General features: G+C 36.0%; 17 protein-coding genes across 20 annotated transcripts in view; 11 read left to right on the forward strand and 6 right to left on the reverse strand.

Moving 5' to 3' along the window:
- Positions 1-5,398: 5,398 nt before the first annotated feature.
- Positions 5,399-17,947, reverse strand: LOC122316031 (FGGY carbohydrate kinase domain-containing protein). Of its 3 annotated transcripts, XM_043132464.1 has the most exons (15): positions 17,541-17,934; positions 17,248-17,327; positions 16,858-16,975; positions 16,597-16,775; positions 10,196-10,278; positions 9,894-10,078; positions 8,946-9,007; positions 8,634-8,742; positions 8,414-8,533; positions 7,972-8,091; positions 7,747-7,867; positions 7,498-7,654; positions 7,270-7,342; positions 6,287-6,414; positions 5,399-5,667 (listed from the first exon to the last, which is right to left on the reverse strand). In XM_043132464.1, the coding sequence occupies exons 1-15, from the start codon at positions 17,695-17,697 to the stop codon at positions 5,545-5,547; spliced, it is 1,815 nt and encodes a 604-aa protein (XP_042988398.1). In that variant the 5' UTR covers positions 17,698-17,934; the 3' UTR covers positions 5,399-5,544. The 3 variants fall into 3 exon arrangements, with proteins under 3 accessions (XP_042988398.1, XP_042988399.1, XP_042988400.1); XM_043132466.1 differs by lacking the exons at positions 5,399-5,667; positions 6,287-6,414; positions 7,270-7,342; ... (6 more) ...; positions 9,894-10,078; positions 10,196-10,278 and adding exons at positions 12,110-12,317; positions 12,419-13,400 and having other exon boundaries at positions 17,541-17,947; XM_043132465.1 differs by lacking the exons at positions 5,399-5,667; positions 6,287-6,414; positions 7,270-7,342; ... (6 more) ...; positions 9,894-10,078; positions 10,196-10,278 and adding an exon at positions 12,086-13,400 and having other exon boundaries at positions 17,541-17,947.
- A 2,067-nt stretch (positions 17,948-20,014) lies between these two features.
- On the forward strand, positions 20,015-29,848 carry LOC122317059 (bifunctional dethiobiotin synthetase/7,8-diamino-pelargonic acid aminotransferase, mitochondrial). The gene is made up of 14 exons (XM_043133960.1): positions 20,015-20,853; positions 22,022-22,192; positions 22,373-22,634; positions 22,827-22,907; positions 23,138-23,258; positions 23,593-23,741; positions 23,927-24,021; positions 24,352-24,467; positions 24,542-24,688; positions 26,612-26,745; positions 26,848-26,979; positions 27,330-27,464; positions 28,664-28,776; positions 29,495-29,848. The coding sequence occupies exons 1-14, from the start codon at positions 20,129-20,131 to the stop codon at positions 29,676-29,678; spliced, it is 2,565 nt and encodes an 854-aa protein (XP_042989894.1). The 5' UTR covers positions 20,015-20,128; the 3' UTR covers positions 29,679-29,848.
- Positions 29,849-31,940: 2,092 nt separating this feature from the next.
- Positions 31,941-45,720, forward strand: LOC122315857 (calmodulin-binding protein 60 B). The gene is made up of 9 exons (XM_043132109.1): positions 31,941-32,121; positions 32,473-32,608; positions 33,867-33,942; positions 34,216-34,274; positions 35,303-35,796; positions 35,881-36,041; positions 36,121-36,324; positions 43,743-43,974; positions 44,713-45,720. Exons 2-9 carry the CDS (start codon positions 32,496-32,498, stop codon positions 45,300-45,302), a joined length of 1,929 nt encoding a protein of 642 aa, XP_042988043.1. The 5' UTR covers positions 31,941-32,121; positions 32,473-32,495; the 3' UTR covers positions 45,303-45,720.
- A 577-nt stretch (positions 45,721-46,297) lies between these two features.
- Positions 46,298-47,680, reverse strand: LOC122317243 (probable xyloglucan endotransglucosylase/hydrolase protein 23). Its single transcript, XM_043134222.1, has 3 exons — positions 47,280-47,680; positions 46,994-47,187; positions 46,298-46,885 (listed from the first exon to the last, which is right to left on the reverse strand). Exons 1-3 carry the CDS (start codon positions 47,571-47,573, stop codon positions 46,489-46,491), a joined length of 885 nt encoding a protein of 294 aa, XP_042990156.1. The 5' UTR covers positions 47,574-47,680; the 3' UTR covers positions 46,298-46,488.
- A 2,023-nt stretch (positions 47,681-49,703) lies between these two features.
- Positions 49,704-51,031, forward strand: LOC122317244 (probable xyloglucan endotransglucosylase/hydrolase protein 23). The gene is made up of 3 exons (XM_043134223.1): positions 49,704-50,087; positions 50,175-50,368; positions 50,477-51,031. Exons 1-3 carry the CDS (start codon positions 49,794-49,796, stop codon positions 50,874-50,876), a joined length of 888 nt encoding a protein of 295 aa, XP_042990157.1. The 5' UTR covers positions 49,704-49,793; the 3' UTR covers positions 50,877-51,031.
- A 1,092-nt stretch (positions 51,032-52,123) lies between these two features.
- LOC122317242 (xyloglucan endotransglucosylase/hydrolase protein 22-like) lies at positions 52,124-53,432 on the forward strand. The gene is made up of 3 exons (XM_043134221.1): positions 52,124-52,468; positions 52,573-52,766; positions 52,840-53,432. The coding sequence occupies exons 1-3, from the start codon at positions 52,175-52,177 to the stop codon at positions 53,240-53,242; spliced, it is 891 nt and encodes a 296-aa protein (XP_042990155.1). The 5' UTR covers positions 52,124-52,174; the 3' UTR covers positions 53,243-53,432.
- Positions 53,433-61,936: 8,504 nt separating this feature from the next.
- Positions 61,937-63,288, forward strand: LOC122315071 (probable xyloglucan endotransglucosylase/hydrolase protein 23). Its single transcript, XM_043130787.1, has 3 exons — positions 61,937-62,346; positions 62,448-62,641; positions 62,749-63,288. The coding sequence occupies exons 1-3, from the start codon at positions 62,056-62,058 to the stop codon at positions 63,146-63,148; spliced, it is 885 nt and encodes a 294-aa protein (XP_042986721.1). The 5' UTR covers positions 61,937-62,055; the 3' UTR covers positions 63,149-63,288.
- A 2,602-nt stretch (positions 63,289-65,890) lies between these two features.
- Positions 65,891-67,281, forward strand: LOC122314864 (xyloglucan endotransglucosylase/hydrolase protein 22-like). Its single transcript, XM_043130493.1, has 3 exons — positions 65,891-66,289; positions 66,386-66,579; positions 66,698-67,281. Exons 1-3 carry the CDS (start codon positions 66,011-66,013, stop codon positions 67,104-67,106), a joined length of 882 nt encoding a protein of 293 aa, XP_042986427.1. The 5' UTR covers positions 65,891-66,010; the 3' UTR covers positions 67,107-67,281.
- A 1,546-nt stretch (positions 67,282-68,827) lies between these two features.
- LOC122316893 (probable xyloglucan endotransglucosylase/hydrolase protein 23) lies at positions 68,828-70,003 on the forward strand. The gene is made up of 3 exons (XM_043133725.1): positions 68,828-69,124; positions 69,221-69,414; positions 69,522-70,003. The coding sequence occupies exons 1-3, from the start codon at positions 68,828-68,830 to the stop codon at positions 69,922-69,924; spliced, it is 894 nt and encodes a 297-aa protein (XP_042989659.1). The 3' UTR covers positions 69,925-70,003.
- A 2,931-nt stretch (positions 70,004-72,934) lies between these two features.
- Positions 72,935-75,411, forward strand: LOC122316400. Its single transcript, XM_043132919.1, has 4 exons — positions 72,935-73,057; positions 73,213-73,966; positions 74,515-74,678; positions 74,950-75,411. The coding sequence occupies exons 1-4, from the start codon at positions 72,935-72,937 to the stop codon at positions 74,995-74,997; spliced, it is 1,089 nt and encodes a 362-aa protein (XP_042988853.1). The 3' UTR covers positions 74,998-75,411.
- A 577-nt stretch (positions 75,412-75,988) lies between these two features.
- Positions 75,989-77,230, reverse strand: LOC122317470 (nicotianamine synthase-like). Its single transcript, XM_043134579.1, has one exon. It carries the CDS (start codon positions 77,179-77,181, stop codon positions 76,321-76,323), a length of 861 nt encoding a protein of 286 aa, XP_042990513.1. The 5' UTR covers positions 77,182-77,230; the 3' UTR covers positions 75,989-76,320.
- Positions 77,231-83,271: 6,041 nt separating this feature from the next.
- On the reverse strand, positions 83,272-84,314 carry LOC122317096 (zinc finger protein 7). Its single transcript, XM_043134015.1, has one exon. The coding sequence runs from the start codon at positions 83,991-83,993 to the stop codon at positions 83,475-83,477; it is 519 nt and encodes a 172-aa protein (XP_042989949.1). The 5' UTR covers positions 83,994-84,314; the 3' UTR covers positions 83,272-83,474.
- A 16,985-nt stretch (positions 84,315-101,299) lies between these two features.
- Positions 101,300-108,142, reverse strand: LOC122317179 (4-coumarate--CoA ligase 2-like). Its single transcript, XM_043134135.1, has 5 exons — positions 106,991-108,142; positions 105,546-105,741; positions 104,035-104,248; positions 102,995-103,100; positions 101,300-101,714 (listed from the first exon to the last, which is right to left on the reverse strand). The coding sequence occupies exons 1-5, from the start codon at positions 107,981-107,983 to the stop codon at positions 101,595-101,597; spliced, it is 1,629 nt and encodes a 542-aa protein (XP_042990069.1). The 5' UTR covers positions 107,984-108,142; the 3' UTR covers positions 101,300-101,594.
- Positions 108,143-113,655: 5,513 nt separating this feature from the next.
- Positions 113,656-117,901, reverse strand: LOC122316692 (4-coumarate:CoA ligase 1-like). The gene is made up of 5 exons (XM_043133415.1): positions 116,727-117,901; positions 115,976-116,174; positions 115,011-115,224; positions 114,768-114,870; positions 113,656-114,001 (listed from the first exon to the last, which is right to left on the reverse strand). Exons 1-5 carry the CDS (start codon positions 117,717-117,719, stop codon positions 113,891-113,893), a joined length of 1,620 nt encoding a protein of 539 aa, XP_042989349.1. The 5' UTR covers positions 117,720-117,901; the 3' UTR covers positions 113,656-113,890.
- Positions 117,902-129,124: 11,223 nt separating this feature from the next.
- On the forward strand, positions 129,125-130,165 carry LOC122317054. The gene has a single exon (XM_043133956.1). The coding sequence runs from the start codon at positions 129,354-129,356 to the stop codon at positions 129,735-129,737; it is 384 nt and encodes a 127-aa protein (XP_042989890.1). The 5' UTR covers positions 129,125-129,353; the 3' UTR covers positions 129,738-130,165.
- Positions 130,166-133,484: 3,319 nt separating this feature from the next.
- On the forward strand, positions 133,485-134,951 carry LOC122316945 (hydroxyproline O-galactosyltransferase GALT4-like). The gene has a single exon (XM_043133813.1). The coding sequence runs from the start codon at positions 133,650-133,652 to the stop codon at positions 134,712-134,714; it is 1,065 nt and encodes a 354-aa protein (XP_042989747.1). The 5' UTR covers positions 133,485-133,649; the 3' UTR covers positions 134,715-134,951.
- Positions 134,952-136,713: 1,762 nt separating this feature from the next.
- Positions 136,714-140,710, forward strand: part of LOC122316726 (mitochondrial outer membrane protein porin 4-like) — a 5,713-nt gene continuing 1,716 nt past the window's right edge. Inside the window, exons 1-4 of one of the 2 annotated variants that reach the window (XM_043133468.1) lie at positions 136,714-136,948; positions 138,321-138,401; positions 139,493-139,560; positions 140,446-140,556. In XM_043133468.1, the coding sequence (XP_042989402.1) occupies positions 138,353-138,401; positions 139,493-139,560; positions 140,446-140,556 (228 nt within the window). In that variant the 5' untranslated portion in view covers positions 136,714-136,948; positions 138,321-138,352. The remainder of the gene's footprint in view (positions 136,949-138,320; positions 138,402-139,492; positions 139,561-140,445; positions 140,557-140,710) is intronic. The other variant, XM_043133469.1, reaches the window with a different exon arrangement.

Consider the following 140,710-nt stretch of genomic DNA (forward strand, 5'->3'; position numbering starts at 1 on the left):
CAGATCATTTTGGGCTAGATCTATGCCAGTTTGAGTTCAATTGCGATGGTCAAATAGTGTTGACAAACTATTTGGATCATTCTGGACTCATCCGTACGGTGGGAATGTTGAAAGTCGCTATCGGTACTTTCGATCTAAACCGTCCATAGTTGCAGATCATTTTGGGCTTGATCTACGCCAGTTGGAGTCCAATCGTGATGATCAAATCGTGCTGACAAACTATTTGAATCATTCTAGACTCATCTGTACGGTGGAAATGTTGAGATTCACCATCGATCCTTTTGATTTGAACCGTCTATAGTTCCAGATCATTTTGGGCATGATTGCAGCCAGTTGGAGTCGTGACAGACTCATTTGATTTTGGTTTGATCACAGCCAGTTGGAGTCGTGATGGACTCATTTGTTTAGGGCATGATCGAAACCAGTTGGAGTTGTGATGGACTCATTTGTTGTGGGCTTGATTTTAGCCAGTTGGAGTCATGACAGACTCATTTGATTTTGGCATGATCGCAGCCAGTTGGAGTTGTGATGGACGCATTTGTTTTGGGCTTGATCACAGCCAGTTGAAGTCGTGACGGACTCATTTGTTTTTGACTTGATCGTAGCTAGTTGGAGTAGTGACGGACTTATTTGTTTTGGGTTTGATCTCAGCCAGTTGGAGTCGTACCAGACTCATTGGTTTTGGGCTTGATGTCAGCCAGTTGGATGCCGGACTCAGTTCGTTTGGGCTTGATTTAAGCCAGTTGAGCTTGATTTAAGCTTTATTTAAACTTCAGATCGATGCTGATTAACTTGTTATATTAACAGATTTTGACAGTCAAACAACTCATGGAGCATAATGTTATTAAGAGGAGAACTGCAACGGATCTCATTGTGGATTTCTTTGAAAAGCCAGTTACAAATAACAAAGTGCAGATGAAGAAACAGTTCAATTTCAAAAAGTGCAGAAATTACTATTGTTGCCCAATAGTATTTGGCGTTGTGGTAAAAAAGGTGAGAGGTCATGAGAATGACTATGAGTAATTCTACAAAGAAGACGAAATTAAAGTTTCTTAATGTAAGAGATCTTATCCTAGATGAAGAGGTGCGCAGAAGAGATTTTGGTAAGATCTCGAGTTTGTTGGCCCTAAATGTTGATAGTAAGGGTAGAGGCAAGTCAAGATCTGGACAACAAATGACTCGCTAGGAATTGTGGCAAAACAGGCCACAAGAGAATGCTAAAATTAGGAGAAAACTGAAAATGATGTTGTGAATATGGTGACTGAAGAAATACATGACGTCATATTTCTTGCAGTGCACAATGCTGTTAAAGACAGCTTGCAAACAACAGTCATTCAGGTGTATTTTCTCAAAAAGGTGTGGAAGGTCACGAATGATTCATTGGTCTTGGCTCGTGATAATGGTCGTGTGAATTAGATGAGGAAGTTAAAGGAACTCAGTTTTACTTTTCCTCATCTAAACCTGAAGAAATCTCCCTAAACCACGACATGAAGCAAATGTGTGAGAGATGGGAACAAAACATCAGATGTTTCAGGGATATCTACACCTAAAGTTGATGATTGCATGACTGCCAAGACGATAAGACCTCCATGGTGGTTACTACCTTAAACTATATCATACTGAATGAAGGTAGTGAACTACAGTATGAAGAAAAATCTTACAAAAGTGGAGATTATGCAAGTCGAAGTTAGCAAAGACTGCACACAAGATGGGCACATCGACTGAAGACAGCAACATGATGATGAGTTAGTCAAATCAGAGATGGAGACCTCAGCAACAGGTTTTCTGATATGTGTCAAGGTCCGTGAGAGATCATTGATTCCCAGTGCAGTGGGAGACGTGTTGCCCTATATAGATGTGTTGATTAAGGGCATTGTACGTGATGAACTAAAGTTATGCATCACTTTAATTAGTCTTCTAACTTGAAGACATGAGTTGTAAAATTGTAGAGATGATAAAGGATCATGCTGGAGATAGAGCATGTTGAGAACCAGTCTCCAAGTTGGAGATTGGTGTGACTGTAGGATTATGGAGCCTGGTTTTGAAAGCTGTAAAGGCACCAGACAGATTGTTTACTCGGCTGTGGCTCGAGCGAAACTCACTTTGCTCAACGTGTACATGAGTGTGGACTCGTGGACTCGAGCAAAAGAAGAATCCTAGAGAGTTGAGATTGTATAGTAAAGCACTTGTCAATCTCCTTTGAAGAAAATCCCTTGCAAGATTCGTGGATGTAGACGATGCTGATGCATTTGGACATCCATTTGAAGACGTACTTGCATATGCATTTGATAGCGGAAATTTCTCATGGCTAACAAGCATTTCAATGAAGGAGTGCAATCATTTGAAAGATGCAACCGTTTGTAGCATCCTTGTATGGTACACTTGGGTGGAGGGAGTGATTGTTGGAAACTCCCCAAGTGTGAATTGTCATTTGATCTTGCAACCACCCACCTATCCACCGAAAGTCTTTGGCACCAAATATTGACCAAAATTTGCTGCACCGAAAGAAGCCTCATCTTGGTCAAGAAATGTGAGTGTTTTGTCCCCATGACTTCTACTATAAAATGAGGTTATGTGTTGAAGATTAAATTCATCCTCACTGCGGTGAGAAATCAAAGCAGAGGGCTGGTCGAAATTTAGGTTTTAGAGAAATCCAGAACATAGGTCATTTGAGAGATAGAGAGCTTGTTTATGAGTGTTTGTAATTTTGTACAAACATATTGAAAATACTGAGTTTCCGCTTCAGTAGATGCAGGCAAGTTGCCGAACCACTTAAATATTATCTCTCTATCGTCTTATGTGTTTTTTTGGACAGACCAGAGGCGCAACATGATCTTGTTTAAATATTTTTTAAGGCAATAAAGAAAAGAAAGCCGTTAGGGTGGGCATTAATTCAATCAATCTTTTTCAAAAACCATTTATGTTTGCGGCATTAAAAACTTTGAATCAATCAAGAGTCATTACTAAAATTCCAACGTTTAGATTTTAAAAATGGTTGTACAAGAAATGCATTGATATGCACAGGTAGAAATAACCGTCAAGTGGTTTTGCAGTAGGATGTTGGCTACTTTAATTGTTCTGATGACCTATTTCCGTTCACTTCGATTATTTATTTTGGTATGTCTTTTTCGTATGAGACGATGAGAAGATAACAAAAAGTGTGTAGATAATTTTGAGAGTATTTTTCAGAGAAAAGAAATGTGTTCTTTAAGTTGAACTTTGGGCTCAACCACTTGTACAAAGTAAGTTTGAGCTATACGACGATTAGTTGGGCTGTTATATCGTAGAAGAGACAAATCAATATGAGTTTTGTTGTACCGGTTCATTTTAAAAAGTTTTATATACCTCAAAGGGTTTGAATTTCCTTAAAAATAATGAGATTTTTGTGCCTTAGTTCTAATTGATTTCGTCTTAATTTTAATTTCATTATAATTTTTATTTTATTATATGTATTTTCACCAACACCACCACTTAGGATTCTCAGATGACTGATCTCATGTGGTAGAGAACCAAAGAGGCTATTGCTAGTGTTATGATGGATGGAGATTAATGGAAGCATATAACAAAAATTTGACAATCATACAAAGAACACTAAGATTTAAGTGATTTGACTTAAATAATAGTCTGTCTACTGGCAGACTCAAGCCAAGGTCGAGTTATAGTCAAGCTAACTAAAATGACGTTTTTCAACAAGAAATCAAGTTACCATTCTAATAGTTAGAAAAATTAAATAAGTCAAGGAAGTAGTGATTGCCAATATGAGAAGAAATGGTTCCTTGGAGAGCCATGCATGAAAGGTTCAGAGCTGTGACTCTTTGCCCAAGTTGGCTACAGGTAGCCCCGATCTAATTGCAAAAGTTTGTTGCAGTAGACCAATTACTTGCCAAGCTAGTTTTGTTAGGATCAGAGCTGATTTGAGATTGGAAGGCAATGAGAGTTGTTTGATCGGTGAAATGATTTGAAGATTCGGCCAACCCGAGCATGCATGAATGCAGTGACAACAACCCCCAAGAGCAAGATAATGGACGACCTTTCTGTCATCACGTGTGCGCAAAGGAGATGGAATAGTACGGGTTGAATAAGTTTAAGGTTAGTTTAGATTTAGAAATGAGATGAAATGATTTTAAATAAATAATAAAATTTGAATAAAATATTATTAGAATATTATTTTTTAATAATAATATTATTTTATAATTTGAAAAAGTTAAATTATTTATTATATTTTTTATAAAAATTTTAAAAAATTATAATAATAAAATAAAATGAACGTTTTTCAAATCTTAAAGGGATATTAGTGTCCGGATAGGGAATATGACCAAAAGGGTGGTCCGGGGATAGAGATGGAGGTAGGAAAATGGCTCATCCCCCTCGAACGATAGGGGCAATCTCACATGGAAGTTGCTGCCTTCTAGTTTGACATATCCCAAGTCACTGATGCTAGGTTGCGGCAGCAGAGGAAAGAGAATTTTTTCCCTTTCGTTTTCACTTTCTCGTGCAAAGGACCAGAAGGTATTTAAGAAGCGGACACATTGCCCAATAGCTTGAGTGACCACCAAAAAACAAATAGCTAAAGATCAGCTTCTGGTGGTCCAGCTAACCACGAATCAAACCATACTTCCAATTCATAATGGACCCAAAATACATTGACAAAATACCCCCAGAAAAAGCGTAACCCTACTCTAGCAAGGCTTTTATTCATATTTTGCCAACTACCGACCTTTTGTTAGTGGAAAGATCAAACTAATGAACAGGGATTTAAAGCTTAGAGCTGATTTGGATGGGTAGTTTGAAGCTCTAAATACATTTTACAAGTAAAATTTACAAGATTAAAAATAATACATTAAATACATATTATGGTAAAAAGATATTTACAATTTGACAGATGACATCAAACTACATTAGTTTGTGAGTTTTAGGTTTGTAAGATTTATTTGTCAACTAAACATTTATCTTCATGTTATGTTGTTCCAAGATAGGTTCACGTTGGTAGATTGACGCAATCAACTTTTGCCTGTGGGAGCAGCAATAGATCAGACCAATACAAAAATGCTAGGCTTACCGAGAAATGGGTCCCAAAGAACACTTTCCGATTACTAGAACTATTACTTTCATGAAATAAATAAATTATACTAACTAGAGGAGTAGATTCGTTCCGACATTGCATTGCAAGTCACTTCGGGTAAAATTCTCTTGCTAACAAATGGTTTGTAATGAAAACCGTGCTGCCAAAATGCACTTTCGGACGTTAAGTTATAGGCGAAAGACAGAGTCTTGAGGCACACGAACCTCCACATATTATTTCTTAACCATAATCTTTTTCTTTTCCTTTATCATTGCTTCCACTACCTCCCTTCCCAATATTTTTATTTTTTACCAAATTGACGCTGAAAATCCTGGCTTTACACTTAATCCCGTGGATTTTTTTCCCTATTCGTATATGCAAAGTTCGCATGGCTAAAAGTAAATAACAATAGTCCTGTGTCACAACGCAATCAAGTAACCAGAGAATCCAGATATGTACTCACAGACCAAGTGGCACATTAACTAAGCCAAGGCTTGAGCCATGATAGAACGATGAGATATCTGCCGCTCATAAAGCTCCCGGAATATATGGTATTTGGCATCATGGTACTTCTTCACCTTTGGGTCTTTAGATGGATGAATGACCTGCCGTAATTCAGACATGTAAAAATACAAATGAAACCAGAATAACGGATTCTAAAATCTTTTAAGTTTGAGAGAGCAAGATGCTAGGTGATATTGTTTCGGCAGCGGTGGCAATTCATCATTGATAATTCTTTTTTTATGGCTGCGTTTATCTCAGTAGTTGGGCTATTTTCTCTTACTCATAGCAGAGCTAGCAATCTAGAAATATGTAAGCATACAGACAGTCTCCATATATGGTAAATTCACTCATGCACTTGGAACGGTACTTGTGAGTCCACGCTAAATAAGATTGATATATTCAAACCGACAGACCCAGGTCTAACATGGACAAATATAACCCTAGGATTCATATACAGCCTGACAAAACAAAGACATGAATACGTACATGCATATAGTTGGTGTGCATGCATCACCGTAGGATTCATATATATAACATGGCATGTTAGACATTATATGTGCACGCACACACATATATACATATAACATCTAACATGCTATCATGTTGCTTTTGCAAGCTTGACGTGTAAAACTCCTCTAAATAAAGGCCAAAAACAATGAAGATTCCAGAAATGATCGAATAAAGAAATTAAAACTAGAGGAAAAGAACCATTATGCATACCTGACCAGCTGCATTCAGGGCCCTCATGGCCTCATTCAGACCAGAATATTTCCTTGCAGCAACCGCACCGAGAATGGCAGCACCCAGAAGCACAGACTCGCTCTCTCGTGGAAGAATTATAGGGCAGCCTACAACGATCATGAACATGTAGGATAAGGCTTAATATATATATATATATATATATATTTATAAGAAAGAAGAATTTATTAATCCACATGATTAGGCAAAGCCAAGTACACACTAAGTGTACAAGAGAAAAACCTAATTACAAGCTAAGTGCTGTGAAAAACAGCATAAAAGTCATTAAGGCTAGTCCTATTCATAAAATAGCCGAAGTCATCAATGTGTATAGTTTATGCTTAAAAGAAGCTAAATAGAACATTCAAGACCTTCTTCATGACTTGTCTTCACTTTTATATTCAACAGAAAATTCTTTATCAGAAGGTCAGCCATAAAGCAGTGCAGTTGCTATATTCATCATACTATTCATATTTGTAAAGTTCGTAAGTTTTAATTTTATCTTTTGTTTTTTACATTTTGTTTCCAGCTTGTGGTATGCTTTCCTTTTCTCTTCATTCCCTTTAGTTCTCAGCATGCTATCTGTCTTGCTCCATACTACTATTCTCTGCTATAGGAACTCTGTTAACCATTCTACAGAATTATACAATGAAATCAACTCCCACAACCATCAAGTTCATTTCCCATCAAGTTGGGACAGCCTTTCCTATGCAAGGCAAACCCTAACTAAGAGATTCTCTAGGCTAAAATTGCTGCCTGCTAAGCTTATGATTCAGTTTGAAGGACAATCAACAAACTGTAAGCTACAAAAATTACGTCCTAAAGAGAAGGATTAGCTAACCCAAATAATAAAGTGAAGAGAAAACGAATGAAAAAAAACCACAACATATTGATCACCCCCCCCCCCAAAAAAAAAAAAAAAAAAAAGCTCGCACACACACAAGCACAAAGGAAGAGAGAGATACCAAGGATATCCGCATGTTCTTGAATGAATAGGGGGTTCTTTGCAAGGCCACCACATGCAAGTATTGTGTCAATCTGTGAAACAAAAAGGCAGAAGAAAGGTTAAACAAGTTTAGGAAGAACAACAGTTTCAAAAAGCATCGACCCATTCAACAGAAATATCTGGAAAGGTCTATAAGATGCATATCTAATTCCAAATCTCTACGGAGCAGAAGGGTCCATGTTCTTACATTGTGACCATGGGCATTGCAATGCTCTACAATATGACGTGTGCCATATGCAATACCCTGTAGGGTAGCCAGGTATAGAAGAGCTAATTGCTTCTCACTAGAGTCAAGCGTTAAGCCACAGACCACTCCTTTTGATTTGGGGTCTGCAAGAGGAGACCTGAGACGTAACGCATTTAGCAGCTTAAATTTTGGAACAAAAGTTTTGGCACTATGGGCTGAGAGATCAAGCTTGGCTCTATAAACATTTACCTGTTCCCATGGAAGTCAGGGAGGACATGCATATCTTCAGTCAAAGAAGCAAGAAATGGACGCTTCAGATCAAGCATCGTTGTTTCCAATATCTTGTTCAGAAGTTCAAACACAGAAATATCTGGAAGATTATAAGAAGGAAACATGGATAAAGCTATGTTAGGCTTCTTATGCAAAGACATTCATAAAAAGGTCCAGAAACCTAAATTGAGTGAATAATCTCACTTCTGGAAGCAGCACGATTAGCAAGGGATGGAGATGCAACATGGTTTTCAATTACATGATCCAATAATGCACCAGTAGCACTCTGACCACCTTCTGTGAGCCAATACTCAGGTACCATAGCTAAACATGTAGAAAAAACAGAAACAGATGATTACGCTACTACTTGTAGATACCAAATTATCAGCTGCAAAACTACTTATCCCTTGCAATTTACTAATCAAGTATCTTTGTACGATGAGGAAAATGTTAAGTGTTCCATGCCCCAAAAAATCACATTGTTCACCTAATGTTGTCTTACATTAGGAGGGGATGAGGATAGGACATGCTAGGACGGGATTATAATAGGATGTGTTAGAATTTCCAAGGTTCTTCAGCACGTCAACTTTCAAACATGATCCAATCCCTTCAGCCAAATACTGAACATGAAGTTCCAGAAACATACCTGACCAGAATGGTCCCCAAACTCCTGGAATGAACAACTTGCTCCGTGATACAGCCATATGGCAAGTTGAAGTTCCACAGACTAATACCATCCGGTGGCATATAGCTTCCATATCACCCTCTGAAAACATAAGAAAATATCAATTTTTAATATGTATATACATTATGCTAAATTAAGCTACTATAACATGATATAAGATAATCTTTCGATAAGCCATAACCTTTAGCATCAGACGCTAACTGTGGTACACTTTCCATTACCCCCACACCACCTGCATGAGCATCAATCAACGAAGTCCCAACAGGAATTCCTGCTACAAGACCCAGTTCCTGGAAATTCAAATGACTTAGGTAAGCAACAAATTAACCAGTAGATATGTGCCAATAGTATCAAGTTAAAGCACCCTCCAAAAGCCACAGAAATTGGGATGTGTCACATTTTAGTGTACTGAATAAATATGTTTGTTTTGCTAGTGGACCTCAAGGGACGCCAGTTGAAATCAATGTGAAATCTTCAGTACAAAATTTCTTGCCTTCGCGGCAGCTGGAGTAAGACCAGAACCCAAAGGATGGCCAGGGAAAGCTACACTTCGTCCTGTTGACATTGTTCATTGCCGTGTTACAGAAGCAGCAGGAATAGCACAGAGTACAATAAAGAAATAAAATTGGGACTATTTTTTTTATTAAAAAAAGTAGATTATAGACTTGACCAAATAACCAAGCAACAAATGATTATTAATTACTCAAAGTTTACCCGTATAAAAAATAAAGAACGAAGAGAGGAGATCTATTTCAGGAATACTACTACAAATAGGAACACAATTATTAGAGTACAGATATCCAGATCAACCACCAAAGGCTTTCTTTACTTTTTCATTACTTTTTTTTTTTGAGTAAGAAAATAACTCTAGCAAACTGAATACATAATGCTCATGTCTTGGCAATTCTTTTATTGGCACCGAGTGTCCGGAACAAAGTCCCAACAATAAAAAACAGATTCAATTGTTGAAAGAAAGGTCGAAGGATTCTAACAATAGGATCAGCCAAGGAGTACCCAAATATTTATATCCATCTGTAAAACCATCAGCATACTTGTGCAAGAAAAGTAATTAGTTTTTCCCTTTGTCACACACACACTACGCCATTGTTCCACTCACAATGTCACTGTATGGGGAGAGTTTTGCGAAGATTAAACTAAAACTAACTAAATATACAGTTCCCATAAAGTTATTACTATATAAGCATCTGTCGGCCATTCCCCAGTTATCATTTGACTTGAAGAAGGGGGGGGGGGGAGGTCTACCTCTCTAAAGATTACAAAAAAATGCTAACCTGTTCAGATATTATTCATTTTCAATCATCAACACTTGACAGATTATCAACTGTGTAAAAATCATAGGATTTGAAATATGTTAGGCATAGCGGTCATGAAGTCCCATCACCAAATAATAAACAATAAAGAAATTGTCCAACAAGCATACCTATCTTCGCATGATGCCCTTCTACAAGATCACCTAATCCGATCTCCTCCCAGAAGTCATCATCCCATCCACAAGCTTCCATATCGCGGGAATCTTTTTCACTGGCTTGGTGCATGTGTGCATGCCCAAGATAAGTCCATTTGCACACTGTGGTGCATAAACTCCGAGTATCATCTCCTGTTGCCCTAGAAGAATACAAAAAATCAGGGTAATCATCAAGCTGCAATCCAATTTGACTTGCAAATAAGAAAAATGCCAGGACTTTCAAGAAGATATACTCATGACTGGCATACTTCAAGTACCTGTATGACAACCAATCGCTCAAGTCCATCCACCTGAACACCATAGACCAAGATTCTTGCAAGTTTTCTTTCACCCATAGAAGCTGAAAATATTAGACCATATCAGAAAATTGTCAGAAGAGAAACAGTATTTGCTACCCAAAATTAAAAAAATAATAATAATAGAAGTAGTTGATCGAAGGAAGTGGCCATGCTAGTTAGAATCTTAACTGCCTCACCAACGTACATTTTATATGTAGTCGATATTGAGAGAAATTATACTTAGATATTTTATTGATCTTTAAGCTTATATATACAGTACACAAATGACACTAACACCCTTATATACATTAGTTACAACCATACCCTCTAACACTCCCCCTCAAACTGGTGCATATATATCATATAAACCTAACTTGGAACAAATAAGCTTTAACCGTTTACAACACAATGGTTTGGTAAATATATCTGCAAGTTGATCAGCAGATTTCACAAATGGTGTAGAAATGTCACCACTTAGTATTTTATCCCGAATGAAATGACAATCAATCTCAATGTGTTTAGTCCTCTAATGGAAAACAGGATTAGATGCAATATGCACTGCAGCTTGGTTATCACAAAGTAATTGAAGAGGGACAGGAGCTGGAAACCCAATCTCTTGAAGAAAGTGTTGCGACCATGTCAGCTCACTAGTTGTGTGAGCCATTGCTCTGTATTCAGCTTCTGCACTAGACTGAGCTACTACTGTTTGCTTCTTACTCTTCCACGTAACCAAGTTACCACCCACAAAGGTACAATATCCAGTAGTTGATCTTCTATCTGAAGGAGATTCAGCCCAATCAACATCTGAAAAAGCTTCAATTCTAAAATGTCCATTTGATCTATACAACAATCCAATACCAGGAGCCCATTTAAGGTAACGAAGAATATGAATTATAGCATCCCAATGTGAGACCCTGGGCATTTGTAGAAATTGACTCACTACACTCACTACATAAGAGATATCAGGTTTAGTAATAGTAAGATAATTCAATTTACCAACTAGTCTTTGATACCGACTTGGATCTCCAAACAACTCCCCTTCATCTTTCAAGAGTTTACGATTTGGATCCATAGGTGTGTCAATGGGCCGTGCACCCAACATGCAAGTTTCTTCCAGAAGGTCAAGTACATATTTTCTTTGAGATAGGTTAATACCTTTCTTCGATCTACCAACTTCAATTCCAAGATAGTATCTAAGTTTGCCCAAGTCTTTTGTCTAAAACTGATCATGTAGGAATTGTTTTAGCTTAACAATTCCAACCAAGTCACTTCCAGTAATGACAATGTCATCCACATATACAACTAACAAGATATGACCTGCATCACTATGTAGGTGAAATACCGAATGATCTGTTTGGCATCTATGAAGACCAAATGCCAATACAGTTTCCGAGAACCTTCCAAACCATGCTCGAGGATATTGTTTTAAATCATATAATGTCCTCTTTAACTTGCACACAGTACCTCGATACTCCCCCTGAGCAACAAACCCAGGTGGTTGCTCCATATACACTTCCTCATTTAAGTCACCATGTAAGAATGCGTTTTTAACATCCAACTGAAATAAAGGCCAATCCAGATTAGCAGCAAGAGAGATCAATATTCAAACAGAAGAAATTTTGGCAACTGGGGAGAAAGTCTCATCATAATCAATGCCATAAGTTTGAGTGTAACCCTTAGCAACCAAGCGAGCTTTCAAGCATTCCACAGAACCATCAGGGTGAAATTTGATGGTATACACCCATCTACAACCAACCAAGTGTTTACCAAGTGGTAAAGGGACAAGATCCCATGTCCCATTATGATGAAGAGCATCAATTTCATTTTCCATAGTAGTCCTCCATTCCAAATCAGATAAAGCATCCTGAACAGTCTTAGGAATAGAAAGTTTTGAGAGTTGAGAAGAAAAACATGAGAAGGATGGAGATAAGGCATGAAAAGAGACATATTGGCTAATCGGATGTTGAGTAACACAAGAGCGAGTACCTTTTCGGAGAGCAATAGGTCAAGAGTTTGAAGCAATAGATAACTCAGGATCTGAAGATAGAGACAAGGTTGGTGGAGGCATGAGAGCTGGGGGCCGCAAGCGTCGCGAGTACACCTGTAAAGGAACAACGGAAGGCATTGAGGAGGGTTGGGAAGAATTGGGTGAGTGAGCAGGAGAAAGAGTAAGGGTAGGTAATGGTAGAGGATCACACTCACCAACCGAAGATGTTTCCGAGAAATAGGGTGTGGACTCAAAGAAGATGACATCAGCAATCGTGAAGTAACGTCTAAGAGCAGGACTATAGCAACGATATCCTTTTTGAGTCTGAGAATAACCAACAAACAAACACTTAGTAGCACGTGGATCAAGCTTATCAAAGCCTGGGCCAAGATTATGAACATAGCAAACACACCCAAAAATTTTTGGAGGGATAGAAAAAGGTGAAGAAGAAGGGTACAAGATGGAGAAGGGAGAGGAACCATTGAGGACTGATGAGGACATACGGTTAATAAGGTGACATGTAGTAAGAATACCATCACTCCAAAAGTGTTTAGGAACATGCATGTGCAGTAAAAGAACTCGGGTTACATCTAACAAATGGCGATTTTTGCGTTCAGCCACCCCATTTTGTTGGGGTGTATAAGAACATGAAGTTTGATGGACAATTCCTTTATTACTTAAGTAAGTAGTAAAGGAATTAGATTGATACTCTTTAGCATTGTCAGAACGCAATATTTGAACTTTTTGTCTAAATTGAGTTTTAATTTCTTTCCGAAAGACTTTGAATATGGAAAAAAGTTCAGATCGTGCCTTCATAAAAAACAACCATATCATTCGAGAGTAGTCATCAACAAATGTAACAAAATACTGAAACTTGTTTGATACAATGTTAATTGGTCCCCATATATCAGAGTGAACCAATTCAAAAGGAATAGAAGCTCGATTATCAAGTCGAGGTACAAAAGACACACGATGGTGTTTGCTAAGCTGACATGCTTCACAAGAAAAGGGAGACACATTTCCAAGATTCCTAACTTGGCGTTTCAAAAGAGAAAGGGATGGGTGTCCAAGGCAACAATGCCATTCAAAAGCAGATGATGAGGCTGTGAGAGCTCGAGTAGGTGACTCTTCGACATCAAGGTAATATAGACCACCAGTTTCATGCCCCGTACCAATCTTCTTCCCCGTCTTGAGATCCTGAAAGATACATATAGATGGATAAAAGGTCACGGAACATTGAAGAGTTTGAGTAATTTTACTAATGGATAGTAAACTAAAGGGAAAACTAGGAGCGTATAAAACAGATGACAAGAATATAGAATCGGTGAGATTAGTGGATCCAATGCCTGTAACTTTAGCAAGAGAACCATTAGCAAGAGTGACACTCTTTGGAGATTTCATATTATCTAACTTAGACAAGGAATAAGACAAACTGGTCAAGTGTTCATTGGCTCCTGAATCGATGATCCGTGGATGTTGAGGAGATGAGACAAGACATGCGAACGTTGTACCTGAATGGGCACGAGTAGCTATGGAAGATGAAGCCGTCTGTGTGCGACCCAAAAGCTGATCATACTCATCCTTGGATATGCTAATCATCTCTGGAGTTAGGTTGGAACTCGTTGATGGTAGATCATCTTGGAAAGTGGCATGATTAGTGGACCCAAATGGTCTACCATGAAGATCCCAACAATAATTCACTGAGTGATTAGTGCGACCACAATGGGTGCACTTACGAGATTCACGACGTCGAGTACGATTATCACGTCCCCCACGTGCACCTCCACGTGCACTTCTACCACTTCGACCTCCACGCCCAACAGGAGCAACATAGGAGGCAACTAAAGCAGATCTCTCATTACTCTGATCAGAAGACAATGTAGCTCGCTGAAGTCGGGAAAATACATCAGGAAATGAGGGAAGCTGTGGACTTGCCAAGATTTGAGAACGCACTGACTCATACTCAGGTTTTAAACCAACAAGGAAGCGAACAACATTATAATCTTCTCGTTGTTTCAGCATACTTGGAACATCAGAAGTGATAGGTTAATACATTTTTAGCTCTTCACATATGCTCATCACTTGAGAGTAATATTCTTTCAGGCTCAAAACACTTTGTTCCAATGCGAAAAATTGTTTACACAACTCATAAATACGAGTTATGTTTCCAACACCCGAATACATCTGTTTGAGATGCCTCCACACCTCTTGAGCAGTATCAAAATGTATTAAGCTTGTACAAATATTAGGCTCAATACTGGTCAACATCAAAGACAATATTTGAGCATCTTCTTGCTCCCATTGGGCAAAGGTAGAACTAGTCGAATCAGGAACTGGATCAACCAAATGAGTACGACGAAGACCTTTGCCTTTCAAAAACATTTCAACAGATCTTGACCACAACATATAATTTTTTCCATTTAATTTCACCGAAGTCATAGGCATACTAACATTTGGTGTAAGAGACATTGACTCAAATTTAGTATCCATGGAAAACAAAAAAATCACAATTCACTTTAGAAGAAAAGATTTCGCATAAAAACATGAAATATGGATGAGAAATTGGAAAAAGCAAGCTGGAAAAGTACAAATCCAGATTAACAACCCAAATTTCGGGCCTGTATCATGTGAAACTAATCTGAACTGGTCGAAATAAGCAAATATCGGGTCTGAACCGGTATGTTTCGGGCCTGAACCGGCCTGTTTCGGGTCTAAACTGGAATGTTTCGGGTTTGAACCGGACTGTTTCGGGATATTTTGGGTTTCGGCTTCTACCGGGTTCACTGCTGACCAAAAAAGGATTATGCTATCCCTAACCGAGAATAAGCTTACCTTATATCCATTACCAAACAGGGCTTATTCCGAATAGGAATAAGTTCCTATTGCAGGTTTGAGGCATACCCAGTCCAGAACTGGGTTTTGTTGAGACCCGCAGCCAAACACCCCAAGCCGAGCTCCTCGCTGGCGATATACGGTTGCTCCGGCAGCCGATGACGACGGAAAATACACCAGAATGCACAGAAAACGCCGGTGAAGTGTATTCCGATGACTTTAACACTTGAAATCACTGGAAACACGTTGAAAATGGGCTTATTCCACTCCCTGCCACCAATGCCGAAGACAACACCACCGGAAAACACCACAAACCACCACAAACGGCTACAGTGATTCCACACAGCGCCACTAACCACCACCAGCCACCACTAACAACCACTAATCACGAAACGCGTTGAAAAAAGTAAAAATTTGTCACACAACACTACCAACGCGTTGAAACGCAGAGTACTCTAATACCATGTAGTCGATATTGAGAGAAATTACACTTAGATATTTTATTGATCTTTAAGCTTATACATACAGTACACAAATGACACTAGCACCCTTATATACATTAGTTACAACCATACCCTCTAACATTATACAATTTTATTTTGAAAAAGAAATGACATATGGGATATTTATGATGGTCATCTGCCTTTTTCAACAGTATCATTCATGACCCAGCATGCCCAAAATCACTGTTTTTAACTTATCAGTAGACTCAAATTTCTAGATTTGCCATTTTGCTTTTGAACAGCCTAACAAGCTTCTTGATGCTCCACCAACTCTTTGGGTAGTGACTGCTATATACTTCCCCTACAGTCTTAGTTTAAGTTTTCACAGCAAAAACCCGAACTACTTCTGTGTTCAAGTACATCAAAATCACTCACATACCTTGTTCTATGTTGCACATTGAGCAAGGACAATGATGCTGGCAGTTCAATTCATATTCAAGTTCCTTAAATTAATGAAAAACTTACTGACATCAATCGTGCAAGGTGTTTCATGCTACAAAACTATATTTTGTTATTTAGTTTCAAGTAGACTGATCAAGTCAAGAATAAAGGTTCTTTGAAAGATCTTCAGTGTTAAGACCCAACAAAGAGGAAATCACAAGAAAAATGTACAAACCATAGTTCTTATGTTTCCATGAAATCTTCCGTACTTGGTCAACCACCACTTTATTTTTTTAAAAATTCCATGCAATCTATGTTGTCTAACTTTGGGAAATATGATAAGTGGCTGCAAATCAACTTTAAAAGGCCTATTTAAATATAAAAGTTCACCCTATAAACACAAAGCAGACCAATTGCTCCTAGAATCCAACACGATGATAACAACAACTACCATGCATCTGGAATCTTGCTAATTTTTTTTTGATAGGTAAACGGTAGTATTAATAATAATAGGCATAGCCCAAGTACACAAGATGGTATACAAGAGGTAAGACCTATCTAGATAGCTACAGTAGTCACTAGAAACTCGTGTACATTTAGGCCATTAAAGTCTATACATAATACACATTGTATAGTGCAAAAGCCATGATATTAGATTATACAGGTCATAGAAGTACCTTTGGAGGCTGCATCTCTGGGGAAAGGGATCCACCACAGTACTGTAACACCGGTGAATTGCGGGAATTGATCCTTTCAGCCTGTTCCACAGCTCTATGGTCCATCCATACTATGACATTTCTTCTTGAATCACCACTCCAAGAAACTGTGACAGGAGAGCCATCGGCATCCACCGCAACTGAAAGATGTAATAAGAAACTTATGACAGAGTTTTCTTTTTCAAAATAATATGCCAAAGCAAGCTACCTGCAATTACATACCAAGAGAACAAGTGGCTGCAAATCCCAAACCCTTCACTTCCCCTGCCACAACATCAGCAAGGGAACATGCCGATTTCACCGCCGCACAAATGGCATGCCATATATCGGTAGAAGATTGCTGGTTTGGAAAATAAATTTTGTCAAAGATCTATATCCCACGTTTAATACACATCTATTGCTTTGCTCGACAATTATATCGACCTTCGAATGACCTCCCACGTTACAGGTGACTAGGTGCATATAGCTATATCATACATACGGCAGCTTTAATTCAGAACCGTGCCCAAAAACGGAACAGGATCTCTCCATTTCACTTGAAATGGATAATAGGATCTTTATCCAATTAACTAATACCGGTGTTAATGAATTTCAATGGCTCGCTACCATTACCTCAACGCAGTTTCCGTCTTTCCAAATCTGTATCGGGCTACTAGAAGAACCCAGAAGCTTCCCATCCTCATTAAACAGACCTGCATGAAGAAGCCGAAGGCAGCAAAGAATTCGTACCGATTAAGGAGTTTAGTGACTACAATTAACATTCTTCACAAAGATGCATCAAACTCGGATATACGCGGAGTACCAGTCCTATTAACATAGGGATCATCTCACCAAAACATAAAAATCAATCAATACAGAGAAAGTCATTACATATTTATTATATATGTAAACAGGAGAGAGAAAACCTGCGCGGGCGCTGCCGGTGCCGACATCGACGCCAAGAAAGATGCTGCGGGAAGGGGCGGAATCGGGTGTGGCGGTGGAGGTGACCATTTCGAGGAAGGAGGACCGAGAGCGTAGAAGTGGGGTTATTTCGGACCACCCCCTGCTTTTACCAGACATTTGTTTGCTGCCCTTGTTCTCCCTTTTATCTCCTTTGTCTCTCTTTATCTTTCGTTGATTTGTGTGGATGATTCGAGGTTTATACGTCTAATCATCACCTCTTTTTGATCTTCGTCGATGCATAAAGATTTGCAAAATTCCTTCTGGAGAACGGAGATTGTCCGTATTTTTTTCAACGGACTGAAGATTTGGATCTTGATGTCTCGTGGTAAGGAAAGGTCCTCCCGGATCTTCTACCGTAAATATTTGATTCTTTAGTTTTATTAATATGTGCTAAAATATTTGACGACTCTCTGACAGTCAAAATATTTTATTTTAATTTATTTTATCAATATAATTTTTAAATTTTTTTTTTAAATATAATAAATTATTTAAAATTTTTAAATTTTAAAATAAATATTAAAAAAATATTTTATTTAACTTTCATCTAAAATTATTTTATCTTATCTTTTATCTAATGTACAACTTAAAACTATTCCATCAGCCGCCTAATAAAATCCCAACAGTGAGAACATAAGTTACACTTTGTTAGGAACAAGCGATACGTAAAAGAAGCAAATTCAAAACAAAAAGGTAGGAGAAAATGTATGGATGCAATCAAACAGTAAAAACTACAAAATTTTAAAACCGTTCCTACTATATGTTAGGGTCAAAATTTATTATTTCAGTGTAATATCTAGTACACTATATATTTTTATTTAATTTTATTTTAAATTTCGGCCCATTCCAACCAAAATTGACATTTAGGTCCTCATTCTATTTTAGGTTATTTTTGTAATTTTTTTACTTTGATGATAATTTTATAAATTTAAATCAATATAATATTTAATTAATTATAGAATATCAAATGTATTTATATAGTTTTAATTTTTTTTGTAACTTTAAATATGTCCCCCCCTTTTTTTTTTATCTCAACTCAAGTTTATGGCATATATATATGTATATGTTATTAGTTATTAGTTTATATATACATATAAATATTTATATATAATATATAATTAATTTCAAAATAATAATATCTATATAAAAATATTTTATTCCCTCAATTGAAATGGTCAGAAGAACAGTATTTAAAACTTTGGTACAAACGTAGAAAACTAAAACAGAACAGGGGCAAAAATGTACAAAAGCAACAAATATAAGGATAAAGAAGGAAAACGAAAATCAACCAAGTAAGGGCAACAAATGTACACATGCAATCAAACACGGTCAAAAACGTAAAAATGCAAGACACAACAGTACAGAAATGAGAAGACGAATCAATAAACAATGGCAAAAAAGTTAAAAAAAGAAACATTGAGAGACAGAAATGGAAAGCAAAGATCCCAAAAATCTACCATTCATAAGCGGATAACACTTATATAATAGTAGTAGATATTAAGATTTACTTATCGTGTCAATGAATATAAAGCGAGGTAAAAATACATTTTCAAAAAAAAAAAAAAAGAGGTAAAAATAAAAAGGCATTGTTACATTTACAGAGATTCTCCTTACGGATCAGTCAATTTTTTTTTTTAAACTACTCAGACATTTTTTAAAAATAAAAAAAATCATATATTTATTTAAAAATACTTACTTAATCACTAAATTAAAAAAAAATTCAGTGAAAGATTTTCAATCTCAGTTGAAAAAGTAGTGTTTTCCAAAATAAAAAGATAAAATGATTCAGTTAAATCATTAAAATCATAAAGAGGGAAAATTGGGAAAATGGAAGAAAAATCATTTTTTTTATCTTTTTTATGTGTTAATTGGAACTTTGTTTGTTTGGTCTTTGAATTCAAGTAATTAAGACTATGCTTAATAAATAAGATGAGATAAACATTTTATAAAGAGTTATTCTAATCAGTAGCCATATGCTATACATATGTTGAAGAAAAAATATAAAAAAATAAAAGTAGTTGTGTGGTATAGCCTTATAGGGTTATTAAGTAAATTTTGTTTTATGTGAATAATAACGAAATATTTGTAAATAATAATGAAATAATTTGAATTATAATATTTTATTAATTTTTGAGAAAGAAATGGAAAATTAAATAAAAATATTATAAATTTAAAATATTATCATAATATAAATTTTGTATTAAAATTTTGAATTATTTTTTATTTATTTAAAAAATTTGAGAAAGTTTTGATAATTAAATAACGAATAAATAAAAAATTGAATATTTAAAATAAAATAATATTTATATTATAGAAATATTTAGTACTAAAATTATAAAAAAAATTTAAATAATAAAAAAAGACAAAAATAAATGATCTCCATTCCTAGCCGATACCTAATCGTGTAGTTGGCAGTGTCATGCATCAACCGCTCTTTTCATCTGGTCCCAACCGCACACAGTACATAGCCAACCTAAACTCCTATTATTTAATTTTCCCACTACCACTCGTTAAACCCCAAAAACCCAAAGCCCGCCACTCTCCTACCACCATGCCCCACCTCTCCCACCTTTTCCACTGCCGCCGCTACCACCTCAAGAACTTCTCCACCACCACCAACACGCCCGTTACTCGCTCACCTCCCTACCTCCCTCTTTCTCACCCCACATTCCTTATCTGGGCCGCCAACACTTCCCTCGGTAAAACACTTGTCTCTGCCGGCCTTGCCGCCTCCTTTCTCCTCTCTGAATCCTCTTCCGATCCTCGAAAATTCCTCTACCTCAAGCCTATACAGACCGGCTTCCCTTCCGGCTCCGACTCTTCCTTCGTTTTCCGTAAACTCTCCCACCTCTCTCTTCGCCGCCAGCCCCATTCCCCCCTCGTCTCCTCCAACCACGTCCTCAGAGCCTCCCTCCCCGCCGCTAATTCGGTTTTGGGCTACGGGTGCGGTACGAGTTGCGAGCGTGGGATGGGCAATCTAGGGTGGTACGAGGAGAGGAGGGTCGAGGGGGAGGGGGGAAGCGGTGCGGTTTCTGAGTTGGTTTGCAAGACTTTGTACGCTTGGAGAGAGGCCGTATCGCCGCACTTGGCAGCTGAGAGGGAGAGCGGGGTGGTGGAGGATGCGGTGGTAATGGATACGCTGCACAAGTGCTTGAGACTTGAGTTGGAAGGTGATGGAGATGCGAGGAAGAAAATGGATGTTTTCTGCGTGGTTGAGAGTGCTGGCGGGGTTGCGAGTCCGGGGCCTTCCGGGTCGCTTCAATGTGACTTGTATAGGTGCGCGATCATTTTTTCTTTTTCGTTTTCTATTTTTTTTTACACCCAAAATTAAAGACGAGTGTTCAAATGGCTGAGTTTTGGTTGTTTTCTTTGTTGAATGGCGATCACCTAGTTTCCCTTTTCTTTTCCAAATTAGTTGAATATAATAAAGTCACTATCTCGTTATTACTTCCAAAAAAAATAAAGTCACTATCTCGTGCAAAGTTTTATATGCGATTGTTTTGAGTTCTGCGCTGCTCAAGTTATTTTTGGATTAAGATTTTGAATCTGATATCGGATGTCTTTCTGATGAAATTGACTGACTGGTCAAGTCTACTGGTTGTGTATCGAAACAGTGATCATATCAAGGAACGAAGGCAGGGAAATGCTAAACGAATTTTCATAAAGAGAAAAAACCTTAATGAAAAAGTGGTACTTTATAACAGGTGTCGCTTTGGTTGACGATATTAATAATTCATCCTTTTTCGTGGCGTACAGTAGACCGACTCGTGTTTTCTCTACAGAAAATAAAGGTGGTTTGCACTTGCCGAATCCGAATTTCTTCTGTTCAATGCTTCGTCGATTCACGCTTGCTAAAATGGTCAGCCGGTATAAACCCGAATGGGTTGGCCCAAGTGGCGAATGATTTGATCTTAGGTATCACTCCCCTTAAGATCTAAAGATCAACATCTTATTGGTGCAAACAATCCTTTAAAATCACATCCTCGATGAAAAGCTAACGATTTGATCAGTTTTATATAGAAAAACTTCCAAGAATATGATACACATGACCGGAGTTTACTCTACAGAGTGGTCCAAAGGGAACCTATCTTATAGAGATGGGGAAAAAAAAAATGGTCAGCAGTATAGGCATATGAGATTTTCTTGGTCCGATATAGGTAGAGCAGGCATCCTACTGTCATTTATAATACAATCTGGACCGAAGCTGGCTTGCATTTCTGGAATGCAGTGACCAAGCTCACAAAAATAAGTGAAGGAGATCGAAAAATGGGTGACATGCACGTTAAATGGGTTACTGAATAATGACCAATAACCAATGTGTCTAACATGGGCTACCATAGGCACAAAATTATTTCTCTGGTTTTAAAGCTTAAACATCTAGTTGTTCACCTATAAAAAAAATCTCTGTGTGACCCTTAAGCTCAGATCTTAATCTTATTGACAGGCCTTTGCGTTTACCTGCTATTCTTGTTGGAGATGGGCGGCTAGGTGGTATTTCTGGAACCATTTCAGCCTATGAGAGTTTGAAACTTCGAGGTTACGATATTGCTGCTGTTGTTTTCGAAGATCATGGCCTTGTAAATGAGGTGCCATTGTTGTCTTATCTACGAAATAGGTAAAATTGCTCTTACTAACTTTTTTCCCTTTTTGTTCACTATATGGATTTTTACAGACTTATATGCGAACTGTAACATGTTCATCACTATCTTGTTAACATTCTTTCATCATCCAATATTTCAAATTTTTCATGTGTACTACGAGTGATTTACACCTATTATCCTTTGTTTTTATTAAGGGTGCCTGTACTTGTCCTGCCACCTGTTCCTGAAGATCTGTCAAATGACCTGATGGAATGGTTTGAAGAGTCTCGTGGTGTATTTGATTCTCTGAAGGAAAAAATGTTATCAGCTTATTCAGAGAGGATTAAGAGATTGCATGGCATGCCCAAGAAGGCGGGGGAGGTTTTCTGGTGGCCATTCACTCAGCACAAACTTGTACCTGAAGGAGCTGTTACTGTGATTGATTCACGTTATGGTGAGAACTTTGCGGTCTTCAAGGTTTGTGTCATAGCAATGGTCAATCGGTTGATATTCTCCTTTTTCCTTTCATATTCTTCTTCTTATTTTTTGTCATTTACTTTCCTATTTTTTGAAAGTGTTTTGTCTCTAACCCTCTGTCTATCTTAATCATCTTATGCTGTGACTGACGACTGCTGTAAAACGAAAAACTTTGTTATGTTTCCATTGTAGGCTCATAATAATGAATTCATAACACAACAATTTGACGCATGTGCTAGTTGGTGGACTCAAGGACCTGATGCTAATTTACAGGTCGTTCTCGTGAATAGCTTCTAAGCTCTTTTTTTTTTTCATTGAATTGTGTACCCAAAGCATTGGAAGTTTTCTTCTGTCCAAACCATCCAGTTGCTGTGCTGACATGATTTCCCCATCATTTTATTAATTAGATGTTTGCCCAAAGCACAGAGCTATTCCAATTCATATTCTTCAGTGGCTGTATCTCCGAAGTTTTTAATGTAGTTCTTTTGTCTAGGTGGTTTCAGACTGAGCTTGCTAGAGATATGGGTTATGCTGCTGCAAGATTTGGCCATGTGATGTTTCCTGAGAACGTTTATGAGCCAGCCTTAGAATGTGCGGAGCTTTTGCTTGAAGGAGTCGGGAAAGGTTTGTCCCCTCTTGTTTCTTTTCCCATTCATTTTTAGGAAAAAAAAATATCTTCTTTTTTAAAAATAATTTGAAATTATTAGCGCACATATATTTTTGAAATATTTTGATACTTGAGGCTGTCTCAAGTTATCAGTTGAATCTTTATTTTTGTAGATGACTGTCATCAAGTACGTTTGAATAAATGTTTGTCTTTGAGTATACTGTCGAGGATCCAAGGATCTATTAAGAGCAGCTTGTTTTTCTCATTTATTTTCTTGTAATTTCTTGTGTTATTCTTTGTTTCCTATGCAGTTGATGTATAGTAATGATGCTACGGTTGCTTTGCATTCAGGTTGGGCTTCCCGAGCATATTTTTCAGATAATGGATCTACGGCAATTGAAATTGCTCTCAAGATGGCATTTCGTAAATTTTCCTTCGATCATGGACTTCTTTCAGATTTTCAGAAGGATAACATGGCTGGAAGAGGTGTTGAGCTTATGGTGGGCCTTGCTAATCTTTTTCCCCTTGATTACTGCTAGTTTTCATGATCTGTGATGAAGCAGTTTTTAGATAGTTATATTCTGTGATAAAAGGAGTACTCAGTTTTTAGTTATTTTGTATGCACTCAGAATTTTCCCTTTTAGAAAAGATACGTTTTTAACTAAGTTGGGTTAATTTTTCACAGGTTTTAGCTCTTAGAGGATCTTATCATGGTGATACTTTGGGGGCTATGGAAGCACAAGCACCATCATCTTATACAGGCTTCCTCCAACAACCATGGTATAAATACTTTGTGACAAAAGCATGTATTGAAAAATACCAAATCTATTTGTTCTATGTTTTGCATTTTGGAGATGTTGTAGTAAATGGTATTAGGCCTCTACTTTTCTATGATCCTGTAAATGTATTTCCAGGCTTTAGATGATATCAATCAACACTTGAATAACTCATGCATTTGTTGTACAAAAGCAGAATTAAGACATTGAAACAATTCGGTCATCATATAGTTTTTGCAAATATTTTGAGAGGGCAGTTTCCTCATTCTTGTCCAGAAAAATCAGTTATCAATGGAAAACACTTAATCATCAATCTTGTTCATGAATTTTATAGGTACACTGGAAGAGGCCTTTTTCTGGATCCTCCCACAGTCTATATGCGCAACAGTATATGGAATCTTGCCTTACCTGAAGGATTTCGTTTCAAGACTTCGAAACTTGAAAATATAGGTAAACACATATGCTGTTATTATTTATTGTCATTTTAGTGCCATCTCTCATGTCCATGTGACATTTTTTTACAGCCTTCAATTCGCGTGATGATATTTTTCATAAGAGAAGGGATGGGTCAGATCTTGCTGAAATTTATTCATCTTATATATCAAAACAATTATCACAATATTCAGGATCAGGAAGGTTTAACCATATAGGAGCACTGATTTTGGAACCAGGTAAGATAATTCATATTGTTAGTTTGTTTCAGCTTCTTCTGTTGTCTGTTGTCTCTGGTAAATTGTCATTTTAGTTGAACCTTCTGAAACTGAAATAAACTTTTTCATCAGCTTCATTCTATTTTTGATGCTTTGTAACTTGAAAAGGTTATAATGAGTGCCATTCTGATCCTGACTTTGATGTCATCTGCTGCATTAAAATTTAAAACTAATTGTGTCAGATATGCTGCACCAGCTTGAATCTTGCACATATAATCATACACATATTACAAAATAAACTAGTTCTCGTTTTGTTCTGACAACTTTATCGTTATTCATTGAGAAAATTGTTTCTCACACAATTTTATGTGCATTTTCTGAGACCACTGCCCAAAATTTTCAATTCACTGGCTCATATGATTTTTCATATTGTATTGTAAATGGGGTTGTTTTATATATGAATTACCTTGTTCTGTGACTCAGCATTAATAATTCTATAGAAGCAGATCTTTTGCTAATATTGGTATCAGTGGATGTGCACCTGCACACTGGACTGTGCATGGATGCAATTTTTTTGGTATTTGTATTAACCCCTAGGGGTCGGCTCAAGTGGTAAAGGTATTGGTCTTAGTGGTATATTCCCTCTAGGTCTAAGGTTCGAATCCTCTTGAGTGCAGACAATTTTTAAGGGGCCATCAGATTGGAGAAACTTCTCTTTGAATTATCTGAGGTGCACTTACGGAAAACTCCTTGTCGAGAGATTGTGCAACCCCAGGATTAGGGGTGTGCATCTGACCCGAACATCCGCCCAACCCAATTACTATGAACCGACCCGACCCGATTTTATAGAATATTTATTTGAGCGGGTCTCCAGCCCAACTAACAACTGGTTTGAATAATTTGTGTCAACCAGTCTGAGAGTATAAAAGCATACTCAATCTCAAACCCTAGCCAATAGCCGCCCACTCAGATTTCTTCGCTCACTCAGCCTCACGCACTCCAGCAACCAGCTCCACATCCTTCTGGCTGACATGAATGCCAACGACAACAGCACCGTCGAGTTTGAAGAACTCGATCAGACCATCTTGCCCGATATGAGCACCAAATTCACATGCGACGTCGGCAAGCTTGAATAGAAAGATGAAATTCACAAAAAGGAAAACGCAACAAAATAGAAAATAGTGAAGAAAAAGTTTTGGGTTTCTTTTTCAAAGTGAGTAATTCACCATGAAGGACTAAATTGAAGCGTAGACTAGACTTCTTATGATAATAGAGTGAAAAAAACATACGAAGAGAGAGAGAAATGGAGTTTGCTAGATCTGAGCCTCTGAGCCAAAAGAGAAGCAAAAAAGGATGAGCTTTTTCCAGTCGAGAGGCAGAGGCTTACAAATTTGTTCCAACGCTACCGTTTGGGCTTGCGGGGCATCAGCAGGTGTCAACCGTGACGACGTAAGCTGTGAAGAGTCATGACGCCTTGCCATAGGAGAAACTTGCAAGGGGTGGGGCTGGCCTTGGCCGCGGGGCAACGATCCGGTTCCTCATGTTGTGTCGGCAAAGAAAAGTAAGTGGACATTTGTTTAAAGGGCAACGATCTAGTTCCTCGAGGAAGAATCTGGAAGACTCCTCTTTAAAGGGTGGGTCATATGGGTTCGACCCGTTTCTATTTTGTTCGGATTGGATTGGGTCGGTTTGATTCCTTACTTGTGTTCGTTTGGGTCGGGTCGGGCGCAAACCTGGCTTATCCAGATCGGGTTGCAAGCCTACTCCGGATTGGTCGAGACTTTGTTCTTGGACACCCGGTGCCAATAAAAAAAAAATTTGGTATTTGTGACATGGAAGAGATCATGTAATGTTATATGCTTTATTTTCTATTGGCATACCTGCTCTTGCCAGGAAACTACACATTTTTTTTTTTTTCCATTCGATGTTCTGAATGTCATGCAGTTATACAAGGTGCTGGAGGAATGCATATGGTTGATCCACTTTTCCAGCGGGTACTTGCTAATGAGTGCCGACGTAAAAGAATTCCAGTTATCTTTGATGAGGTCTTTACGGGTTTCTGGCGTTTGGGAAAGGAGGTTGGTTACCCTTTAGAAACATTGCATTACCTTTTTCCTTTTTCCTTGTTCTATTTCTGTCTAGATTACTTAATAATTGACTGGATTTCTTTTTCCTTGCAGACTGCAGCAGAACTACTTTGTTGTGCCCCAGATATTGCCTGCTTTGGGAAGCTGATGACTGGTGGGGTTATACCCTTGGCTACCACACTGGCAACAAATGCTGTATTTACCTCATTCCTTGCAGACTCAAAGGTAACTTATTGCACTGGGCTGTCCTGATTTCTTTTGTTTTTTTTTTTTTTCAAATTTTTTTTTAAAAAATGTATAGATAATAATGCTATCATAGAAGGATAAAGAGTTTTAAGCAGTGAATGACCATTTTATTTGTTTGACTGCTTTTACCCATTTGTGCCCTTTAAAGCTTTCTGTTTTTATGTATGAGGAAACAAAGACTTTTGTGGTCTTTGTATTCTTAAAATCTGAAATACCACCCATATCCGAGAATCTGTGCTCTCCCTATTGTGTACACTTTTGTTCTTTGGAGCTCCTGATTCTATTTAAGGCATTATAAAGTTCTTTAATCCTCTTTGTTCTGGTTATAGCTAATGGCCCTTTTACATGGTCACTCGTATTCTGGACATGCTATGGGGTGTACAGCAGCTGCTAAATCCATAAAATGGTTCAAAGATCCCCAGACAAACCTCAATGTCAATTCTGAGGGAAGGTCACTTAGAGAGGTATGCTGATTTTTATTTGCTTGTTTTCTGAATTTGTATATTACAAATCTTTCGTGAGCTTATATATGTATATATGTATATGGTTATGCATCGTGTCACTCCAACCTTACCCAAAAAAAGTTTACAATAAATATAAGAGATTTTTGCCATTGGTCTTTGTACAAAATAGTATTTCCTTCATGCCATAACCAAGAGGTGCAAGGAAAGGTTATGGTTAGTCCAGTATGGTTGTTTGATAATACATCATAAATACATATTTATATATTAATAAAATAGGAATCCAATTAAAATATTAACTGTCTAATCATAGTCACTTGTTCTGTGTTCTTCCCATAAGTAAAATTTAAATTTGTAAATCAACGAATCTTCATAAAGATTTTTTTTTTGATAAGTAAGAACGAATCTTCATAAAGATAGTGTAATCTTTTCCCATGCTAACTCTCATTAGATCACTATAGATTGCACTGCCTCATGTTTTAAACTTATATGAATCTACCTTAATTTAAAAGTTTCAACTACCAAAGTTGAAATATATCCAGCTTCAATTACCACCTGTAGAGAAGCCTATAATTTTCTTCTGAGCTAGAGAAGCCCTCCATTAGTTCTCAAGTACTTCCTTGGGAGCCCCTAAATTCTGAAGGGTCTGCTGTTTCTTTCAAGCTTCATTTTGTCAATGGTATTTGTAATTTCAATTTTGAAGTCTTATGGATGTACTCATCAATGTTATTTGCTCCCTCACCCTGTCCGCTCCCTCCAAGGAAACAAAGCACCGCACTTTCTTTCTTTTTTTTTTTAATTTTTATTATTTTTTTTAATATTTTAAATGTTGGGGAACTTCTTCAAGGTAGGGCCCTTTGGACCCACCCCTGCAAAGTAATCCCAGGTCCCGTGCAGCGCACCTTCAGAAGTTTCTCTACACGAAAATCGTTAAATCGCTAGTTTTTCATTAGGAAGTGTGGCTCCAAAGGATTGTTTGCACCCATGAGGTGTTGAATCTTGGACCTTGAAGGGAGTGATACCCCAAGACCAAGGCCTTCACCACTTGGGCCTACCCTTTGAGGTTACAAAGCGCCACACATCTTATCAGAGTATACCCTAGGTCTGACTGATAGCTATCAAATTCATTGATGTTCTCCTTATTGACTGTGCTATGATTTTTTTATTTATGGGATCCATAAACTTATCATTTGTCTTTTTAGTTATGGGACGAAGAATTGGTGGGACAGATTTCTTCACATCCTGCAGTTCAAAGAGTTGTTGCCTTGGGAACTCTCTTCGCCCTGGAACTCCGAGCAGAAGGCAGTAATGTTGGGTATGGTCTGATTGGCTTCTCCTTTGGATTATTTTTTGGCATTATCTTCTAGTAACTATCATGGTAGCAGAGCGTGCACACCACAAAAATTTCCCCATCAAATTAGCTAGAAGGTTTGTTATGCACATATTGTCCACAAACTTACTTGAAGCATCTTGTACTTGTGCAACTTCTCTATCTTGGAACTGTATAATAAGCAGTGCATGGTGGCCCCATGTAGTTCACCATAGCTCTGAAATCATCAGTAGGATGTTCCAGATTAGGCAAGTAACCAAACGAGAGGATCCAATAGAATGCAATTTTTCGTTGTGATTTCCATTGAAAAGCAGGAAAGCTAAACTAACTAATGAAGGGTCTGGGATTCGCCTCGCCCTAGTACACCAATCTAGCAATTATGGTTATTTAAAACCTATAGTTATTGATCTGATGATTTGAGGATTTACAAGCAAGAGTAGGCAGTATCTTATGTATTGCATGATCAGACTCTCTCAGTTACAACTCATCTGAAACACGTGGTAAAAGAAAGAAAGAAAGAATGAATGAATGAAATAACTGATGAGGAGACATGCTATAGTCGATCTCACTGAGTGCCAATTGGCCAAGAAAGAGATTGCCAAAGGGCTTCATAAGTGCTTGTGTACCAATTCAGTCCCCAAATCTGTAAATTGATCTGTAGTCCCTCGTTCAAGAACTGCTCTAATCAGGTGTTGTTTTACAGGTACGCATCGCTATTTGCGAGCTCTCTTGTTCAGAAACTCCGCGAAGATGGTGTTTACACGAGGCCCTTGGGCAATGTCATATATCTCATGTGTGGGCCCTGCACATCTCCTGAGATCTGCAGCCATTTACTCGTCAAACTTTACAAAGGACTTGAGCAGTTTTACCAAATCAAGGCGTGTTAAAAATTCCGAGACTTTATAGTAGTTGAGTCATTCTTAGCTATTCTAAGTTCTTCTATTGCCGTGGAGTTTGGGTGTTTGTTATGTGTAAGGCTTCACAATCAATAAATAGTAAAATACCTATTTGTAAGGAATTATAATCATTGATAATTTGACATTGTCGAAATTCTTCATCCGTGCTTTTGTGGTATTTGAAACGTTGCTTCTTGATAAATATGGCAACAAAGGAATGGAAGTGTCAAAAGATTAATTTGAAACAATAGAAAGCCTTGCTCTCTGAGCAACTGGCTTCATTAGTTCTTGAGTCTTATTTGCAACTTGATATGAAGGGCATTATGTGTTGACATGGTAGAATTTGATATGTGATAAAAGTTTAAAATTAATTAATTAATTAATTTTTTAATATAAATATTGCCATACGTAAGTAATGCTCTTAATTTTGGTGGTTTTGAATGAATGACTCTCCCACCAATTGTAAATAAACAAAGATGCTTGACCCTAGTCACAGAATGTGAGGGTCAAAGTAATCAAGCCTTCCTGGTCAAATCACAATTGATGGCTGGCCCAATTTAATTTAATTTTCTTTTCTTGCAGCCAGGTTTTCAAATTTTGCATGAATCTGGCGACAGAGTAAAGACTAATGTTGCTCCTTGTTTGTGGAAAAATCTGAAAGAAAAATACTAATCTTCTGATTCAAACTTACCGTTAATTATTACACTTCAAAAAAAAAAATTTTTTTAATTTTTAATTTTTAATTTTTTTTTTAAACGTGGAAGCAGCCTCTGAGACTCCAGCTCCCAACAAAAAAAAAAAAAAAAAAAAAAAGGCCAAATGCACGTGAGACAGTCAACAAGAATCGATGCCAACAACTCCTGACAGTAGTGTAAAGCTTTAATGATTAAGATTGAATTATTTTATTACTATTTACTTAATTTTCATCCTTGTCTTATTCTCCGGTGTCATCTCCTTGCTGTCATTTCTGATAGCCGAGCTCCTATTTCAGTGAAAAGATCGCTGCTGCAGTGTGAAAAGCTTTTTCACGTGCTTTTGTTGCTTTTTGTCTCGTAATCTGTTTAACATGCAAACTGGGGATGCTTTCATTGATTGATGATTTTATCCACAACAGTTTGCCTTTTTATCTTATCTTCTTCATGGATACTCAACTGAAGATTGCTGATTAATTATGATCTCTTCATTATGATTTAGATCTATAAAATTTATAAGTTTATTTGAACAAAATTTGAGTAACATTAACCTACCAAAAAGGGACCATGCAATTACTCTCTCTCAGCATTCATTTTTAGTGCATTTTTATAAAATGTTACTCATAACTAGACATTATTTTCTAGAATAAACTTTATTTATTTAAACCGTAGAAGTTAAGATTAATACTAGCTCTTAGACAAAGCTTTTCACAAGTTCTCTTAGGTCTGTTTTAATGTTAAATTAAATTTTTTTATAAATAGTAGTGAATTAAGACGTTGAAGTGAGTTTTATGACGCCTACCTAAAATGAATTTAAATATATTTAAATGTTAAGATGAGTTTATATTTATTTATGAGAAATTAAAAAAAGTTGTGAGTCTCGTGTTTAAAGAAATATTGAGTTAAAAAAGTTACGAGTCACACGTGTAATTAAAGAAATTTTAAGTTGAGATGAATTTAATAATTTGAGAGTTTGATATTTAGATATTAGACTCGTCTTAAAATTAGACTGAATTTTCAATTTAAATTCTAAACATAACTTTAATTACCTACCATGTTCAAATATTTGAATTTATAGTTTATATAACAATAAGGAATGTACTTCATTTTTCCTTCTTATCTTTGTGTTTTTTTTTTTTCATTTATATTAATGGTATTCTTATTAAGTTAAATACGCAAAACGTTTCGATCCCAAAAAAACTATATACTTCGAACGTAGCAAAAATCGAAATTTGGCCGTTAGACGAGAAGCAAATAAGCGGCGTAAGCTAAAGCGCTTGAGGTGACGTCAGTGAAATATGATTAATGTTATCTAACTGACGTGGCAAGTACGGCCGAGGCTAACGTACGGTCAAGATTTCACACTAGCTTGTCCTTCGGACGGTCCGAAGGCAACGGCCAATACGGGAAACAGATCTAGCAATCATCTACGAGAAATAATCTAGTGCTCCACAGAACACGATGGTTCCCTCTTCTTCTTTTCTTCGACGGAAATGTAAATCAGAACGGAAAAGTCAAATGAAAAGTAGCTCTAATTGTGAAACTCCGTGACTCAGATTGTGGACTACCGTGGTCTTGGGGCGCAGTTGATTATATCAAAGTCCCAACAGCCAACAGCCAACAGCCAGCAAAGGCTACACCGGGACAAAAAACAGGTCTTTAAAGACCAAACCGAGACTTCAGATAATGTTACATTCCTTTCGATCTTCTCGCTCACCAAACAGTCCAAAATTTCCTAACAGGTTTTCCCTCAGTTTCTTGCTTTGTAGGGAAATTACAAAACCCAAAAGAAGGAATTTATTTATTTATTTTGTTTTTGTTTTGGGGTTCATCAATCTCTCTTCAAGTGACTTTTATGTATATTTTCCTGAAATAGTTGGAAACTTGGGGAGTGTGGGGAGTTGGAAGTTCGAAGCTTTAGGGATTTTTCGAAATATGAGTTTAATTCTAAGGGTTTCGTCGATCTGAACTGAAAAGGCCATATTTTGTGTGTGGAGTAATGTTAGGTTTGCCGAGTATGGTTTTCATCTCGGGTTTTTTTTTTTTTTTTTTTTTTTTTAAAGTGAATTTAGTGTGGTTTTGGGGTGTTGCAGATCTGGGAAGCGTGTGGTTATAAATGCAGACTCGGTATATGGAGAGGACCCAATCTATGAGCAGAGGGAAGAGGAGTTTGGAGGGGGGAGGAGGAGAGGATGATCAGCCGGAGCGCAAGCGGCCCGCTCTCGCAAGGTAAAATCCTTGTTCTTGATATGATTTTTGTGATTGAATTGCTTCTCTGTGTTTGGGGGATTTCGTTTGTTGATACTTATTCTTTCAGTATGTTGTGTGAACTATGAAGTGTAAAAAATCTAAAATGTTGCTTTAGTAGAAGAGTTCCATTATTAAGACAAAGTGTAGCTCAAGATTTGTTAGTTGTTACTTAGGTGCACCAGAACTTGGTGCGGACATATTTTCAAAAAACAAAAACTTGGTGTGGGCTTGGATTTTTAAAAGAAAGTGTGATCTCAAAACTTATCTACCTTTCCGAAATCCTACCAATCAAGGACGCGTGGCCTTGCGGAAGAGTGATAATTTGCGCTCAAAACATACCTATAAAAAAAAATATATATATTGCCCTCAAAACATATCAAGGCAACCTTTTCGAAAATCCTACCAATCAAGGACGCGTTGCCTCATTACATGGGAGGCTAATATCTGCCCTTAAGAAGTGCCCTGTGCCATCACCACGAGCCCCCACCACAGGACGGTAATTCTTTGTAGGTGTTGTCTAATTCTTTATAAGTTGCTTTCAGATATTCTTCACGTCTACTTTATAAGTTGAGAATATTTGAGCATTATAAATATTCCCTGCTACAATATGAAGAATCTAGACATTTAATTTGAGGTTTCAACCCAGCAAAACTTAGTGGTAACTAAAGTCTGGCGGGTCCTTAAATCTTTTTTTTTTTTTTCAATTTTTTGGATGAGTAATATGAACTAGGTGATAAAAGCTAAGACCTCAGTATCCAGGCAGCATATGAAGGAGTACCCTCAAAAGTTACAATCGAATTCAGTAAAATCTACAAAATAAGGACAAGAGGAGTTTCCAAACACTTAGACCACACGTGCAAACTGTAAAGAATTAAGAATTTTAGCTTAGATATAGACAACTCAACTTCATTAAATGTGTGGTTAGTCCTAGTAGGATCTAGGATTTTTGGTGTTGCTAAACCAATGCCTTGTTCCCCATCTTGTAGACAAAAGACCTGCATATAAAACCTACTTACAAAAAAAGGAGGTTGCAGAGAAAATCCAAGCTGTGTTACATTTCAATGACATATATCTATGATTTGCTTTCCCCCACATGCGCTGGCATGCGCGCACACACTTGCAATTATGTATTTATTTTGCTGACGTTTTGCATTTAATGTTCTGAAGCTAAATGTTGTGGTTCAGTTTTATTTAGTATGCATATTCCTTTTTATTTAAAACCATACATGTCATGCAGTGTAATTGTTGAAGCTCTAAAAGTGGATAGTCTGCAAAAGCTATGCTCATCTTTGGAACCTATTCTTCGTAGAGTTGTAAGTTCTATGGATTTTACATGTTGTTTATTTACAATATATTTTTTCTTCTTATGGGTTTGGGTTGGCTATTATTTTATGCTTAAATCATCTTTCTGACATTTCCTTTATAGAATTATCCTTTGTTATCGTTGTACTGATTTGTGTATTTTTTTCATTTTCATTTTCTAGACATGTTTTAAAATTTGCATGCTTCAATCCATTACTTCGATCCATTTTGTGTATTACATATCTCGTTTTTCTCAAGTGTTCAGTGCAATTGATGTTCAACAGGTCAGTGAAGAAGTGGAACGTGCATTGGCAAAGTTGGGCCCTGCTAGAATTGGCGGAAGGTCTAATATATTCTTGATCCTATTTTAGTTTATTATTTTTCTTGAACCCCCCCCCCCCCCCCCCCCCTTCTCTTTCAAAAAAAAAAAAAAGACAACAAAAAGAAAAGAAAAATCTCTGAATTATACTGATATATATTGTGGGTTTTTTGTTTAGCTGCAAGGAAAAAAAAGATAAGGAAAGGAAAGATGATTTTTCAAATTATATTATAGTTTTCTAAGAGGCGTACCCACTTTTAGTTGTTAACTGATGTGTTGAGGTTTTGTTTACTGATAAAAAAAGTTGTTGACTTATGTGTTAAGGGCAGATTTATACAAAGAAAAAGCATAAAACCGGTTCCAATATGCATGAACTCTCTCAGGATATAATAGAATCTGATACTTATGACAAAATATATAGAATGGTATTTCAGTCAGCAATTAAGAGTGTAGTATTAATCACATGAACCATGTGCGATTTGCCCTTGACCCATTGAATGGTCCTTTTATATTCAAATCAAGGTGATGTGGGTATTCATGCTCATTCAAGTTGAGCAACTTTGTGCTAATCTCTGCTTGTTGAAGAACTTTTTCTTTTTTAGGAAGAGGATAGTACCCCAGTTATTGACCAACCCTCAAGTAAAAAGCTTAACTTGAGGATCAGGGATAATTTTTTCTATAAGGAGTTAAGTTGAACTAAAATTCCAGGAGAGTTGTAGGATGGTTTTCTATCGGTTAATTTTTTGTTGTTGATAGGTTAATATAAATGGTTGCATTCTTGAAATGGTGCTTTATTTATCTGCTTCATTGCTGTGAAAGATCTATCATATTTCATGGTTTATTTTTATTACTAGCTTCTATCCAGCTCAAGAAATTCAGAGAATGGGACCTACTTGGTATCTTCTTCTAAATATTAGATATTTGGGATTTTGGCGCAAATAACCTTTTGTTCAGGCTTTATTATTTATAACTCACTTCAGTGCCTAGTTTTATTCAGCTTGAATGAACCTTTTTACATCTGTGGTATATTATTTTAACACTTGAGGCTTCAGGTCTTCCCCGAAACGGATTGAAGGTCCAGATGGACGAAACTTGCAGCTGCAGTTTAAGTCCAGATTGTCTCTTCCTCTCTTCACTGGAGGGAAAGTAGAAGGCGAGCAGGGTGCTGCAATCCATGTTGTATTGATTGATGCAAACACTGGCCATGTTATGACATCTGGACTTGAAGCCTCAGTCAAACTAGACATTGTTGTACTTGAAGGTGATTTTAACAATGAAGATGATGAAGGCTGGTCCCAAGAAGAATTTGAAAGCCATGTGGTGAAAGAGCGTGAAGGTAAGAGACCATTGTTGACTGGGGACCTGCAAGTGACACTCAAGGAAGGTGTGGGGACGCTAGGGGAACTCACATTTACAGATAACTCAAGCTGGATAAGGAGCAGGAAGTTCAGGCTTGGCTTGAAGGTTGCCTCTGGATTTTGTGAGGGCAGACGCATACGTGAAGCAAAGACGGAAGCTTTTACTGTTAAAGATCACAGAGGGGAATGTATGCCCTTACTCTATCATTTCAATTCTTCCTTTTCTTCTTTGTTTTGGAATGTTGTGTCAATTCATATTCCTCTTGTGTCAGTGTACAAGAAGCACTATCCACCTGCATTAGATGATGAAGTATGGAGACTGGAGAAAATTGGCAAGGAAGGGTCATTCCACAAGAGGCTAAACCATGAAGGAATATTCACAGTTCAAGATTTTCTTCGTCTTGTGGTTCGAGACCCACAAAGACTTCGTGCTGTATGTGTGGGATTTGTTCTTCAATCAAATTTTCATGCTTTCTAGCTTTTTTCTGATATGTTTATATCTATTTCTGTAGATCCTTGGAAGTGGCATGTCAAATAAGATGTGGGACGCTCTCTTAGAGCATGCAAAGACTTGTGCCCTGAGTGGGAAGTTTTATGTTTACTATTCAGAGGATGGAAGAAATGTTGGTGCTGTTTTTAACAACATCTATGAACTGAGTGGCCTTATAAACGGGGAGCAATACTTTTCTGTCAATTCTCTTTCTGACAGCCAGAAGGTGAGTTTGATACATGGGATGTGCTTTCTTTGACCATTACATCTTGTCATTATGTGCCATAAGTTTAATAGGATTTGCCTTTATACCTGTGGTGCTATAGCAGTTTTACTTGCCCCATCTCTCTCTCTCTCTTTTATTTGATGGGTTATTTATGTACACTGCTAGTGGGTGCTGAACCTACTACCTCATCTTTCACTCTGTCCTTAGGAAATGTCACGTGAACCAGAGTTTAATGGTAGCAGTTTTGCCAGCCTTCTAAAAATTGGGTCCAAAAATATTGCTCTGTTGGCATCCTGAAACCTATGTGTATATTATCTACTCCTAAGAAATTAAAAATTTCTCTCTCTGTAACTTTTGCTATATGCCAGATTCAATATTTTGTAATGAGCTTAATCAATATTAGCAGATTATCATTTTTTTTTTTAAACTTTTGCGGCTTATCATGATTACCTGCCTTATTTTCTGCAGACTTGATGCATGCTTCCTCAAACCTTTGTTTTTTTAAGGAGGATGGCACCTCTAAGCTTTATTGATAAACCTCACTTGTGGTAGAGGAAAAACTAACACTAATCCCATCAAACTTAATAAAAAAACTAGGACATATGAACAAATATTGAGCAAATACTCCCGTGTAAAAAACTACTTACATAAAGAAAAACCATTGCAACCCCATAAACCAGAAATAAACTACTCGAACCATAACATACTACTGCCTCCTCATATAGTGTAACCCAATTTTATCCATCCTTAGAACTCCTCGCGTTAGCATTGGAAGATCTGTAGCAGAGGAAGTAAAAACCGTTTCTCCTTTTGCACCCAGCTTTGCCATGCTATCTGCTGCAGTGATACATTCTCTGTAACAATGCATGAAAGTGCAACTGACCTCATTATTTCCTCCCAGAAATCCTCCATATACCACAATCCGCATCTTCTTTTTTTAATCCAGTCAGTAACCAAAGCTGAATTCATTTCTATTCCTTTTTTATTCCTTGGATTCGGGATGGCAGTCAATGATTAAGTTTTTGCTACATTGATTAAACTGCCCTTTGGCAAAAAATGTTTTTGATCAGACCTTTTGGCAAATAATTCTCTCATTTTCTTTTCATAATCTCTCCTTCTATCTGTTCCTCCCAACCCCATGTCCCCTCAATTAGGTCTTCTTTGTATCCTTTTCCTGTTCAGGAAAGTTTATAGCATGTTTCCTCTGATAGCTCTTTCACTTGATTCCTGCTTGTATTAGGAAATGAAGAAAATAATTTGTCAATAGCAAACTTGAGTTTGGCAGCTATGTAACCTGATTCTTTGTAATTCTCTCCAATTGTTCTTTTGTCGCATTGTAAACCTCGCAATAGAAATCTGGGAGAGGGCATGTGAATAACATTACCTATTGTCAGATATGAAGCACATTTTAGATCAAATTTAGAGGAGAGCATTGTGAAGACGTTCCTGTAGAGGGAGTTTCAGGTAGAGTAGTAGTTTTACGGGAAACAAGGGGTTGGGGTTGGGGTTGGGGAGGTGTGTTCCATTCCAATTTGGGCTTAATGTATTTTGGGTAGTTTTTCATGTGCTTTTTGGGTCATTAGGGGCTCTCTAGTATGGGCTAGGTGTTTTCTTATATACGTCCAGTATACTTAGTTACTCCTATTGATATATATATAATATTTTTACTTATCAAAAAAAAAAAAAAATTGAGGAGAGCATTGTTCTGTTTTTTGTTGGCTTTCTCTGCTGATGCATTGGTTCTAAGTCACATGCCTTCATTAGATATGGTGTACTGCTCTTATTCCAGTTTAAGACTTGCTACACAGAAATCACTAGGAAGTAAACATTTACATAATGTTATGATTGGAGACAACAATGAGTGGAGACAACAATTAGTGGGTTAGTGGGTTATGCAACCCACCCACGATTATCCTCTAGTTTATTATCAACCCACTTCCGTAATTGATGCAGCACCAATTACGGATTGCTCTCCTATAAATAGGAGAGCTTAATTGTGCAGAACATTGTGAGTGTGCGGAAGAAAAATAGAGGAAGAAAAAGGTTGAGCAGAGAGAGAAACAGAGAGTTTTTTCTTTGTAAAGATTATTTTATAGTGAAATCACAGCAGCTGTGGACGTATGCAATTGCTGAACTACGTTAAATTTCGTCTCTCATTTTGTTTAGGTTCATCTCTGCCTCCAACAAGTCCCCAACAACTGGTATCAGAGCTCTGGTTCGAGCTGTCCGAAAATTCAAGTTGGTCCAAATCAATTTTGGACAACTCCAGAGTGTTCCTCGCGTTGAAACGAATCAGTTGCCGCAAACGGAATTGAAAACGGAGGTCAGGAAGCCCACACGCGCACCCGAGGTTGAAGACGACTGGAGCCGAGCCGTTTGCCTGCGCCGAGCCGTGACTGGAGCCGAGCCGTGACTGGAGCTGAGCCGAGCCGAGCCGTGACTGGAGCCGAGCCGAGCCGAGCCGTGACTGGAGTCGAGCCGTGACTGGAGCTGAGCCGAGCCGAGCCGTGACTGGAGCCGAGCCGAGCCGAGCCGAGCCGTGACTGGAGCCGAGCCGTGACTGGAGCCGAGCCGTGACTGGAGTCGAGCCGTGACTGGAGCCGAGTCGAGCCGTGACTGGAGCCGAGCCGAGCCGTTTGACTGAGCCGAGCCGAAACTGAGCCAAGCCAACGTCATCCTGCCACTTGTCGCACTCTGGTTGGCCGAAACTGTTTTGGCCTGTTTAAACTCAATTTTGATCCAATTTTGACGATTCCGGACTCGTTTTCAACTAATTCGAGTGTTTCGGACGCAACGGTGATCTTTGTTTGTTCAAATTTGAACTCATTTGTAAGTTATGGCTGGAGAAGAAGTTAAAGGTGCTGGTATCGAGAAATTTGACGGCACAGACTATGCCTACTGGAGAATGCAGATAGAGGATTATCTCTATGGGAAGAAATTACATCTTCCACTTCTAGGAAGAAAGCCAGATGACATGAGCAATGAAGATTGGAGTTTTCTTGATAGACAAGTGTTGGGAGTCATTCGACTAACACTGTCAAGATCAGTTGCACACAATGTGGGGAAGGAAAAGACCACAGCAGATTTGATGAAGGCTCTATCAGACATGTACGAGCAGCCATCAGCCAATAACAAAGTGCATATGATGTACAAGCTATTCTACTCGAGAATGGCAGAAGGAACTCCAGTTATTCAGCATCTGAATGAGTTCAACACCATCATCAATCAATTAGCTTCAGTAGGGATTGAATTTGATGATGAAGTACGTGCACTGATTGCTTTGGCTCAATTGCCAAAAAGCTGGGAGGCCATGAGAACAGCTGTTAGCAATTCTTATGGCAAAACAAAGATGAAGTATCAAGATATCCGGGACCATATTCTTAGCGAGGAAGTTCGCAGAAGAGATACAGGAGAAGCATCAACTTCGAGTTCTGCCTTAAACCTTGAGACGAGAGGTAGATGAGCTAGTAGAAGTTCAAATCGGGGCAGGTCAAAGTCCCGAAAAGGCAGAAGTAAATCTAGGTCCGGAAAACAAGTACAGTGCTGGAATTGTGGCAAGATTGGCCACTTCAAAAATAATTGCAAGGAAGCAAAGAAGAAGAATGAGCATGACTCTGCTAATGCCACAACAGAAGATCTCCAAGATGCCTTACTCCTTTCAGTCGACACCCAAATTGAATCTTGGGTGTTAGATTCAGGAGCCTCATTTCACACTACAGCACACCAAGAAATCATACAGAATTATATCACTGGTGATTTCGGGAAGGTGTACTTAGCAGATGGTGAAACATTGGAAATTGAAGGCATGGGAGATGTACGAATCGATCTGCCCAATGGAAGTGCATGGTTGCTACAGAAAGTGCGACATGTTCCCAAGCTCATGAGGAACCTGATTTCTGTAGGACAACTTGATGCTGATGGGCATTCGGTACTATTTACCGGTGGCACGTGGAAGATAACAAAAGGAGCTATGGTAGTAGCTCGAGGCACAAAAACAAGTACTCTATACATGACTTCAAGCATTAGAGATACTGTTGCAATTGTTGACGCAAATGCCAACCTATGGCATCAAAGGCTTGGTCACATGAGTGTGAAAGGAATGAAAGTACTATTATCCAAGGGGAAGTTACCAAAGTTGGAATCAACTGATTTCGACATGTGTGAAGGTTGCATTTTTGGGAAACAGAAAAAAGTTAGTTTCTTGAAAAATGGTAGAACTCCAAAATCTACAAAGTTGGAGTTGGTGCACACAGATTTGTGGGGGCCATCCCCAGTCGCTTCTCTTGGAGGATCGCGGTACTATATTTCATTTATTGATGACTCAAGTAGGAAAGTATGGGTTTATTTTTTAAAAAATAAATCTGACACATTTGATACTTTCAAGAAGTGGAGAGCCATGGTTGAAAATGAAACAGGCCTGAAGTTAAAATGTCTGAGGTCAGACAATGGAGGAGAGTACATCGACGGAGGGTTCAAAGAATTCTGTGCTGCAAATGAGATTAGATTTCAGAAGACTATTCCCGGGACATCGCAGCAGAATGGCGTAGCTGAACGCATGAACAGAACTCTCAACGAACGTGCCAGAAGCATGAGGCTGAATTCAAGATTGCCTGAATGTTTTTGGGCTGATGCAGTTAACACTGCAGCCTATTTAATTAACCGAGGACCTTCAGTTCCCTTAAAGTTCGATCTACCAGAGGAAGTCTGGAGTGGAAAGAAGGTAAATCTTTCCCATTTGAAAGTTTTTGGTTGTGTATCATATGTTCACATAGATTCTACTGATCGTAACAAGTTAGAAGCCAAATCTAGAAAATGTTTTTTCATAGGTTATGGTGATGAAGAATTTGGCTATCGATTTTGGGATGATAAAAATCGCAAAATTATCAGAAGTAGAAATGTGATTTTCAATGAGGAGATTCTGTACAAAGCTAGGTCACAAGCTGAACCTGAGGAGCAGCCAAAGAAACCTGAGGTTGTTGACTTTGATGTTACTCGAGTCAACACTGATCAAAACGAGGATCAAGAGAATGTTGATACACAGATCGAATAAAGTACACCACTCACTGTTATTCGAAGATCTTCAAGGACGATCAGGCCACCACAGCGGTTCTCACCATCTCTACACTACATCCTGCTAACAGATAATGGTGAACCGGAAAGTTATGATGAAGCTCTACGAATTGAAGATTCGATCAAGTGGGAGAAAGCCATGCAAGATGAGATGGAGTCACTGATGTCAAATCAGACATGGGAGTTAACTAAGCTTCCAAAAGGTAAGAAGGCTTTGCACAACAAATGGGTGTACAGAATTAAGGAAAAGCACAATGGTAGTAAGCGCTACAAAGCTAGAATGGTCGTGAAGGGGTTTCAACAAAAAGAAGGTGTCGACTACACAGACATTTTCTCCCCAGTTGTAAAGTTGACCACGATCAGGCTAGTGTTGGCAATTGTGGCTGCAGAGAATCTACATCTTGAGCAGTTAGATGTGAAGACTGCATTCCTTCATGGTGATTTGGAGGAAGACATTTATATGCACCAGCCACAAGGATTCTCAGTAAAGGGAAAAGAGAATCTAGTTTGCAAACTGAAGAAGAGCTTGTATGGCCTAAAACAAGCTCCACGACAATGGTACCGAAAGTTTGACAACTTCATGTGCAATAATGGATTTACAAGATTACAGGCTGACCATTGTTGCTATATGAAGAACTTTGACAACTCTTATATTATCCTACTGTTGTATGTGGATGATATGCTCGTTGCAGGGTCAAGCATCGAGGAGATCAATAAACTGAAGAAGCAGTTGTCAAAGCAGTTTGAGATGAAGGATTTGGGTGCTGCAAAACAAATCCTTGGTATGAGAATTAATAGAGACAGGGCTAATGATTCTCTTAGGCTCTCGCAGGAGGAGTATGTGAAGAAGGTGCTCAGAAGGTTTAACATGGACAAGGCGAAACCAGTGAACACACCCATAGCTAGTCACTTTCGACTAACCAAGGATCAGTCGCCAAAGACGGAAGAAGAGCAAGAATGCATGAACAGAATTCCCTATGCATCTGCTATTGGTAGTCTTATGTACGCCATGGTCTGTTCAAGGTCAGATATTGCACAAGCAGTGGGAGCTGTGAGCAGATACATGAGTAATCCAGAAAAGCAGCATTGGGAAGCAGTCAAGTGGATTTTGAGATATCTACAAGGCTCTTCAGATACGTCACTATGCTTTACGAAAGCAGGTTTAAAGCTACAGGGACATGTAGATGCTGATTTAGCAGGTGACATTGACAGCAGAAAAAGTACTACTGGATTTGTGTATACGCTGGGTGGTACAGCTGTATCGTGGGCTTCTAAGTTACAGAAGATCGTTGCTCTCTCAACTACAAAAGCGGAATACGTTGCTATAACTGAAGCAGGGAAGGAAATGGTTTGGTTGCAGTCATTTTTGGAAGAATTGGGAAAGAAGAATGAAAAAGGTATTCTGCACAGTGATAGTCAGAGTGCTATTTTTCTTGCAAAGAATCCAGCCTTTCATTCCAGAACGAAACACATACAGTTGCGATACCATTTTATCCGATCTCTTCTCGATAGTGGACAACTGATACTTGAGAAGATTCGAGGATCGAAGAACCCAGCAGACATGCTCACAAAAGTAGTTACTGCTGACAAACTGAAGCTGTGTGTAGCTTCAGTTGGCCTCCGTACTTAAAGGCATGACTTGAAGTTGCTGTGATGGTTGCTATGAAGATATGTAGACTAATTTGTCTCCAAGTGGGAGATTGTTATGATTGGAGACAACAATGAGTGGAGACAACAATTAGTGGGTTAGTGGGTTATGCAACCCACCCACGATTATCCTCTAGTTTATTATCAACCCACTTCCGTAATTGATGCAGCACCAATTACGGATTGCTCTCCTATAAATAGGAGAGCTTAATTGTGCAGAACATTGTGAGTGTGCGGAAGAAAAATAGAGGAAGAAAAAGGTTGAGCAGAGAGAGAAACAGAGAGAGTTTTTTCTTTGTAAAGATTATTTTATAGTGAAATCACAGCAGCTGTGGACGTAGGCAATTGCCGAACCACGGTAAATTTCGTCTCTCATTTTGTTTAGGTTCATCTCTGCCTCCGACAAGTCCCCAACACATAAGACAAAAGGAAAGTAGAATGACATCAAGTGTTGAGAAGCTAAGTTACCATGAGTGCCATGAGATGCTGTCATTTTAATCATGATACGTCCTGTAAATAAACTGATGTAGAAGATGTTATTGTTTTTAAGTACAGGTGATTTAGTCTTAAGTAAATAAATGCTAGTGTCACTTGCTGTGTTTATAAACTTGCTGGTACACTGTAAACTTTTACAATCTGCAGTCTGTTTAAGTTTTCTCTGGTAGAACTAATTATCAGAGGTCCCGGTTTTGCAATTCCAGGTCTATTTAGATATGCTGGTGAAGAAAGCATATGACCATTGGGACCAAGTTATAGAGTATGATGGCAAGGCACTCATGAGCTTCAAACAGAATAAGAGGCCCATTGCATCCCGGAATGAACTTGATATCGGCTCATTTGATTACTCTGGTGCTTTGGATCATCAACTGCATCTACAAAGCCTGCCAGTTCCTTCAGAGCAGCCTCCCATGGATTCTGGCTTACCTGGTGGAGGTAAGCATTGCTGGCTACATTAAAGCATGCTTTTTTGTGCGGAAATAAATGTGTGGACTATTCCTTTATTTATTTATTTATTTTTTTTTTTTATGTGAGTGACCATTGGGAGGATGGAAGGAGGGGTTGGGATAACTTGATTGATTATAATGAATAGATGTTACTGAAAATACAGTCAGCCTGGTAAAGATTTTATGAGGATTGCCTCAGAGGTTTTGTTTTGGAAAAGGAGGGTCTATCATAATGATGTAGATATGCTGGATTGGTAAAATCCCTCTCCCGTCACCGATTAAAAAAAAAAAAAGAGTATCCTTCTCTCTTGTCAGTTAATCTGTTTGATATGCTGGGGAAGCTATCCATGAAGAAACTTTGCACTTCTCTTTTCAATTTCGTGGATATTATTTCCCACTCTACCAGAGATGTCATTATGTGAGATGTCTGTGGATGATTGGTGCCCACGTAACAAATAACAGCTGATTGTACCAATTTGTAAGTTAGGTAGCAAAGGGTGTGTAGATGATGGTAAACTTTGTCTTTGTTGATCTCTCTCTCTCTCTCTCTCTCTCTCTCTCATGCATGTGCGCACACAAACACACTCAGGCCCCACTTTGTACACCCTTTAATGTATGCATTATTTAACATCCACTCAATTGAGATGGTGTAGGACCACTGATGTTTTATTTTGACATTGAATTGCTAACTTTTGATTTTCCATGTTTTTCTGATGCTTTTCTTCAGCTTTAGGGTACAATGATACTCTGGCAACGAGGTATTCAACCCAGTCACAGATTATAAATTCAAATTCTCGTAGCCAGCTTGACAGCACTTCTTTTGCACTACATGACCATTTGATAAGCAACTCTCACCAAGCCCAAAGTGCAAGACATAATAACAATGCTGTTGCACTGGCCCTTGGTCCTCCACAATCATCTACATCGGGATTTCAGGCTAGTAACTCTACAACTCAACCATCCACTCTTAATCCTTTTGAAGACTGGTCACAAAACCGGGGCAAGGGAGTCGATGAGTTCTTTTCAGAGGAAGAGATTCGCATTATAAGTCATGAGATGCTTGAGAATGAAGATATGCAGCATTTGCTTCGAATCTCTAGTATGGGAGGCCATGCCTCCATTAACCTGCCGGAGGATGGGTACACATTCTCATCATACATGCCGTCACCGATGCCAACCTTCGATGAGGATCGTGGGCGACCTGGAAAAGCTGTTGTTGGGTGGTTGAAGATTAAGGCAGCAATGAGGTGGGGTTTCTTTATCAGGAAGAAAGCAGCTGAGAAGCGAGCACAAATTGTTGAGTTAGACGATGAATAGAAGTTGCTATGAAGATGCAGTTAGGTTTTCTCCTCTAACCTTGGCGCTGCCTTGCTCTTATGCAAATCATCAATACTCCTAATGATTGCCAACAAACTTTTTGTTTTCAAAAGTATTGGGGACCTCTGTTGTAAATACAGCAGGAGTTCTCTTGTACAGTTTGCATGTATAGTTTTTTCAATCACCCTTCATTCTATTGATATGCTTTCTCATCACCATACCTTTGGTTTTGTGAATGGTATGTCGACGCTTTTGGGTTCCTAGGGGTAAATGTGCTTTTTCAATTGATGGCCCCTTTCTTCTTGTTGACTGATTAGGGGAACATTTATGGTATGACTTCAATTTGTTGTTTGTATCATTGTACAAGAGTGGTGGGTTCTAATATTATGCTTGGTTCTATCTGCTGGATTTTTCAAAATTTCCACTTCAGATGAAAGACCGAAAAATATTGTTATTGAAGCTGCAGTACTATCATTGAGTTAAATTGCATTATTTTGATGGTTTATAATAATATTCGACTGAACTTTAATTGGAGCAAGTTAAACAACCGACCTGGCCTCAAAGTCAAAAATGGCCCCAGCAGTTGATAATTGATGTTGAAGGTAAAATTGTCTTAAAATGAGACTCCTGGCTACGGTATTAAACCAGAAAATGCAAAGACCACCACCCCCCGCCACACACCACCACCACCCCCCCCCCCCCCCCCCCCCCCCCTTTCTCCTGGCATTCATCTTGCGCCACTCGAGTCCTCCCTACCTCGGGCCTTGACCTCCTTTAACCTTCACAGCCTATATTCAATTCTCTTCAGTGGGAGGAATAGCTGAGAACGTTGACCGAAAAAGTTTTAACGGTAACTCAACATTGCCGCCTGATTTAATTCGATGCTAAATTCAAATACGTTAATGATAAACAAAATTAGAAGGCCAGAGAAATATTCTATGGTGTAATTAGCCCAGGTCTCCGACTTCAAGGAATGTCCTTGAGGGATTATCTGCTTCAGTAGTAACTAGTTATCATTATTATTATTAGAATAAAACCGATCAACCACAGTCGATAGAGGGGTTTTTTTTTTTTTTTCTTTTAACTTTTTTTTTCTTTAATAATGTCACGTAGATAATATCAAATTAATCGAATGGCTCCGACAAAAAAAATAAAAGAATTGGCACGGCTACTAAACAAATTTAGTCTAGGATGTGGAGCATTCTGGAGGGAGGCCCTGGGGAAACCTCTGTGTGTCACTGCAATAGTTGTAAATCATGTAGTTCTTCTGCGCCCATTGCAACCTCTCCTGACTAGCTGAATCCAACTCTTGTGACAGCCATGAATTACTGCTAGAGGTAGAAGAGGTAGAAGCGCAGGAAGATGAACCGGAGGACCAAACACAAGCATCTGCATTGAAGTTCATATAGGAAGCAGTGAAAGGAGCTTGTGTCCAATCTGTCTTGACAAGTCCGCCCCTTGTGGCCCAGTCATCAGCATTCCAGAGGCTGGAGTATATTCTCATTGGTTGGTTCTTTGGGAATGGTACACCGCTCGACTCCATGTTCTTGAACTCTCTGATGGGGGTGCCATCCACGGAGAAGCTAAAATAAGAAAGAATAAAGTCAATACATAGTGTCTACGGGGAGGAAATGGAATGGAAGGGGTGCACGATCGAGACTGCATTGTTGGGAAATTGCAGCAATACTCACATGATGCGCTGGGGATTCCAAAGGATGGAATAGGTGTGAAAATCCGCAGTTGGGTCAAACCAGAGATAGAACTGCTGCTCTCTGTTGCCCTTGCCTTGGCTGAACACATTGGTGTGAAGGATGTAAGGATCGCCACTCAGATTCCCCAAGAACTCAAAGTCTATCTCATCCCAAGCTGATCCTTTTGAAGATAACTGTAGGTAACGTAATCAGTTATATGCGTTAGCTATTGAACATTTAGTTTTGGATAAAATGTAAGAAAATAGCAGTAGCGGGTAAAGCTTACGTAATAGGCAGTGACAGTCCCGGCAGAGTTTCCGGGGACAAGCTTGAGCTGCATATCGATCTTTCCAAATAGATATTCATTCTTGGACTGGAATCCTGAACCAGAAGCTTCGTTAAGCGAGAGAGTAAGAAGCTCGCCTTCGTTGAGTATCTTAGCACGGCCATCTCCCCAGGTAATTTCAAAGTCCTGGTGAAAGGGATTAGCCGAGGTCGTGATGATCATTGATGGAAGAAGAAGAATAAGAAGGGGCAGCAGAAGGATTGACAAAACACTTGAAGAAGACGTAGAACCCATGAGTGCTAACCGTGCTATATTAATGTGTGTGACAAAAAATACGAGTTATTGTAATGTGAAGTAGTTAGTTTTGAGGAGAGAAGAGAAGGGTGTGCTTAGCGTTAGTCTGGACGCTAGCTTTTATACTACGGGAATGAGGACCTAAGACAACAGCATGGGAAGGGCCATACGAAGGAGGTCGAGTCCCCTACACATGCCGTAGCCAGTTGTTGCCTGTTGGCATCAAAGTTATTATAGAACTAGCTGTCTAAATCGCACTAACACGGAACGCCCAAAAAAAAAAAAAAAAATACTTTAATTCTTTCACACATTAGGACATGTCTAAAGAAAGAGAGATCGATAGACAAGGACGCGGTTTTGCACTGATTTTAAAATCCACGAAAGTGCGGAGTACTTACTGCTGTCCAGTTCAGATCAACATGCATGCCTACCTCTTATATTTTCCTACCTAAAAATGCATGAAAAATAGGGAATAAAAAATATATATTATTACTCATCACTAGGAAAGACAGCACGAACCAGAAAGAATAATCCCAAGGCCCAATGGAGATCGGTTATCACCTCTCTCTTTCTCTCACCGTCGTGGGACCGACCAATGTAGAGAAATCGCGACTTTCTGAGAAGTAATGGGCCTGGGGCCCGTAAAGAGAGAAGTAACTTATGATCCATATTGATCCATGGCCGCGTCGGATTTTCACATAAAAAAATCCTTTTGTCATTTTCATACTTTACACATTATATTTATTTTAATTTATTTTATTTTTTCTATAATAAATATGTAGTGTGTGAATAATAAATAAAATAATTTAATTAATTTAATAAAAATAAAATAAAATAAAAAATAAAAAAAATAAAAAATAATATTTTAATATATAAAATGTGTGATGTGGGATGATGTGTAGCATTTCTTTTTCCACGTATGCCCATCATCAACAATTTGAGGGAAGTATGAAAGCTAAACAATTTGGGATATCGTACTTGTGTATGATCATCGGTTGTTTTAATCTTGATCCTGATGATGAAGTTAACATATGTGAAGTGACAACTAAACCTAACACGTGCAGGGCTAAATAGAAATAGATCCAAGGCATGTTCTGTTCGGCTCCGTTGGATCACTTGGGGTAAGTTTCTGTCAATCCCAAAATTGGTTTAGGCTTGTGACCATCAAAATCTAATCAATACCAATCCAAACAAACACCATTGAAGTCAAACCATTTTAATTTATTATTTATTATTACTATTTATATTTTATAAATCGGTATTTATTATTTAACGATTTATCATTCTAGAAATAATTTAAATATTGCAATGTCCAAGCATTCCAATCTTCATAATTAACTATGATGGTATCACGCTCCAAGCACATACTTGTGGTTGAATATTTATATATATATATATATATATATATATATTCTTTATTATATATACGAAGATGAAAGTCCACTGATCTGATCGATCTCTTAAAGTCTTTATATGATTTTAATTTTATTTTATTTATAAATAAATATTGGAGAAAACACTGGCAGTCCCCTTCGAGTTCTAAAAAATTGGCATATGAACAAGTCAAGCTCCAGTCCTGGGGATGATGAGATTAATATTTTAAGCCTGAATCATCAGAGAGTGGAGATCTAGAAAGTGGGCGATAGCAAGTGGCAGAGAAATTAAGACCTTAATTTATACAACCATCAAAAGAAATTTGAAGCACTCATGTACACGAGGCTCTGTAAATCCAAGCCCTCTTTGTTCTTTTTCATCTCCCAACTTGTGAGTGCTGCCCTGCCCACAAGAAATCTAGACAACTGAATCGTATTTGCATACGTGGCAGCATATGGTTGGTTGTAGAAGAAACCTGCGCACAGCATGTTAGAAGTCATTATTTGGGGTAGGTGGACAAAACCTAGGAAGCAACCATTTAGTTTGTTCTTGAAGACCAATGCCGCCGTCCTAGAGCAGCATGTTAATGGAGCAACTATATATCTATATAGTATTATATGATTATGAAAATGAAGCCCATTAATCCACTAATGTGTCTGTGCTTTTGCGTTCCAGCTGTTCGAATCCCACTTGAACCCACCCACCTAGTTTAATAAGCTCAAAGGACACAGAAGATTCCCGTTTGTGAAATATGTTAGAACGGTATAAACAGACGAGAAAGTACAGTTTGAGAAATCGAACGTGGCTCACATCTAAAAACCACTTCTCTCTCAAACATCGATCAACATGGCTGCCTCTGTTTTTTCTTGTTACACAAATGTCTTGCTACTACTTGTTCTGACATCTCTCACGTTTGGCTCTCTGATGGTTGCCTTTGCTGCTAACTTTAATCAAGATATTGATATCACATGGGGAGATGGCCGTGCTAAGATACTCAGCGAGGCCAAGCTTCTTTCCCTCTCCCTTGACAAAACCTCCGGCTCCGGCTTCCAGTCCAAGAACGAATACCTGTTTGGAAAGATTGACATGCAAATAAAGCTTGTCCCCGGAAATTCTGCCGGCACTGTCACTGCCTACTATGTAAGTTTCTTGTTCAATATGCTGCTTAACTTATTCTGGTTAACAAGAAGCTTACACGAATGAGTGATATCTTTAATTATGCTGCAGTTACGCTCGGAAGGTTCATCTTGGGATGAGATAGACTTTGAGTTCCTGGGAAACCTGAGTGGTGAACCTTACATTGTCCACACCAATGTGTACGCTCAAGGCAAGGGCGACAGAGAGCAGCAATTCTACCTCTGGTTCGACCCCACAGCTGGATTTCACACCTATTCCGTGCTATGGAATCCCGGACGCATTGTGTAAATGATTAACTAAATCACAAACATGCATTATTCCAAGACATGTTCATCATGAATTGGTTTCTATTTTGGTGGATCTTTGCTTACCTTCGTTCTCTGTTTTTACAGATTTTACGTAGACGGCAGGCCAATTAGAGAGTTCAAGAACTTGGAGGGTTTCGGCATTCCTTACCCGAAGAACCAGCCAATGAGGGTGTACTCTAGCCTATGGAACGCTGATGATTGGGCGACGAGAGGCGGGCTGGTGAAGACAAACTGGACTCAAGCACCTTTCACTGCTTCCTTCAGGAAATTCAATGCCAACGCTTGTGTCTGGTCTAATGGTGCGTCTTCTTGCAGCAATTCTAATGCCACCAATAAAACATGGCTCTCTCAAGAGCTAAATTCCACGGGCCAAAAGAGGCTGAAATGGGTGCAGACGAATTACATGGTTTACAATTACTGCATGGACACAAAGCGATTCCCTCAGGGCCTCCCGCGAGAATGCAATGTCACCAACAAGGCATGAAGCATGGATACAAACCATAGTCGGCCATGGATTATTTACACGCTCAAGTCATTTTCACTTCATCGACGTAACATTCTCTGTGCCATTTTGATTGTTGAAATGGACAATTTTCACAGTGTGATAAAATAAAGCAAGATGAATGAAAAAGATTTTAAGTAATTGTGCCATAGGAGCCAGACTTAAATTATGCATGCTCATTTCGAATCTAGAAACCAAAAAGTTGTCGAATATGTCACGAAGGGCGGAAACGAGGGTTGTTGGCAAGTACTGTACTCTGTCATTAACGGAGGAGGCAACGCACGTCCCTTGAGTCTTGACACCTTGGAGAGGACATTCTCCAAAAGTCCAACCCTTCAGAGCCATGCAGATGCAAGCTTACTGATTGAGATGGCGTGTATATTTCCAACTTACCAATAAGTACTGTCAAAGCATTAAATTCTAACAAAACAAAACACAGAACATGGTCACAATTAAGAATCTAAGATGGTAATTTGCGTCTATTTCCAACTCACCGATAACGGTTGAAGCATTAAATCCGAACAACCTTTAACATAATCACAATTAAGACGGTAATTTTGTCAAAAAGGGTACCAAATTCAAAACTAAACTTTTTTTTCGAGAAAGAAACATAAAGAATCAATCTTTATGTCCTACCGCATGTCTTAAGCGTTTAATGGTTATCTAAAAAAATTCAAATAGACAATAATCGCACTACTTCATCTATATTTGGAGGCCCATCAAGTACCGTTTAAGTAAGAACTTGAAGGAATTTTATTTCCCTAAATTTTTCTGTTGATTACGAATTCAGTAGGATATCTAATGAAATTTGATTCTCAAATTTAATGATTAGATTGAGAGGAATTTGGATATTTTCTCCTCAGAATAAATTGTCATTCAAGAAAGTCTAGTTTCGGACAGATGTAAATACAATGAGGTAATTTGCACTGGTTGTTGTAAATTTCACTTTTGAAATTAACTATATAAGACATGCTAGGCTGCTGGAAGTTACCAAAATCTGCCAATAGCACTGCTGCGCCGAAAAATCCCTGCAGTCCTGGAAAATCAGAATTCGGCAAGCTTTGGCATGGAATGGACTTGAAGAGGCAATGGCCTCTATATAATGCCATCCAGCTGTCTACATCTCACCTTTTACATCTCAGCCTAGCCTTGACATGGAATGGACTCGACGAGTGTAACGTTCCAACACCGCCTAGCCTCCTATTCAATATAAATCAAACACTGCCTGCCTGCCTACGCACAAAAATCGCTCGCTAGATCTCTCTCTTATAACGTAAGGAATGGCTTCTGCTGCTTGTTTATTGTGTTACAAAATTCCTGCAGTGTTGATGCTGGTTCATCTCATAGTTGCCTTTATGACGGCTGCTTCTGCTGGTAACTTCTACGAAAGCATTGACAATACCTGGGGTGATGGCCGCGCTAAAATATTCAGAAACGGGGAGCTCCTTACTCTCTCCCTTGACAAGGCCTCCGGCTCAGGCTTCCAGTCCAAGAATGAATATCTATTTGGAATGATCAATATGCAGATTAAGCTTGTCCCTGGCAACTCCGCTGGCACTGTCACTGCCTACTATGTAGGTTCCTTATCAGACAAATGTACCGTCCGTTCATTTTTCCTATACTTAATGCCTTAGCCCTTTATGTTAATACGTGAAAATCAATTAATTTTATGATGCAGTTACGCTCAGAAGGGTCGTCATGGGATGAGATAGACTACGAATTCTTAGGCAACCAGAGTGGTGATCCTTATATTGTTCACACGAATGTTTACAGTCAAGGCAAAGGTGACAGAGAGCAGCAATTCTACCTCTGGTTTGACCCCACAGCAGATTTCCACACTTACTCCATCCTTTGGAATCCAGGACTCATTGTGTAAGTACTCATCTAGCTGTTGTATCTCCTAAAAGTATCGAATTTCTTGGTTGTCATCTGGTTTCTGTTTTAGCTTCTATGTGGATGGAGTACCCATAAGAGAGTTCAAGAACTTGGAGTCCATCGGGGTACCATACCCAAAGAACAAGCCGATGAGGATACACTCCAGTCTATGGAATGCTGATGACTGGGCAACAAGAGGTGGTTTGATCAAAACAGACTGGACACAAGCTCCATTCACCGCTTCATATAGGAATTTCAATGCCAATGCCTGCGTGTGGTCTTTTACAACATCTTCTTGCATTTCAAATTCCAAATCAAGCAACAGAGCTCCGCACTCTCGGGAATTGGATTCCGCTAGCCAAGAAAAGCTCAAGTGGGTGCAGAGGAATTACATGATTTACGACTATTGCACAGACACAAAGCGATTTCCACAAGGCCTCCCTCCAGAGTGCACACTCGCCAACAAATCCTAGAATGAACATCTGTTCTGGCACGAGTAGCTTTTGTACATCGGTTCTTTTTCCATGTTAATAGGAAATAAGGGATTGTATAATATGTAATATATGCCTCGTACTACGTGATGTAATATATAATATTAGACGCTATATTTATCCTGTAAAAATAGTTTGTACAATCTACCAATGGTCTTGCAAAGTTTCCATACTCCCAACTTGAGTACAATCTGTTAAAAATGCCGGACAATAAAATAATTGTTCTGTAATAAAGCAGGGGCGCCCTTAGTGGGCATGCCCCTGCCTCTTACCATTCAGGGATGCTGGCATCACTCCAGGCGTTATGCCTAGAGTCAAGGGCCGTAACTTTGACTGGCCATCAACGGTTACCATATGAAGGGGCACGGACGACTGATAAATAAGTCATCCATTCCTTGGTAGAAAAACACTCTCTTGAAAAAATCTCTCTCTGTCTGTGAGTAAAAATACTTAGGTTGTGGGCATTTTGAATGTGACTCTAGATTCATCTACGTAGCACATTCACGCACTGAGTGGAAAAATCTATTTGAACACTGGATTCACTCATGGAACAACTACACAGACTATTCTTGAGGTATTTCTTCCGCTGTGTACGTTTATATAATTGCTAACATTGGTATCAGAGCATTAGGTTAGCTGTTCCCAGTGAAATATGTCTCTGTTTCTTGTTCATGTAATGCATATATTTTTTTCTTTCAAATATGATCATGTTTATATATATTGAGTTTAGTCTCTGTTTATTAAAACATGTATGAGACTGATAGAAATGCCATGATCTATTATCATAAGTTCTTATATATAATCTCTGTTTACATGAGCATCACGCTATATTGCTAGATGTGTTTGACAGTTTTTTTTATGCATTAAGAATATGTATTATATATATATTTTTTAAATACAATATATATATATATAGTTGAGCACTGTGTGATACTACGCATGGCAGTGTATTTGCCATGCGCAGAGGTACGGAGCACACCGTGGTGGTGGCTGGGCAACCACACGGTTGCTGCTAGCACCACACGGGTGGTCCTCGCACTACATGGTGCCGAGGACACCTCCATGGGTTGCAAGCACCCACTAGTGCACCGAGCACCATTTTTTTTGGTGCTGAGTGCACACGGTACTGCAGCCCGCACCGTGGTGCCTACTGCACCATGGTGCTGCGGGCTCGCACTGTGGTGCCGCTCGCACCGCGTGGTGATGCTGGCACCGAGTGGTGCTGCCCAACCGAGATGGGCAGCATACACCACGGCTGCCGCATGCCAAGGAGTGGTGCTGCACAATGGGAGCAGCCCACTCCGGCTGCTGCAGCCCGTGGTGCTCAGAGCACTCCGGTGAGTGCTCTGCCACCGAGCCCACCAGCGGAGGCTGCCTATAATGGTGGCTTTAAGCCACTGTTTTTTTAATACTGTTCACATGAACAGTACCAATTCCGGAGGTCGAAGAAGGCTGTTTAAAAAATATATATATATTTTAACTTACGGGCTGAGGTTTTAAAACTAACGGGCTGTTCAAAGCTTGAACTGGGCCCAATTGTTTTAAATTTTTTTTTTATCTCCAGCCCAATTGTTTTCTGGCCCAACCCGTGAGGTTTTTTCACTAAAATGGCAGAAATTGTTTTCTTGTGTTTAGAACCCATGAACAAGTGGAAGCCAAGATGAAAGCGCACCATTGGGCTGCTGCTTCTCCTAGTGATAGGTGGGGGTTCTATTTTTTTTTTTTTTTTGATCTAATTGTGCTGAAAAAAAAAATGTTTTATTTTTTTTTTTGGGCATGATTATTTCGTTAAATACATGATTAGTTATAATATTATCACTAAATTAGTAAGTCTTTTTTTTTGTGATAATTAGTGGATGTATGGTTGAATTTTTTTTGAAATTTCCCATGGAATTTAAAATTGTGCGAAAATTAAGTTAATAAGTTAATAATTGGGCATTGTGGCGCAATAGATGATTAAGAAGTTTAGCGAATTTTCGATCTTGTGACAGGTTTAGATTATTTTCTCTTTAACTTAGATAAACGCGGCATTTTTTTAGGTGTGTGTATATATCTAATTTGTGCATTTTTGTAGTGAAATGGCATCGAAAAGTATTGTTGCCGATTTGAACAAAGGAGAAAAACTGGATGGGAAAAATTACGACATTTGGCATCGTAAGATCCAGTATGTCCTGAATGAGCAAGAGGTCTTGGAGACCTTAACTCACTCCCTAACTGAGCCTGAAAAAGGGAACTATGAACAACACCGAAAGGATCATGAGGTTTTTGAGAATTGGCTCAAAAAGGATCGGTGCGCGCGCTTTACTATGTTAAGCAGCATGCACAATGACCTTATCGGTGAGTTCAAGGAGTATAACACTGCTCAAAGTATGTGGGAAGCACTAAAAGTGAAGTTCGGGGGAACTTCTACCACGAGATTGCGTGGACTGACTATGAAGTTTGACTCTTATAAGATGCGCTTTGAACACACGATAAAGCAGCATCTTAGAACGATGTCATCAATGATCCGTGAACTCAAAGTGGCTGGAAACAATCTGATGGATGAGCAGCAAGTTCAAGCGGTTATACGCTCACTACCCAATTCATGGGAAGCCATGTGCCAAAATTTGACGCACAATGAGAATATCAAAACTTTTGATGATGTGTCGCGTCATTTGGAGCTTGAGGCAGAGCGCTTAGAGGCTATTAAGCCTAAACATTCATCCTATGTGGCTGAATCTGGCTCGCGTAAGGCAATTAGGCCTAAACGCAAGAATAATAAGCTTGGGGTATCCACTGGACGTGTGCAAAAAGAGTCAGGAACTTTCAAACGCACCAAGAGAGGGAAGCGTGGAAAGAACAAGTCCAATATGGATTGTTTTAACTGTGGAAAGAAAGGTCACTTCGCTCGTGATTGTACTGAGCCGAAGAAGGTACAATCTGACTATCCTCTTTCTGTTTATGTAACAAGTCATGTGATGGTTGCTCACTCATATCCTATGTGAACTGTTGATTCAGGAGCGACCGAACACATAGCAAGAGACAGAGTCGGATTTGTCGAGTATCGTCGAATTCCAGTTGGGAGTCGTGATATCAAGGTGGGGAATGGAGCTAGTGTTGAGGCTGAGAGTTGGTACCTACAAGCTAGTATTGCGAGGCGGTCGCATTCTATTACTCTATCATGTGTTATACGCTCTCGGAATATGACGAAATTTACTTTCCGTAGTTACTTTAATCAGACTTGATTTCCGCATTTTATTTGAAAACAATGGTGTTTCCCTATTTTTGGGTAATGTTTTTTATGGTTCTGCTTTTCTTTCAGACGGTTTTATGATAATGGATTTGGATTATTCAAATGTGAATGGATCTACTATTTTTATCACAGAATCTGATAATTTAGATTCGAATACATGGCATGCTAGACTTGGCCATGTTGGGCAAGAGAGGATGACACGGTTGGTTAGAGAAGGCCTAATAGGCAATCTCGCTAAAGTCACGTTGCCCACTTATGAACATTGTTTGATAGAAAAATCAAAAAGAAAACCGTTTGGAAAAGCAGCAAGAGCATCTTCTCTGTTGCAATTAATCCACTCAGATATTTGTGGCCCAATGAATGTGAGAGCGAGACACGGGGCTTTATATTTCATCACATTCATAGATGATTATTCACGATATGGTCATGTTTATTTGATCTCCCATAAGTCTGAAGCATTGGATTGTTTTAGACGGTACATGAGTTTGGTTGAGAATCAATTAGACAAGAGTATAAAAGCTCTAAGAACAGACCGTGGACGTGAATATTATTTTGAGCAATTTAAAAGGCTCTGTGATGAAAAAGGAATTAAAAGGCAGTTGACAATGTCATATACGCCACAACAAAATGGCGTGGCAGAAAGAAGAAATCGGACACTGCTTGAGATGGTTAGATTGATGATGGCGCAAGCAAACCTACCAATATCATATTGGGAGGATGTACTTTTGACTACAACCTATATCCTTAACCGAGTGCCCTTCAAATCGGTGCCGTCCACCCCGTATGAACTTTGGACCGGTGAGAAACCCAACTTGAATAACTTGCGGCCATGGGGTTCAACGAGTTTCGTTCACGATTCTTTCCATAAATATGGAAAGCTGGGTCCTAGAGGAAAGAAGTGTATCTTTATAAGGTACCCTGATCACTCTAAGAGATATGTATTAATCGGTGAACAACCTGATGGGACGATATCTGAAATTGAGTCACGAGATGTGAATTTCATCGAGGATGAATTTCCAAGTAGAGGCGAGGTTGATAGGAGTTTGGAACTCCAAGAACTTGTGGATCAAGAGGAAATCACTCCAAGTGTCGTAGTTGAGAATGATGAAATTTCTCAAACTCTTAGAAACAGTGGGAATGATTTAGCTCTAAGCAACGAAACACCACTTGTTGATTATTCACAACAGTTTCAACCACGTAGAAGCTCACGCGGAAATATTCCCCGTCGTCGATTTGAGATTGAAGGGGAGATTTTCATGGTGGGACTACAAGATGATGATGAGCCTAGAACCATCCAAGAGGTTTTCTCATCTTCTACTAAAGATGAGTGGATAAAAGCACTAAACGATGAGATGGAGTCTATAAGAACTAATCAGGTCTGGGATCTGGTAGACCTATAGCCAGGACGAAAGGTCATTGGGAACAAATGGGTTCTAAAGGTCAAACGTAAAGCGGATGGGTCAATAGAAAGGCATAAAACTCGCCTAGTAGCGAAAGAATATACCCAACAAGAGGGTATAGACTATGAGGAAACCTTTTCTCCAGTAGTAAGGTTTGCCTCAATTCACTTGATTCTAGCCATTGTAGCACAATTAGACTTAGAACTCTATCAAATGGACGTTAAGACAACTTTTATCAATGGAGAACTAGATGAAGAGATCTATATGGATTAACCCACGGGCTTTGTGGTCAAAGGTCAAGAGCGTAAAGTGTGCAAGCTCAAACGATCTATATATGGCCTAAAGCAATCATCTAGACAGTGGTACCTTCGATTCCATCAAGCCATTATTTTGAATAAGTTTACGATGATCACAGAAGACCCCTGTGTTTATATAAAATGGTCCAAAACAAGTTTTGTGTTATTATCAGTATATGTTGATGATATTTTAATGGCTGAAAATGATAAGGGAATGATTGTCGTCACTAAAGAGTGGTTGTCACTCAATTTTGAGATGAAGGACATGGGTGAGGCTGAATATATTTTGGGGGTTAAGATCTATAGAGATCGCTCAAAGAAACTTCTGTGTTTGTCTCAATAGACTTACATAAACAAGGTCCTTGAACGCTTCCAAATGAGTAATTGTAAACCCATTGACAATCCCATTACTAAAGGCGAGACCTTATGCCAAGAAATGTGTCCTAAAACTCCAAAAGAGAAAGAGAAAATGACTTGTGTTCCCTATGCTAGCGCTATTGGTAGTCTGATGTACGCAATGATGTGTACTTGACCGGATATATGCTTTGCAGTTGGCTTGGTCAGTAGATTCCAATCTAATCCTGGACTGGCTCATTGGAAAGCAGTCAAGAGGATTTTCAGATACCTCAAGGGAACTGCAGATTATACATTGTGCTATCAGGGTTCAAATTTGCAGCTAAATGGTTACAGTGATGCTGATTGGGGCAGTGACCTAGATGAGCGCAAATCGACAACTGGATATGTTTTCTTGCTGAATAATGGCGTCATCACATGGAGTAGCAAGAAACAACCATGTATAGCTTTATCCACTATGGAGGCAGAGTACATAGCATGTTCAGCAGCAGTTCAGGAGGCTGTTTGGTTGAGGAGGTTCCTTCAGCACTTAGATATTGGCGCGGATTATTCTGATCCAGTGACGATTTTTTGCGACAGCATGGCTGCTCTCGCGTATGCTAAGGATCCAAAATATCATGGAAGAACCAAACACATTGATATCCGATATTACTACATAAGAGATATGGTGGCACAAAAGGAAGTGGTCCTGAAACATTTATCTACGAATCGCATGGTTGCTGATCCCTTGACAAAGCCCATATCGAAAGTCGCTTTTATGACTCATGTTAGGAGTTTAGGACTGCGTAGATTGTGATTCAGTTGACACAGTTATGTAAACTTTCTTTGGAGAAATTAATGCAGTGTGTTTCTTTTCTTTTGATCATATTGCATGAATTGTACACACACAAGGTATGTTAATAGGCTTAGATCGACTCATTCACACGAGTGATCACCTTTGGCTCTGTAAAGAGATAGCGAGCAAAGATGAGACATTGTGTCACTTGTTACTTGTCCTGAGAGAAATAAGTATGACACAAGAGATATGTTGCCTTAGTAAGAACTAAGATGAGGTTCATTAAATTTAAAAGAACCGCGCATGGACACTCCACAATCCATGTAGCCTGTAGTAAGCCAGATGTGAGATTCTCTTTGGCATCTTGGGGTGAGCAAATTGAGAAAATCGGATTAGACGTGTGTCTAGACTAAGATCTGTACGGTGTTTGATATGGACATACGCTCTTTGATAAAGAGAGATTCACCGTAACATGTATTTCATACTACATGTGCTCTTGCGACCAAATATGGAAGTGAATGAATAGTTCCCTGTTTCTTCACTGTGTGAGTCCTATACTTCATATTTTAAAATGATGCCCTTTTATGACTTTTGACAATGTCATAAGATGGATGTTCTGATGTTTGCTACTCTAGCATACTCTCTATGATCATGATTGATACGGTCTAAAGAGGTATTGTTGGGAAAGCACTTAGACTAACATTGAGTGACATGAGGGCGAAGGGAAGACTATTTGACAACGCATTTAGATTGTGTTTGCTGACGTCAAACTTTGGCGCTACAATTTGGTAGTGACAATTTTTGTGAACACATCATGAAAACTAAGAAGCAATTAAAGCATAGTTCTGGGTTTATTTTTAAACTCAAAAAGGGATCGAATATGCTTGATTAGATGCGATCGAATGAGTCTAGGGCATACGAGACACTTTAAGGATGATGCTATACTGGTCTTTTCGAGGAGAGATTTGGTATAGTGCTCCCAATTTTATTTTTTCAGGTGTACTCGGTGGTCGCACGGCCTATTTATTTTGTATAAACGAGATAGAGAACATGTTGAGACATATATGCCTGGGGATGCCCACTATGTGCGAGTGGGAGATGTAATAAAGCAAGGGCGCCCTTAGTGGGCATGCCCCTGCCTCTTACCATTCAGGGATGCTGGCATTACTCCAGGCGTTATGCCTGGAGTCAAGGGCCGTAACTTTGGCTGGCCATCAACGGTTACCATATGAAGGGGCACGGACGACTGATAAATAAGTCCTCCATTCCTTGGCAGAAAAACACTCTCTTGAAAAAATCTATCTGTCTGTGAGTGAAAATAATTAGGCTGTAGGCATTTTGAATGTGACTCTAGATTCATCTACGTAGCACATTTACGCACTGAGTGGAGAAATCTATTTGAACACTGGATTCACTCGTGGAACAACTACACAGACTATTCTTAAGGTATTTCTTCCGCTGTATACGTTTATATAATTGCTAACATGTTCTGTCTATGAGAAATATACTGTTTTTTCAAGGACTAGAGAACTATGATTTCATACCATGTTCAATAAATCACCATGCACCACGATACTTGGCACAAAGAATTATTCGTATAGCAAACAAGTGTGGAGATTTTAAAAACATTTTAAACCTATTTAAAATATATTAAAATGAAATGCTTTTCATAATTAGAAATATTGTTTTTCCTGCATATCATGCATAATGCGGATTTGCTATTAATTCTAACTTCTAATAATTTAGGAAAAATTCTAGTTGTAAAGTTGGGTGTAAAGCACACATCCCATATGCATGTTGTTGACATGACTACTTTATTTCTAAGAAAATTTCAATTTTAAATTTTTTTTTATAAATCAAGTCTTGTCATGTCAGTAATATAGATTACTGTATTTTATATACCAGTTGACAAGTAGTAAACCTCTAATATGTTTTTTTTTTTAAGTTTTTTTTGTTTTTAAGAATAGTTGGGGCGGCTTGTTTAAGCAGAGACGTTTAGATATCATATAGTGGTAAATATCTTGGCATACAGCTGTCTGCAATTAAAGAATTTAAGCTAAAAGAAGTAGAACGCGCTAAATTAATGGACACATTTTATGAACACGAGATTCAGATAACTCTCGACCAGCTAACCAACAGTTTTTTTTTTTTTTAAATATATTGCAGTGGCAACTTAGGCAATATTATAACCCATAGTCTATTCAATTATGATTTACTATCTTTAACACCTTTACTTTTTTTAGCAAAGTTGGTATTGGGCCCAGTTCTTGAGAGAAATCATTTTGGTTTGTATGATAAAAGGCTGACCCCACTTGATAAAGAGTGGGTGGGAGCTAGATGAGTAAGAAGCAACTTCTGAGCTTCGTGATTGTTCGATTGATCTGCATTGAACCAGTTGTTAGATAATCATGAGAAGCGGGGCGGCACCGAACCCAGTTTGGCCAGTCATCGGTAGGTGTCAAGGCTGTCTACTTGCCTGGCCCCATGCCCATTTTTTTATGTCACAGCCAGCCCATTTACAACTCACATTTTCTCCCATTATAACTCTTACCAATCATTTCAAATATCAAAAGAACTTTTCCAAACACTCCGCTTCCTTCTTTTGTCTACTTATATTTTCTCATCCTATTTATATTGCTCTACCAAAGGCACATTACTCGCAGAATCACAAAAACATCAAGCTTCATAGTATCGTAAAAGACACTTACCACCTAGTTCTCTTCCATCGGCTTGCACTCATGGCTTCTCCTTCGCTTTCTACTTCTACTTCATGTAGTTCGTTGGTTCTTTTTTCCATTTGGGCATGCTCTTTAATGGTTGCTTCTGCTGCTAACTTCAACCAAGAGTTTGACATCACTTGGGGCGATGGCCGCGCCAAAATACTTAAAGATGGCGAACTTCTAACTCTTTCCCTGGATAAACTATCTGGCTCAGGTTTCCAATCCAGGAATGAATACTTATTCGGTAAGATAGATATGCAGATCAAGCTTGTTCCTGGAAACTCTGCTGGCACCGTCACTGCATACTATGTAAGTCCCTTTACACACACACACAAACATACTTGTGGCCAAGAATTGTCTCATGAATTCACGCATGTTGATCATATGCTAATATCTGCACATACATGCAGTTGCGGTCAGAAGGGTCATTGTGGGATGAAATAGACTTCGAGTTCTTGGGTAACCTAAGTGGCAATCCTTACATTGTCCACACTAACATATTCAGCCAAGGCAAAGGCAATAGAGAGCAGCAGTTTTACCTTTGGTTCGACCCCACTGCTGATTTCCACACCTATACCGTTCTCTGGAATTCCCAACGCATAATGTAACTTCTAATCTTTCTAATTTTCCAAGTATTTGATAATTTTTTATACTTTCTTCAACTTCATTAACCAAATTATTTATTTATTTATTTATTTATTTATTTTTTAGATTATCGGTGGATGGCACTCCCCTTAGAGAGTTCAAAAACATGGAGTCGATTGGTGTTCCTTACCCAAAGAACCAACCGATGAGGTTACAGTCTAGTCTATGGAATGCCGATGACTGGGCCACAAGAGGTGGGCTTGTCAAGACTGACTGGACGCACGCTCCATTTACTGCCTCCTACAGAAACTTCAATGCGGATGCTTGTATACGGTCTTCTGGGGCGTCATCTTGCAGTTCAAGCTCCTCAAGTAACGATGCTTGGCTCTCAGAGGAGTTGGATTCCACGAGTCAAGAAAGGCTTAATTGGGTCCAGAAGAACTACATGATTTACAATTATTGCACAGACACAAACCGATTTCCCCAGGGTCTCCCTCCAGAATGCACTGCCACCAATTCATCCTAGATAAAAGCTAGATTATTTTACTTGATTTTTCTTTTTTGAAATATTAAATTATTTATTTCCTTGTAATTTTATCTCCACATAAGCAATTAGTTACTATTTTTATCGTTTGAAATGGCAATAATTTCCTTTTGAATTATTAATTACAAGAATATGGTCATTGAGTTTGAACTTTGATATGCAGCAGCCATTGTTCGTAATCGGGAACTTCCAACTAAATTGGAATCAAAATACAGCTCATTTATTTCGATAGATCCATCTTCTATCTTGAATCTTGGCCAATAAATGAGCTCATTTTCTAAAACAAAAAGGGAGATAAATTAAGAGTAATGTTAGATATAATTATAGACAGTATAAATGTTATACAGTCGTTTTGAAAAAAATATAATTAATTATTAAAAAATTATTATTATTTTATATAAATACTGTATTTATTTATTTTTTTAAAAATGATTAATGGCACTTACAGACCCAGGCTGCAGTTATCTTTATCATTTTACAGTCTCCGGACATGTTTAAGTAGGTTAGGGGAGAGTATACGTTTTCATGGTCCGCAAATAAAATGCAAACATGTCTTATGTAATCTGTACTAAATATAGCTCTGCTCAGTGCTCAGGGCCGGCCCAAGGGAAGGCCCTAAGGCCCCACCTTATACAAAGCCCTAAAATTAAAAGTGAAGATATTTTTCATGTTAGTTCTTTTTTAAAAAATACAAAAATCATTTTATTAAATAAAAATTTAAATAATTTTTTATATTTTCAATCTGTGCACGGTCCAATGACACTAAATTTAATATCTAATATAATGAATAATTTATAATTTTAAATGATCTTTTTTAGAAGTACAAAATTTATAATGAGATATCATTTTAAATTGTTGTATTAAATATGAATTAAAATATTTTATTTAAATACTTTAAATAAAACCTCTTTTTCTTGAAAATTTTGAAAACTATTTAATATAATAATTTATATTTTATTGTTTTATAATTAAGAGATACTCACTTAAAATTTACCTTAAACCTTAATTGTATTGAGCCACTGTTAGCTCTGCAGAGGAGAATAGCTAGCTAGGGATCCTCTAAAATTCAAAAAAAAAAAAATAAACACAAAACATGAACTTTATGGCATTTAGAATACACACGTCGTTTGTTTATTTTTTAAAAATTATAGAGAATTGTCTAAGCTAAAATTATAGTGGACTCTGATCTGCTGGCCGGAGGGATTTTGTCTACATGGAAAGGGCATGGAGTTTGGGGAACAAAAAAATCATGTGCTGTAAGCTGTAGTCTATGAGAACCATGAAGTGTCCTTCAGCCGTTAAAATGAAAAATCTTCTTGACATTTCATGTGATAAGGCATGTCGTCTAATTAAATGTATCAATTTTCCCAGGCAATAGATGATATGTCGTACTGTCGCCGTTTAGTTGAAGAAAAAAAGAGTTCTCAAAACATATGGATGGTGAAGTCTCAAATCTAAATGGTGAATCCACAAAAGGAATAACGGTGAAAGGCTTCTCTTGTGGCCTGATTTTCCTTTTTAATATGGGAGGGGGGAACATATACAATTTTTTTTTTTTTTATGAGGAAAATCTTGGACGGATTAAAATGTATAACCTTTCTCTTTCGGTTTTTTAAGGATGTCATGCACTACCTAATTAGTGTTGATTTGGTTAAAGAAAATTAAATTATTTCATCTCATCTTATATAATTATTATAATTTTTTTAAATTTTTACATAAAAATATAATAAACAATTCAATTTTTTTAATTCTCAAAATAAAATTATAATTAAAAAATAATATTATAATAATATTTTATTTAAATTTAAATAAAAGATCTCAAAATAGTATATAGTTAAAAATGATATATTCAACATTCAAATACTTTGTCAAACCAATTAATGAAAGAATTATAGTTAGAAATAGTATCCTTACTGGTCACATAGGGTAGTGTCTATGATTTAATCTCGAGAAAATGTTGTAAGAGGAAAGAAATGACTCCATTTGATATCGTAACCAGTTGAGCAGCTGCGCGATGGCCTTGAATGTAATCTAAAAGTGATTTTTATTATTATTAATTATGATAGATTAAATCAGACGCTAAAAGATAGAGTCAATGGAAGTGGCTCAAATATTAATTAATATTTAAAATTAGATTAGACCTAAATTATCACAACCTAACTTGAAAAGAACCAAAAAACCCTTATTTCAAAAATTATATTATTTTATGGATTCGACGGTGATCAAATGGTCTCCCCAAACATAATCAAGTCACGCGGTATTACAACCACTAACCAATGTGTGGAAAATTTCTCATGCGACCATATCATGGCTTTTGATAACAGGGGATCCCATACCACCTCAGGAGAAGAAAAAGTTAAATATTTGAAACAAAGAAAGGATAAGTTGTTCACACTTTCACGTACTCATAATGGAGGAGTTGGTAGAGGCAGTAAAAGTGAGCCCACACGCTCAAGGCATTAGGCAAAGCAATTTAGGCTACAAAACGCGTGTGCCGGCTGGATATTAATCACCAACGAGACGAGACAGAAGCCATCTGGCTCTGTGATGACTGGAGGAAAGAAGCAGTCAATGTCCAGCTGTTCTCACTAGTCCCTACCACTATATCCCTAACACAGGCCCTACTTAGCCCATTCGGCAAGGAACCTTCTCAACCCTTCGTTTTTCTCTTAAAAGTCTTTCTCTGTCCTCTTTTTCACCCCCTATAAATGGCGTGGCACTTGGCCTTTGGTGCATCAGTCTCATCTGCTCAAGAAGCAAACCAAAGCTTCTCCCTGCTCTGTCAAAATTAATCACTTTTTGTCCCTCCAATTCTTTTGCTATAGAATCAAATACCAATTACCTATGTCTTCTTTCTCTTCACTTTGTTCAACAGCTCTGCTAATCCTGGCATTGGTCAGCTCTGGGGGGATTTCTTCTGCGGGTAATTTCAATCAAGACTTTTACATTACTTGGGGAGATGGCCGTGCCAAGATCCTCAACAATGGCGACCTTCTTACTCTCTCCCTTGACAAAGCCTCTGGCTCTGGTTTCAACTCCCAGAACGAGTATTTATTTGGCAAGATAGATATGCAAATCAAGCTTGTCCCTGGAAATTCCGCTGGCACCGTGACAGCCTACTACGTATGTTCTTGTTCATATATTTGTTGCTTTATCTTAATACTACGTGCGTGATCATTTCACGATTGTATTTGCTAACAAATGGCTCGGATATTGCAGTTACGCTCAGAAGGGTCGTTGTGGGATGAGATAGACTTCGAATTCTTGGGCAACGTAAGCGGCGAACCTTATATCGTTCACACAAATGTTTTTGGACAAGGCAAAGGCAACAGAGAGCAGCAATTCTACCTCTGGTTCGACCCCACGGCTGACTTCCACACCTACTCCATTCTTTGGAACCCCCAACGCATCATGTAAGCACAAAAATCCAATCCCATAACCCATAATCGGTTCCTGCATAACGTTCTCAGTCCTTTCTGCCAGCTATGATACTGACGCTTTTCATTCGTTGCTTTCGTTCTTGCTTTTCAGCTTCTCTGTGGATGGCACTCCCATTAGAGAGTTCAAGAACCATGAATCGATTGGCGTTCCATTCCCAAAAAACCAGCCGATGAGGATACACTCTAGCCTCTGGAATGCTGATGACTGGGCCACCAGGGGTGGACTAGTCAAGACAGATTGGACACAAGCTCCTTTTACTGCTTCCTATAGGAACTTCAATGCGGATGCTTGTGTTTGGTCCTCTGGGGCATCTTCCTGCGGCTCAAGTTCACCTACCACCTCCGCTACCAATGCTTGGCTCTCCGAAGAGCTGGACTCGGCAAGCCAAGAGAGGCTCAAGTGGGTGCAGAAGAATTACATGATTTACAACTACTGCACGGACGCAAAGCGATTTCCTCAAGGTCTTCCTCCAGAGTGCACTGCCACTAGCGAGTCTTAAATACCACAATATTGTAGAGCCGTTGCCATTTTTTTGTAATATTTTCGCTTCTGAAATTTGAGAAACACAATTATTTCATTCATTGTCGTTGTAATGGCACAATAAAATGGATCACCGAAACAGAGTTTGGATTTCAGTTTCACTATTTGAAATGCATCAAAGAGATTATTTTTTATATTTGTGACATCAAATATAAGCATTACAAAGTAGAAGTGATGTGTCATTTGACTGTATAATTTCGTTCTTATAACTGTGCAGGCAGTTGCATGCTTGTATTGGTGTTTGATATGTTCAGGATAGCCTAAACACATGGAGAGTAAGCTCTAAACTCTTAAAAAATAAACTTCTCTCAGTGAACTCATTTTGTTAAATGGAATATGGAATTTCAGAGAGAACTTTTAATATTAAAATGAGAAACATTTTGCATTAGCCACTGGCATCAGCCAAACCATACCTTACGTGGCATGAGCCAAACTCCTCACCCCGAAACCCCCGAATTTGAAATACTATTGGGCTATGAGAGAGAGACCTGAGGAGGGAGAGAGATGATGAGTGAGAGAGCTTGATGAGAGAGAGAGACCCCGAGGAGCAAGAGAGAGAGCTTGATGATAGAGACCCGAGGAGGGAGAGAGAGCTGATGAGTGAGAGCTTGATGAGAGAGCCTCATAGACGAGAGAGAGAGAGAGAGAGAGAGAGTTGAATAGAGAGAGGGGTAGATGAGGCATCTTACATTTAAAAAAAATAAAAAATAAAATGTGTGTAGTGTGCAATGGGATAGTTGCGGATGCATAACAAATCTCTATTAAAATTGATGAAAGGCTTTAAAAGAAAAAAATGTGTGATCCTATAATTGTATTAGCTTGTTTTGATTAAAAAAAAAATCAAAACAGAAAACACTATTACTAAAGAGATAATGTGATGTGAGTCTTAAGATAATTTATTTTCTGTTTGTCCAAATTATGTAGGCTTCAAAATCCTAAATTTAATGAAACTTATTTTTTCTAGAGTCTAACGAATATTTGAAATAACTTTTTTCGGTAAGAGATTTTGGTTCAAGTTGTACAAAATCATTAAAGGCCCAAGTCCAACCCAAAACTAACATCTACCAATGTGTCGGTTCCTTATTACCTGGGCCATGCTCTGACCTTTTGAGCCCGGACGAGCATTCAAAGTGGGCCATGTGGCCCGTAGTCGCCCATAGTTATCGAATAAAAGCATGATTGCAACAAAAACTCTATATATGAACCGGGGGGTTGATCTTGAAAGAACTTGAAACAAAAACACTGTGCTGGCACAGATCTCTTTTCGGAATCCATTATTATTATTTTCCCTAGGCGATTCGGACAGAGCGAATTAAAGGGAAATTGTAGTTCGACGAGTGTCCCTAAAACTAACTGCTATGAATGTATATGATAACAATTGATTAATTAATAAGCCCAAAAAATTATTAAATTAATAACAATGGGAAGGAAAGAAGGTGTGCTTATTGGAGGACCCAAGTTCGTGGTAGCCCACTAACCCTTTACGTTGCTGCCACAACCATCCACTTTACAGCTCACTTTCCGCTTGCTTAAAACCATCCAAGTCTTAACATCCCACATATTACTTGCGATTCCTTAATGCTACCTAGTACCTACCATGATCATCAAATTATTAAGCTAGACTCGACGCTAATATTCTATATATTCCAATTGCTTTTAGGCCGTAGAACATCAAATATTATGGGTGCCATTGCTTCAAATGCTTCTGCAGGGCTGCAAATCTCTCTTCTGTTTTGCTTTTTGGTGGCTGCTTTTGCCGCTCACTTTTACGATGACTTTCGCATAACCTGGGGAGAGGATAAAGCCAAGATACTTAACAATGGAGACCTTCGTACTCTTTCACTCGACAAAATCTCTGGCTCGGCCTTCCAGTCCAACAAGCAGTATCTTTTCGCAAAGATTGATATGCAGATCAAGCTTGTCCCTGGCAATTCTGCTGGCACCGTCACTGCCTACTACTTAAGTCTCCTACATTTTGTTTCGTTTGTGTTTTTACGCACCACCTTTTCTTTCATCCGGTTCCAACGACTTCGAAGATACTCATGATCATGTCGTATTCATGTATGGTTTCAGCTGTCCTCACAAGGGCAATACCATGACGAGATAGACTTTGAATTCCTCGGGAACTCAAGCGGTCATCCTTACATCCTATACACTAATGTCTTTTCTCAAGGCAAGGGCAACAGAGAAGAGCAATTCTACCTGTGGTTTGATCCCACTGCAGATTTCCACAGCTACTCCATCCTTTGGAATCCCCAACGCATTTTGTAAGAACTAAGAACATATATTGAAAACCTACCTGCATTATTAATTATACTGATATGCGTATTAAGTTTTCTTTCTGATCTCTTTGCCTAATTGATCTGTATTTTAGCTTCTATGTGGATGGCATTCCCCTCAGAGAGTTCAAGAACCTGGCATGGATGGGTATCCCATTCCCAACATATCAGCCAATGAAATTATACTCCATTCTTTGGAATGCTGATAACTGGGCAACAAGAGGTGGACTTGTGAAGATAGATTGGACCCAAGCACCCTTCAATGCTTCCTATAGGAATTTCGATGACAGTAATGCTTGTGTTTCATATTGGGGTCCCACTACTTCTTGCACTACTTCAGGGACCAGGGGAGGCTGGTTTTGGCAAACGCTTGATTACAGTGACCAGGGAAAGCTCAAATGGGTTCAGGACAATTACAGGATCTACAATTACTGCCAAGACACAAAGCGGTTCCCTCAAGGGTTGCCCCCAGAATGTTATATTTCCACCAACAATTAGCTGGAACGCTACGCTACTTACGTACGTCTTGCTCGAAGCCTAAACTGAAGTTTTGCTCTTTTCTTGGGTTTCCATAAGTCCTTCCCTCTAGCTTTTAATTTCTTTTTTCACAATATCATGTCCATTATCCCCCAATAAACTCGGTCTGTTTTCACAGTTTACGTACGTGATATATAATTGTATATCATATATATACAATTAATGAAAAAACTTTCGTTTTCCATTTTGTACGACAAGATTAATGTGCGAGCTGATCATCATACAGCAGAGAATCAAAACCATATTAATATTGCAATGTTATTTATGCAATTTACTAACTTGCAGTTCTACAGATCAAATGGTTAGCTAGATGGCAAAATTTTATTGGTCCCTCAAAACATATTGCATGCATGCTAAATAATGGTCCGCGTGATAATAAATTAGCTAGTTCTAAATGACGGGGGTGAAGCATATAATACATGAAGAATCCTAATGATTTGTTTAATTAGTACCCAATTGACATAGTTAACCTTACTACAATTTCATTAAGGATGAGTCGAGTACGTTTCCTTTAAGCGACCGAGTACCATATTATTGTAGCCTCTGTCGATCTTTCCTCATCACGAGCCCTAGCTAGCTAATTAATTAATTCATGCATCAACATGGCAATTGTTCGAGCCTTGATTACAACATAACTTAATTTGAGCCTTGATTAAGGGCGATTACAAAAACATAACTTAATTCACTAATTGATTTGAATACAAAATCAACCATTAATCAGCATATGCTTTATATACGTCGACCTAGCTAGCTTTTTATTTCTCCCCTGATTTTATGCAACTCATGTGGTTTTTGGTTTGAAGAATTTCATGGATATATCAATTGGCCGGCTAGTTAATTTGAGTCACTTCAAAGATTGGATCATTGATTAAAATGTTCATCAATTTATAACCCAATTACTAGCTATATGAATTTAACTAAGGCCTATATATATATAGCTGGCCGCGGTAGAGTTCGTATTTTTGGAAAATTAAACAAAATCATTATAGACGACGTTTAAGAATAATATTTAACCATGCATAATTCTAAACTAGCTAGGTTTTCCAAGTACTAGCATTGTAGATGTTTGGGAGATGATATCGCGCTCCGTGTCTTCGGCTCGTACCCTTGTCTAGTTTCGAGGAAACCGACCTCATAGTCGGTAAAATTCCTGATCTAAAAGACTAGCTAGCGGTCCCTTCTTTCCTAATTAATTAACGAGTTTCATTCGATTTATTTCCCGTAATTATAGGGATCCTTTCATGCTTACATATACCTTTCACGTACTTCCGAAATAATTTCCTCTGACACGCCTATAAACCACTAATCTTAATATATACATGAGGATCCTGCGATATTATTTTCCCGAATCCTGAAATTTTATTGCGATCTTCTGGTTAATTACCAAACCTCTTACAATCTTGGTGCCGTATCTCGCTAGGGTTTTGTTATGTCAGAAAAGGATAAACACAAGGCCGGTGATATTCTGGTGAAGGAAAACAGTGATGGAGACCAGTTTCCGGTCGGCATGCGAGTCCTTGCAATTGATGCAAACTCAGTATGCCTCAGATATCTAGTCGCTTTACTTGAAACATGTCGATACAAAGGTTGGTTCATTTTGAGTAATTATTTTTGCATGATATATATATTTATTCGATTGATAGCCCGCCCCAAGTGACAGTGTTCCGATTCATGTCTATGTATCTATGCATGCCCTTTTAATTTTTCCCTATATTTTTATCACGTTCTCATGTGCTGTTCTATTGATTTTTTAGGTAGCTTGGTTTTCTTGTTCACCAGCTAAAGTTGTATGAATGTGCAATTTTCGTTATAGATCGAATTTCTTCAAGTACTGCATGCGTTAGAGTAGTGACGAATAATTACTTGAATCATACGCCCTGATACTATCATATTGCGTGCTTGCAAATTATATAATCAATGGATTTAGCTTTCTTGTGGAGGTTTTTAAAATATGTATGTACATTATAAAGTCCTGATACTTCCTTTGTTCGATATTTAAGCAATCGATCGCTCACGTATGTAGAGCTTCTGAACACGATATATTGTTTTTGTACGTAGTTAGGGCAACAACTAAAGCAGAAGAAGCTCTTCGAATGTTAAGAGAGAATAAAGACGAATTTGATATTGTGATTACTGATGTCGTCAGGCAGGATATGGACGGGTTTAAGCTTTTGCAGATTATAGGCATTGAAATGGATATTCCAGTAATTAGTAAGATCTAAACTCATGATCCCCCTAGCTTCTTTCTTTATTTGCTTGGAGCATATATATGCATTAATACGTATGAATGACGTGGTATTGACAACCTATTACAATAAGCCATCACATTAAAACTTTTGTGTAGGCATGCATTAATTTTTAATGGCATGGCATTGTATGATCGATAGGTTGTAAATAACACGTATCCGTATGTCAAGACTACCTTAAAAAGGCAGTTCATGTATAGTCGATGAACTTAATTGTTGGTCTGATTGTAAATTTGGAACGTCTGCAGTGGTGTCTGCAAATGATGATTTGGCAAATATAAGCAAGAGTGTAACTAATGGGGCCCGAGACTATTTGTTGAAACCTCTTCGACTACAGGAGATGAGGAACATATGGCAACACGTCTACAGGAAAAAAGTTAGTAATCCTGATCAATCTTGCATTACGAAAGAAATAACAGATCGAAAATCATTGCCTACGAAAACAGTCAATGTCAAACTGAAAAGGGAAGAAGATGAGACAACTCACACTGATCAGTCTCAGAGTCTTTTCTCTGTGAGGAAGAAAACGAGGTTTACCTGGACCACCGATCTACATCTCAAATTTGTTAATACTATTCAGGAACTAGGAGAGGGTGGTAAGTCGTACAACACAAACATCACACGCATCTGTAGTACTAATGTTTTCAACACAAGATACATACATAGATGATACATATATATATATATATATATATATATTATATGGTCGGTCCTTAATTTGTTGAATGCCTCTTAACCTTACTACTGTTTATGACTTTCTGATATTCACAGATGCAGTTCCGAATAAGATTCTCAGAACCATGAATGTTCCTGGACTCACTCGGGAAAATGTTGCTAGCCATCTTCAGGTGAGTTCGGGCCTAGACTACTATATAATTTGCATATTAGATCAATGATTCTTATTACTGTAGAAATTTGTGCATTAATAATTTATAGCCAAGTTGACAATTCGATGACAGTCAAACTATCTAGCTTGATCTTTTTATTCCTTGTATCGATCTAGAAATATAGAAATATATTGAAGAAGCAAAGCGCTGCAGTGATTGAAAAGGAATTACATGGCGAGCCTGCAGATTCGAAAATATCAAGTGGAAATTCAAACAGTAAGAAAAGTTATGGCACTGCCTATCGAGCTATGAGAGAGGAATTACTACCAGCTGGTGATTTCGTCGACCATCTTGGTAATATTATTTCAAGATCTGAAGCATTAGACAGATCTCCCATAAATATTTGTCCCACGGGTATGAAAGAGAGAAATCTAAAACCAAGGGATCATCAGCTGGAGATGTTCCAGTACTACCTGCAATCTCCCGGCCATTCTATAGGTCAAATACAGCAAGGCCGGATACATAGTCATCATGTGTATGAAAACCTCCCTCCAACTCCATTGCCGACCAAAACGTACCACCTTCCTGTACTGGCAGATCACTTCAATTTTCCAAATATCTTTCCGGGAATCAAGCTGCACGATGGATCCATGGGAATTTCTTCTCAGCCTTTTAGTTATAGAATTGGGAACCAAGGTGATGCGGGTAGTACTCGACCTCCTCCTAGTTCTAGCCTTCTTGATCATGAAGTTCGTTATAGCATTGTTGACCAAGCAGCCGGTGCAAGTAGTACAAGATTGTATCCCTATCGGCCTGCCGATGATAGGTACTCTCCGCCCTCTCAAATGCTTGTGGATGCTTCAATTCATATGGGTTCAACTTCCCATCAACATGCTTCACTTCCCCGGCCCCTTCAAAACTTTGTACTAGGTACTTGTCTATCCTTACTTTCAACAGTTTGTCACTTAATTTATAATATTTAATTTTTTTTATAAGAGAACGATATATTTATGCTAAAATTATTATGGAAAATGCTTGATAAATTATAAAATCAATCTGATATATATGATGTTCCAATCCAAATATATGGTAAATTTTAAAAAAAAAAAAACTAATTTAATTTGATTGTTATGAAAAAAATAATTTAATTTAATTTTTTAATAAATGAATTTAATGATAATTAATTAAATGAGAGATAAATATTGCGTTAAAATTTGAAGATGATGTCAACCATTGCAAGGGAGTAGTGAGTACTGTGGGAGACCGAGACACGTGTTCTAATTGCTTTGCTTTCTTTCTTTTCCTTAGTTAAGGCTCGGTAGTGGAGTAATATTTATTATTATTATTATTATTTTTTATTAAATATTTTTTATTACTATTTACATATACAAACGTAATCTGAAAGAAAGTTGGTTCAATATCTAGAAAGTAGAAACTGCAGCTGGCACAAATCTCTGATAGAAAATTTTTGTGTATAGACTGTCCAGACTACATGCAATATGCGGCTATGTCAGATTTGAAGGGAAAAGGCAAGGCCGCCAACACTTTCCAATATTTTCCAGAGCATGGAAACGCGGAAAGTGGTTCCCATCATTGCAGCAGCGGCTTCACGGATGATGATCTTGCTGCCATTGTCGAAGAGGTAATTAACCAGAAAGTGCTGACTCGCTCTATGATTCTTCGTTTTGACTCTTTTTGTATATTTTATTTTTATTTTTATTTATTTAATGCTTAAAGAAGTTATTGATTATCAATTTGTAGATGATTTTTAAATATTTTAAGATGTTTAATCATGTTTAAGAAATTTTAATTTTTGAGCAAATTAATTCAGTTTCATCTCAAATTTAGTACTTGTGTCCCAAATCCTCCCTTTCCGATCCGTGATTGTGCTTCTTGTGTAATCTGTATCGCAGTTTACTAGAGATGATGCCCCCCAAAGCTGTGATCACGATAGGCTTTGACCGAAGCTGAAGCTCGCAACTTTCAGAATCCGACATAGATAATTGAACTTCGAGATAGTGATCGGTTGCTGGTGACTCTTGCAAGTAAGATAGTTTTTTGTTTCTTTCGTTCAATCTAAAACTGTTTAGAGCTGCTCACGTCTTGTGGCGGTGTGGCGGTGGCCTGTGGGTTCTTATGACCCTGCAAGATAATATTAGTTTTTTTTTTTATATAAATTTTAGTTCAATCGTTAGCTTTTTGGCAATGATAAAATTAATTAGCCATTTCGTTAGAGATTTGTATAAATTTTTGTTTGGGAGAAAAATTACAGAATTTGTGCAGGAACTTGAGTTTCAGATTGTGAGGATCCTGATGCAATTAATGTTTTATCTTTTTTTTTTTTTTTGAAAGGAATTAATGTTTTATCTGCTATATATATCATTCTTCAAATTCCAATATCAAATATCTGTATCCTAGTATCCTACGCATGTATGGGTGGTTTGAATTTAGAAATGATTTTAGATAAAAAATAAAAATTGAATAAAATATTATTAAAATATTATATTTTAATATTATTATTATTTTAGAACTTGAAAATATTAAATTAAAATTTAAAAAAATTAAATTATTTATTATAATTTATGTAAAAAATTAAAAAAAAATATAATAATAAAATAAAATAATTTACGAATTCAAACGGTAGTCACCCTACAGGATATATATATATTAAAATAAGTAGTGAACTAACAGTACCCGGCCATCAGCAGCTGTAAAGTGTCCATGAGCGTGACAAATATTCTTGGCCCACTTCCCAACCAGTTCCGGATTGATCATATGGTCTAACGTAATATGAAAGCCTTTTATTTCATTGATTTCCCAAGTTTTTTAGATGGAATTGATGGTATATGGCAGTTTCAATGGTACATGAGTAAGGTGCATGCTTACTCCTAAAACTTCTACAACAACAGGCCGTGGTTGATTTGAACCGTGTTGTGATTAAAACAGGAGACCATAATTCGTTTTCGAAATTACGGATTGAGAGGAATAGCGGATGGTCATACATAACCTGCAGCATGGCATTCAATAAGCAAATGCTTAAAAATTGACACGTCGGCAACAAAGAGAGCTGGAGATAGAAGTAGCTCGCTCTCCAGTTATTTCAGACTCGGTAGAAAAGAAACACAACTACCCTCCGAAACACATAACGTACTGAATGTAGAAGAACACCCAAAATAAACACAGATAATTGAGATCAATGCAAAGCAAAGAGAAATTCAGAGGAGTCTAGAGTTCTCCGATTACCATCAATTACTTGTAGAAGAACGAACCCCTTGCCAAATTTCTCAGCAATAAATGGTGGGCTTGCGCACCAGAACAACTGAGTTGATCACATCATTAGTTGGATGAAAGATAGAGAGGACCTCAAAGCCCACCAAGTCACGCTCCTCAACAACGGGATACAAGAATGCTCGAGCCCCTTTTGCACTCCTCACCAGCAAAATGCCTCCTTGCTTCATGTACTTCCTCACGTGTCCAAGAATCTTCACTTTCTCTTCACTGCTCATCCCCACAAGGGCTGCCAAAAATATGCAATCATAATCCCCAAGCTCCTCTCTAACATGCATTATGTTGCATGTCATGAATTTCATCCTCTTTTCAAGCTCAGCATCCGAAGCAACAATCCTGCTAGCAACCTCATTTGCCTTCTCATCGATATCAAAGTTGTCAAAGTGACCAGATTTCATGTGATGGGTAGCCATTATGATGGAGGTGAGAGGCATTGGACCAGACCCCACGAAGGCGACATTTTTGGGTTGCAGGACCCCGTTTTCAATAAGGATTTCATGTTCCATGTTGGCTAATTTGACGTAGTTTTCATAGTAAGGGAAGAGATTGAGATTGTTTAGCGGTTGAGGAACTTTGGATAGGAATGTCGAGAACTCAAGCTCTAGAAGGCCTTCAGCACGGCCACATAGATCAATCAGACTTTTGCGCATAATTTGAACATCTTGTGGTAAAGCCAGAATGTCTATGGATGATGGGAGAGTACAAAGTTTGACAAGATGAGTGAAAAGGCTATTGACTTGTTTCGAAGGCCTAAGCGATCCGAGCTTGGATATGCTTTCATGAAGTTGCATAATGCGAGCTATAAGAAGCTCAGTGGAAATTTGGCTTTCGAAGCTAAAGTTTTGGGGGGAAGCCATTGGTGAATGTATTGCAGCCAAGATTGAGGTAAGAAATAAGATTATGTTCTGCGCTGGCCATCTTGGGGGAAAGGATCCAAAGTATTTATAGAGGCAAAAAGTGGCATATTTATTTATTTCATTTTGTCATATGTTATTATTGGCCGGAGGATGTTAAAGCCCTCTAGATCTCTAGTACTGTTCAACAATGAGTGGTGTTCCATGCATGCCAGGGGATCTAAACGAGTAATGGGTAAGTGCAAAATAATGATCAGCATTGCAAGAGAAGTACTCTGAAAAATCGATCGCCAGTAGCACCAGTCCTAAATATTTAGTTTATTTTCTATTAATTGGAGATACGCAAAAGGATAATGGAGTTAATTAAATAAAAAATTGGTTTGAAAATGCTGGATTGGATTCGTTTCATACTCGAGTTGTCTTTGCATTATTGTCAAAGGGGCTGATGAAGTAAGCAGATCCAATAGGAGGTTCGTGTTCACACTCTATACACGATCGATGAATTGGACTCATCCAGGCATGGGAAATGCCTGCAACTGTATTCTGGAAAATCAAGCCGAGGGCCCATTGTCTAATTATTTTAATAAAATATTTTATAAATAGCATCATGACCCAAAACACGACAAACATTTCCAGTCTTAATGCTACAAATTTAGAACAACATTAATGTTCCATTTCTCATCAGTGTAACCTTATACACAATTTGAATCGATCGATCGATCGGGTCCAACTTCTTCACATACAAACCCTGATTTTTTCTTCTATTTTATATATTAAGACTAACAAGCCTTTGCTTGATCTCTCTATATGGATCTTCGTTAACATTTTATTCAACTGAATGGTTAAATGCATAGAGATAAATAAGTTATGACACTCGATCTTTTGGAGAGTTAACAATTATAGGACTAGATCATGTGTGTAAGTTTACATACTGATGTCGCAAAACTAAATTCACTAACTGATGTGATTAGATCTAATACATTAAATTTATTTTAGAATAAAAATTATTCTAAAACTTAATGCATCACAATGACTCATATCAGTTTATGAGATTTTATTCTTTTAATTTTGTTTATTTTGTGAACCAAATATTTATAAAGGAGAATTGTTTAGTTTTGAATATCAATATGTAGTGTGTACTGCAAAAGAATGTGAGAATACTCTCACCGACATTGGGTCCATGTTGGATTTCGATTTTTTTTTATTTATTTAGTGATTAAGAAAGTATTTTAATTTTAATGATATTGTAAAAAATTTTAAAAAAATATTTAAGAATATAAGAAAATTAATTTAAAAAAGCAAAAAACAAAAAGGATTCACTGCTCTTGAGAAGAAAGGGTTCCAACGGCATGGATTCTCCCCACCGCATTAGAGATAGGTTGGGTCGACGCTACTCATAGTTATACAGTGAGCATCGGACTTTGCATTCGGCCCAGTGGACAACGTATTTAGGCGCAACCTTAAACAATACCTAGTCCACTAGCCCAATGCCAAACCTCAGACGCTTTTTGTTCATAAATTGAATTAATCGACATACATAGGTACGATACGTACCAAAGTATCATGGAAAGATCATTGAACCGGATTTTATTCACATTCCTCTCTCTTTATTTTAAATATATATCTTCCCGAAAAAGAAAAGTTGAAGTTATTCTGTCCCATACTTGGATAGGTGGAAGTTTCTTAACAATGTGAATTCAGTAAGCTAGGGGACGAAAAACAAAGAAATTAAACAGATCAATTTTTAAATGAATATAGGAAATTGATACACATGCATGCAATCATTTTCGTAACTTTTTATACAATTTTCATTTAAATGATTAATAATTTTATAAAGTATATTTATAAAAATAAAACATCGTTTTACAGAAACATCCTCAATTTAAGATATAGTTAATTGTATAAAAACCGCCTCTGATACCAAGACATGTAGTTTGTAGGTAATGATGAAGACTTTGATCATGATTTGCAGTGACGATACACATACAAAATTATTGCTCTAAAAATTGAAAGGACGTTCCGATCACGTTGGCCATTACGTGTGAAATCACCTAATCTTTTTTCTTCCCATTGAATTGGCTAAAGTTATCTCAACTTCGACTTAAGACATCAAATCAAGAGAATTAAAGGGCAGGCATGGTGTATATGTTGAGGGCGTGAGGACGTAGTAAGTGGTTGCGTTATCTCGAGGGGAATTAGGATAATGACTTGACAAAATTGGACAAAATAACAATTGACTTGACCAAATAGTAGATTCTCATAATCTTCACTGATTTAAACCCACTACCAAGTGATCTAGATCCAAGAGTCGGCATGCATATGCTCTTTTGTTTCTTTCTTTTTTGCTTTTGTTTTCTCTCTTTTATTGGTTGAATTTGAGTGGTAGGAGTGACATATATAAATATATATATATATATACTAGGTGGGAGTAACGTGCAAAGCACGTTTATCTAATTTTATGAAATGATTATTTGTAAAAAATAATATATATTTTATAAAAATTATTGATGTCACTTAATAATTTAAGGCATATTGGAGAAAATAAAAAAATTAGTTCAAAGTATCATATAATCCAATACATGTTTATAACATCTATAATTTTAGCAAAGATATATACGAAAAATTTAATAAAAGTCTAACACAAACGGTAGTTCAAAATATGTGTCGTTTAATGTTTGTATTATAATTCATCAATTTATGTCATCCTGTAGACAATCAATAGAGACAACATTGAAATTCTTATTTTGCCGTTGGTTGAGTCGATCAGGGACAACATAAAGTTAAAATATAATATTTTTATAAAATTTGTGGTATAATATTTTCTATATATAGCATATATATAAATCATAAAATATATTTTGAAATTGTTGGCCGAATTTACTCTTTCTTGATCAGTTCAAGGATCACGGCCTTTGTCACGTGCCTATCATAGCAAGCCCACGTATGGAATATGACTTAGCGGAAGCTACGTCCTACTACCATGGGAAAAAAAAACACTTTGATTAAACACACTTATATTATCTATTATATGAGATTTTTAAATTTGGAATACTCAATAATCTGAATTAATGAAACGTATAATACACATATATTATACTTAGGGATTCACGTCTTATGCACCTAATACATGTGTATATGTTAAGGAGAAAGAGAAAAATATAATAACTAATCTTTAATTACTTATTATTATATAAACTATTAAGTATTATAATTATTGAGATTAATAAATCATATAACAACATTGAATGCTATCCCTCTCAACATTTATGTCTTCATTTTATGTGCCAAACCGTTAAAACAAACGGTGTTAACTTTAACGGAAAAACAAGAAAAACCGTTAAAACAAGATTTTTCGTTTCATACACACTTTTTATATATAGAAGATATATATATTTATATTATATTATATACAGATAATTCTGGCCTGTAAATTTTAAGCATTTAGGACCCGTTTAATTAGAGTATCTCATAATATTTGTAAATAGTAGTGAAATGATTTGTGAAAAGTAGTTAATTGATTTGAGTCAATAGATTTTATTGGATTTTGCAAAAGAATAGATAAAAAGTTAATTAAAAATATATAATTTTAAAATAAAGTTTGAATATAATATTTGAATATTATTTTTATTTTAAAATTTGAAAAATTTGTATTATTTTTTTTGAAAATTTAGAAAAGTTATAATAATTAAAAAATTATTAGATAAAAAAGTTAAAAATTTAAAATTGAAATGTGTTTTGTATTTGAGCATTATTTGATAATTAAATATTTAAGACTATTTGAGAATATTTGAAATTACCGGAGAACACTTACGTAAGTTACCAAACTGATTCTTAATTTCATGTTGCATCCGCCACTATTTAATTAAGCTAAGGTGATGGATATGTCATAAAAAAATGACTGATGCACTAATTAAGCACGCTGCTGACATCAATTTACATAAAAAATTAGTAAGAATTTGACTATATATTTCTATGAATATGATAACCTTTACAATAAGTGATATTTTACGTACAAGCCGAACTTGTTAATTATTCTTAAAAAACTAACCAAAAACAGAAATGCTCGACACATGCAGAAAACTAGTTGTACGTATTTACCAAAAAAATTCTATTAATTAACAACTTGTTCGATTTCTTTAGAAGTTAATTCGTTTATTAAGAGAAATATTTCTACTAAAAATTATTAATGGAAAACAAGTTATTTTCAGTCATTTGGTTTAGTAAAATTCCTTGTATAAATCAAAGAAAACTTGTTTGATTCATTGATGTACGTGTATATTCACATTAAAATAAGTAAAAAAAAAAAAAAGCAATTATTGTCCCCGGCCATAATACACTATACATGATGAGAACCCATCGCCAGCTGCCTCCGGCCTCTGAAGAACTTGGAGTGGTGGTGGAGATCCGGGATCCAACTCTGAAAAAAGAGTTCCCGGTGCCGAAATCAATCTTTGTTTCTAGGCATATATGTATATATAGAGCAATACTACATACAGTCGTAGAATTGCAAACATCGTGCAATCGTTTTGAAAAAGAGTGAAGTCCACGATTAAAAAGTTAATTTTTTTTCATTTGGGTACCATATTAATTTATTTTTTTCAAAGCGACTGCACTCCGCTCGCATAACTACAACTATAAATATCATTTCTCATATATATATATATATATATAGGCTTTGAGCCTTTGTCCGAGCGTGTTGAAAAGAGACCATTGAGTGACACCCAAACTGTAGAGTTGAAGTGCAGCGCCATAGGATGTTGTGTAAGACGAATTCTCACAAAATCTAGCCAGGATATGAAAAAGGTTTTTTTTTCAGATAAATGATATTTATAGTCGTGGATATGCAAGGGCCGTAAAATCTTTTTTAAAAAAATGAATTAATACAGAAACCACATGAAAAAAAAAATTAATTGTGGATCTCACTCTTTTTTATAGAGATTCCGCGACATTTGCAAGTTTCACGACTGTATATAATATATTTTTTTTTTTACTCATTTCGTACCTATTAAATTAAGAATTACAGCTTCACTCCCTTTTTTTTTTTTTTTTTTAACTTATATTATTATTTATTCAGCTAGGTCGTTTCCAAAGCACATGAAGGAGTACTAAGTTAACGAGAGTAGAACCGCATAGAAAAGAAATTAACTCTGTTCACCCAAAAATATGACAGTAACTATATATATATATATATATATATATATATATATATATGTATGTATTTCAAAGATCTGTATCAAATTAAAGAAGAAGAAAGAATGGATTTAACGTCTATCGGGAGACTGGAGAGGCAGGATCATATTCCAATATTGTATACGATGGATGATCTATCTTGATGATATAAGAGCGTCACGGGCGAAAGCATCTATAACAAGCTAACAAATTGAAATCAGTACACTGCAAATAGCGGATCTCTCAATCCTAATGCGTAGAGCCACACGGAAATTAAAGTACTAAGTCCAAGTTATACATATTTATTAAAGCCTTCTGGCAAATTCCAGCACTAGCTGCGATCGACATTCAAGGATGAAATTCCTTTCCTTAATTTCTCACTCAAATGTCCGTTTAAATTCAACAATTGTTTGCCAAAAAAAAAAATGTGAATCAAGCAACCGAAGCGAATGAGGTTTCGTCAACTACCATATATGCTTGCAATTGTGATTAATAATGTTAGTGAATCCACTGGAGAAAATCTATTACTCGTACCGTATCATGCGGTATATAAGAGGACTCTGAAATGAATAGGTAGACCATCTTTTTTTTTTTGAATAAAAAGTACATATAAGTACAGCATTTTTTATAAAGAGGGGTCATTAGACAAGAATCGGGAATATTTTTGCAGGAATAAAGATGCCTAAATGATAGAGAGACTGAATCTACAAAGATCCATCAATCAATCATTAAATGATTTCTCTGTTCCAGCTAGCCTGCCTTTTAAGGTTCTTGTGGAACAAAACAAAATGTTATAGCAAACTTTGCAATACTATAACATTGACCTACTGCTCCTACTGCATCGCCTTGTTGATGGCTCGTATATATATATATATATATAGAGAGAGAGAGAGAGAGAGAGAGAGAGAGAGAGAGATCAAAATAGTTGAGTAAAGAGAGGGCAAGGTTATCTGACACTAGAAACTCAGCATCTCCAATTGTGATGGGGATCTTTTCAGCGCAGCAGCATTATTAATGCATGCATCCCTTCAGGTATAGTACTATCCTGATTATAAATCAGAATGCATCGTAGTGTATCATACAAAAAGGGAAATCAAATTTCGAAATGTGAGTGCAGTACTTTAAATTCATAGCCTTAAAGACAAATCCAGCTGGTTTAACTCTTCTTGGACGTTTTCAGGCGTGTAGCCCTTACTCCTCCAAGAGCCCGCCCCTTCTCTTGAATTATAGTGATCCATATCTCCGATCCCCCCATTACATGTATCTGCAGCAAACCTACTAGCATTTCCATGATGTTCAAACCCGACTAGAGGTGGCTGAATGTGGCGAAGGTGACTTGAACCACTATAATTGGATCCTCCGGATGATGACCGATGGTTTGATCCTCCATGAGCTCGGGCGCCCCCTGAACTTACCTCCCTGCTTTTCTTGGCCAATGTTCGTTCTAGCTTGTGAGCATTTTGGTGACCGCCAAGCGCTTGAGAACTATAAAACTTCCTTTGACAGTAGTTGCAAGAGAATATCCGAGGTTCGGCCTGACCACCCTGTGATGAGGACAAAGAAGGTGACGGCTCGAGGAAAAGATCTAGATTGGGCTGATTGTTGGGCAGGCTGAGATGAAGAGAAGTATTGGGTTGAAAAGCCATGAGAGAGAGAGAGAGAGAGAGAGAGAGAGAGAGAGAGAGAAGTTTGTATATAAAGTAGGTTCGAAAATGAAAGAGTGGAGATGGGAGTAGATATAGGGGGAGGGGGCCGGGTTTGTGCTGCAGTAAATTGGCTTCAAAGGTTCACTGTTCCTGCACCAACAACAAATAGTATTTAAGGGTGGAAAAATGTTGGGCCGCCCTCGAGTGAGCGAGTGATCAGAGAGCTCGAGACAGATAGCTGCAAAGATGGGTGGGGAATCGAAGGGTTGCCTGCTCCATTAATGGCAGCATCAGAGTGGCTTGTCGTTCCATGAAATACGTCCATGGTATTTGCTACAAATATACAAGGGGGGAAGAAATGTACGTTTTCCATTGAAACTATAAAATATAGAGCTGTTCAAATAAACAAATTATAAATGCAGAGTTATTTAAATGTTCTGATTTTTATTCGTGCTAATTTGTCTTTAGTGTTTCCTAGACAATTGTAAATTAGCCCAGCTAATCATACGTCTAATCAGACAGTTTTGATTCTTACAACCAAAACAAAAAGACCTAGTTTTGACCAGCTTTACTCTCTACACCAAATCAACAAGCTGGCCTGAGTTCGAGATCATGCCGTATATTATCAAATTTCTAGTATTGGTCGTAGATGGTGAACAAGATAAACCATCTGGACTTGACAAAACCTGCAACAAGATAAGACACCATTTACTTACGCATTTGACACAAATCATCCCGTAATCATGCACCGAACCACCCATCTTATATATATATATATATATATATATATATATATATAATTATTAAGATCTCTAGATTAATTATAAAGCCGAATTAATCCGTGGTGCAGCAATCAGTCATACAGTACTACACCATATATGCATGATCATGATCGAAGATAAACGTCTCAGTGGTCAGACAGAGATCACTGACCAAAGAAATCCAACCCAATCTCGTAAATTACTTTGTAGAAACTATCATGTTGTTCCAGTACTTCACTCGAGCGTTTAGAAAATAAAAGTTCAAATTTTGGCTTATATATATATATATATAAGAGAAAAAAAAAGTTCAATTACGAAGATTTCAACTGAGTGTAAAAACTAAAAATATCTAATAGTTGGTGATCGAGAAAATAATAATTTTCTATATTTCCTATTTTTATCTTTTCTTTTTCAGCGCAATTTTTAGCTTAATACGACATGGAGTAAGAAATTTGGCAAAGTGAAGGAGCTAGGAGATCATTGCTGCGTCATCCTCATATCTGACTCATCAATCAGGCACAACTTACGGACGCTTCTCAATTCTACCAAAGCAGTTATTCCATTCGATTAAATATATATATATATATATATATATAAAAGTTAGAAACAAAAGATTATAAAAAAAAAATGATATTTGTAATCATAGAGTGTATAAGTACTGTGAACTCATTTTGGAAAAAATGAATAAATATGAAATTTTTACGAAAAATTAATATTTTAATGATGAATTCTACTCTTTATTAAAATGAATGCTCGATACTTGCATAACATGACTTCACTGTATGTTGCATTATTATTTTGGTTTAAATGGTATAGAATGATTATATATTATAATAAGAATTTTCTTTCAGACTATTATACTAAAATGATGTTCGGATTGAGAGTAAAAAGAATTTAACTTCTTTTTTTAAAATAAAAATAAAAATTGCCTAATAATATCACATCATTGTCCATAATGCCTTAGTAGGACCCATGCACGTACATTCCTATGCAATGTCTCAAGTCGTTTATGTTACATCACAGTACCCCCATACGAAAGTTCTTGGAATATTGATTAACTGAGCCGATCGAAGCACATGGCCACCGGATATACGACTGTGGGTTAGGAGACAGACTAAATCCAAAATGCGCCCCCAAACAAGCACTACCATGTCTATTCATATCAATTACGTTATTAAAGAATTCGTGTTGAAACATGATTATGGGATCATAATCTTGCGGGTCGGCTATTGTTGCGCTGAGCCCTGTCTGCCATTCACAAACACAACACAGGCCACAGGAAACTGCTCCTCACTGTCGCCTAGCTTGTTTATCTGCATGCTTTGAGTCATAATATTCCGATCCATCGATCGAGTTGGATACATAAATTCCTTGCTGAAAAACCTATAGCCAGCGCATATGATTAGCCAATGGATCTTAATCATCTTCGTCGTACATACGTTGTCCGCAATCCCATGTGGACATTGGGATCATGCAATCATGACTAAACCATGATTAGTACATTAGAAATTAGTAAACAATTAAGACACATGATGCAAGTCGACCAACCTTCAAACTTCAACATTCTTTCTAAAGAATAATTTTACAGAAGTTATTCTACATGACGCCGATATATATAGCTAGCACATGCATTTATTTGTATGTTAAGTTATTATTTGAGAAAATTTAAAGCGAGTGTCACTTCAATATTGTATAGAAAATTTAAATCGACACAAGACTATAATAACTTAGAAGTGAGTGTTGTTAAGAATATAAAATAAATATTAATTAAATCTACATCTTTTCATATTTTTTTTTTTTAAATTATGATTTCATGTGATAGCAAAATAGAAATACTGAGTTCATTAATTTGAAAAAAGCGACACGATGGTGCTCCTAATTTGCGACTTGTTTGGTCTCAAGTGCAGTCCAGAAATTAAGATTGAGCCACTTCACCATGTCGGTAAAAAGCTGCATGCAATATTATTGGTCAAAACTTATTAAACCACCTGCAGGTTATTTTAGTTTTTAAACTAATTTATTGGGTTGTTCCTCAAAACGCGGATTTGGTCAATTCCATTGGTCATAGAAGTTCAAACAAAACTGGGAGAATAATTAACTTGGAAGATAATATACGCATGCAAAATGTCTAGTACAAATATTACTGGCTAGATTTGTATCTCAAATTCTTTTCTGAAGTGAACTTGGCGTGAGAAACATTGCAAGAGGTCATTAATTAGAATACACTGAACATTTGACATCATCACTACATCCCTATAGACAATGCCATGATCTACTAAAAGAAGCAACACCATCGATCACTTACGTACGGTACTCTATATTGGACTAAGTACTGATCAATCATCAATCTATACTGTAATATGAAGCATTAGGAAAGTCGCAATCCAAAGACTTAAGCTAGGAGAGAGAGAGAGAGAGAGAGAGAGAGAGAGAGAGAGAGAGAGAGAGAGAGAGAGAGAGATGACACAAATGGGAATTAAAGTGCATGTATCGTTTAGGTGAGCATGTAGATGATATGGGGGCACCTGCTGTTTGCGTTATCCTAAGAAGCTGATAGTGGACATGCATGCCAGCGATTTTGTCGTGTTTCATAGAAATAAAATGGGACATCGGAGGACTACAGTTTATGGGACATGTAATCATATGGCTCTCGTTCCAGCTGCCTACACGCGGAAAATGACTTTCTACTATGCTTTGGTCATCAACTGGGGTTCCACACCTATATATGCAAGCTCGATGGATTTAAATATTATACCATCTCTCTCTCTCTCTCTCTCTCTCTCTCTCTCTCTCTCGCACACACAAAGTGCTATTACAGTGTAACAGTTCCCAGTTCTTCTTATGTTTTAAGGTTGAAGTGACATATATACATGAGCTAGCTCTAATGGATATAACCTCATCCACCCTTAAAGTTGTTGAATGACCATGCGTGGCCCGACGACTTCACTAGCTAATCTTGAAACTGATCAGCTTTTCTTCTTTTCTTTCTTTCTTCTCTATTCTTTTCTCCCCGGCCCTCTACCTTTTGAAACTACTCCACTATATATTGCGATTGAGACTACAACAACGTCCATGATTTCCCAAATATAATCATTTTTTGCAAACATTTTATCCTAAAAATAGTTAAGATGAACATAATATGTGCACCTCAAAATATATAAGAAATATTTAGAAATAATTTTCATCTCTCCCCATCTCATCTCATCATCTCATCTCATTTTTTTCTCAAACATCATTCAAATACAAAGGCTTTTAAATTAATCATTATAACTTTTTCAAATTAATAATTATAACTTTTTCAAATTTTTTAACAAAAAATAAAAAATAATTCAATTTTTTCAAAATCGCAGCATGCATGAACCCCCCTCCTCTACTATCACCTCCAAAAGCCATCCACCAAGAGCCCCTGTGTTAGCCACCCTCTAACCAGCCGAGCTAATATTTCCAGCATGAACAACCAAAAACTATCCTATGTTTTTATACAATCCAAAGTAGAGTAAGAACCACCTCCCCACGTCTCAGCTTTCAACCCCTTGACATGTCGGTGAAGCCCAACGTTGTTGCCAGCCCCTCCACATTGCCTCCACCTGCACAGAAGGTGCCACCGAGCAGTGCACGTCACCCTAATTGTTTTTCCTCTTAGTAAGCCCACTGCCTCTTCTCCGTTTCTCCCCCTCACATCTCTCTCTCTCTCTCTCTCTCTCTCTCTCTCTCTCTCTCTCTCTCTCTCTCTCATTTTCATGCTCTACCGCCCTGGATAGCAACTACAGCTCACCCACGCCGAAAGTCACTCTTAAAGCCATGGCCACTACCTCACGGTAGGGTCACCCTACCTTATACAATAGTAAACATTAGGTGAAACTCATATAAGGGATGTGCTACAAAAATAATTTAGTATTTATGGTTTATTATTTCCTTTTATAAATCAAGAGATTAGATGGTTGGGGTGGTTAATATTTTATAGTTTAAATGATTAATAGGAGAAAGTACGTGAAAATCAAAGTATTTGGACAGTCAAGATGTTTTTGGATTATGATTATAGGCTAATGAAGTTTAGGTTATTTAAGTATTTTAGGTTTAATTAGAAAATGTATGCTTAATTAAATAGTTACGTACTGTTGAGAATTTCGTAAATTAAGTGATTATTTTATATGAGACGATTGAATTTCGTTGAGCACAGTAGTTAAAAATTTCAGAAAAGTTAAAAGTCGAAATAAGTGGGGTTTCTATACTAGATTTTCCATAAAAAGAAAATAAAACGAAATTGATTTTAAAATATACATGTTTGTTTTGAAAAGAAATGTAAAAACAATCTCAGTTATTTGTTCTACATTGCTCTTGAAATCTGTATAAAAGAGAAAATTATTTTTGTCATAATTAGTGTAGACCTGAGCTTATTTTAGCATTCGGTATCTGAATTGCGAAAAAGAGAGAATATGAGATTCAAAAGTTTTGCTTTGATTAAATGAAGATTGTTGAACCCAAGGTTTCAAATTTCATGTGATTATAAATCTACACATGGATTTTGATGATAACAAATGAATTCAAAGAATAAAGGAGTTTCAAGCTCAACTTGTTTACACAATGGAATCAAGCACATCAAAGAACCAAGCATGAGCAAGAAGGAAACAAGTTCACATTAAAGTCATAGAATAATGTTGTAAATCTCTTAAAATTCGAAATTATGATTAATATTCAAAATTAATATTTTATCATAAAGCATTAAAATACATTTTCCACATGTGCATAAATATTTTTGAAAGTTAAATTTGAAAATTTTGAAAGATGATTGATTGTCATCTTTTGCATTTACATGCCTTGATTAAAGGGTTGAATTTTGAAAATATTAAAGATGATTGATTGTCATCTTTCACATGTGCATGTTTTATTTGAATATTTTCAAAAGTGATTGATACTTTTTTAGACTTATACAAAAGGTAGATGATTTTGTTTGAAAAAATTAAAAAGTAAAGTGTGTTCATTTTGTCATATACCAAAAGTAAAAGATTAGGTTTGATTTTTTAAAAAGTGAATGATGTTGTCTTTGACATGTGAATCTTTTTAAATTTGAATATGAAGTCTCATATGCCTATAAATACATCATTTGAGAGTTTCACATTCACAACATCAAGAGCATACAACATTCATTCAAAGCTTTCATTCTCTCTTCTCTAAGCATTGAGCATTAATCATTGTTCATTTTGAGAGATATAGTTTGCGCTGTATTATTCTTATTTCACTCATTGAGGAGTGTTTTCTGATAACCTACCCACTATCAGCTTTTGTATCAGAAAAATGGTGTGTATAACCCTTGTGCGTGTAGAAAGTATTCTACACGGAGAATAGTTGAATCACCACGTGTAAGGTGATTGCAAGTGTAGAGGGTATTCTACAAGGATCCTTTGTAGCGGTGTTGTTCAAACGTGTAATAGGTTTTTATCTCCACCTGAAAGAGGTTGAATAGTGAATTTGGGAATTCTCAAGGGGTAGCTTGAGGCGAGGACGTAGGCAGTGGGGCCGAACCTCGTTAACATACTGAGTTTGCTTCTCTCTTACCCATACTCTTTATATTTATTGTTATTTCATATTTTGTTTATATTTTATATTATATATTTGATTTATAATTATTATTTTTTTTAATACAACTCAATTCACCCCCCTCTTGTGTTAGTCATTTGGGCAACAATTGGTATCAGAGCTAAGAACTCTATTATAAGATTAACTATCTTTTGAGTTAAGATCTTATGGCTAACATTGCAGCTTCATTTGGTGAAGGTCAATCTAGCAGTCGGCCTCCACTCTTTTGTGGAGATAATTACTCATTCTGGAAAGTTAGAATGAGAATATTTCTTCAAGCTCAAGGTAGAGAAATCTGGAAATGTATTGTAAATGGACCTTATATTCTAACAAAAGTGGTTGATGGAGTAAAGGTCAAAAAGGAAGAATAAGAGTTTGATCGTGACAATAGACTTTATACTTTAAATTTAACTGCTATGAATTTATTATATAATGCTTTTAATGGAAATGAGTTTAATAGAATAATGAATTGCGCTACAGCAAAAGAAATTTGGGATAATTTGGAAGTAACTTATGAAGGAACTTCGCAAGTCAAGGAATCAAAAATTTATATTCTTACTCATGAATATGAAATGTTTAAAATGAATGATGATGAATCTATTTCTAGTATACACACTCGTTTTACTAACATCATAAACAGCTTGACAGCTCTTGGCAAAATTTATTCCAAGGTGGAGATAGTAAGAAAAATTCTCAACTCTTTATCAAAACGTTGGGAATCAAAAGTTACAGCGATTCTTGAAACTAGAGACCTCAAGAAGCTCGAAGTCAATGAACTCATCGGGTTACTTATCACCCATGAGTACAAATTGAAAAGATGAGAAGAAGAAGGAAAGCCAAAGAAGAGCTTAGCACTTAAAACTATTCCTCATGAAAGTGAAAGTGATGAAGATGAGGAAAATAACGATAAAGATGAAGAAGTTGCGATGATAACAAGAAGAATTCAGAGGTTCTTGAAGAAAAATAGAACTCCTCCGAGGAAATCCTTCAAAAAGTTTTGCAAGAAAGATTCAGGTAAAAATGACACTTTAATTTGTTATAAATGCAATAAACTCGGTCATATCAAGCCAGATTGTCCTCTGCTAAAGAAAGATCGAAACAAGGACAAGAAAGCAATGAAAGCTACATGGGATGATAATTCAAGTAGCTCAGATAGTGAAACAAGCAATGAAGAATCAGCAAATCTTTGTCTTATGGCTAAAGATGACATTGAGGTAACAAATCTTGATAATATTGAAGATCCTTCATATGAAGAATTGCAAAATATTTTAGAAGAAGTATATGAGGAATTTGAAAAATTGGGTATCAAGTATACTGCTTTGAAAAAGAAAAATTCTTCTTTAACAAACAAAATTGAAATTTTAAGAAAAGAAAGTATCATTTTGAAATATGAAAATCATGAATTGAATAAGAAGAAAACCGATTTAGAAAATATTGTTGAAAACTTTACGAATGGAAAAAGAAATTTTGAAAAACTTCTTGGTAGTAAAAGATGTGTTTTTGACAAGGCAGGTATGGGATATATGCCAAAACAAAAATACAAACCTTATAAAAAATTTTTTGATAATCATTCTACATCAAAGACTAATATTCAAAATTCTTTTTATAAAAATAATTTTGTCAAAAAAAGATATTATTATAATCATTCAAGCTTTTCATATATGTCACATGCTATTTGCAATTTTTGTAATAGAAATGGTCATAATTATCATACTTGTCCTATTAGAAGAAATCATACAATGACTATTAGGGCCATATGGGTACTTAAAAATCTTGTTTCTTCTAATACTAATAAATAAAGGACCCAAAGAACTTGGGTACCAAGAAAAATCATTTTAATTGTTTTTATAGTTATGCATGAAGTCATCCACAAGCAAAAATAAGTGGTTTTTAGATAGTGGATGTTCAAGACATATGACAGGAGACAAGACTAAATTCTTTGATCTTAGATCTAAAGAAGAAGGACACGTGACATTTGGAGACAACTCGAAAGGGAAGATCGTGGGAATAGGTAAAATTGGTAATGAATCTTCTCTCATAATTGAAGATGTTCTACTTGTTGAAGGTTTAAAACATAATCTTTTGAGCATAAGTCAATTATGTGATAAAGGATTTACAGTTACTTTCAAAATGGAAAAATGCATTATTTTGAATGATCATGATTGTAATATTTATTTTATTGCTTTTAGAAACAATAATGTTTATACAATCGATTTTGAAGGAATTACCTCATAAGATGCTATTTGCTTTTCAGCTCAAAATGAAACTAGTTGGCTATGGCATAGAAGATTAGGTCATGCCAATATGGAACTTATTTCCAAACTTTCAAAAAATGATCTTGTGAGAGGTTTACCAAAAACAAATTTTCTTAAAAACAAAATTTGTAATGCATGTCAATTTGGTAAACAAACAAAAACTTCTTTTAAAACTAAGAAACATATTTCCACTACTAGACCATTGCAACTGATACACATGGATCTTTTTGGACCAAATAGAGTTGCAAGTCTAGAAGGAAAATATTATGCATTTGTTATTGTTGATGATTTCTCTAGATATACTTAGGTCATCTTTCTTGCTTATAAAGATGAGGCACTAATGCCTTTACCAAGTTATGTAAGAGAATTCAAAATGAAAAGGGCTATACTATTTCAAGTATCCGAAGTGATAGGGGAAAAAAGTTTGTTAATAAAAATATTGAAACATTTTGTGATGAAAACGGTTTTGTGCATAATTTTTCTACTCCTCGAACTCCTCAACAAAATGGGGTAGTAAAGAGGAAAAATAGATCTCTTCAAGAGATGGCAAGAACAATGCTCAATGAGAACAACTTGCCTAGTTATTTTTGGGCCGAAGCGGTAAGTACTGCATGTTATGTTATAAATAGAGTTATGCTAAGGTCTAAGTTAGATAAAACCCCTATGAGCTTTGGAATGAGAAAAAGCCCAACATTGGTTACTTTCATGTATTTGGATGCAAATATTTTATTTTGAAAGACATGGATAATTTAGGCAAGTTTGATGCAAAATCTGATGAATGTATCTTTCTCGGGTATTCTACTAATAGTAAAGCTTATAGAGTATTCAATAAAAAGATTTTGACTGTACAAGAATCTATGCATGTAGTATTTGATGAATCTAATTCTCCACTCTCCAAGAAATCTATTGATGAGGAAACAGGAGGTATAAATAACACAGAAAGTCTCAATCTCAACAAAGAGAAAACAATAGAGGAAGTTCAACATGGAGCCATCAGAAAAGATCATCAAAATTTAATACAAGATGCAACCATACAGTGGAAATTTGAGAAAGATCATCCAGTGGAACAAATTTTGGGAGAACTTTCACAAGGTGTAAGTACTCGATCATCTCTTAGAAATATTTGCAATCATACTGCTTTTCTATCTCAAATTGAATCCAAAAATATTGATGACGTACTTCTTGATGAATCTTGGATTCTAGCTATGCAAGAAGAGTTGAATCAATTTGAAAGAAATGATGTTTAGACACTTGTTCCTAGACCCAAAAATCATACTCTTATTAGAACAAAATGAGTTTTTAGAAACAAGAAAGATGAGTCCGGAGTCATTACTAGAAATAAGGCTCAACTTGTAGCCCAAGGTTTTAATCAAGAAGAAGGAATCGATTATGATGAGACATATGCACCTGTCGCAAGATTAGAAACTATTCGAATGCTACTTGCATATGCTTGTTATAAAGATTTCAAACTTTTTCAAATGGATGTTAAAAGTGCTTTCTTAAATGGTTTTATAAATGAAGAGGTATATGTTGAGCAACCTCCAGGTTTTGAAAATCATATTTTCCCAAATCATGTTTCCAAACTCACAAAAGCACTATATGGACTTAAATAAGCTCCTAGAGCTTGGTACGAAAGATTTAGTAGTTTCTTGATTGCAAAAGGTTTTTCAAGAGGAAAAATCGACACAACTCTTTTCATTAAATATGAAAATGATGATATTCTTTTGATTCAGATTTATGTTGATGATATAATATTCGGTGCTACTAATGAAAATATGTGTCAAGTTTTTGGTAAGACTATGCAGGAAGAATTTGAGATGAGCATGATGGGAGAACTTACATTTTTTCTCGGATTGCAAATTAAGCAAGTAAAAAGTGGGACATTCATCAATCAATCAAAATATATTAAGGAATTACTGAAGAAGTTTGGGACGAAAAATGCTAAGGAAATTAGAACACCAATGAGCCCATCAACTAAACTTGATAAAGATGAATCTGGTAAATCAGTTGACTCGAAGATATATCGAGATATGATTGGTAACTTATTATATTTAACAGCCAGTAGACCAGTATTATGTTTAGTGTGTGTTTATGTGCACGCTTTCAATCATCTCCAAAAGAATCACATTTAATTGCAGTTAAGTGCATTCTTAGATATCTTAGTGGTACAATTAACCTAGGGTTATGATACCCTAAGCACACATCTTTCGATCTAATCAGCTACACAGATGCAGATTATGCTAGCTGTAAAATAGATCGAAAAAATACTAGTGGAGCATGTCATTTCTTAGGTCATGTACTAGTTTCTTGTTTTAGTAAAAAACAAAATTCTGTTGCACTATCTACTGCTAAGGCAGAATATGTTGCTGCGGGTAATTGTTGTGCTCAAGTTCTCTACATAAAGCAACAACTTGAAGATTTTAAACTCATGTATAATCACATTCTAATCAAATGTGATAATACAAGTGCTATAAATCTTTCAAAGAACCCAATACAACATTCTAGAACTAAGCATATTGAAATAAGATATCATTTTCTTCGAGATCATGTGCAGAAAAGTAATATAGTATTAGAATTCACAAACATACACGATCAGTTAGCAGATATTTTCACAAAGCCTTTACCAGAAGATAGATTATGTATGATCAGAAGAGAAATAGGTATGATGCATGCTATGAATATCTCTTAAAAGATAGACCAGAGTCAATAAAAATAGAGATAGATTTTTTAAATACTTTTACATAAACTTGAGATTCTTAGCCTCATGTTTGAGACGCTCATTCTCTTCATACAATATCATGTCATTCTTATCCATGAGAACCGGCAAGCGGAATGAAGAATCTAATAAAGATTTCAACTGTTTATTCTTCTGCCGAATGATTCCTTCCCTTGTGTGAGACTCTTGAACAATCCGTTGAAGTACAACAATTTGTTCTTTGAGCTTTCAATTTCGTGATTTTTGGCTTGTAGCCGCTGAGAAAAAGTAACAATAGAGGAAGAGTAGCGAGTCTCAAGACTCACTAAGTCATAAATAGCATCAGAATCTGACTTATTAGTCAGATTATTATTTTCTTGCTGCAACATGGTACCAATGGTAGCTGCAAAAAGAACAGGAGGTTGAGATGCAGAATGCCTCATGGATGGATCTAGAGAAATGTTAGAAGAATGAACCATTGAGAAAATAATAGAAGGCTTAAAACGAGAATGTTGAAGAAATGCAGATGAGTTATAGAGATGAGAAGAAAACTTGATGCGGATTGGATGAACTTTAGGACTGATTTTATAGAGATAGCATAAAGAATAAGACAAGCTATCATCCAAGTCAAAGAGCAATATATATATTTTTTTGATCGGTGAAAATGACATTTTTAGAAACTCGAAACCTTCAATCTCGTTTGTCAACAACATCAGGCAATTTTTTCAAATCTCCAGCCGCACTTGTCGGGTCACGGACGGATGAAATTTATTTATTTATTTTAACTATCTACAGTGTCTACTAACGCACCGTTTTATTCAGGTCTATTTACTTGCTGTCGATTCTTTTTAATGATGCCAAAAGGGGGAGAAGTTTTAGACTAGAATATTAACGTTATTTAAATTGCTAAACTTGTTATATATGCTTGGAATTATATTTATACTTTTACTTGAAAAACTAATGCATATTTTCAGGGGGAGCTTAAGTATTAATACAGGTTTCAAGTTCTATTAAATATTTGTCATCATCAAAAAGGGGGAGATTGTTGAACCCAAGGTTTCAAGTTTCATGTGATTATAAATCTACACATGGATTTTGATGATAACAAATGAATTCAAAGAATAAAGGAGTTTCAAGCTCAAGTTGTTCACCCAATGGAATTAAGCACATCAAAGAACTAAACATGAGCAAGAAGGAAACAAGTTCGCATTAAAGTCATAGAGTAATATTGTAAATCTCTTAAAATTCGAAATTAGGATTAATTCTCAAAATTAATATTTTATCATAAAGCATTAAAATACATTTTCCACATGTGCATGAATATTTTTGAAAATTAAATTTGAAAATTTTAAAAGATGATTGATTGTCATTTTTTGCATGTGCATGCCTTGATTAAAGGGTTGAATTTTGAAAATATTAAAGATGATTGATTGTCATCTTTCACATGTGCATGTTTTATTTGAATATTTTCAAAAGTGATTGATGATTTTTTAGACTTATACAAAAGGTAGATGATTTTGTTTGAAAAATTTGAAAAGTAAAGTGTGCTCATTTTGTGATATACAAAAAGTAAAAGATTAGGTTTGAATTTTTTGAAAAGGAAAGTGTGCTCATTTTGTCATATGCCAAAAGTAAAAGATTTGATTTGATCTTTTAAAAAGTGAATGATGCTATCTTTGACATGTGAATCTTTTTAAATTTGAATATGAAGTCTCATATGCCTATAAATAGATCATTTGAGAGCTTCACATTCACAACACCAAGAGCATACAACATTCATTCAAAACTTTCATTCTCTCTTCTCTAAGCATTGAGCATTAATCCTTGTTCATTTTGAGAGATATAGTTTGCGCTGTATTGTTCTTATTTCACTCATTGAGGAGTGTTTTCTGATAACCTACCCACTATCAGCTTTTGTATCAGAAAAAGGATGTGTATAACCCTTGTGCGTGTAGAAAGTATTCTACACGGGGAATAGTTGAATCACCATGTGTAAGGTGATTGCAAGTGTAGAGGGTGTTCTATACGGATCCTTTGTAGCGGTGTTGTTCAAAGGTGTAATAGATTTTTATCTCCATCTGAAAGAGGTTGAATAGTGAATTTGGAAATTGTCAAGGGGTAGCTTGAGGCGAGGACGTAGGCAGTGGGGCCAAACCTCGTTAACATACTGAGTTTGCTTCTCTCTTACCCTTACTCTTTATATTTATTGTTATTTCATATTTTGTTTATATTTTATATTATATATTTGATTTATAATTGTTATTTTTTTTAATACAACTCAATTCACCACCCCTCTTGTGTTAGTCATCTGGGCAACAAAGATGCTTTGATTATGTTATTTTGAATATGTGAAATGATCTAAAACTATTCAGTACTCTGTTTTGATACAATGTGTCATCTAAAAACCTTAGCATGAATTTCTGATTCTGTATTTGAATATAATCTGGTTCCGATATTGTTTCTGTTATGTTTCCGTTAAGGCCTTGCCACGAGTATAATAGTGGTATATGGCCCCATTATGAGTATAATAGTGGCATACGGTCCTGCCATGGGTATAATGGTGGTTTATTACCCTACCACGGGGGTTAAATACGGTACACGGACCAGCCATATATATAATAGTGGCATACGATTCCGCCAAGGGTATAATGGAGATTTATAGTCCTACGACTCCTATCACAGAGGGTTAAATATGGTATACGACTCAGCCACAGGTAAAAATGATTTATGAAAGTTTTGCTATGATATTTGTTAACATGTTTTAATTCTGCATTCTAAAAGCAAATGTTCTAATTCTGTATTTTGAAAATAAATGTTTTATTCTTCATTCTAAACTCTGTAAATGCCTATATTTACATACTAGTAAATGTTCTTTACTTACTGAGTTGTTAATAAATTTCTCCTTATCTCTACAATATTTTTCAAACAATTTAAATATTTCAACTAAGGATCAAAATTATGAAGCATAAATGAGATGATTTAAGCATAGTAGATTAAGCATAGAAGATTTCTATGAGTATTGATGAATTTTATTAAGCAATTTTGTTGTGTTTTGATGACTTGGTATTTTGGGAGGATTATATTGAGATAATTAGTTTGAAACAATATGTTTTATATGGAATTAAGAATTTGGAGTCTATAAATATATTGTTAAAATGTGAATTTAAGTGACAGAAAATAACTCTTTAACCCCTTTGAGACTGAAGCATTATATAAAATGAATCTATTCTCCTAATAATCATTTTTATCATAAATAAATGGTTATAAATACTGAATTTTTTTATAATAACTTTTATATAATCAATTTGTAATTAAAATATTTTTATACATACATGCTTTATGGATTTATATTTTTAAAATAGAAATAATAATTTCATCGAGATGGATCCAATAATTATTTATTTATTTATTATTTAGTAATTAAGAAAATATTTTTTAATGATATTATAATTTTTTTTAAAAGTAATTAAAAATGTAAAAAAAAATTAATCTTATCGGGAGCCCTAAATGAGTGTAGCACGTCTCTTTTTAAAAATACTTTATAATTTGCATGATCTACAAGTAATTATTGAATTTGCATAATTAGGTTATTATTAACTACTACTGACGTTGTTCATCTGTCCGACGTTATTACCTAGCTAGCTAGGGAATTGAGGAACAAAATGTCGGGTGATTTAGATTTAAAAATAATATGAAATAATTTTAGATGAGTTAAATAAATATTATTATTATTTTAAAATTTAGAATATTATAATTATTTATTATATTGTATATAAAAAAAATTTAAAATAATTATAATAATAAAATAAAATAAATAAAAAATATTTAAAAATAATTTATTTCTATAGCTCACCTCTCTCCGTCATTGTTCATTGTCAATCTAATCAGACTAGGACCCCTAGTCCCATCATTACAGTGCATATTCACTACCATTAAGTGCCTTAATCACAACTCTCTCTCACTCATGGTGTGTTGGAGGAATGAGAATTGTCAAGTACATAAAAAAATTAAAAAAAAAATTATATAAATTAAATTTATAAATTGATTTAATTTCATATAATTCGTTAGATTTATTTTATAATAAAAATAATTTTATAATTTAACATATCGTATTAAGTTACATTAATTTATAAATTTAATTTTATATAATTTTTTTTAACTAAAATATTTTCCTACTAAAATACACTTTCAAGTTTCAACGAAAGCATCTTTTTGTCGCATCAAGTGCACAGATTATCAAACAGATCTATCCAATCTCGGAGCCTTCTACAGCCACAGCTAGGGCTCCGCTAGAATTTGAAGTTTTTTTTTTTGTTTTTTTTTCACGTTATTTTTTAATCCTTTTTAATATTTTAACAAAAATAAAAAAATAAATCATAATAATATTAAAAAAATTATTAATTATTAAAAAAAAAAACCACTGGGAGCGGTTGTGAATTGGGAAAGTAATCAATATCATAAATTAAACTTATTTTATTATTTTATATTTCGTGTTTTTATCATTTATATTGTATGACTTAATATTAATTAGAAATGAAATTTTAGATATTAGAAATATTGTCAATATATTTATCATGAGTACGTATATGAGTGTGAGCTTGCATATATAAAATGAAATGCAATAAATTCCAAATAAATATTTCTATCTTCAACTTAAAATTTGTGGTCAACCAAGCATAGACCTGTTGCTTTTCAAAAATAAAATTTCAAATGAAAGTTTCACATCACACGGCCTCCACTCGATCCGCGGCCTTTGATTCTAGAAGATCTCTCTAGCAATCAAGCTATCTCCATGTTGGGTCGAAGTACAGAGGAGGGCCGGACATATGCAAAATATTGAACTTTTTTCTGTAGCATCTGGCTCCATCAAGAGTCAAGACCAGTAAACTCGGTTCTCCCGAAATGCAGTTACATGTCCATATAAGACTAGAAAAAGATGTGTCGTCGTACATGCAATGCAATTTTATATTATATTATATTATATATAATTTGAGGAAAAAACTTATAATATTGTTATATATTTCGTAAGGACAAAATAAACCTAATAAATGGAATTTCAACTCTTTGGGAGGACATGACCCTAAGCAAGTATCGTACTGAATTTGGCAACGCATCTGGCTATCTTTTAGCTTTTAAGAGCGGATGACAATTTGCAAGTCTTTTTAATTTCTCTATGAACCGAGAGAGAGAGAGAGAGAGAGAAGGGATAACGTACGATAAAGACAAAAGGGCACAGCTTCAAGTTGAAATGTCCCTTGTGTTTTGTGAGTGTCTATGATAGGTGGCAGACAAAAGCACAACACAAGTTGACATTTAAATTGACACGTCGGCCGGTGGAAGCTGAGGTGTCCCCACTCTGGTCCTTAAAGTGGGGATTGGAGATAACTCGCCTTGTTAAAACCAAGCATGCTGTTGGGTCTAGCAACTCTTTTTCTGGGGAACCCACCTAACAATAGCTATCTTTTTAAAAACACAGAGAGATCGAGTTTAACGTTTTACATGCGTCTAAAGATATGGGTTTGAGTGTTAAGATCATCATCATCATCACTACCCCCTTTACCAAATGTAATGGTATCTAATTAACCATTTCCCTCGTGGAGATTCCAATGAAATATGCGCATTGCATATGGTTTTAACGAGTTTGAAGTTTGGATTAACTTCAATATGAAAAACCTAACCGTTCTATCAACTCCAATTATTATTTCCCCTCTAAAAGTTATGTTCTGTTATTGAGGATAAGATTCTGAATCATCCAAAAGCATTGTTATTGATCATGAATGCTTACGATGAGGATCACAACCTGATTTGCCTAAGAAATTAAGTTGAGCCCAAAAATCCTTTGAGCAGTAATAGTTTAGCTGGGCTTGAATTGTGCGGCTAAAGATCTAGTTGACTTGGGTATGGGCTCAAACCCAACCTCAAGAATAAGATTTTTTATGGCAAATTACCTCTGGGCCGGGCTAATAAAGTCGACGAGCCCATCCCACTGCCAAAAATAGAAGCTAAATAATCGAACAATTATAGCAACGACTCAAATGTATTAATTTATTAAACTGGCGCCCCGCGAACACAGACCATTTATTTTGAGTTTCTCCAACAGGACCAGTCGGAACTGGACCCAATCCAAACCCCATATCACTCCGTTTTGGACCCTAAGAAGTGGTTCTTTCCACAGAGCAACCAATATAAAACAAAAGGGCAATGGGAAAGGGAAAAAAAAAAAAATCAATGCTAGAAACTAATCGGGTAACGTTTCTCCTGTCCATTTCAGTAGGTATTGGAGCAGATACTGTAAAATCTGTTAGGTGGGGGACTAAGTTGCAATACCTGCTGCGAGTCTTGCCTTTAGGTCTTTCCTTATGATTTTGCCTGATGGAGCTTTAGGAATTGAGTCTGTGAAGAAAACTCGGTTGATTCTCTTGTAGTACACAACCTGCACAAATAATAAATAAAACTATGCTAGCAGTCTGTAACATTCCAACTCAATATTATAAGAAAATCCGTAGGTCTAATAATTGATTATTCCTCAATCAAGATTTTCGTCAAGAAACAAGCAGCTGCATTGCTATTTTTAATATTAAATCTTATTACATTTATAGGTATGAAAGATAATATTATAAAATTAAAAGAATATATATCTCAAATTTCTCCTAATCAAAATGAAGATACTGCATGGATCAAATGCCGTGAAGAAAATATTACAAAATTGTAGTACTAGAGTAACGTCTCATCTCCTCCAAGAAATGTTCTCGTTGAAAAGACCGTAAAGGAATCTAGAAAAGGTATGCTTGTACCACGTGTCTTTTTTTTAATAACAGTGTTATGATAATGTTTCAGGTTCACCTAATTTTTCTGCTTAGAGAGGGTTGGGTAGTGATTGGCTAGCAACTTATTCCCAACTTACAGATCATTTTTAATATAATAATAATTTTTTATTATATTTGAATACATCAAATCAAAGTAAAAGTCTAAATTAAATTTAAAATAATATTATTTTATAATTGTATACAAATTATTTTTGTCAGTAAATTTATCATTTTCAATAAGATTTTCCAGTTAAAAGCACTTTAAATGAGTTTTGTAAAACTCATTTTTGTGTAAAATTTGAATAAAAATAGCTTAAACTTACTTCCAACCGATCATGTATTTGGAAATGTATTTTTCATTTTGATACAGTGTTTAGCTACATGTAGCATGAGCTGTGCACAAATGTAAAAATATTTTATTTATTTATTCTCTTTTCATATAGTTTCTTGCCTACACTAATTTCTCTCTCTTTATACTTTTTCTCAAACAAATTATTAAATAATATAACGTTTAAATGATATGAAAAAAAAATAGATAAGCTGATATATGATTCATTATAAAAATCAATATGTAAGATAGAAAAAATAAATTTTAATAATGTATTTTAAAGAATAAAATAAATGAATTATTGAGAGTGCTCTAAGGTTTCGGATGAAACTAATACCGTTACTCTTTTTTAAAATCTCAAGAGAAGATTATAAATCAAACTGGAAAAACTTATCATTTTCTATTAAAAAGTTTTAATATTTAATTTTTTTTTTAAATTTCATAATATTATTAAAAATACTTTTTTAATCACTAAGTTTTTTTTTATTTAAAAAAAAAAAAAAACTATTCTAGACACTGTTTTGAGATCCGAATTCCGGTCTAAAGCACTTCTGAAAAAAAAAAAAAAAAAAAAAATACCTGTTTAGAAATATATTGCTTGATGTCATCCTCGTTGAGTTTGGAGCCATTGTTTGACTTTACAACAAATGCTACAGGAACCTCACCTGCATCCTCATCTTTCAAGCTGATCAAATCAAAGCAGACAAAAAGGATATTATATAATTAATGGGACGTGTATATATAAGGGATAAATCTACAATGTGGCCCCAAGTCTACCGCCAATGACCACTCTTTAAATTAATTTTTTTTAAATTTTTTTTAATTTAACAATTAAAAAGATAATTTTTAATGTAATAAATAGTTTTTTTATTTTTTAAAAATATTTAAATATACTAAAAAAATATAAATAAAAAAAGAACATAAAAATTTGAAAAATACATTTATACTAAAGACGGTGCTACAGGCACTGTTGGTGGCTCCTGCTGGAAGTCACCGCTAGGTAAAAATAAAATTTTGTAATTTTATTTATTTTTTAAATTATTTTTTAATATTTTTAAATATTTTAAAAAAATATAACAAATTTATAATAATATTAAAAAAATTCTTAATCATTAAAGAAAAAAAATAAAAAAGGGCGATGCCACTATGCCGCCCAGCGATTACCGCTGGGGTGCCGCCCTTTGTAAATTTTTTTTTCTTTTTTGTTTCTTTTTTCATTTCACATTTTTTTTATATATTTAAACATTTTTAAAAAATATAAAAAAAATATCAATATACTTAAAATCATTTCCTTAATCACTAAGTAAAAAAAAAAATATTTAAAAAAAAAAATTTGTGACCAGCGGTCACTTTGAGGGGGCAAATAGAAGGGGTATACAAGCATTTCCCAAAAAAAAAATAAAAGGAAGCGGTAAGCTCAGGATCCCAGCATTTTCCTTATACTAAACGACATACTCAGCTATCATTGCTGTGCGGCTGTGCGCAGCCTAGCACTACTCATAATATAAGAACCTAACATTCAACTAAGCAACTAACTGATCACTTAAATAACCTCGATCGTGATTGTTATAATAATATATACAGCAGAAATGGCAGTGTGAGTAATTAAGAAAGCTTACGGGACAACGGCGGCATCGGAGATGTTAGGATGGGCGATCAGCATTGCTTCGAGCTCGGCGGGGGCCACTGGGAACCCTTTGTACTTTATCAATTCCTTCAATCTGTCAACAATGAAAAGTTCATCGTCGTCGTCGATATACCCGATGTCGCCGGTGTGCAACCATCCATCTTTGTCTATGGTCTCCTTTGTAGCCTCTATGTCATTTAGATAACCTGGCCATAATTTTTATAGTTCGATTACTGATCATCACATTTTTTTCATAATTTAAAATTTTATAAAGCAATAACCGATCGACCAAAATAAAAGAATTAAAATACATGACTATATAATATGTACGGAATTTTATCCTTCCTTTTAATTTTAGGCCACAGAGAGTGATAAAGGTCCCACTGAGCTAATATCATGTTCAAGAAATTATATATCCTCCAACCTAATTCTATCCTTAAAAAATATTATCTCAATTGTCCCGTAAAAAATAAAATAGCAAGGAATAAATAATATTAATAATATAATATAAATAATTAAATTTATTTATTTATAATTAAATATTTAAGATAAATAATAATTTTAAATAATCTAATACGACGTGGCATTTGAAGGAAACCAGTGATACAATGAGAGCCGCAATCATGTGAGTCATTGGAGGAAGGAAAAGTGAAAACTGACGTGTCCCGGAGGAGCAACAATAGGATCCGACGGGACATCCACCTTAGACTTTACCGATAAAAAAACAGAAATTAATAATGCGGAGTTGGTCGACTCACGCCCACCATCACCCATTCTTGAACGACACCGATAACTTGTAAACCTTAATATAACTAACACTTTAACTTTCTCGTTTGATAACTCACACGTTAAGCAACCTTATTTTAAATAAAATAAATACTTAACTCTAAAATAATAATTATATCCAATATAGAATTAGTCAGTCCCAAGATTTCTAAGCCCATTAGTCCTAATTTTATATACTTAAATGCTAATCTTAATTTTATATACTTAAGTGCATACACGACCTTAAATATATTATAGGTACGTTTACCAAATCTATTACTCGAGATATAATTATAAAGTAGGTAAGTTTTGTACTACCATTTCAAACAAAAAAAAAAAAAAATCTACCAATATTAAAAGATATATATTTTTTTTATACACATCTCAAATTTACCTAATATTTTTAAAAAGAATATACGAGATTTAAATAACTTAAAATTACAAATATTATTTATTAATCCCGAATGCCAAATAAAAATATATTATTATATATTAATCGATGTTATCTTTGTCCGCATATTTAATAACGTGACATATCGAGCAGGCACTGAAACTTAATTTTTTTAATTAATATCCGATGATCATAGCATTTTCACTTTTTCAGTGATTCTATAAATTAATTAGTTTTTTTAAAGAAAAAGACGTATAATAGAGCATATGAACTGAAAATTATAATAACTAAAAATAATAAAATTCAAAACTATAGAACATTAATTAACTTTTATTAAATAATAATACCTTTCATGATCTGGCTACCTCTGATGCAAATCTCTCCGGCTTTGTTACGGGGAAGCGAAGCACCGGTTTCTAGATCAACGATCTTCATCTCAGCGTTTCTTACGACGGTCCCACACGCCCCAGATTTTATGGGGAATGGTAGCTTTGCAAATGCCAGGCACATCGATAGCGCTCCTCCCTCAGTCATGCCATAACCCTGTACTCAAATAATTCGTCACATGATTATAACGTACGGCCATTTTATATTTCTTAGTGCACTCTCAATAAATTTTTTATCTTATCCTTTAAAATACATCATCAAATCTCAGTTTTTTTATTTTATATATTGATTTTTACAATACATCATACATCAACTTATCTATTTTTTCTTCATATCATTTTAATATTATACTTTTTAATATTTTATAAGAGAAAAAATACAATAAAAGAAATCAATTTTAAAGAAAAAGTACAAAAAAAGATAGAAAACAATTAAAATATGTTTACATTTGTGTACAGTTGCTTCTACATCTAGAGGCAACACTGTACACAAATGTAAAATAGAAAAAATATAAAGCATCCATTGGATGCATGTTTTAGACCATTTTTCTTTATATTTTACATAAAAATGGATTTTACAAAACCCATTGTGAGTGCTCTTAGCTACCATTCACCAGCATCCTTTTTTTGTTTTTTTTTATTTAATAATTTGTGTATGGTATAACAGATTTCTTCATATATTTTTCTGTCGAATATATAGAGATGTCACTTGCATTTATTTAATGCTACGATAGGTACACAGCTCAGCTCATATACATATATATTAAATAATGTCCCCTCTCCAGACCAAATCAAAACCAAACAAGTCACGATCTACATCCCGATTTGTAGTTGGCGTCCAAAATAAAGATATATGATCTGGTGGTATATCCCTGTTTCGTGGTGGCCTGGGAATTCAAACAACATCATCTAATATTACAAGAACGCGCGGAGGAAAGTAATGATTATAGAATTAAGTTGAGTGATATATATAGTTTTAGATAGTATAAATTTTGTACGCTTTTTTTAAAAAAAAAAAAAAAAGATGAGATCTAAAACTATAAATATTATTACTTGAATCTCATAATTATTTATTTTTTTTGAAAAAAAATTATGGGTCAGCTTGTACATTCTAAAATTATAAATATTATTTCACTAGAATTGAAAGCATTTTCATTAATTTTCTAGGCAGATAATATAATATTCAATTGGAATTAAAACCTCTTAAGGTTTCTTAGGAATCCTATCCGTGAATTCTATTCAATTCTAGTCATTGTTTTTATATTCACAATATCAAAACCATTTAATTCTAATTTTTGTGTATATATACTGCTTAATTAATATTTCTATGAAATTAAGAAAATCTATATAACGTCAAAGTACAGCATGAACAGGATCAACGACAAACCAAATAACTACCAGTCTACCTGTCCAAGTTGGGCGTTAGGCAGCTTTGTTCTAACCGCATCCTCTAACTCCTTCCCCAAGGGTGATGCTCCTGAGATCACCATTCGAATCGACGACATGTCGTACCTATGTACATCGGGGTTCTTCATGATCGCTGAGACAACTGGTGGAACGAACGGCGCGATCGTGACCTTGTATTTCTGAACAAGCTCCAACAGTTTTAGAGGCTCGAACTTCTGCATTATCAGAATCGTCGCTCCTGCTCTCATACCGCAAAGAAAAACAGCGTTGAGCGCATATATATGGAACAACGGCAACACGCACAGTATCACATCTTCACTGTGAAAGTACAGGTTTGGGTTTTCGCCGTCGACTTGTTGTGACACGCTAGTGACCAACGCCTCGTGCGTCAACATGGCCCCTTTTGGAAGACCCGTCGTCCCTGACGAAAAAGGGAGCGCCACTACATCGTCCGAGTTGACCTTCACGGCCGGTATATCGTTCTCGTTGGCTTCGATCAGTTCGGAGAAGTGCAAGAAGCCCTCCGGAGGAGAGTCAATGCACACGACCTTCCCGTCGTTTTCTTTTGCGAACTCTTTCACCTTGTTTACGTATGCAGCTTGAGTAATAAAGAGTTTAGAGTTTGACGCCCGTGCTTGCTTTGCTATCTCAGCTGGCGTGTAAAAAGGGTTAGCGGTCGTGATCACTGCGCCGATGTGGGATGCGCCGAGGAACACAAACATGAATTCGGGACAGTTTTGGAGTAAAAGCATGATTACGTCTCCGTGTTTGATGCCCTGCTTGTGGAGGCCAGAAGCGACCCTACGTGAGGCGAGCTCCACCTCAGCGTAAGTGTATGTGACATTGTTAGCGCCATTGATGAGACACGGACGGTCACTGAACTGGGATAGGCGTTCGAAACAGTAAGTGTGGACTGGGAGATGTTTTGGGATGTAAATATCGGACAGTTTCGACCGAAAAATAAATTCTTGAGGCTCTCGGTTGGAGTCCATCGGTGTTGGCTTTAGGGAAAGGGAGGGGAAGAAAAAGATAAAGGATTCCGGGAAGACAAAGGGAAGGTGAAGATTTGGTTTGAGCTCTGTTTGTGGTGGGGGGTCTTTCTCTGGATCGTTGCGACTTCTTGTTGAGAGCTATAGAGTGCGTTTATACTATCAAAAGTTCAATGTGACTCACTTTTCTTAAATATAAAATAATTATTCACTTTTTTTTAAATATAAAATAATCATGTTGATCAATTATATTAATAAAATCTGTAAAAAAAAATCCAAAATATATTTAATGGATGAAGACCCTCTCTGTAGCAAATCTAACGGTACTCCTAATCTCTTGCCTTCTTGAGATCGTGGACCTGGCCAAGAACGAGCTTGTGATATAATTTAAGTTAAGTTAACTATTTATTGAATTTTTTTTTTTTTTAAAAGATAATAAATTGAATAAAAAATATGATAGAATTAAAATAATATCATAATATTATTTTTATTTTGATATTTGAGAAAATTGAATTATTTTTATTTTTTATTTAAAAATTTGAAAAAATTATAATAATTAATTTAAAAAAATTGTAATGATTAGTTTGTAATTGTTTGTATTTAGTTTTTGAAAATAAAATTAGATAGGATGATATGAGATGAAAACTTTTTCCAAACATTTCCTTAGAGCATCTACATCCGGTTCCTCATTTTCATCCCTATAATTTAACTCAAAATCACATTTCCTCAAATTTATCTCTAAATTTTATTCATCTTCTAAAAACCTCTTATATGTCATTCTCCATTCTTATCTCTATTCTATTAAATAATATTTCTCTATTCTTTTTTTTTATTTTTTTTATTCCATTTACAATCTTAACTACTAACTCTTTTGTCTTATTATCTTTTTTTCAAATATCATTTTCTACTAAATATTTATATGATTTTGACTATCCAATACAGTATTTTTTTTCAAACCGAAATTTGTATTATAAAAATAATAATTTTTTATTTTTAGTTAGTGTATTTTCTAACGTGATAGGACATTTTTTTTATTTCGTACTCTTTATCAATTTCGGTAATGGGGATCCGTAGTAATGTATTGATGATAAAATTTTTTGTCATTTTTTTAACGGTAATATTTTTTGTCTTTTTTTCAACGGTAACATTTTTTGGATTTTCTCCAACAGTGACTTTTTTTGTCTTCTCTCAAATGGTAACATTTTTTGTCTTATATGTAACGGTAACTTTTTCCTCTATAAATACGCATATTATTAGTATTCATATCCTCTTAGATGCATGTTAAGTAACATTTGGATTATGTCTGTGTTGAGGGAAAAATGAGTTAATTGGCATATTCTTGTGAAAACCTGTGTAAAATAGTGTTGTAACAAGTATTGAAGTGAAAAGGCTTGAAGTGTGCTCGTCATTGGTCAAAACAAAAGTATTCGCTTGACTCTCGCTCAACAGGGCGCTTGAGCGAACTCAGGCAAATTTGAACGCTCGACACTCACTCAACATGACGCTCGAGTGAATTTAGACAGAGTTGAACGCTCGACCATCGCTCAACACTGAGCTCGATTGAACTAAGGCATATTAGAACGCTCGATACTCGATCGACACTGAGTTAGAGCGAAATAAGACAAAATATGTCGCTCGACTTTTGCTCGACACAATGTTCCATATCACTTAATGTGAGAGTATTTTCAAAGGACAACAAATTGAAAAACCCATTGAGCAAGTGCTAGAAACTCCACTTGCTAATTATATTCCCAATAGGAGTTGGAAAGCCCAAAAACTAATTTTTCAAACGCAAGTTCTTAGTAACAAACAAGAGAAAGAGAGAAAATGACAAAAGCCTACAGAATACAAGGAAGAGGATGGAACCCCTTTTCCTTTCCAGTACCAACTAAGAAAACTACAGCATAATACAGAACTGAAACATCGCACATTTAATGGCAACTAAGAACCAAACCACCCATTTTTAAACAACTAACTATAATCTAAGAGTTACCATAAGCACCATGGCCAATAAACAAAATATCCAGTGAATTGCACCCAACTAAACCAACTTTTCTTTAGATTGATGCAGGAAGTAGTTGGCCAAAAATCGAAAAATACATGCTTGTTTGGTAGATTTAAAGGAAATATAAATATTGAAGATGACAAATCTAAGAATTAACAGCTTAATTAAAGAATATCATAAATAATATTGAGAAAAAAATCACAATAGATGTGAATTGAAACATAATTTGTAATGTTGAGTCAAACAAAGTTTGGGGATTAACCAACAAGAGTCAGAAGTCTTACATTCCTCCTAATCAGGCATATAAATTACAAAACTTACTAGTGCAGACCATGGCTCCATTTCATTGAGAGTGGGTCCTTAAATAAGGCTCTCCCTGACATAATCAATGTCAAGTTAATAAATAATCCATCTTCAACATTATATACAACCAAAAACCACATCAATACTAAATTTGCTAGCAAAGAAAATTGACAATGAAGAATCTGGAATTACTAGAATTTGGACCCGCACTATAACACCCAACACAGCCAAAAACTGTAAAAGAACTCAAAATCCATTCCGTAACCACAAATTCCACCAAATTCTCCTCAAAACCAAAACCCCAACAGACTAGGAAGTTCAAAAAGCCACATTCGAGAGCCTCTTTTTCTCTTCTCACTCAATGAATGGATCAATAGAGAAAAATGGTAAAACATGAGAGACAAATTAAAAAAATAAAATCCGTGAGAAAACATCTCTACTTTCTCGGCAGCCAAACAGTCTCAGTGAAGATGCAATCCCCTTTCAAATTCGTACCCAAAGAGAGAGCCAACGTAGAGAGAGCGAGTTGTAGGGAAAGATTTCTCACAGAGTTGAGGGCAGAGAGAAATATCGAAGGAGACCGAAAGGATTAAAAAAAAAATGTGAAGAGAGAAAGTAATGATGAAAATTTTCACTTACAGGAATTACCGATGGAGACCTACAATCTATGGTGGAGCGTTGCGAGAGAAGGGCCAACAGTTTACCCTAGCAAGAGATAAGAAGACGCGGGATGAAAGGGTTTTTCGCTAGAGCTTTAGAGCGATGAGGATGTACAGTAGTTTCCCATATATGGGGAACTTCTATACAAACCATAAAACATTTTCGCAAAATGGGGATTGGGATGTGGATGTATTTTTGGCCAAAACCCTAAAATATTCCCTAAAATATAGGGATAAATGTAATATATAGAACCGGATAAGAATGCTCTTAATCATTAGCAAATTAAAATCTTGGACTGTGCAAGAAAATAATGAAGTTTCAATTGATTCAAGCTCAATATACCACATATTTTGGAAAACCTAATTGAAGGGGATAAAAATATCAGCCAAGATATATCAGGCTAGTTCATCAAAGCGCCATAATCAAGGGACAAGTGGACAAATGAAAAGAAAAATAAAGGTTTTAATGTCGTGTTTTGTATGCTCTAGGGTCGGGTCCCTCGATTGATCTGGACCTTCACTCAATCTGTTGACGGCGCGCTGATGCTGGCGTTGCTGCTCGGTTTGGACGAGGTTATGTAAGCCCCCGTCTGGTCCGATGTGGGTATACAGAATCCATGCATATGACCATGGAGGTGAACAACATATAAATGTAAGAAAAATAGAGAGAGATAGATACATGGATTTATGTGGTTCGGTACTAAGATTACGTCCACGAGGGTTTGGGGATGAGAGAATCCACTATATAATATTTATTTGCAGTACCTCAGTATCTCTCATCCTCACTGTACGATAGATTTACAGATCACTTTACCGTTTAGACGTTATCACTAGACGCAGGGTCTGGAGGTTGAAGAAAACATCTTGTGAAGCCTTTCAGAAGTCTAACCAAGAATACCTCGAAGTTCCCCCGTCAATCCCAGAAGAAGTCCCTGATCCCCCTGCTCAGAAGTCCCTTCTAGTCGTATGTGTCTTCCATTTTATCTCTTCCTTTCTCATTATTTATGTCACATCAACTCACCTCACGTCTTTTCACTCGTCCCCTGCCTTCCTGACATTACTTTCTCCCATCCCTTTCCATTTCCCGTACTCCCTCATTTCTATATATTTCGTACTCTAGTGAAGCCCCTATGGTGGGCTTTAGCTTTGAGGGCCCTCATGGGCATAGGAAAAAAATTACCCCTAACAGAGGGTATTAGAGATAAAAAAAAAATTAAAAAATGAGAGGAAAACAAATCAGGCACACAAAAGGAGACATAAAGTTGTCTTTTCTCACCACTCCAAAGGACCAAAATAGAGAGGGATCAAATCAGATGAATAAGGGACTTTCAAACTAATGTGCAACGATTTTACAAGAACACAAAAGTCATCTTTAACCTCAATATGAGAGCTTCAAGATATTATCTTCTCCATGCAAAAGGGATCTTCGACTTTCATTATACAGAGAGAAACGAGAGATCATGAGAGAGTGTAAAATATTCATATTGTAGTAGATTTGCCTTTCAAGTGACTTGTGGACGTAGGCGCATTGTCAAACCACATAAATTTGTTTGTCTTCCTCTCTATTTACATTTCCAATATTATTTTTCTATCTTATGTTATGAATATACATACGGGCATTGTATAACGTCTCCGTACTGTCATAGTGGGCTTCAGATCGTTTCATCAAGACGTAAACCACATAAGTGGGACAGTAATAACTTTTTCTCCCTTTTCGATTTGTTGTGCAATTTTTTACATCAACACTAAGTGTTATCCCAAGTTTGGCATGAATGATTAACTTTAATTTGAAGCAGGAATTCAATATTACTTGAGTTGGTTAGTTACGCATAAGGGACAAAAATTCCTTGAATCCTCTCCTACATAGTTCTCTTTTTGTTATCTCCAATTTCTACTCGAAGGTGTGTGGAGTGGACTTGTTGGTTGGATTTTGAATGGTTGGTGACATGGTGTTTGGTGGCCACTAGCAAATCTCACTCCTCGAGATAAGATCATACATAGCTTGGAAAACAATATGTTACTGACGAGTGCTTCTAACTTTAATGAATATGATATGAGCTCCAAATGGAGGCATCGAAATTATGTAATCTTTGGTTGGATTCAGGCCCACGATCACACTGGCCAGCAGTTCTAACCAAAAACTTTACAAATTATACCACTATTCTAGTGACATTGTTCATTAATTTTTTTTGTAAAAATAATAAATGATTCAAAAATTATAAAAGGTGTCACATTTTTTAAAATAAAATGAAAATAAGATAGTAACGAAGTTTGTAGCATTACTTGATATTCGAGTAGGAATTCTATTGACAATACTGATCTTTACATCGATTCATTTCTCCAAGATCGAGTACTTACTGCAGCCTGCAGTTCTTTTTTTCTTTTTATTTTTTTGTTGGTCTAGTAGTAGCTTGCAAGTGGGCCTATTAATACACGATCCACTTGAATTATCAGTGTAGTCAACCCAGGATTAGAAGCTAAAATTGAGCAACAACTCTTAAATACATGTTGTACGTGTGAGGCTGCAGGTCTTCAATCAGTATTTCTGAACGACCAAGTCCACACCAGGGTTGGTTGATAACGAAGTGAACAGCCGAACTGGGCCAGTACAAAAGAGGAGCCCAACCCTTTACCAAAAATAAATGCTAAAATAATCAAAACAAACAATAATTTAAACGACTCATCTTCAAAATATTAAACTCGCCTCATGAACATTGAACACAAATCGTTTTCTTTTAATTCTTAAAGTCTTTTTATTCGGTTGTCCATAACATTAACATCATATATCTACGTAAACAAATGTTCCTCCCACAGAGCAACAGATATATATTACAGATTAGGCATTAAAAAAATCAACATTGTAAAAATATAATTGGCTTTCATATTTCATTTCTCTCCCGTCCCCTCCAAACCCTGTATTTATTTTCTACTTGGGGCCGGGTGCTAATTTGCGGCGACTCTCGCCCGCAAGTCTTTCCTTAAGATTTTGCCCGATGGAGCTTTAGGAATTGCATCTGTGAAGAAAACCCGGTAGATTCTCTTATAAAATACAACCTGCACATATACGACACGACACCACAGTCAACTTGAGAAAATAAATATAATTAATTAGCTAGGAAATTAAAATTAAGTCTTATACACCAAGTTTTTCGATGATCAACATGAAGTTAGGTATCAGCGACAATATAATTGGAAAATTAGTTCAGAGTTAGGTGCCATTGTCACCTAGAAATGCACTTGGTTGCACGTTTGTAATTAACATAAATTGGAGGTCGCTGGGTGGCTTGCTTCTGTCACGTTGGAAATTTTAGATCGATCTGCTAAATATATAATAAAGCATGTGCATGCTATAGGTTCACCTAATCATTTGACGTGGTCAGCTAGCTTTGCATTCTGCCTAAAACAAGTGTACGACGGCCGAATGACCAAAAGGGCAATGTTAAATATATTTTTGTTAGAATAAAGGTGAGCCCATGGATAAAAGCCATCAAGGGTGGCTATCGATTGATTTTTTTTTTTTTTTTTTTGATAATTTAAGAAATATTTTTTAATGATGTTGTGAATTTTTTTTAATATTTAAGAATATAAAAAAATGAATTAAAAAAAAAAAAAAAACACAACCTTATCGGTAAAATCTCTCGTGCTAGCACGATTCTTTTTGTTATAGATTTTGTCGTCCTCGTAAATTCTTTAAGTTAATATGGTTAAGCTTTTTGCTACGTGAAAGGTCTTGAGAATAGATCACGACTGAGATCTTGAGCAATAATAAAAATAAAGAGATCGAGAAAGGAGAGAAAAAAGTACATGATCCATCACATACCTGTCTTGAGATATACTGCTTGATGTCATCCTCACTGATTTTGGAACCATTTGACCTCACAACAAATGCGACAGGAAGCTCCCCTGCAGCCTCGTCTTTCATGCTGTTCAAACAGAATTCGAGGATGAGCTTGTATAACCAGACATTCAACAAAGTCAAGCAGTTACTGACCAATTAGCTAGCCTAATTAATTACACAAGTGAAACACTGCATGCCAGAGCGAGCGTACGTAGGAAAACTTACGGGACAACAGCGGCATCGGCGATGTTAGGATGGGCGATCAGCATTGCTTCCAGCTCGGCGGGGGCTACTTGGAACCCTTTGTACTTGATCAATTCCTTCAATCTGTCAACAATAAAGAGTTCGTCATCACCGTCGATGTATCCAATATCGCCGGTGTACAACCATCCGTCTTTGTCTATGGTCCTCTCCGTAGCCTCCGGGTCATTAAGATAACCTGACCAAAATTTTAATGGTTCAGTTATTAACATGCTTTTCCCCATTAAAAAAACAAAAAATGTAAAGCAAATTGTGTCCAATAAAGATTAGGCCAAAGAAAAAACCATTCTTTTAACTCTCCATGAAATTGTTAACCAAACTTTGAGATTATCCTGATTTCTTATAAGTGCCTAGCTTATTCTAAAAATATGTTGTTTTATGAGCAGTTATTTACAAGTATTTCGAGAGTAAGGACACTTAGCATTTTTGACTTATAATCAATTAAAATTGATACTTAAATAAATAATTTTAATTATATAACATATTGTAATAAAGTGAAATTACTGCCACGACGTAATTTGTATTTCGCTAAAGATTTTCTGGCAAGTGGGAAGCCATTATGTGAAAACCAATTAACCAAGGTGGAAATGAATTCCTATTTCATTCGAAATAGAAATCGGAAGCTGCCAATGAAAAAAGTATCATTTGGTGTAAGTGGGTGGCCGGTTCCCCGCATGATGAAGACAATGCGCGCAATGATCAATCAGCATCATCGACATCCAGGTGTAGTAATTTCGAGTAATGTTACATATAGTAATTTTTGTATACTCTTTATGTGCACACTCCATTGATATAATTGATTTGATCAATTTTTTTTTAATATACAACCAATCATATCAGTGGAGTGCATGAAATAGTACGTAAAAATGACTATATATAAAATTTTTATTTATATAAGGCTGGTAGGTGAGGAAATTAATGTATTATACCTTTCATGATCTGGCTACCTCTGATGCAAATCTCTCCGGCTTGATTTCGGGGAAGCGAAGCACCAGTCTCGGGGTCAACTATCTTCATCTCGGCATTTCTTACGACGGTCCCACAAGCCCCAGATTTAATCTCGAAGGGTTCCTTAGCAAATGCCAGACACATTGCAAGAACTGGTCCAGCCTCTGTCATCCCATAGCCCTGCATTAACAAGTTTGGTGGACAAATACACACCATTATTTCTTAGGTGGCCCAAATTGACCAGGACCATTTCTGTATTTTATTTATGTCTAATATATATATATATATATATATATATAATACAACAGATATCTTAATTGTTATGTGGAACGCAGGCCGGTTTTTTGGGTAAGAAAAAAATAGGCCTGATCACATTAATGGCGTGATCTCTTCTTCAATACCTTAAAATAATTAGCAACGTCGCGCGCAACCGTTATTGGTGTGGATCAAATAGTACCACAAGCTACTCGTATTTTTTTTTCTTCAGTCTTTTTACAGGTAAGATGGAAAACTGACTAGCTTTATTTCCCTTTATGCAGCTTTTTTCACACCAAAAGCAATACTAATATTAACGCACGGAGGAAAATGAGTGCATGATTAATTAAACTCCTTCGTTGACTAGATGATCTCATTTATATAATTAAATTATAAATAAAATCAATTTAGTGGCCATGATTATGTAGTAAGGACTAGTAGTAGTAATTATAAGGGGTAAATTATGAATTTAACTACCTGTCCAAGTTTGGCATTAGGAAGCTTTAGTCTGACTGCATCCTCTAGCTCCTTCCCCATCGGTGCAGCTCCTGACATCACTGTTCGGATCGACGAGACGTCGTAGTTATGGAGGTCGGGACTCTTAGCTATCGCCAAGACAATCGGTGGAACAAAAGGTGCCACCGTAATCTTGTATTTCTGAACCAACTCCAGCAATTTTACAATCTCGAACTTTTGCATAATTAGAATTGCCGCTCCAACACGAAGTCCGCAGAGGAAAACTGAATTTAACGAATAGATATGGAACAGCGGCAATACGCACAGTATCACGTCCTCGCTATGAAAGTACAAGTTGGGGTTTTCACCGTCGACCTGTTGTGCCACGCTCGTGACCAATCCCTTGTGCGTTAACATAACCCCTTTGGGAAGCCCTGTTGTCCCTGACGAATAAGGAAGCGCCACGACATCGTTAGAGTTGATTTTCACGGCCGGAATATCTTTCTCGTCGGCCTGTGTCAACTCGGAGAAATGCAACACGCCCTCCGGTGGAGAGTCAATGCACACGATCTTCACGTCGTTTTCTTTTGCGAAGTCTTTCACCTTTTCAACATACGCAGCTTGAGTAATAAGGAGTTTAGAGTTTGATGCCTGTGCTTGTTTTGCAATCTCAGCTGGCGTGTAAAATGGGTTAGCAGTCGTTACCACTGCGCCCATGTACGAGGCACCGAGGAATGCGAACATGAATTCGGGACAGTTTTGGAGCAAAATCATGATCACGTCTCCCTGTTTGATACCCAGCTTGTCGAGGCCGGAAGCAACTTTACGTGATGTGAGCTCCACCTCTCCGTAAGTGTACGTGACACCGTTGGCTCCATTGATAATACAAGGACGGTCTTTGAACTGCGATATGTTCTCGAAGCAGTAAGTATGAAGTGGGAGGTGTTTGGGGATGTAAATATCAGGGAGCTTTGACCGGAAAATGAATTCTTGGTGGTCTTGTTGGGGCTCCATCGGTGTTTGGCTTTTGAGAAAGGGAGATCAGAGGTTTTCCAGGGAGGGAAAGAGAAGGTAAAGATTTGGTTCGAGCTCAATTTTCTTGTGGGGTGGGTGTTTCCCTGGTTGGTTTGAGTTTGGATTGGGAGGTAATATACTGCAGGTAGGTGATGGCAGGGGGAGATGATGTCAAGGGGTAGAACAGTAAGAACGAGGTCCCAAACGTAGGATTGGTACTTAAACTAACAGCACAGTCGAAAAATGTCTCTGAAAGACCCATGTGAGGTTTGACACGTAGCTATCCTTAATGCTGGTCAAAGTTTCATGGCTGATTTTGCAGTTTGGCTGGCCATGGAATTAAAAATGGGTATTCCTTGCGATTGGTTGTGCATTGTCATACGTAACACCATATTGCGAGGGTAATCTAATCTTCATTGATTGCGACTTTCAGGGTTGGTGAGGGATATTTATGGGAATTGGGGTGGTGGGAGAGAATTTTGGATTATAGAAATATACAAGACAGGAAGAGGTCAGGGAATTTGACTGGAAGCCGAAAACACGTAAGATTTTGCACCTAACGCAAGAGGATCGAAGAGGGAGGGGGGCACTCTGGCAGGCAGGTCGTGTGCAGTGGACGCACCCACAACATTCACCTACTACAGTCTACATACAACTACCGCGCGAGGAGTGCTATACTCGCTTTCACGCGGCTTTCTGCGATGGAGCCTCGAGTCTCGACTGCCGACTCGTTGACATCATTCTCCACCAACTCTCTTTTTTGTTTTGTTATCGGCTTGGCCGCTTAGCCTCCCAAATACGGCCAGATATGGGTTTACCAATTTGATTCTGATCAGCAAATAGATCATAAGCATTCATTCGAGCTGAGAATAAAGTAGAGAGATATTATAATATGAGTGCAATATAATATCTATCTTTACAAGTGAAATTGTAGAATTGTCACGAAAAAATAGAAGATTTGCTTTAAGTTGGGCAAGGAAATTCCTCTTCAAACCTGCATTAAAGTGTCGCTTGTTCACGTGATTTTTAGAAAATCATTTATATAATCCTAAAATACGTAAGTTTTACTAATTATATTCCAAAAAGGGCTTTGCTAGATACAGTCGGAAAATACAGTCGGCGTGCAGTCGGCTGTACGGAATGAATAAAAAAAAATTATAAAAAAATTATTTTATATTCAGGAGGACCTACATGAATAAAAAAAGAGAAATACTTTTTGCAGTCGACAGATGCAGTCGGCGTGCAGTCAGCTGTAAAAAAAAAATTAATACGAGATCTACATGAAAAAAAATTATTTTTATAACTTTTTATAATTCATGTAGGTCCCCTTGAATATAAAAAAAAAATTTATAATTATTTTTTATTCATTCTGTATAGCCGACTGCACGCCGACTGCATCTGGTGACTCTATGTAACAAAGCTCATAAAAAAAAGTTATAAAAATAATTTTTTTTTCATATAGGTCCCGTATTAATTCACTTTTTCTCCACGACTGCACGCCGACTGTATTTCCCGACTGTAAAAAATATTTCTCTTCCAAAAAGGAAATATGTGACTTTAGTGAAAAGAATTTAGCTTTTTTTACTTAAAAGCAATGCTGAAAAATTATCCTCTTAGAATCGTATATTAATATAATATTACTATTTTTTCAACGATTTAGAATGCCCACAATAATAACGTCGGCATTCCTCCGTATTTCTTTCTTCATCAGTGACGTTGATGTTGATTTTGATAAGTCTGCCGTCTGGCGCCAGCGGCCAAGCATAAATTTGAAATTTATTTATTTTTATTATTTTTTATAAATATTATTTTATTATTTTTAATTATTAAAAATATATATAATTTTTTTAATAATCATTTTTTTAATAATTAAATAAAAAATAAATTAACAAAATTAAAATAAGATTTGAACATAAATTTATGTGGTAAGTGCTGGCCGGCTATTGGCTAACACCATCCCACAAGAAAAGGCCGACCTGGATTGGCAATAAGTGCAGACTGCGATACTTGAAGAAAACAGCAAGTTAGAGTGAAAACCGACCCCTTCAGCGCGATTTTTGGGCAGAATCGCCGCCGACTGATGAGAGGGAAAACGGTGGACCGACCGACCGTAACCGGTCGATGGGGAGGAGAACAACCGGCCGTATCGACTACGGCAGTTCTCTGGCGGTTTACGGTTGGTTCTCGGTTCCCCTCCGACGGCGTCGTTCGTCTGAGAGAGTAGAGAGAGAGAGAGTTGCAGAGGAGAGAGAGAGGGTTAGAAACGCAGAAACGGAAGGAGAAAGAAAGAAGACGATGGGTTATATCTAAACGGCGACGTCTGGTTTAATACCAGACGACGCCGTTCTAATTTTTTTACTCACCTTATAGACAAAACGACGCCGTTTGGTTTAATAACAAACGGCGTCGTTTAATTTGTGTGTAAAACACAAACCTAAAAGTAAAACGATGCCGTTCTACTTAAACTTAAGTGGAACGGCGTCGTTTCATATTGATAAAATTAAAAAAAAAAAAAAAAAAAAAAAAAAAGGAATATTACATCGGCCGGTTCAGCGGTTTGAGCCAGCCTCAAACTGTGACCAAACCGACGATAGGCGGTTTTGCTAAAACGTTGCCGCCCGCCGACCGGTTCCTTGGCGGTTTCGGCCGGTTCCGACCTCCGACGGCCGGTCTGAGTCGGTCACGGCCGGTTTCCCGATTTTTTGTACACCCCTACAGCAAGTTGTGAATCCCAACTATTTGAACTGTGAATTAGTCCTGTCTTTTCAATAAGAAAAAATCTATTTGTAAAGATAATTATGCATTAATATATATATTAATTTAATATAATTAGTTAAAAAATAAATTTTATTAAAAATAATATTAATTTAAATTTTAAATATAAAAGAATCAGTATTAATATGTAAATTAGTACGCAATTTTAATTATATATAACAAAATTCTTTCAACAATAATTGATCAAAAATCCTACTTGGAATCTTTTGGAATTTAACAAAGCATAATGTTTCTATGCCGGCAGGGTGGTATGGCTCGCATGTACTGTTCGGTAAATTTTTTTTTTTTTTAATTTAATGATTGAGAAGATAATTTTAAATATATTAATATTTTTTTATTTTTAAATTATTTAAATATATTACAAATTTTTTAAAAAAAAATTGAACTGGATGGCACAATAACCCCATTTTTTTTAATAACCAAACTGATATATATCACATGTTATATTAATTTTATATTATAAGATTAATATATTTTTAATAATAATAACATTACAATATTATATTAATTAACAATTTAGTATATAATATATATAATATTATATAAAAAATTATAAATATATATTAATTCGACTCGATTTAAACTAATTTTTAAAATATGAAAATCGGTACTGCACCAAACCACTTACAAACTGGACTGAACCCATCGAATCCATTGATCTAGTTCGGTTTAATCGATTTTTTGAAAATTTTTTTTACACCCTTATTCCCACCAAACTCAAACCAACTAAATTAGTAAAAAAATTATATATACAAGTCTCAATGCACAAATTTTATACAAGTCTTTTTTTATAAAAATGTGGATTCTATTATGGAAAAAATGTGAAAAACTCACTTTATTTTTAGGAGTCTACATTTTTATAAAAGGCTTGTCCATTTGAAATTGATACTTAATATTATATTAATAATTCTTCACAACAGTTTAAAGAGAGAGAAAAAAAAGGAACAAAAATTATTATTAGAGAAATACTACATATAATCATAGAGTGTATAAACGGCACGCAATCACTTTAAAAAAGAGTGTAATTTATGATTAAAAAATTAATTTTTTTTTACATAATATTTATATAATCACGACTACAAATATTATTACTCTTATTATTATTTGCATACTACGAAAAAGGATTATTAAAACGCTGGAAGTTGTCATCCTAAACACTCGTGTCATGGCTGTCGATGATGCGGAAGGAAATGGAGGAGATATGTATCTGATATGGTTTCATCATTCATCCGGAACCCAATTTCCACCAGCTGGCTAAAAAGTTAGCCAAGCCACCAAAAGATACGAAGAATCACTTTCAGCTTCCAACGTTGTAGGACCGGATGTAAACAAGACCACTGCGAGGACAAAGCACGAGACGGGTCCTAATAACCAAAAAAGTTGTTTATTTATTTATTTTCTCATACTCTTAAATATTTTTTTTAAATTACAATATTATTAAAAAAATACTTTATTAATCACTAAGTAAAATAATAATAATTATCAGGACCCAATCGTGACTCAACCGTAAGTGAAAATAGCATTTATGTGTAAATAAATAAATAAAATTATAGTCATCATCTTCACATCAATATGTGTATGTTTAAATTAAAAAATCAAAATGATAAAGCACATGTTGATGTATGGTTTTTTCTAAATTAAACCCATACAAAAAACTATTTGACTCCAATTAAAATAAGACTTAGAGCTCATTTAGATACTTAGAACATTTTAGAATATATCTTTGAATAGTTGTGAAATAGTTTAAGTTATGATATTTTATTATGTTATTGAATAAAAATATTATACAGTTTACAAATTGTTTGAATATAATTTTTATTTTAAAATTTGAAAAAAATGTATTATGTTTTGTGCTTTTTTTAGAAGTTTAAGAAAGTTGTAATAATTAAATAAAAAATTTAAAAATTTAAAATTTAAAATATTTTATATTTAAGTGATATTTAAAAAGAAAATATACATAAAATAATTGAGAGTACTTTATTTTGTGACGCACTCAAGAACAAATAAAATTGAGAAATGATAGTCATATTTCTAATTTTTCTACAATTCTCAAATAAATAATATTTTTTGATATATTTATTTTAATTTTCATTTTGATTTGATATGTTTGAATTTAAAAAAATATTATTTATTGATTAATGGTCAACAATATATAAATAGATCTTAGAGCACTGTCGATGACTCATGTATGGTACAAAAAATATAAAATATTTGAAGGAAAGTTCATAAAATGAGCTCTATTTGATTAGGTAAAAGATCTTGTAAAATACAAGTTGCTATAATAACTCGCTACATATAGCGGGTACTATTCATATTTCAACTAATTATTATTATTATTTATACTTTGTCATTTCATTTTACTTTTTTTACATTTTAATACAATTTTTTTTTTGTTGAACATTTAAAACACTTTTATTTAATTTTTATCTAAAAAAATCTTAGAAATATTATTTATCCAATTTTTTCACATTTATTTTATTTTTTATTTTTATTTAAATTATATAATTTTATTTTGTGTTTATATGACTGAATTATATTACATTATATATAATAATATATTGTAAATATAAAATAAACATATGAATATTACAAATTTATTAGTAGAAAGGAAATGTTTAAAAAATAAAAAAGATTATTAAATAATATGAAGAAAAATAGATATATTAATATATAGTCTATTATAAAAATTAGTATATAAAATAAATAAATAAATTTTTATGATTTATTTTAAAGGATAGGATGAAAAAATCATTTCGAGTGCCCAATCACTACTATTGCTCAAATTTAGCCGTCCACTTGTTATTCAAAACTTGTTTTAGCTTTTAACAGGATCTGAAAGAAAAACGTAGTAGTCTCACCTACCACAATTCGGTTTGCTGGTGTATGTGTGTGTATATATATATAATATTTATAATTGTGAGTATGTAAGTGTCACTAAATTATTTAAAAAAATAAATAAATATAAGATTTATATAAAAATAAATTTAATTTTTTAATAATAGATTTCAATATTTTTAACTTTTTTTAAATGATTATATTATATTTATATACTTTATGATTGTATGTAATATTATTTATATAGAATAATATTATTTATCATCTTAATTCTCATCATTTTATAATATAATATTATATTATTAGAGACTATTTATTATATTTTATTTATGAATCTATCATCTAATATCACATAATGAGATGATAAAAAATAAATAAAAAATAAATTTTTCCACTCATTTATATATATACATGGCCCTACTTTCTCTTTATTTTTATTTTACATCTCGTCAGTACTGCATGCCAAGTGACCCATATTGCCACGCCCTCACGTAGGTTTTCACAAAAATATTGGGGAATTAGTGGACCACACGCTTTAACTTTGCTGGTAGTTGTTGTCAACGCCCAAACCATGTAACGAAAAGCAGAATGCCCTCAACGACAATTTACAAAGAATTCATATAAAAGGAAAAAGAGGTCCACCTAACACCCTTCTCCTCCCAGCTCATTACTTGTATTTTTGTACAAATTAACAACCCGCCATCTAAAAAGTTACTTGTTTGAATGCATTTAAGCCAGTGCATGGGTGGATTAGGTAAATTTTCGAGTATTCAACCATCCACGTTGTAAACATTAATGGGTTTATCGCATAATTGCTTTTCATTTTTATATATGTGGTGAATATCAGACCCTGAAAACGACAGTGATATTATATATTATCTACCCTAAAATTAAGTATAGAATCAAACCTAGGTAACAAAGTTATAAAGGCGAAATTTATCTATGTGGATGGTAGCTGTTAGAGGCTAGCCATCACGATGCATATATATATATTTTCCCCACTCCAACAAATCTTAGTCAATCTTAGAAAATTGAACCCAAGCAATCCACACCAAACATTGTCAACTTGATCTGAGTCAATTTTATGTGTCCCTAATCTGTTAATTAAAAAATATCAAACTAAGAGAATACTAGCTGGCTAGGCAAATAGGTTATCATGAAGACAATATATACATATATATATAATAAATGATTCCATAGAATTCGGTTCAAAGTTTTGAAATCTGTTCTAGAGACCATTCCGGTTGAAGCACTAGAACGGAATATTTCGATATCGATACGTTTCGGTATACCGTTTCGAGATTAATTAATATCATATATAAATATTTATATATATATATAAACTAACAATTAATAAATATATATATATATATATATATATATATATATATATGAAAGTGTGTATCATGTATATGTGTGTATATATATAGAAGAATTAAAGATTTATAAAATAAATATATATTAAAAAATCACAAACTTGAGTTAAGATACAAAAATAAAGGAAAAAAATTAAAAAATAGATAGATTATTAAAAGTAACAATACTTCTAGTGCACGGAAATAGGTATTTGAATTTTAAAAGTACAATTTTATCAATTATTTTTCAACTTATTTAGAAGAGAGTTATTTTTTATTTTTATTTTTAATTTAAATTTTAATTTAGGACCTGAATTACTATTTCAGCCGGAATTGACCTAAACGGCCGGAATTTGAGCCGAAACGTCATAGATACCTATCCCATTCCGGTCACTGTTCCGGCACGAAAAATTCCGGCCATTCCAACCGGAACGGAACGAATTTTAAAACAATTGGTTCAGTTTGACCATTGAGAATTCTCATATGAGAATTTTGAATTTTATGAAGAAATATTAAAATATTATATTTTATTATTATTATTATTTTGATATTTGAAAAAGTTAATAAAAAATTAAATTGTTTATTATATTTTGTATAGAAATTTAAAAAAATTATAATGATAAGATGAAATTTTTGTATTTAATATGAGAAATCTTAGCGCCCAAACCATATTCAAGGAGATATATAGTATTGATCATTTTCTATTAATATCATATTTTTTTGCGGGGGTTGGGGGCAGGGAAATTTCAAAGTATCTGATAAATGTGTGAAACATTGGGCATTGGATGGACCTAAAAATGTGAACAATTCCTATATTATATGTTGATTCTTATTTTTATCTCCAAGAGTTTCATAAGCATTGCGATTGATAATTAATCTCAGCGCATTTTCTAAAGAAACCAAATATATGTCATGGTCTAAATAGTCAAAATGAGTGTTTTCGACACGTGGAATCTCTCTCTTTCTCTCTCTCTGATAAAATATTAAAACTATTCCCATGACCTGGTCCTATCTCTGGTTCCTTGGAAGGGTTATTTCCCATTGTTTATCATACACGTTTTTGGACCTTGTGATCTTCTCCCATTACAAAATCGTGTAGAATTTTGTCTCTGTTATTTTTTATTTTTTTTTTTGTGTTCAATTATTCACGGAGGCTGGGAAGGTTAAACTAGGGGTGTACAAAAACCATTAGAACCAACCATAACAACTTCATACTGGCTCTTGGAGCATGGAATAGGCTGAAACCGGCGTAGAACCGGTCGGCTAGCAGTGGAATTATGTCAAGACCGTCATCGGCCAGTTTGGTTTGGATTTTAAATAGGACCAAACCGTCGAACTTGGTGATTAAAAAAAAATATTTTTTCATATATATACCATACTCAAAATGACGTCGTTTTGTGCATAACGTGTAAAAAAAAATGTGAAACGAACCAAACGATGTCCTTTTGATATTTGATTGTCTAATCTCCCTCCCCTCTTATTTTCCTCATTTACTCTCTCTCTCTCTCTCTCTCTCTCTGACAAACCTTGCCACTAGGGAGATCAAGAACCATTGGAGTTGATACGATCAGTATATCTCCTACCTATTGATTGGTACGGTCGGTTGCTCAATGCCAATTTCTCTCATCGGTCGGCATCAATTTTGCTTAAAAAATGTGTCAAAGGTGTCGATTTTCACCCCTAAGTTAAATCATAACCGAGAACATTTATGAAATTTCTTAATGAGTATGGAGTTTTTATACAAGAAAATTAGATCATTTGTAATTTTATAATGGTTAATATATACAAGGTCATGATGATCATTTTCGTTTCATTCAAAATAGATACTATCCACTCAATCGAAAATATGAGTTATATATAATTAATCAAGGTCATTTTTCAACAAAAGACGCCTCAAAATTCTCTCTCACTCACAGGCCACAAAGCCAGAGTTCGGCCATTTTTCATTGAACGGTGTATTTTGTTGTCCCAATTATTGTGTTATCTCTAAGATAGTTGGGCCGGCCCGCCAAAAAAAGCATGTTATTTTATCGAAGAAAACGTTCCCTGTACACTTTGTTCTTAACTAATGCACAAGGAACACATTTTGTTAAGAGGATGTCTGACTAAAAGTAATTAAAGAAGTTAAGCCCTCCATCCTAAATGTTCATAAATACTCGAATAATTTATTTTAACATATGAGTTGATCCCTCAATTAACTTCGATTTTCGAACCAGACAACCCGTATTGGGCCGGTTTCAATAGGGGTTTTGGAATTAAAGCACCCCATCATAATTATTACGCCCTTGACCCAGGCCAGAGGCCTTGATTCGGTTATCACAGATTATTGGGCTTACAACATTAATCACAGGGAAAGCCCATAATCTATGCGTTCAGAACAAGAAGTTCGTGCAACCATTGCACGGGCCCCGTTACCGAATCGGTTCTGAGACCAAAATCCAAGCACTGAGATTAATAATGATTTGGACATCCTAATCTGGCCTATGTGACTGATTTATTCCCTAATAATATATCCCAGATTTAATGATGGGCCCATAGCATATGATAAGTTGGGGTCCATGATGCCATTATTTGTTTTACATAGGAACAATATTCTAAAACGTAGCTCAATTCGGTGAGGCTTGTCATGACTTGTAAAACCATCTTATTAAATTATTAAATTATGTCTCTCAGTACCTTTCGCGATTAAATTTAGTTTTTTATTTTTTATTTTGTCCTAAGCACCTTTCCTTCGTATTTAAAATAGCACAGTTGTCGCCTGTCGGTTATTTCGGATTGTTACCTGCCGGGGCAAATTTTGGATATGTTTATTATTCTTCTATTATCCATTTTTTATATTTGATTTTTTTTAATTTTTAATTTTACTAGTTAAAAAAGTGATTATTAATAAAATTATATATTTTTTTTAATTTTTTCTTAATGGCTAAATATATTTAAAAAATTACTTAAAAGAAAATAATAAAAAAATAAAAAATTCCTATGGGTCCATTTTTTTTTACTCTGATTTTAGCTTTCCTTATTTTTTATCTTTTATTTTCTTCACCCCCCCCCCCCCCCCAAAAAAAAAGGAGACAGAAAAATGGTGTGCTTGTGTGAGTGAGTGAGTGTGGCATCTTCGTCATCGTAATTTTATCAAGGAAAATTTTAATTATAAGCATAATTATACATTAATATGTACACTAATTTATTATGATTAGTTAAAAAATAAATTTTATTAAAAATAGTACTAATTTAAATTTTAAATATAAAAAAATTAATATTAATATACAGATTATTATGCAGTTTTACTTTTATATAACAAAACTCTTTTATCATTTATATATTTTCTTTACTTTTATATAATAAAACTCTTTTATCAATTGTATGTTTCCAGATCTTGTTTGGGCAAGTGGGCGCAGTGCGCACAATATGTGGCAGCCTTTGGTATTTCAATTTTTTTAAATATTTTTTTGGAGTCGTGTTTTGAGGAAGGGGATGGAGTCGTTCCTTTTGAGGTAGAAATTTTTTCATTTCAATGAAACGCCATTGCAGGGCATGCAAAAGCCGTCCTTACTAGAATTTTTCCAATGGTTCTATCATCAAGGAGATGAAATTTCGAGAAAAAGAGAGGGAAAACAAAATGGAGAGATAGAGGAAGAGAAAATGATACGAGTGAATGAAGGTGCGGCTAGATTGGTCGATTTGTCGATTTTGATGGTGAAAGATGGAATGAGTGAATCATATTAGGTCTGGAAATTGCCATGGGAATGAGGGGGAAGGGAAAGAATCGAAGATGATCAAGGACACGGGAAACGGGAAAGGGGGAAAGGAAGGAAAGGGGAGAAATGAGAAAATGAATTTTTACAGATGGACGCAGTCAAGCAAGGCTGCGATGGAGACGCAACAACAGTTGTCCATAACATTTTTCTATAAATGATAAAGTGATAATAATGGGATGGTAACCCTATCCTACCTTTCTTGGAAACTTCGTTAGGTACTAAAGGCTGCGCATCTCCCATGGTTTTCTACTTTTCCAACCAAAATAAAGTCCCCATGAAATTAGCAGCAAGTACCCCCTTGCCCTAGCTAGCTCGGTCGGAAATTTTGATTATCTTATTTATATCTGTCTAAATTGACCACGTGGCCCTCGTATGCCAGGTCAAATCATAACCATGCAAGCAATATGAAAGGAGCTGCCTACCTGGCTGGCATTGATGCGACTTGTCAAAGTTCCCTCACCCTGCATACATTCCTACCCAAGCTTTGTAATGCTGAAGCGCTTGACCATGACAGCTGGCCGTTCGTGGGTCTGGTTCTGAAGGGCTGGCGGGCTGGCTGTGGGCTATGGTTCGAGACTACTTGCTCTTAAATTTATTCATGACCATAATTTAAATTTATTCATTTCCTAATACAAAGTTCCAACTTTTGGTATCATCGATCATTACACGGTACTCCTCTTCCATACGCATCATTCTCTTTGACCACTTCTTCCCGCCCAGCAGCTTCCTATTTCACGTACAATCTTGTGTGTTATACAGAACCTCTTCACCATATAAATTCCATACAGCCTACAGTTAACCCACTTTGAAAGCATATACACCTCCACCACATTATCATCCACAAAAAGCTAGCTGCCCTATTGTTTTTTCGTAACCCATTATTCACATCAATCATACAAATCTTCTCCGATATGGGCATTGACAATTGGTCTGTGTTAACTCGCCTGAGGAGGGCAGTGAAGAAGGTCAGGTTTTTGTTGGATTTTAATGTCAACCGGTGGCGTCTAGCTTCGATGATCAACCGTACTTCTTCGAGCAATCACCACCGGCTAAGTTTCAATGATCGGCCAGGCTTGAGAGCTTGCACTGATGATAATTTCGATACAGAGTCTGAGGAATCAGGCCCCTCTGCAAGGAGTTTACAGAGAACAATAAGCTATCCATCCGAAGACGATATCGACAAGAGAGCTGACATGTTTATTGCTAATTTCTATCGCCAACTTAAGATAGATAGGCAGATTTCGCTCGAACTTCATTATTGTCGGGACAATAGCTTCGAGGCAATCTCTCCATGACAGTGTTCACCTTTTTTTTTTTTTTTTTCTTTTGTAAATCTTCTCTCTCTTGTTTTGTTCTTGATCATTATTTGCTGATGGAGGCTTTGATATTTTTAAAAAAAGGGCCTGAATATTGAATTTGTTGTTGTGCTGCTTTTGATTTTGAAGAAAGGTTTTGTATGGTGATCGGGTTGATAGAAGAAATTGGTACGAGATTGTAGTACTGCCTATTGGACAATTCAGAGAGTGTTCTTTCTTTCATTGACGACTTAAAAATATTGTAATACGAAGTATCAATTCTTTTGTGTACTTGTAAAGTTTCAATGTATAATGTGTTTTCTCCCCCTTCATTTCGCTCTTTGATCTCAATTCAACATGCTTATGAATTGTATAGATCATATATAGGAAGAATGCAAGCAAAAAATGCGACTTTCGGTTTCTTATAAGTTATATACACAGTATATATATGGCCGATGCAGTAGTTGCCTGATTGGCCGGTTTGTGTTCTTGTTTTAAAGTATTATGAAATGGGCACAATTTCTATTTTGTTGTTTAAATTTACAAGTCCCAAGACAGAGTTCCTTAGCCAAAAACAGTAGAGAGGATAAAATCCAAGGAATAGATTTCACATCAAAGGTACAAATTAATCGATCATAGGCCTGGTTTTTATTTTTGAGGCTTGGGATTTCACAGATATGAAAGGTTCACACGCTACTTTGCCATATTACCTTATCACAAACATGGTGTTAAGGGATATATTGCAGATCGATGTATAAATGTTGAAATCTCCGATGCCAATTTAGGCTTTCTGAAACTTAGGCCGGTACAAGAATGTTCATAACTAATTACAGTTTAAACCCAAGAGCAGATAATCTAACTCAAAATTATAGCAATTTAGACTTCTTTTCATGTTGTGGATGCTCTACGCGTATCACGTGTCGGCATATGTTTAGTACATTATTTTATGCTTGGAGAGCAAGAACGCTTCCGTGCTCCAATTAAGCGCGCGCTCATATTGCTTCCTTCACGTACACCACTAATTTGTGCGTGATTTACGTTTTTTTTTTTTTTTAAAACTTTGATTAAGATTGTGTTTGGTTATTAAAGTGATTTCAGATATTTTGTAAATAGTAAGGAAAAAATAATAAAAAAGTAATAATAAAATATTAAATAGTAGTATAAAATAGTAAAAAGTATATAAAAAGTAATGATAAAATAATGAATAGTAGGCTTGCAACCTGCCCATACAAAGTTGGATTTGGGCCCGACCTGACCGACCCGATGAAACCTTAAAAGTGCGCCAACTCGACCTAAACCGACCAATTCCTCTTCCCCCATTTTTTTTGGGATCGCCGAAACTCTTTGGAGAGATGGACCAAGGGTTTCATCCTCAATGGAGCATGGGTTTGGACGGGCAAGGCTTCACTCTGCTCACGCCCATGTCCAAGCACAGCCACGCCCATGCCTACTCAATCGTGCAAGAGATGGATTCTAATCCCTCCTCCACTGCCGCTGGTTCTCTATGCGTGTCCTATTTCAAATCAAACAACCATCTTTCAGTAATCATCTTCTTATATTTTTGTTTATCACCTAAACCAAAACCTCACTAGTTCGTTCTTCACTTTGTTGCTACTCCATTTCAAATCACCATTTTAATTTATGTAAAAAAGTTCTAATGGCAAATATTATTCAATTTTCGAAATCTGTTTAGCTATGAGGAAAAAAAAAGGGGAAGCTTCCATGCCTCTCCTTATGCTCTGCAAGGACACATCTAGAAGATTTTTGGGGTTCACATCAATAAGACGAAACAAGCAAAGGAGAGGCACTTATTCATAACTTGCTCTGCCAAGAATCTTCTAGACGTGTCTTTGCAAAGCATTCGTTTGAGCAAATATTTTGCTGCCGGGGGACACCAACTAGAAAAACAAGACTAGGGTTCTTCTCAATCTAAAGATGCAGAATTGAAGAAACCTGTGATGGTTCAATCGAACTAGGTAGATGGAGAAGCATCACCAGGTTGAGAGAGTGTGCAGATCTGGGCCAGGGGAGCAACAACAGAAGGTCTATAGCGAAAGGTGATGGAGAATGCCGACAAAGAAGGTTGATGGTGACAGTGACTCAGAACGCCACTGGCTAAGATTTCTGCGGGCAATGGGGAGAAGAGAAACGGGTTCGACTAAAACAACTCGCTATTATATGTTGATCCGATGAACCCGTTTTTGTTCAAATTGGACGGATCGGTTAGTCGGACGAATCGGGCCCAAGGTCCTAAATGCACAACCCTAATGAATAGTAGAGTAGCATACTCCATCATCCAAACTAGTCCTAAGAAATTGTTTGGATAGTGAAATGAGATGAGATGTGATGTTTTAGATGCAAGCTGAATAAAATATTATAAAAATATTAATTTTTAATATTATTATTATTTAAAAATTTTAAAAAATTAAATTATTTATTAGATTGAGTCCATATACGGCCTAATTTTAGATCGAGGCATTGAATGTGCTCAATCTAAAATGCTCCGACACCTCCGGCCCAGTCAAATTAAGGAATAAAGCGCACATTGAGGCTTTGGAGCATTTATCCTTCCTCAGGTCCATAAACTGCACGTATGCATCGTTTTTGGATTGAACAAACGAATCAATCAATTCAAATATATTGATAGTTGTCGCAACTACGCCGTCAGGGAACAAGCGTCTCTTTTTTCTTTCTTCTAAACCATGGAAGAAGTAAATGGCAAGACGAAGCAAAGCTTTTCAAGAACCATGCAAATAATTTTAGAAAAATAATAGTTACAGTTGTAAGTCTGTAAGTATCGTGCAATCACTTTTAAAAAAATGAATAAATACAATATCTACATAAAAAGAAATTAATTTTTTAATAGTAGATCCTATTTTTTTAAAGTGAATGCATAACACTTGCTCACTTTATGACTATATGTAACATTACTCATAATTTTATGATAGGTAATTAATAAATTTTCAAACTTTAAATCGAGAAATGCATTAGCGATAAAGAGATTTCGTAAAAGTAAACATATGAAATGATGCAGCTTAATATGATACGTTAGTTTGTAAACCTAATTTTATTATAAAATAAATTGAACGTGTTAAACGAAATCACATAAGTTTATATATTTAGTTTTATAAAATGTCTTTGTACCAATACATAAGACTTTACTTTTAAAGCCGTAAGCGCAACTCCAATATAAGAAACGTTATAATCAAATGATAACGAGGCAATTATAAGTGGCAGAGTTATGCAGTTGGAGACGTACGTGCATTGCAAGTCTACATCCTACTAGTTGGTTTTCGTAACACATGTTAGCAGCAGGTTTTTTGGATCACTGCAATGTGTTTTGAATGGTTAAATAGCATGTTTTCTGGGTCAACGGCGCCTTGCTTTCTATTCAAATTATGGCGGGTCTCGAGTAAGCTGAAGACAATGAAGCAAGCCGACCATGTTCGTCCACATTTACCTAATTACGAAATGTTGACCAAATCACTTTAGCAATATGCAAGCAAGACTAGAAAAATATGTAATATATTAAAGTGTAGCTAACATTAGGCACCAATCCACCTTCCCCACTAATTCCCAGTGCTTTTCTTGCGCCTTTGGTGCCATAAACTGTGAGATTGCTCAATTCTTGCCCCATATTCAGACCCAGAAAAAGACTGGAAACTCCTTAATTCAATATAAAAGAAAAAAGAGACTCAAGAGTTTACTCAGTGATGCTGCCATCCACATTAAGGACAGGACAGTAAATTAATTCATACGGTGTATGCTGATCTCTCTTATTTTCTTCGCATCTTCCTTACATGGGAGAAAAGTCAAAATATGCTAGTCTCATACCACGGTATTGACAACGTACTAATGCGTTTCGCCTAAGAAAAGTTGGAAAATTTTATTAATATATATAGCATCTGATACATGACTCCATCACTATCAGACACATCCGGCCCGTTGCTTAGACCACACCATTCGAAAATGGCTGAAGACCGGTTCAATTGCCGAATAGAGATGAAGAACGCAAGGCTAGACCGGCGACGTTTTGTACTTTCTTCTTTCTTCTTCATCTTGTTTCTTTGTTTCTTAGCTTCCATCAATGAAGTCCGATTTGATAGCCTGCTGAAGTTTGGTCAGTGTGCTTTAGCCAGCAGCATGCACTCACAATCGTTCAATTCAATATCGTCGGATCACAACTTGTCGGCCACCTCGAATGCTAGCGCTTCCTCAGACGACATCCGAATCCTCATTGGCATCCTAACATTACCGGATCAATACCAGCGCCGCCACTTCCTCCGTCTCATCTACGGCACACAAGAAGCTCCAACGGGTGTCAAAGTCGACGTCAAGTTCGTGTTCTGCAATCTAACAAAGGAAGACCAAAAGGTACTCGTTGCACTAGAGATAATGCGTTACGATGATATCATAATCCTCGACTGCAAAGAGAACATGAACAAGGGTAAGACTTACACATACTTCTCAAGCTTGCCAGAAATGCTGAGCGACGCAAATGGTCCTTCTCCTCCATATCATTATGTCATGAAAGCCGACGATGATACCTATTTTAGGGTGAACAATTTGGTGGAATCTTTAAGGCCATTGCCCCGAGAAGACTTGTACTATGGTTATGTTATTCCATGTCCTAGCATGGACCCCTTTAAGCATTACATGTCAGGAATGGGATATTTGATTTCTTGGGACATAGTGGAGTGGATTAGGGAATCAGAGATCCCCAAGAACCATTTGGAAGGGCCAGAGGATAAGACTTTTGGGGATTGGATTCGAGAAGGGCATCGTGCTAAGAATAGGTACAATGCCAAGTGGTCGATGTACAACTTTCCCGAACCGCACACTGGATGTACACACGAGCTTTGGCCAGATACGATCGCGGTTCATTTGTTGAAGAACCAGGAGAAATGGGTTCGGACATTGAAGTATTTCAATGTCACTGCTCATTTGAAACCATCGAAATTGTATCATATACCTTAGGTACTAATCTATATTTCGAATACTATTTTGCTTAATTATGATCATATATATTCTTTTATTCGATCGCACAATTTGATCGATGGATATATACAGTCTGATGATCATCTTGATCGGATTTATAATTCATGTTTTCTGTCTTTGGTATTTCAAATGTGAAATTCCCTTCCTATAGGCAGTACTGCAAGTCTTCATGAGGCCTCAATCTCATAGTAAAGAACAATCTGATTTATTTTTTTATTATTTAATTGTGGTGCAATAGGATAACATGAATTCTTGACATTTGTAATTAATTATCATGTGACTTTTTAGTCTTTTACAAACGGTACATTTATATGATATATGCTGCTTAGATCTTATTGGTTATTGGATGGGGATGAATATTTTTATGAGTTGAGTTAGTTTTGTACCCAATTTTATATAGAAGAGTGAAGTTTATAAATCTTGTCTCAATTTTAATTGGGATCTTATCGATGCATTATTAATAAAGAAAAAGTATAATATTAGATATAGTTTTAAAATTTGTAAATATTTAAAAAAGTGGGACCCATTATGAAAACTAGAATTTGTTTAATATGTGCATATCTTTTAAAAAATGAAAAATGATAAACACACGTAACTTTTCATAACACTTTACACAAAAATAGTTCAAAGTATGAGTATTTTTGTAAAATATCTTATAAAAGTGATATCATTTTATAAAAATATTCTTATTTTATAATATGTATTGTGAAATGTACTGAGAGGTTTGGTTTTAAAATTGAGATAAAACTACTTCGTACGGAGAGATTCTCTCCCATTCAAATACTTTGTTTTACTTTATGAGATTAAAAATCATCCCATTTCGAAATGAGAAAATGGTTGCGGTGGCAAGTAAGCATGTTGTAAACAATAGAGGGTGGTGAGATGGTGTGGCAAGGGCCTTCCATGGTTGAGGAGCGCCTTAGCCACTTTGTGGTCGAAAAGCTTTTGGTTAAGAAAGGGTAGCGAGATCCTCCATCCTTAGGCGAGAAGCTCGTGGTAAGATCTGAAGTCTGCTGCTGTGTGACTGGCGGGAAATGTCCCATCGACACTATCTATTATTGGGAACCATCATGTTAGCAATAGAAAATGTTGGCATGTCCAGTTGTGGCCCCTAGCAACCTCATCAGGCCGTGGAAAGCTGTCAGTGACTATATAACTTGAGAAGCCTGGGCGGTCAAATAACACATTGTCGATGATAGAAAGTGTGAGTCATCCTGGTGTTGGCTGGTGGTGGCCCCTGCCAGTCCACAGATGCCAGTAAGAGGGCGCCTTTGTATGCATGACAATATACACCTGCTGCTCGCCCTTCCCCTCATAGATGCACTTTATGTTCATGGCTATTGTGGCTCAAGGCAACTACGAGCATGACCTCCATGAGTTAGTGGCCATTCTCACTGTGGTAGAAGGTATCGATGCGGCCCATGAGGACCGGGCTCATGGTTGGGGGCTGTGAGCCATATGGGTACATGTTATGTGCACCTGTATTCCACTATGCATGTAGTGAGTACATGTGTTATGTGAACAGTGTAAAAGTTAATTTATAAAAATAAAATCATAATTGATGGAACTTACATCTATCAAATTTTTAAAAAGTTAAAATAATCTCATTTTACTCTCTAATACAAATACACAAAATTTTCAAAAATCATATCACCTCATCTTAACTTAACAATTTCACTACTATTCTCAAATCATTTCATCTCATTATCCAAACAACTTCTTAATCACATAGAATAACTATATATTTTTCGCTTTCATAAAAATATAAAAATTAAAAAACTTGATGTACAATTGTATGCAAATGGTGAAATAATAATGATAGAGTTACTGCTCTCTTACTACCTACTTATTACTATATTTGCATTTGATTTTTTTTTTAATTTTTAATTTTATTAATGATTAAACATGTTAAAAAAATACTTAGAAACTGATAAAAAAAATAAAAAACTTTAAATATCTTGTAAGTAGGAAATGGATAGTGGTTGGAAGTAACAGGTACTAACCCTATCACCACCCATCGTGAAAATCCTCCCCTGACTCGACGGTGACCTAGCTGTCTCACGGGTCAATCAAGAGTCTTACCGTAATAACCTGTTTCCAACCAAAGCTCACGGAGACGGCTCTTCGCTTGAAGCGGGTCGCTTACGCCGCATCGGGGTTTTATTGTCTCGGCGTTGCACTTTAGCTCCATCTACGCCGACTTTTCCCTGCAAGTATTCTCCTCCCCCTCTTTTAATCCTTCGTCTGCTTTCGAAATGAATAGATTTGAGTTTGTGGGATTAATATTTGGGAGCTTGCTCTGGTTGTTTTACGATTGTATGATTGTTTTTCTTTGATGGTTGGATCTGCTGGTTGATTTGTTAAAGTCGGATTCCTTATATGGCTTTAGAATATGCTTCGAATCCAACTGGGAAATCAGGGTTCGAATCTACAGCTGTATGATTACTTGGTGCAAGAATACCAGTCAATCGGGCGGATTCTTTGAAGGCGTTTATTGATTTATTCATCGTAACTAGTGTTTTGAATTTCTTGTATTACTGTATAGAGTTACTGTTGGATTTCGGCCAGAAGAATTCCCGTGTACTATGCTCTGCTTGCTTGCTATAAAACATGTGCGATCGTCTGGCTTAAGTATTTATTTTTAATCAAGGTTTTGGTCGGTTGATATTGGAGGAATAGGTTGTATTGCTCTGGTAGAGGGAAAAGCGAGTAGTTTCGATCACCATTTTGTAGGGGTAGTTGTTGGGAAGTTGGAAATGTTAATTTTGGTTGTCTTAGATTTCACGAGAGTATGGATATACGTAAGTCAGTTTTAGTTTCAAATTGCAATCTCCGAATGGAACAGAGACTTACTACGTTGTGTTGACAATATGTCTTTGCATTGGTCTGCCTCGAAGATTTTATACTTGGAGATGCTGATTGCTTCACCTTGAAAGCTTTTGTTCCTCTTGCCTTTCGGCCAAAACAAAAAAGACTAATCCTTGTATGCGTCAAACACAGACGTGTATTAAATATTGAAAAGTGCAATGAGCTTGGAACATTCCTTTATGCTTTTGCTTTCTCTACCAGTTTTGTTGACTATGAAGATGATTAGAAGGTTTCTTGCTGCAAATTTTTACTATCGCAGATATAGTTTTTCACAAGGGAATTTCAGAGTTCAAATGTAAAAATATTGTAATTTTATTAACAAAATGTTGTATATGACTTCTAGATCAGTCGAATAATACTATCAGCAGAATCATGAATATAAATTGGAGGTCAAATACTTATTTCACCTTTCTGGAATATTTTACAACTTGCAGTTCTTTCTCCAAGGGTGTAATTTCATTAGTCCTCCTCAAGTTACTCCTAATATTGTTAGGTGGCTTCCATTTGGGAATGAGCTTTATCCATGGCGAGTTTAACTATGGGATACTATGCTTACATATGTGCCAGTACACAATCAATCATGAGTATATGCTGGTGCTTGTGTTTTTATGGAACGAGTCATGTCCTTCTGTTCACTTATGATTTTTATCCCAGTCCACAGATAATGCTGTTGTGCAAATCTTTAACTTCTGATATTTTACCACATTTGTGGCATAGGGTGTGGAACTATTTTTTCAATCTAATTGAGTATGGCCAGTGGTCCAGCATCATTTTCAGATATAGGCAAAAAGGCAAAAGGTATCCTCTCTATGAAATCATTGACTATGGCTATTCTTGTATTTGCTTTGGGCCAATTATTTGGTTGATATGGGTTGTGAAATAGATTTGTCATTAAGTTATTGCAATACAGATCTTCTGTTTCATTTCCTTACAATTTTACCAAAGTTTAACGAACCTAACAGTGCAAGTGCACATGTAACAGAACTTGTTTCATGGTGCATTCTTTATCATGTTCTGTAAGTGTTAGATTGGTGATGAGTAGCATTCTTGAATTTTGCTTAAAAGTGACACTAGGTTGCAACAATGTGGAATGTAACAGTAATAAATTTGCCTGCTTATTTAAAATATTATATCGTGAATATTGCATACATACAGAATTTGAGCGTCTGCAGAGGTTCGGTCCCAGCAGCTGCAAACATGTGTATATAAGAGGGGAAGTGATGTAGATGATTCATATGTATTTTGTGGCTGGAAAATATTATAGAAATGACACCATATGTAGATTTGATTAAACTTTCTGTCGACAAGGACCTTAAATACATAGAAGAAACTTGAAATAGTTAAAAATAAAAAAAGAAGTGTAATAGTTATATGTATTTAGCAAAGTCTGAGCCCTAGAAAATCTACAAGACTGATTTTTGAAAATATTGGCTCAAAGTGATTGAGACCATAAAATTTTTCATTAAAATGTTGACTAATTAATAGAAGGTGGTAACTTATAAAAAAAAAAAAGCAGTAGAAGGTGGTAAGTTACACATATAAGAAACTTAACGTATTATTAGCGGTTTGCTGATTTAGTATTTTTTTATGAGGTAATGATAATCATGGTTCTACCATGAGAACCATCATTAAATAGACTTGAATATATATTTTTCCATCATACATCAACTTGAGGACCTGTATAAAGGAACTCATGTCCCATGCATAATTTTAATCCTCTCTGATATCTCAGGCACTGTCAAGAGCCCTACATCTACATCTTTGGCTTTCTGTTCCTGTCAAACTTATTCCTTTGTTTAGATGCAATCGTGGATTAATGTCGAATATTCCAACTTGCAGTATCTTGCTCTATCAAATTTAATTGTGCTTAAATTTGGATATCTATGCAGACTTACTGACCAAAGATTACAACTTCGGTCACAAGTTTACCCTGTCACTGCTGAGCTCTACTGGGCTGGTAATGTGTGATATTACTTCTGCTTAAATTGATTTCTTCCAATCTGTGTTTATCTCTCTCTCCGGTCAGAAATCAATTAAGACCTCTGTGAAGAATCTCATGAAAATTTCCTGGCTCTGTTTTTCCATCTCCCACCCATTGTTTGTCAGTTCAAGGCTGTAGCGTAAGAAAGCCTTTTACTCTGTTGTTTCAGGATTCAATTTATAAAAGAGAAGTACTACAGCCACAAAGAGATCCCACAAAAATAAACCCACAAACTGACATGTCTTGGTGTGGTTAAAGCATTTATATATTAAAAATTGTCACATCTAATTAATGTCAGTTTTCCTCAAGTTTGGGAGCCTTAACCACAGTAGGAGAATTGTTGGCTAGGACTAGAGAAGACAAGGTGGGCGAAAAGAGTTAGACTTTATTTGGGTCTCTCTCTCCTCCCACCCCCCACAATGTATGGACAAGTCTTAAAAATGATTATGGAACCAAAACAGTGAATACAGAACTTACAATTTTTGTAAGAGATAAAAAGTTTATGATTAATGGTTTCTTTGCATAATATCAGAAGGTTAAATTTTAAAACTGGCTTTCTAGTGAATTATTGTTTTCTAGTGATTCTGGCTTTGTCTCTACGAATAAGTGATATTTAGGAAATGGACAGATTATAATTAAATAGAGTAACGATGAGATAAGGCCTATCTGTGAATTGTGCTTCTTTGTATTTTTCTCCATCTATGACTATCCCTAGCATCGTCAAAGAGATGTGCCATATGTAAATTGAGAAACCTTTTTTTGATGTCGCTATCTTTTGCTAAAGCAGTCTTAATGTTCTTCCTGCTTCCTTATGATGTTGTTTTGCCATACCTGTTTTCATACTAGAGTTTTACATGGCAGGGGCTTACAGCTACAGGTTTGAAGAAGGATCAAATTTCTTTTGGTGACATAAGTACCCTGTACAAGAGTGGAAATACTACAGTGGATGTGAAAGTTGATACTTTTTCTAATGTAAGAGGAGAAAACCTGCCTCATAATAATTTTTTTTTTTTTTTTTAATTGCAATTGTTGTGAGGATACTGGTTGTGCCCATGATTTTCCCTTACGGCATATACCAATATCTGGTGCTTAATCTCAAATCATAATAGCTTTAATAAGTTATTCC

Source organism: Carya illinoinensis, chromosome 7 (genome assembly GCF_018687715.1).
Source record: "Carya illinoinensis cultivar Pawnee chromosome 7, C.illinoinensisPawnee_v1, whole genome shotgun sequence".
Taxonomy (NCBI): Eukaryota; Viridiplantae; Streptophyta; class Magnoliopsida; order Fagales; family Juglandaceae; genus Carya; species Carya illinoinensis.

Bases quoted from the DNA above. Each gene is read 5' to 3' on its own strand.
- LOC122316031 (XM_043132464.1), bottom strand. From the start codon at position 17,697: ATGTCTGGTAAAAGCAGGGGGTGGTCCGAAATAACCCCACTTCTACGC. The intron at 16,776-16,857 runs GTATGTAATTGC...TACATCTTTCAG, and splicing joins TGCAGCCACTTGTTCTCTTG to TTGCGGTGGATGCCGATGGC. The intron at 8,743-8,945 runs GCAAGAAATTTT...TTGAATTTCCAG, and splicing joins TTACTCCAGCTGCCGCGAAG to GAACTGGGTCTTGTAGCAGG.
- LOC122317059 (XM_043133960.1), top strand. From the start codon at position 20,129: ATGCCCCACCTCTCCCACCTTTTCCACTGCCGCCGCTACCACCTCAAG. The intron at 22,193-22,372 runs GTAAAATTGCTC...GTTTTTATTAAG, and splicing joins TTGTCTTATCTACGAAATAG to GGTGCCTGTACTTGTCCTGC. The intron at 24,022-24,351 runs GTATAAATACTT...TGAATTTTATAG, and splicing joins GGCTTCCTCCAACAACCATG to GTACACTGGAAGAGGCCTTT.
- LOC122315857 (XM_043132109.1), top strand. From the start codon at position 32,496: ATGCAGACTCGGTATATGGAGAGGACCCAATCTATGAGCAGAGGGAAG. The intron at 34,275-35,302 runs GTCTAATATATT...TTGAGGCTTCAG, and splicing joins CCTGCTAGAATTGGCGGAAG to GTCTTCCCCGAAACGGATTG. The intron at 43,975-44,712 runs GTAAGCATTGCT...GCTTTTCTTCAG, and splicing joins TTCTGGCTTACCTGGTGGAG to CTTTAGGGTACAATGATACT.
- LOC122317243 (XM_043134222.1), bottom strand. From the start codon at position 47,573: ATGGGTTCTACGTCTTCTTCAAGTGTTTTGTCAATCCTTCTGCTGCCC. The intron at 47,188-47,279 runs GTAAGCTTTACC...CGTTACCTACAG, and splicing joins GGACTGTCACTGCCTATTAC to TTATCTTCAAAAGGATCAGC. The intron at 46,886-46,993 runs GTGAGTATTGCT...TTCTTATTTTAG, and splicing joins TGGAATCCCCAGCGCATCAT to CTTCTCCGTGGATGGCACCC.
- LOC122317244 (XM_043134223.1), top strand. From the start codon at position 49,794: ATGGCTGCCTCTGTTTTTTCTTGTTACACAAATGTCTTGCTACTACTT. The intron at 50,088-50,174 runs GTAAGTTTCTTG...ATTATGCTGCAG, and splicing joins GCACTGTCACTGCCTACTAT to TTACGCTCGGAAGGTTCATC. The intron at 50,369-50,476 runs GTAAATGATTAA...CTGTTTTTACAG, and splicing joins TGGAATCCCGGACGCATTGT to ATTTTACGTAGACGGCAGGC.
- LOC122317242 (XM_043134221.1), top strand. From the start codon at position 52,175: ATGGCTTCTGCTGCTTGTTTATTGTGTTACAAAATTCCTGCAGTGTTG. The intron at 52,469-52,572 runs GTAGGTTCCTTA...TTTATGATGCAG, and splicing joins GCACTGTCACTGCCTACTAT to TTACGCTCAGAAGGGTCGTC. The intron at 52,767-52,839 runs GTAAGTACTCAT...TTTCTGTTTTAG, and splicing joins TGGAATCCAGGACTCATTGT to CTTCTATGTGGATGGAGTAC.
- LOC122315071 (XM_043130787.1), top strand. From the start codon at position 62,056: ATGGCTTCTCCTTCGCTTTCTACTTCTACTTCATGTAGTTCGTTGGTT. The intron at 62,347-62,447 runs GTAAGTCCCTTT...ACATACATGCAG, and splicing joins GCACCGTCACTGCATACTAT to TTGCGGTCAGAAGGGTCATT. The intron at 62,642-62,748 runs GTAACTTCTAAT...TTTATTTTTTAG, and splicing joins TGGAATTCCCAACGCATAAT to ATTATCGGTGGATGGCACTC.
- LOC122314864 (XM_043130493.1), top strand. From the start codon at position 66,011: ATGTCTTCTTTCTCTTCACTTTGTTCAACAGCTCTGCTAATCCTGGCA. The intron at 66,290-66,385 runs GTATGTTCTTGT...CGGATATTGCAG, and splicing joins GCACCGTGACAGCCTACTAC to TTACGCTCAGAAGGGTCGTT. The intron at 66,580-66,697 runs GTAAGCACAAAA...CTTGCTTTTCAG, and splicing joins TGGAACCCCCAACGCATCAT to CTTCTCTGTGGATGGCACTC.
- LOC122316893 (XM_043133725.1), top strand. From the start codon at position 68,828: ATGGGTGCCATTGCTTCAAATGCTTCTGCAGGGCTGCAAATCTCTCTT. The intron at 69,125-69,220 runs GTTTCGTTTGTG...GTATGGTTTCAG, and splicing joins ACTTAAGTCTCCTACATTTT to CTGTCCTCACAAGGGCAATA. The intron at 69,415-69,521 runs GTAAGAACTAAG...TCTGTATTTTAG, and splicing joins TGGAATCCCCAACGCATTTT to CTTCTATGTGGATGGCATTC.
- LOC122316400 (XM_043132919.1), top strand. From the start codon at position 72,935: ATGCCTCTTAACCTTACTACTGTTTATGACTTTCTGATATTCACAGAT. The intron at 73,967-74,514 runs GTACTTGTCTAT...TTTTGTGTATAG, and splicing joins CCTTCAAAACTTTGTACTAG to ACTGTCCAGACTACATGCAA. The intron at 74,679-74,949 runs GTAATTAACCAG...TCTGTATCGCAG, and splicing joins TTGCTGCCATTGTCGAAGAG to TTTACTAGAGATGATGCCCC.
- LOC122317470 (XM_043134579.1), bottom strand. From the start codon at position 77,181: ATGGCTTCCCCCCAAAACTTTAGCTTCGAAAGCCAAATTTCCACTGAG.
- LOC122317096 (XM_043134015.1), bottom strand. From the start codon at position 83,993: ATGGCTTTTCAACCCAATACTTCTCTTCATCTCAGCCTGCCCAACAAT.
- LOC122317179 (XM_043134135.1), bottom strand. From the start codon at position 107,983: ATGGACTCCAACCGAGAGCCTCAAGAATTTATTTTTCGGTCGAAACTG. The intron at 104,249-105,545 runs GTATTATTATTT...AATTATGGCCAG, and splicing joins AGGTAGCCAGATCATGAAAG to GTTATCTAAATGACATAGAG. The intron at 101,715-102,994 runs GTATTTTTTTTT...TTATTTGTGCAG, and splicing joins AGCAATATATTTCTAAACAG to GTTGTGTACTACAAGAGAAT.
- LOC122316692 (XM_043133415.1), bottom strand. From the start codon at position 117,719: ATGGAGCCCCAACAAGACCACCAAGAATTCATTTTCCGGTCAAAGCTC. The intron at 114,871-115,010 runs GTAAGTTTTCCT...CTGTTTGAACAG, and splicing joins GCCGATGCCGCTGTTGTCCC to CATGAAAGACGAGGCTGCAG. The intron at 114,002-114,767 runs GTATGTGATGGA...GTATATGTGCAG, and splicing joins AGCAGTATATCTCAAGACAG to GTTGTATTTTATAAGAGAAT.
- LOC122317054 (XM_043133956.1), top strand. From the start codon at position 129,354: ATGGGCATTGACAATTGGTCTGTGTTAACTCGCCTGAGGAGGGCAGTG.
- LOC122316945 (XM_043133813.1), top strand. From the start codon at position 133,650: ATGACTCCATCACTATCAGACACATCCGGCCCGTTGCTTAGACCACAC.